Below are 144179 nucleotides of genomic sequence, written 5' to 3' on the forward strand. Positions count from 1 at the left end.
GAAGACAATGGAGGGATGGTGCTAACACAGTTCAGTGGAGGAAAGAATATTCTTTTCAACAAAAGACATCAAAAGTATAAGTAGCCACAGAAAAAAGTAGACTAATTGGACTTCATCAAAATAAAAAACTTCTGTGCATGAAAAGACACTGTTAAAATAGTGAAAAGGCAGTCCACAGAATGAAATCTATTTGCTAAGAGCATAGTAGTCAGAATATATGAAATACTCCTACAACACAATAGCAGAATGACCTAATTAAAAAGAGGAAAGGAAATGAACAGACATTTCTCCATGGAAGACATACTGATGGCAAAAAACACACACAAAAATATGCCTAACATTAGGCATTGTAAAATTAAAATCAAAACTATAGTGAAATACCACTGCTGACTTACTAAGAGGACTATAATTAAAAATAGAACAATAACAACAAATTTTGGCAAAAATATGGAGAAATTGAAATACTCATACATTGCTGGTAAGAATATGAAATTGTACAACCACTTGGAAAGCAGTTCTTCAGAAAGTTAAACAGAATTACCCCTATGACCCAGCATTTTTACTTCTAGATATATACCCAAGAGAAATGAAGACATCAGTTCAGTTCAGTTCAGTCACTCAGTCGTGTCTGACTCTTTGTGACCCCATAAACCTCAGCACGCCAGGCCTCCCTGTCCATCACCAACTCCCGGAGTCCACCCAAACCCATGTCCATTGTATCGGTGATGCCATCCAACCATCTCATTCTCTGTCATCCCCTTCTCCTCCTACCCTCAATCTTTCCCAGCATCAGGGTCTTTCCAAATGAGTCAACTCTTTGCATGAGGTGGCCAAAGTGTTGGAGTTTCAGCTTCAACACTAGTCCCTCCAATGAACACCCAGGACTGATCACCTTTAGAATGGACTGGTTGGATCTCCTTGCAGTCCAAGGGACTCTCCAACACTGCAGTTCAAAAGCATCAATTCTTTGGTGCTCAGCTTTCTTTATAGTCCAACTCTCACATCCATATGTGACTACTGGAAAAACCATATCCTTGACTAGACGGACCTTTGTTGACAAAGTAATGCCTCTGCTTTTTAATATGCTGTCTAGGTTGGTCATAACTTTCCTTCCAAGGAGTAAGCATGCTGCTGCTGCTAAGTCACTTCAGTCGTGTCCGACTCTGTGTGACCCCATAGACGGAAGCCCACCAGGCTCCCCCATCCCTGGGATTCTCCAGGCAAGAACACTGGAGTGGGTTGCCATTTCCTTCTCCAATGTGTGAAAGTGAAAAGTGAAAGTGAAGTCACTCAGTCATGTCCGACCCTTAGCGACCCCACGGACTGCAGCCTACCAGGCTCCTCTATCCATGGGATTTTCTAGGCAATAGTACTGGAGTGGCTTGCCATTGCCTTCTCCACATATATCCACACAAAACCTTGTTTATGAATGTTCACAGTAGCATTATTCACGATAGCCAAAAAATGGAAGCTACCCAGTTGCCTATCAACTGATTAATGGATACACAAAATGTGATAGATAAATCAACACTTTATATAAAAAGGAATGAAGTATTGATACACTCTAGGACACGGATGAACCTTGAAGATGTTAGGCCAAATGAGCAAAGCTGATGCAAAGGCTATATACTGTATGATTCCATTTATATGAAATGTCCAGAACAGACATATCCCTAGAGGCAGAAAATGAATTAATGTTTTCCAGAAGCTGGCAAGAAGGGGAAGGCAGTGTGACTGTTAATGAATATAGGGTTTGGAAGTGATGAAAATGTTCTGGAATTAGTTCATATTGATGGTTTCATAACTGTAAATGCACTAAAAACCACTCAATTGGCATCCTTTGGTGAATTTTATGGTATGTAAATTTTATCTGCATTATTTTTAAAAGCACTTGTTTCATAGGGTTGTTGTAAGACTAAATGAAAGTATGTAAAATATGCAGAATCTATACCTGATAAACAGTAATTTTCACTTTTTAAAAGGATTAAGTGGAAAAGATAGAGGTTATTCATTTTTGAGAATTGAAAACAATTGTAGTTTACATAGTTTACAAAAGCTATATGGGAAGTGAATGCAAATGTATTAAAACTTTTAAAATCACAGAGCTAATAAATCCTAAGAAAGACAGTAGACCACTTAATTAGCCTTTTTCCAACTAGTACAGTTTATCCTGAAGTGAATGCACCAAGCTATTAATGCTCCTTTTAAGTTTCATCACAATAACAAAGTCTGATCATTGGCCTAGAGATAGACACACAACAGCCCATCCAACAATCGAGTAAACCAGTTACTGAGTTAACCAATTTCTGAGTTAACATTGTATTTTGGTTGCTATACATTAATATTTTGGTTGCTATACATTACACAAGATATTTAAATATAGAACACAATGATAATAACCATGTCAGAGTTTGCTGTTGTCATCAATGGAGCCACTACCAGTAGCAAAAATAAAGTTCAGAATTATTAGGGATAAATTATGCCAGTGTCTTGTGTCTTCAGTGGTGTAGTACTTAGTGGTCAGCACTGAATTTTAAACAGTAGCACAGTATATTGTAAAAGCTATCTTGTCTGATAAGAAGTATATGCAACTAATTGTTTATGATCCTGCATTCCTGAGAGATGTGTGCTGCACTAAATGTTTAATGTGTCCTTGACGAAAAGAGAATGCAATATTAATTTTGTTTTGATGACAAGTTGACTCTCTACAGAAATAGGTGTGCAGCTTAGCTAAGTGCAGCAGTTTTAGGAAATCCTGCTCCCTAGGCTATGGAATATCCAAGGAACTCACCTTTCTCAAGAATGTCATTTCAAAACATTCTGTACATTCATCAATGTTGACTGATGATGAAATGCAACAAATTTTACTCAGTTTATCAGGGAGGTACTTTGAAGTATGTCAGAGATTAAAATTCAGAAAAGGCCACAGTCATAAAATGGTTCACAGAGATTTGGGTGAATGAAAAATGATTTAAAAAAATAGCATACTTCCTGAAACACTGTGTTACTTTTGATTCCAGATTTAGCTTTGCTTATTCCATTATAGGCAGTTTCTAACATTGGGAAAAGAAAGGAAAAAAGGAAGGGAAAGAGGAAAAGGAAAGAGGAAAGAAATAAAGAAAAACCTAAAAGAGAAAAATAGAATAAATAAGACAGAAGAAAAATCATAGGAAGGAAAACTAAAGAAAAGAAGGATTTGTCTTTAAAAACAGCTATCAAACAGTTCATGATAGTGTGAGAGCTCTCTTCCAACCTAATGGCCAATGTCTATTTTGGCAGGTTTCTGGTGTATAATAAAACTGAAAAAGAAACGACTCTGATCTCACCATGACTGAGTTCATACTGTCATATAGCTGTGTCTTAGGCTACATGCGTGTGTGTGCTTAATTGCTCAGTCGTGTCCAACTCTTTGTGACCCCATGGACTGTAGCCTACCAGGCTCTTCTGTCCATGGCGATTCTCCAGGCAAGGATACTGGAGTGGGTTGTCATGCCCTCCTCCAGGGGATCTTCGCAACCCAGGGATCGAACACAGGTCTCCCACGTTGTAGGTGATCAGCGAAGCCCAAGAATGCTGGAATGGGTAGCCTATCCCTTTTCCAGGGAATCTTCCTGACTCAGGAATTGCACCAGGTCTCCTGCATTGGAGGCAGATTCTTTACCAGCTGAGCTATCAGGGAAGCCCTCTTAGGCTACATATGTAGCAGTAACTTCTTTATTTGCTTAACTTTTCTAAAAATTAGCAAAACCAATTTTTATGAAACATGAATGTATACTAGACATTTGAACACATATTTTTTGTTGGAAATCAGAATTCCTAAGATGTAAGAAAGACGGTTTAGAGGGTCTTGATGGTTCCCCACCTAGATCTTCTTTGCCAGCTGCCACAGGCCCATGGCACCCATGACCCCAATGCTCTGAGTGTTGGCTGACCAGGTTTACTGCTTCCATATCTCCTTAACATTTCCCTCTGCCTTATGGAAGCCTCCATGTCCCACAGCCCAGAAGTTATCCCCAACTTCCTTCCTCCCTGACATCAGCAGTCTTCTTGCCTCTGGGTGGGACCAACTCTTTGTGATGCAGTTCACACTCCATTGTCACCCACAGGACCTAGGCTCCTGCTTCAGTCCTCACCCTCTGCATCCTGCTTCTCACATGCTCTTCTCCTGCAAGCACTCCCTCTGTGAAAGGCCTTAGAAACATGCCTGAAGACAGAAAGGAAATCATTCTTCCCTTTTAACAGTTTAAGTTCAGTTCAGTTCAGTTCAGTCGCTCAGTCGTGTCTGACTTCTTGCGACCCCATGAATCACAGCACGCCAGGCCTCCCTGTCCATCACCAACTCCCGGAGTTCACTCAAATTCATGTCCATCGAGTCGGTGATGCCATCCAGCCATCTCATTCTCTGTCGTCCCCTTCTCCTCCCGCCCCCAATCCCTCCCAGCATCAGGGTCTTTTCCAGTGAGTCAACTCTTCGCATGGGGTGGCCAAACTATTGCAGTTTCAGCTTTAGCATCAGTCCTTCCAATGAACACCCAGGACTGATCTCCTTTAGAATGGACTGGTTGGATCTCCTTGCAGTCCAAGGGACTCTCAAGAGTCTTCTCCAGCACCACAGTTCAGGAATAATAATTGTGAATGAAATATTATTGTAATATTATTCCCAGTGTGTTCTTTTGGTTTGAGGTAATTGTGTTAGATTTTATAATATGAGCTGGAATCAAGTGAAATCTGAATCAGAATGAAATATGCCATCAGAAAAAGTGTAACTGACTTTGTCTCTAAGTTTTCCACAAGCCAGCATGCCTTCCCTTTCAGACCTTGCCCCAGGTTTCCTCTGACTGCCTTAAGCCTTGTTTGCTGGGTGATGCCGGTTGTCAGTAGTTTAGCTTATCACTTCAGAGCCCCTGAGGTCAGATCGCATGTTCTTCTTATGTGTTTTCAGAGTACTCTGTATTTACCATAATCCTCAAACTCATCACACTCCATTGGGATTTCCTGTTCACTCCCCTCACCCTAATACTCAGTGCATTTTCTGAGAGCACGAGAAGGACCACGTCTCATTCTTGATGCTCTCCCCATCACTCAGTGCATTCAGGTACTTAACTATTTGTGGAATGAACGCATCCTTTATGTCAATCACATAAATATTATCCTGTACAATTAGTGAAATGATCTGGCTTCACATATAAACTGTTATCTAGATCATCTTGAATCACAGGTAATATACCAAATTTGTTATTGACATCTGAAAAACAGAAATATTGTAGCTGAGAAAAGTTGCCAGCTACCAAACCAATGATTAAATATAACATAAGTGTAAATTTTAGGATGTTTAAATTCAAATGTCTAGGCTCTGTTGTGTTTAGTATATAAATTCATCTCAAACACATATGAAGTACTTAACATTTCACCACGTTTTTCAATTACATGAGAATTATGGCTTATTAGTGAAAAAATAAATAATATGATAAAATAGAAGTTAATGTAAAGAACAAACACATGGTACAAGGAAGTACTTTATGAGATTGATAGGTTCAAGTTGAATAAGTGGAGAGTAGGTTTTCCAACATGATGAGGAGAAAAGTATGAATTTGACATATTCAGGAAATCACAAGTAAATTAGTCTAATTGAAGTAGAGACATGTCAGGGAATGTGAAAGAAACAATTAGATAAGAAAGTAAAGATAGATTAGTTTCTGGGATATCTTAGTATGGCTAATTCAACTTGATTTGTGGACAAGAAGAAATTATAGGTTCTCGAGAAGGGAATTGACATTTATTCAGAACAAAGTGTTTTCAGAACAAACTTTGTGACAGTATTTAAGATGGAATGGGTAATTCGAGGTAAATCTGAACATTAGGAACTATTTTATTAAGATTTAGAATTGACCAAAAACAAACTTTTACATGAAATCAAGAAAATGGGTTTATATGATAGAATTTTACATATATTGGGGTAAATAAATAGGCTTTTATACACAGCACACTAGACAGTTGGAGGCAGTTTATCCTGTTCCATAGGCCTCCCAGGTGGTGCTAGTGGTAAAGAACTCGAATGCCAATGCAGGAGACAGAAGAGATGCAGGTTTGGGAAGATCCCCTGGAGGAGGGCATGGCAACTCACTCCTCCAGTATTCTTGCCTCTCATGGATAGAGGATCCTGGTGGGCTATAGTTCATAGGGTCTCAAAGAGTTGGACATGACTGAAGCCAGCAAGCAATTTTGTCGAATATTTAAAATTATATAAAGTGAAAGTGAAAGGCACTCAGTCGTGTCTGACTCTTTGCGACCCCATGAACTCTACAGTCCGTGGAATTCTCCAGGCCAGAATACTGGAGTGCATAGCTGTTCCCTTCTCCAGGGGATCTTCCCAACCCAGGGATCGAACCCAGGTCTCCCACATTGCAGACTGATTCTTTACCACCTGAGCCACAAGCCCAGAAAATATAAGAAGGTCATAAATATTCAGCGTAATTCTTTTGTTTTCTGAATTCTCCCACTGGGGAGAACTGGAGAGTGTTTATCATAATTGAGGTCCAAGTAAATGAATTTAAGTCCTGAGTGACCAAAATTATTCCCAGCTTTATCTGTGTACATGGATGTATAAGGGTCTGTATGTGTCTGTCTGTCTATCTCAAGGGAACAGAAAAAGACACACACAGAAATGGAGATGAGTCACTAGCCAGGCTGACATCAGAGAATGGTGAAGCAAAGTCAGGAAGTACATACCTGATTTGAAAAATATTGATGCCTTCATGGTGGTTTGGCATATGGTCTGGTTTAAAGATAAAAATTCTCTTGGCTCTATAGATGCAGCAAAAACTTCCTATGGGGAAAAGGATGATAGAAAAAGTTTAGGTTATTTTATTACTTTAGAAAATATGAGGTCAGAGAGCACAGAGCCAAATTTTTCCAAATCTGCTCAAAAATCTTGACAGACTGTCAGTCCATTTCCACTTGCACAATCATCCAAAGTGCTTCTAATTATTATCATCTTAGAAATATAATAATAACAGGAACATATAAAATTGAAGTGAAGATTTTCATTTTACTTATAAGAAAGGTTCCATTCAAAGTCATGGGCTTTCTTAGGACTACAGATTTATAATATCTAGATACCTATAGAATATGCAATTGCTGCTTCTGTGTTATTTGCCCAAAGAACCAACATTTCCTAAAATGTGTTTAGACCAATATTTTCCAAGTAAAATTAATGACAGGAAAGTACCATGAGATATTTTTAACAGCTGCTTGTAATGTCACAAACACCCATTATTATTATTTTTTTAAAGAGGAAACAATATTCAATATATTTGAACAGCAGTTTGGTTTTCTCAACAACCCTATGAGGTTTGAATGAAATGTGCATATGTATGTATCAGGAAAGGAACCAGAATAAGCCCCAGGTTCTTTAAGGAGATGGGAACTAAATACAGGGAATTAAAAGCTTAAAAAATAATTGAAAAGGCTAGAGATGGAGGCTGTATGCTCCAGAACACTGCAGAGCTGACCTATTAGGGGAACCTCTACTTCTGCTTCAGTCAGAAAGGTGAGGAACCCAGAAGTCACTGCAGAATTTGAGTTCAGAAGTGCCCGCTGTAGCTACAATTAAGGAATCAGGAAGCCACCACCGCTGCCACAACAGCCTCTCAAAACCCATGAAATGTAGAACTTGGATGCTGGACGCCGTCACACGAAAGTCATGTCTTTGCCATCTTACTTATTAGCGGAAAACAATACAAGCAGCAGGAAGATGACCTCCACTTGACTTCTGCCTTCTGAATCTCAACCGGTGCATCTAATTGGTTGAACATTATTTGCATCCGCAACTTTGACTGCACAGGAATCTGGCAAGTGCAATTTTTAGCCTTCGAGCTACTGTAGTCCAGGGATGCACACTACAAAGTTGGGAATGGTTGCCAACCAGCCACAGCCAGCTTGTGCAATTCAAAGGCTTTCGAAATTTCTCATCCAAGGTCACAGAACTAGCGAGTGCTGGAGCAGTAAATGTGAGTTCAGGGATTCTGGCTACTTGCCCAGTGCTCTTTCCACTACATCAGTCTCTAGCACTGATTACTCTCTGAAGACATTTGCCAAAGGAGACATATTTTCAAATCTTGTGCTAATTATATTTTTCAATGAAGCATTAATTCAGGCATCTGTGAATATTGTTACCTTTTAGTCTTATGTCAAATCTAGTTCTTCTTCCAAACTCAGACTTAATCTTATTTTACAGTACTTACAGTTAAACCAACACTGCAAGGGTTTAATACCTTTGAGTATTTTTCTCAGCAGGCTTGCTGCTTAATCCATTTAATGTCAGAACAACACAAACCTTCTTATTAAAATGGGGGAAAGGACATCATTAGAGTACATTAGTGGCTTTCTTTCTACTGGGTAAAACAGCCAATCTGGCAATATTTTACCTTATCGTTATTTGTTTGCATTTTCTGCTAACCATGCAAGGAAAACATTTAAAAGAAAAAAAATTGGGATGCTAAATTCTCTTGAATTTTAATCATGCATAAAAGAAAAACAGAAGGCTGAAACTCCACTTTGATAAATCTTCCTAAGTGTATACTTCAATACTAAAATTAAAAATATAGAATATACAAATAAGATATTTGGATAAATGGAAAAATTTTAATGTATCTCTAATGTCTCATTAATATAAATATAATCACAACTCTCATTCCACATGCTTTTTAAATCAACTTTGGGAACATTTTTTTATATGCACATTTAATGATTGAGGTACAGACACTTCTTATCTATACATTAAAATATCAATTACTAGATAATGTTTATTTAGACATCTCTGTTTAGGTTTATTAATAATACTGTGTTACAATTAAAAGAAGGGGTTAAATTCATGGTACAATATAGAAAACCTAGTTCTTGCAAAGTTAACATTCAACTCTGAGTTATTCAAGAAAAAATGAGTCGAAGTTTGCATTTTCAATCTTTCATATGCTTTTTATATACTGTCAAAACACTCCAGCTGGATTTAGGTTGGTATTTTTACTAACGCAGGTGTATGTTTTGGTGGTGGTGGTAGTGGTGCTTTGCTTCAAAGAATCACGCAAAAAAATGACATAAATCTGAGATCACAAAATCTTAGTTTAAATGAGGAAATATGGAAAGACACGGTATCTAAGAAATATTTTTAAAGTCCTGTTTCCTGAAGAATTTAGATAAGAATTATTTCAGTTCACTTCAGTTCAGTTCAGTCACTCAGTCGTGTCCGACTCTCCGCGACCCCATGAATCACAGCACCCCAGGCCTCCCTGTCCATCACCAACTCCCGGAGTTCACTCAAACTCATGTCCATCGAGTTGGTGATGCCATCCAGACATCTCATTCTCTGTCGTCCCCGTCTCCTCCCTCCCCCAATCCCTCCCAGCATCAGAGTCTTTTCCAGTGAGTCAACTCGTCGCATGAGGTGGCCAAAGTATTGGAGTTTCAGCTTTAGCATCAGTCCTTCCAATGTACACCCAGGACTGATCTCCTTTAGAATTGTTTACATTATAAAATAACCAGTTGGCATTTTATTAAATACCAATGTACTCCAAAACAGTTACTGATTTCCATGCTTTTTTTCTGAAACCCATTTGCTTTATGTTATTATTTATAGACCCAGATAACCAGAATGGATTCAACTTAAAGCAGGGATGTAAAGAGTCAGATGTATCTAAAAGTTGGGAATAAATTGAATCCTTATAACCTATTTCCTTCAAGACTCCTCGCCACTGTAAAGGCAGATGGCAACTCGATCTGGATTCAGGCAGGAAAGAAGCTCAACTAAAGTTTAAAGTTTTACAAGGGAAATTCTTTCACCCGGCCTTAGGAGGGAAGGGTGGAGAACCCATTGTAGCACAGGACACTCCACCCTCAGTGACATCCCCTTGATTAATTATGTAACCAGATCTCCTTTATCGTGATCTGCTTAGCAGTCAGGTAGTGGCAGATGTTTCTGATGCTTGCTATAGACTTTGCTTTAGGAAGGTTCTGTGAACCCTCACATCATTGCATAGCATTAATGTGACAAGATTTAACTTGGGGTACAAGTTAACATTTTTCCCAAAAGATTTTTTAAAGCGATTAGTTTAGCATACGACTTACACATGTAAATCCTGACTTCTGATGCCTTAAACAGTTTTATCAGGCAGTGTATGCAAAAAAAGTATATAAAGAAGAAATTTCAAATGTACAGTACAAGAACACATGAAAAATATTTGTAAAGTAATGGAAGCTACTAGCAGTTTAGTATATGTAAGTAGCTAGTGAATACAGCAAAATGAATAATTTGATGTTAGCGTAAAGCAGCTAAATTCTCGAAAGGCACAACTACTCTACACATACATTCTTCAATCTGTGGACGCTGCAAATGGGGACATGGGCTTTTAAGTTTGTTCTCAAACCAGGGAAGTGCAGAAATTTCATTGGAATCTTCTTTCACTTATCTTCCATCTGTTTCCTGGAATATTGAGGGCTCAAGCAAATTTAATGTCAGACATGAGTCCTGGCCTGTAAAATATAAAACTTCATAACTTTTTGGTAATCAAATTTTACATTCATAAGAATAAAAGACCCAGCAAGCAAAAGGCAAAATCTGAACCTAATATATGCTAATATTTTTACAGATAACATTTTTTCAAAAAATCTTAACATTTCTGACAAAAGCAGTATTCCTAAGTAAATAGAAATAATTTTGATGAATAACAGATTATTCCTACATGTTATTTTAGTTTCCGAAACTGTGTCAGACTTTATTTTGGGGGCTCCAAAATCACTGCAGATGCTGATTGCAGCCAGGAAATTAAAAGATGCTTACTCCTTGGAAGGAAAGTTATGACCAACCTTGATAATATATTAAAAAGCAGAGACATTACTTTGCCAACAAAGGTCCATCTAGTCAAGGCTATGGTTTTTCCTGTGGTCATGTATGGATGTGAGAGTTGGACTGTGAAGAAAGCTGATCACCGAAGAATTGATGCTTTTGAACTGTGGTGCTGGAGAAGACTCTTGAGAGCCCCTTGGACTGCAAGGAGATCCAACCAGTCCATTCTAAAGGAGTTCAATCCTGGGTGTTCATTGGAAGGACTGATGCTAAAGCTGAAACTGCAATACTTTGGCCACCTCATGCGACGAGTTGTTTCACTGGAAAAGAGTCTGATGCTGGGAGGGATTGGGGGTGGGAGGAGACAGGGACGACAGAGAATGAGATAGCTGGATGGCATCACCGACTCGATGGACATGAGTTTGAGTGAACTCTGGGAGTTGGTGATGGACAGGGAGGCCTGGTGTGCTGTGATTCATGGGGTCGCAAAGAGTCAGACACGACTGAGCGACTGAACTGAACTGAACTGAACTATCAGTGTTCAGGTTACCATTAACCGAAAAGGTGTTACTTTTTTCTCGCTTCTGATTATGACATTGTGTAGAATATCCAAGCCAGGGAAGAGGGCATTAAGCATTTAGAAATAGCCCTTAGATGTTTATATCTGTTCTTTTGTCTTAGAGTCAAAGCAGGCAATTTGTAAACAGATTATTTTTTAAGAAATAAATCAAGCTAGTTCACAGTGAAATAAAATAAATTTTTTGACTGGAACAGAGGTCACGAGACCTGAATTCTTGGCTGATTAGCAGGCCATTTTATCTTGCTGGCCCTGAGGTTTTTCATCTGTTAATGAAAGGTTTAGCTATGCCAAAGATTCCAAATTTTCCCAGTTCATAGCTCTCTTAGTGTCTCAGAAATGTTTTCATGTTATGGAGGCTAAAAGAAATACCTATTAATAACAATTCCATTTATTAAGTAGTTAGGTCTGAACTTATTATGTATATCTGTCCTAACTACTTAGTTGCTATTTCACAAAATAATGCATGTACCTTTTAAAAAATTTTTGTTATATTCTTAACAGTATGAGCATGTTTGTTGGATACTTTACATCTTTCTGAAATCTTTGAATTGAGTAGGAAATCAGTAGCTTCATTTCCTGTTCCACAATCATTTTCCCATGGTTCTTGAGTGTTATAACAGCAGCTTACAAAACTCTGTCTCATAAGATGTCTCCTAAGGGACTGAGTACAGTTTCATGTTAAAGTTCTAAGCTAATTGAAGGTAGTGTCTTGCATACTGTTGAGCTGATGTCACTTTGCTGGCCTTGAAAAATTTAAATATCCCATGAGGGTGCTTCTTTAACTTTGTGCGATGCCGTTGGGGTGCCTCAATACACAGTTTGTGAAGGATGGGCTATACTCTCTTAAATATTTAATGTAACTAACAATATGTGATCTGAGATGTAGAAACAGATCATTCTGAAGACCTGGGCTAAGAAGCTTCAGGACTGAAGAGAAGGTAAAAATAGTAATAAATGTCTGCATGAGGCACAACTTCCCTCCCCATGTCACCTACAAAATGCTTGCCTTTGCCTCACAATTCGGCTCAAACTTCCTCAGGGCAACCTCCTTTCAGTTCAGTTCAGTTTAGTCGCTCAGTCGTGTCCGACTCTCCGCGACCCCATGAATCACAGCACACCAGGCCTCCCTATCCATCACCAACTCCCGGAGTTCACTCAAACTCATGTCCACAGAGTCGGTGATGCCATCCAGCCATCTCATTCTAGGTCGTCCCCATCTCCTGCCGCCCCCAACCTTTCCCAGCATCAGAGTCTTTTCCAGTGAGTCAACTCGTCGCATGAGGTGGCCAAAGTATTGCAGCTTCAGCTTTAGCATCAGTCCTTCCAATGAACACCCAGGATCGATCTCCCTTAGAATGGACTGGTTGGATCTCCTTGCGGTACAAAGGACTCTCAAGAGTCTTCTCCAACACCACAGTTCAAAAGCAAATCAAATTAACCTATTCAGAGTAGTCATTTCATACCACCTCTCAGAGCGGCAATTATACATTTATTTGTATAACTACTTGATGAATTCTTCTCTCTCTAGTTAGAATAAAGATCTAAGAGGCTAGGAATATGTCTGGTATCAGCACTGTATCCCACAGTCCAGTATATTATAGGAGCTAAAACCTTGCCAGATGAAATGAATAAGTGCACATACTCTGACAGAACAAGGTTAGCATTCAATTATTAATTCTAAAACAGCTGCTTTTTTATAATAGCATTCCTAAAACTTTCTTTTTCTCATAGTATTTATCAGGGAAAAGGAACCCAAACACATATAGCTACATTGGAAACCTCAGAAACTAATCTCATCTAAACTAAGTAAAAGCATAACTTTGCTTTGGATAAGACAGTCAAATATTCATAAACTCTTACAGGCAAAATAATTTTAAAAGAAAATTTCTCTTTTTTGCAAGGTGTGCTTTTATTATTAAATTATTTTTTATTGGAGTATAGTTGATTTACACTGTTGTGTTAATCTTAGATGTACAGTAAAGTGAATCATATATTTATATATCTCCACTATTTTCAGGTTTTTTTTTCCATATAGGCCATTATAGACTATTGAGTAGAGTTCTCTGTGCTATAGAGTAGATCCTTATTATCTGTTTGATATATATTTAATAGTAGTGTGTATATGTCAATCCCAATCTTCCAATTTATCCTTCCTCTCTTTCCTTTTCAGTAGCTGTAAGTTTCTTTTATATATCCGTTATTCTTTATGTTTTGTAAACAGGTTCATTTGTACCCTTTTCTTTAGATTCCACATATAAGCAATGTCATATAATAGTTGTCTTTCTCTGACTTACTTCACTCAGTATGTCAGTCTCTAGGTCCATCCATGTTGCTGCAAATGGCATTATTTCATTCTTTTTTTATGGCTGAGTAGTAAGAAGGCTGATTGCCGAAGAATTGATGCTTTTGAACTGTGGTCCTGGAGAAGACTCTTGAGAGTCCCTTGGACTGCAAGGAGATCCAACCAGTCCATTCTAGAGGAGATCAATCCTGGGTGTTCATTGGAGGGACTGATGCTAAAGCTGAAACTGCAATACTTTGGCCACCTCATGCAACGAGTTGATTCACTGGAAAAGACTCTGATGCTGGGAAAGGTTGGGGGCGGCAGGAGAAGGGGACGACCGAGAATGAGATGGCTGGATGGCATCACCGACTCTGTGGACATGAGTTTGAGTGAACTCAGGGAGTTGGTGATGGACAGGGAGGCCTGGCGTGCTGTGATTCATGGGGTCGCGGAGAGTCGGACACGACTGAGTGACTGAACTGAACTGAACTGAGTAGTCCATTGTAAATATGTACCACATCTTATTTATTCATTCCTCCATCAGTGGACATTTAGGTTGCTTCCGTGTCCTGGCTATTGTAAATAGTGCTGCAGTGAACATTAGGATACGTGTATCTATTTGAATTATGGTTTTCTCCAGATATGTGTCCAGGAGTGGAATTGCTGAATCATATGGTTACTCTATTTTTAGTTTTTTAAGGAACCTCCATACTGTTATGGGGTCACACAGAGTCGGACACGACTGAAGTGACTTAGCAGCAGCATACTGTTCTCCAGAGTGGCTAGCTATATCAATTTACTTTTCCAACAACAGTATAGGAGGGGGCTCTTTTCTACACACCCATTCCAGCATTTATTGTTTGTAACTTTTTCGATAATGGCCATTCTGAGTGATTTGATGTGATACCTCATTCTAGTTTTGATTTGCATTTCTCTAATAATTAGTGGGATTCCCAGGTGGCACTAGTGGTAAGGAACCCACCTGCCAGTGCAGGAGACATAAAGATGAAGGTTCAATCCCTGTGTTGGGAAGATCCCCTGGAGAGGGGCATGACAACCCACCCCAGTATTCTTGCCTGGAGAATCCCATGGACAGAGGAGCCTGGTGGGCTACAGTCCATGGGGTTGCAAAGAGTCTGGCACAACTGAAGGGACTTGGCGTGCACGCAATACTTAGTGATGTTGATGTTCATATGCCTCTTGCCCATCTGTATGTCTTCTTTGGAGAAATGTCTAGATCTCTTGCCCATTTTTTATTGGGTTGTTTGTTTTTTGATATTGAGCTGCATGCATGATTTGTATACTTGAGTGATTAATCTCTTGTCAGTTGCTTCATTTGCAAATATTTTTTCCCATTCTGTGGGTTGTCTTTTCATTTTGTTTATGACTTCATTTGCTGTGCAAAAGCTTTTAAGTCTAGTTCAGTCCCATTTGTTTGTTTTTGTTGTATTTTCATTACTCTTAGGAGATGGATCAAAAATATCTGCTGTGATTTATGTCAGAGAATGTTCTGCCTGTGTTGTCCTCTAAGAATTTCATAGTATTTGGTGTTACATTTAGGTCTTTAATCCATTTTGAGTTATTTTTGTGTATGGTATTAGAGAATGTTCTAATTTCATTCTTTTTTAAAAACTTTATTTTGGCTCTGCTAGGTACTCTGTTGCTACACATGGGCTTTCTCTATTTTCTGTGAGCAGAGGCTACTCTCTAGCTGCACTGAGCGGGCCTGTCATTGCAGGGGTTTCTGTTGTGTGGGGCCCAGGCTCTAGACAGTAGTTGTTGCATGGGCTTAGTTGTCCTGCCTTGGACTGTCTGCAGAACCTTCACAGACTAGGGGCTGAACCTGTGTCCCTTGCATTGGCAGATGGATTCTTAACCACTGGACCATTAGGGAAGTTCTGATTTCATTCTTTTACATGCAGCTGCCTAGTTTACCCAGAACCACTTATTGAAGAGACTGTGTTTCCTCATTTGTATATTCTTGCCTGCTTTGTCATAGATAAGGTTCCCATAGGTGCATGGTGTACCTGACTTTCTATCCTATTCTGTCGATCTATATTTAGCTTTGTGGTAGAAAAAGTTATATTACTTCATAAAAGTTGCTCATATACAAAATTTCAAAATCTTATCAAAGGTCCAGACCACACTTTGAGAAACATGTTCTACAGTAATGATATCAGAAGTAGAAAAGTGATAGTCTCTAGAAAATGGCAACTTATTTTTTTTAATGACACTCTACTATAAAGCCTGATTTTATTGACATATTAAGCACTAATTTTAAGGGAAGTGCATGATGTCACTATTGAATTCTGAAAATCTTATTAATATGCTATTTTCATTCTAGTATAAAAATCCAACTACTAAAGTCAAACAGAATCCTAAAGTGAACAGAAAGTAAGGATATGGGTGTAGGACAAAATAAGATACTGAGCAATTGCATTAAATAATTATAACAACTTTTAAAAAAGCGGGATTTTTAAAAAAATAGTAAATTAAGATTGATTCATGGATTTTATGCATTCGGTATATCTGTTTTCTGAAAAGTGCTTTAAGATACAGTATTGGTAAATTATGTTTTGTTATGCATTTCTCACCCTTAAAGTTTTTAGGCAAAGAGAAGTTTATTTGATTATACTTTATACGTTTTTAGGCAGAATGGCTATGGGTAAACATACAGAGACGGGGAAATAAAAGAGAAGGTAAGATAAAGATGGTTGATCTTGTGCGCCTGGAATTGCGAATCCATAAAGAGCAAACTCCCCTGTATGCACTGTCTTCTTTGGGAACTTGTTTCATCTTTTTCCTTAAACTAAAAGCTAGCTCTCCCCAAAGCTATCATTTCCCAAATAGTATCTGTTTATTTTCTCTCATCACATATCCAGATATAGAGTTGATGTCCACATAGTGCCCTATTGCCACATCCTGGGTCACTTTTACCTTATAGCCTTGTAAAATTTAAAAAAAAATAACATCATAAACTATCAACCACAAAACACACCTGTACCTTTGTAGGTCATGCTAGAAATCCCTCCTCATCACACCTTCTTTATCTTTCTGATCCAAAATTACCAGCCTATTCTGTCTCACCCACCACCCTTCTGGCCCCCAGCTTCTGTAGATTAATGTTTCTCAAACTTTATGTTCATTTCAATTACCTGGGAGATCTTGTTAGATTCAGATTTTGAGTCAGTAAGGACACCCAGAGACTGCATTTCTCATAACCTCATTGGGAACCACTCTGAAGAGTTAGCACTTAGAGCTGTTTCTGCTACTGTTTAAACTACAGTAGTAACCCTCACTCTCCTCTTCTGCTTTAGCGTTCTTTCCTCCTTTCCTTTACTATTTTCAGCATCAATTCTTCTTAGTGTTTTTTGTCTTTTTTACACAGTCAGTTTCAATCTTTCTCTCACCTCTTTCTCATCTGCTTAAATATCACCCACTTAAAAAAAAAAAAACTAATTTAACCCTTTACTCCCCCTAGCTGCCATCCTAGGTCTCTGTCACAGACTTTTTTTTTTTTTTAAAGAATTGTCTGTGTTTGCTGATATCACTTCATCTCCAATTCAGTTCTGTTCCCTTCCATCTGATTTGTAGGTCCATGAGCCCACCAACAGTGTTCGCTGAAGTCACAAAATTACCCCATGGTAGGAAGCCAAAAAGGACATTTTCAGTTCTCATCTTATTTGAACCTCTCAACAGCATTCAGTTCTGTAAACCACTCCAACATTTTTCCACTTTGTCCTCTATGACAAGACAGTCTCTTTATTCTGCTGTTAACATTCTGGAAACTCTTTTTCAGTTTTACAGGACCATCATCTTCTATGTAATTATTAGATATTACAAACTGAAGCTCCTTGGGATCCCGTCATCCTGTTCTAGCGTATATCCACACCCTACAATCTACATAATCTCTTGTCACTTAAATGCAGATGACTTCTGAATTGATATCTCCAGCTCATACATCTTTGAGTTACAAACCTATATATCCTGTGGCCTACTTGACACACCTTAGATAGCTCAGATCTACCTCAACTATAAGTGCTGCTGCTGCTGCTAAGTCACTTCAGTCGTGTCCGACTCTGTGTGACCCCATAATTGACAGCCCACCAGGCTCCTCTGTCCTCAGGATTCTCTAGGCAAGAATACTGGAGTGGGTTGCCAGAGTGATCCTAGCTAAATTAATAATTTCCCACCATTACATGCCATCTTCACATAGCCTGATGCATAGTCCAAAAAAATGTTTTTGACACATCTTCCTTCAGTGTCATATATCCATCCATTCCATCTTTTAGGACCTCCTTGAATTCTATGGAACCTATTCACTTTTTTCCATCTACATTATCACCTCCACCCTTGTATCAATAATTACCATCTATTGGCTGGGCTACTGCAAATGGCTTCCTATGGAATATCATTTCCATTGCATTCTGCTCCTACCTCTTTTACATCCTGAAGATATGGTGATATTTTGAAGCATAAATTTGATCATTCATGCCTGTCTCCCCTGCTCATCCGGAACTTGTTTTAGTCCCTCATACAACTTGCCAGGCTCCTTCCACTAATGGGATGTTGCTTGTACTGTTTCATTGACTTGCAATGTCTTCCCCTCTTTTCTTTTAAAACTGTATCCATCAGTCCTCAACTCCACCATCATGATTTTGGGAAAGCTATCTTTGTCTCAATGACTATGTCCAACTTCTCTACTAGGAGACCATACTTAATCATGTGGTTCTCCATTACAATATTCCTTGAGAGTATGGTGGTGGTAGTGGTTTAGTCGCTAAGTTGTTTCTGACTCTTGAGATCCCATAGACTGTAGCCCACCAGGCTCTTCTGTCCATGGGATTTTCCAGGCAAGAATACAGGAATGAGTTGCCATTTCCTTCTCCAGGGGGTTTTCCCCACCCAGGAATCGAATCCAGGTCTCCTTCATTGCAGGCAGATTCTATACCAACTGAGCTAGGAGGGAAGCACACCACATTTGGATAGGAATCTCAAATGATAAAGCATTTGAGTTGGGCAATTTTTGTGTTATTATTGAAGAATAATGTGGCAGAAGATGAATTAGGGATGTTGCAATACATAAAATTTAATAGTATTTGTTGGAATATTTAGATGTAAGTTGTAGAAGAGTTGAAAATATTTCATAGGGTTGAGAGAATGGTTGAGTATATGACAGTGAGGTTTCAGCTAAAGAAAACAATGTTCAATTTATTGGTGTTCTGAATGTGAGGTAACAAACTCACCAGATGGAAATGGCTTGATGACATTTTGAAGTGTAGGAATGGACATGGCGCAAGATTTCATCTAGACTTCTTAGTCTGATTGCCCTTCTCTTGACAAGCAAAACTCCTGTGTTTACTATTCTGGTTAAAGGCACAGAAGGAGTCAGGAATCTTGGAGGTACTTGAGATTGCTCTTTCTTGTCTATTTCCTTATTATCTGCTCTTTTTTCCCTCCATCCCACTGTCACTTCCCTGGACTTTCACCTAGACTACTTCAACAACTCCCTAACTACTCTCTCTGCATCCAGTCTTTCTCTCCTGTAATCCAGTTTGCTCTGTCTGGATTTAAAACTTCCAAAACACCAGAATGTCACTTGACTGCTGTGGATCCTTCAAAGGTTTCCACTGACTGCAGAATAAAATCTGGACTCTTGATCAGGCTATATGATTTGACCCTAGATTCCTGGGTTTCACTTCCAGCTCCTCTCTCCAGCTATACCAGACTGCTTATTCTCAAATGCCTCCTGCTGCCTGCCTGCCTACCTTCCCACCTTCCTGAAATCTGACCATAGAGTAACAGTTATTCTGATTGGGGAAAAGATACTATACTGTCTTGTACGGAGACAAAAACCAAACTCAAAACAAAAAGACAAGAAAAACACCTAATCTTCAAGTTCAACTCAGATGTGGTCTCCTTAAGCCTTCTCCTCTAGTAAGATTTATAGTTCCACAGGTTATCTGCAGCTCACTGTAATGCTTAGCCAAAAGTTAGCTGACTCACAGTCTCTTGCAAAGGTGAATTTAAGCTCACTACTTGGCATTTCTTTCCTTGAGATTTTCTAATTACAAAGAGTTTGTCTACACATAATTTGTCGTCACATGTCTTTCTGGGCTGTAAATGTGTTCACAGATTCCTCCCCTTGACCTCAAGAAGATGGCTACTGGAGGGGGGGGGGGTGGTCATTACGCCTTACGTCATCACGTGCCGGGAGGGTGGGGCCCTCAAGGGAAATATAGCGAAGGGCGGGGCCAAGTAGAATGGGGCGGGGCTACGAGGGGCGGGGCGGGGCCGGAGAAGGGTCGGGGGCGCTTCTGCTATTCAGCCGGTGCCAGCAGCAGCGGGAGGCATCGCAGGGCGAGTCCACTTGACGCTAGGTTCTGAGAGCGTGACTGGGACCACCGGCGCAGACCAGAGGTAGCCGCACAGCCGAGCGGAAGCTGCTGGCACCCGGAGCGGCGGCCGGAGTCCAGGCTCCGCAGGCGGGAAGCACCCGGGATCGGGGAAGTCCCGGGAGCAGCGCAGCGCGGCGGCGCCTCCCTCACCCAAGGGGCCGCAGCGACGGTCACGGGGCGCGCCGCCACAGCGAGCGACCCAGGCCGGGATTTCAAACAGGCAGCCCGGGCTCCTCCTCCATTCGCGCCGCCTCACCTGCGGGCAGCGCGGCGCCGCCGCTGCGGGTCCGGGCGGCACCTGCGCCTCCGGTCTCCCCGGTCTCCGCCCCTCGCCCCCTGGCGCCAGGCCCGCGCCGCGCACCTGGTCGTGCGGGGCTGCAGACGCCGCGCGGCTCCTGGGGGGCTGTGTCTCCGCCGTCGCCCCGGGAGGGCGCAGGTGGAGCAGCCGCGGCTGCGTGGAATCCCGTCCCAGCTGCCGCCGGGTCCCGGGGACAGGGCCGTCCGCGCCCGGGAGGAGCCGCAGCCAGCCGGGCACCATGAACAGCAGCAGCGCCAGCATCACCTACGCCAGTCGTAAGCGGCGGAAGCCGGTGCAGAAAACGTGAGTCTCCGGAGCGTGTCCTCTGTGCGGTGGCGGGTGGGCGCTCAGGCGCGAGGCTGCGGGAGGCTGCCGCCCCCCGCCCCCAAATCCCCAAGGCCAGGGGATTAGGTCCCTTCCCTGTGCAGTCTGTGGAATCGAGATCTGGAGGCCGGTCGGGAATCCCAGGCCTTGGATTTTTCCGTGATTAATGATTGAATTATAAAAATTGTGCCCCCGTTCTCTGCTTCCCCCACCCCCGCCACCAACCCCTTCTCCAGAGCACCCTTTCACACCTCCAGCCATTTGCAGCGCTGTTCACTGTGCTGTGGTCCTAATTTGTTGACAGCTCTCTTCTGCCCTGTGGGGCTGGTGGATTAGTTAACCTAAGCCCGTCTTGAAATCCCCTTTCACATTTAATATCCTCCTCGGTTAGGTTAGAGGACGGTCACCATTCTTACTCCTGGTAGGGCGAGATGCTTTAAATAGCTAAACACGTGCTGTGTGCAAGAAAGGGGCAGAGTGCCTCTGAAGGTATTTTTTGGTTCCCTGCAGCTGGCTTTCTGTTATACCCTTATTTACTTACTTGGCAGTAATTTTGTAGCGTTCAGCGTGAACGTATCAATAAAATGTATAGAGGTGGTAGCAGCTTTGAGTGAGTGTAGTAGCCAGGATGCAGTAGAAGATTTGTATTTTAAGTCATCTTTTAGGGGAGACTTATCACTTTGGAGGTGGTTTTAGGGTCTGCAAATGATTTGGAGATGGAATTATTGAAACAGACCTTTTCATTCTTAGCATCATTCTATTAATTCCCTTTTCCCTCTACTTCAAAGTTTGGTCAATTCTGATAAAGTACAAACTTAGGTTTGTTTGTTTTGGTGGGATATTTGTGCGATTATGGCAAATACTTTAATTTTTTTCAGAAAAAAAGAAAAATCCGTGCTTAACACAGATTTACTTTTGCGAGTTGGCAGTGTTCATGTGTTTATTCCTAATTATTATCCTTGAGTTATTTTACTTCACATTTTTCAAACTTTCATAAACAATTTTAAGAACACTTTAAACGGTTACTCAGAACAAATCAGAAGTGTGCATGTGGCTCTAGACTAAATTTAGGTCGCTAATCCAAACCAGAAAAATAGCAGTTTAGGATTAATATTAAAGACCAGTTTAAAGGTTTCAGTATTCTGGGGGTTTAATTTCCTTTTAGAATTTCAGTGATTGTAGTCCTTCAGATCTAGACTTGGCATTAACAGAGGATATTCATCTATAAATAGACTGATTAAAATTTGGAAGACTTATCCTGCAGGGTGGTTGACATTAGGAATACTGTCAAGTCAGCAGTTTTTGTCTTGGCAATTCTGTTGACATTGGTTTACAATACTTGTGTTTTATAGAATGATTTCTTATAAAAAATGTGCTTGTCTAACTTGACTTTGTCCTTGACGGTTATTTAAAATTGAAATGCATCACAGACACCTCTGTGTATTTTAGTTAATACAGTAGTACACTTGGCATAATGTATAATATATATATATGTATATCATGGGTTTTATTTGTATAGTTAGAAAACCTGAGAATTTGTAAGTTATTGCATTTCAGGAAGTGTGTTACACAGGACCTAGATGACTTCAATGAAATGCTTTAATTTTTGTATTCATTTTAAAGTTTAACATTTTGGGCTTCTTGTTAACATTTTATTAAACATTTTCCCTTTAAACATATTATTGCACATTTTTTTAAAGATGTACCTTTTATTATTTGATCTTAGCACTTAAATATGCTTTCTAAGACTTTAATATATTTGTGTTTAATATCTCCTGTAATACAACCAAAGTATTTCCACATTCACCCTTATTTTATTTAGTTAGTAGAGATGTTTATCAGATCTTTACTGAGCATCATGCATGGCTTATAATCCTACAGATGCTTAAAATGTCACTGCTCCATAAGAAAAGCCTAGTGCTGACATTACAGAATCACGGGAAGTTGTTTATAAATTGTTTTTAACTGAATGAAAAACGATGAACTTAAAATGCAGTTAGAGTCCATTTCAAGAATGGAGCCATAAGCCCAGGATTAAATGTAATGTTTTTTAAGTTAAATTACTAGTTTGTAACTAATAGACACTCTAATATGGTGGCATATTGTCAGAAAAATTCATCTTGTTTGAGCTGAAAATGATATTAAGATCTGTTTAACTTTGACCCTGTAAGGGAGCCAATGTATTTTACTTAGAAGAAAATACGTTGTAGCATAATCATAGAACTATTAATAAAGTGACCATTTAAATACAGAATTCTATAAAATTTTGGAATCAAATGGGTGACATCATTTTAACCTGAATATCTCCCTGTCTTCAATGGGATTTATTAAACAAGATAAACTCCCCCTAGTGGCGAAGTCCAACATTCAAAATTATCATTATTGATGGTACAAAATGATTTTAAACGTGTTCAGTTTAATCCCACTAAAGTATCTTGTGCATAGTAGACACTCAATAAATGTTTCCTTTCTTTTTGGGGTAATGAAGGGTAGAAAATTAAAGGACCTGAAGTAGCCCTGAATCCAATCTGTGTTCCTAAAGAGATTTTCAAAGATATCTTAGGAATAGGTTCTACTCTGTTTCCTTAAATGTTCCTTAAAATAACCATACTCAAAAAAAAAAAAAAAAACCAAAAAACAAAAAACCTTAAATTTAAGAAAAAGCAATGTTTTTACTTAAACCCTCTTTTTCTTTTATCAGTATTTTTCTTGGGTGGTGAAAGACCTGTTATTCATTTCTTTAATTACTTTGCATCATGAAGATAGTTGAAAAACACAGTGCTGAATTACAGTCTGGATTCCCCCCAATGAAAATAACTTTGGATGTGTTTTTGTAGTTTCTAAGTTTTATTAATACATAAAAAGTTTTAGTGGTACTTCAGTTTACCGTTTCTGCAGAAAACTAGTGCTGAATGTTGGCAAATAATAGGTGTTGAGTAAATAAAATCTACACCTGAAAATGATATCAACAGTAGTGATGATCAAACCAGCCATCATGAAGTGTCAGAATTAGAATAATTCTCAGCCTTTAGTTGACCCTGTAACACACTAAATAACGGTAATAGAAAAGCAGTGTCTTCCTTGCTGTGTTTATGAAATTGCTATTCATTCTATCTAAACTAAATGAATCTGTCACATTGATACCTGCTTAGTTGAATAAAATTTTGCAATCTTTTCTTGAAAATGTTTGCTATAAATGTACTGTGATACAATTACCTAAGTAGCTTCTAAAAAAAAATGTCTTTAGTTACATACTTATTTCTCCACTGTTGTTTTTCTTTCAAATAGCTTCCTTCAGATTACATGTAGTGGCTGTGGAGGCTCTTACATGTTGGAACTATGAGATAAATGAGTGAAAGTGATTAGCTATAGGTAGACTGCAAGGAGATCCAACCAGTCCATTCTAAAGGAGATCAGTCCTGGGTGTTCATTGGAAGGACTGATGCTAAAGCTGAAACTCCAATACTTTGGCCACCTCAGGCGACGAGTTGACTCACTGGAAAAGAGTCTGATGCTGGGAAGGATTGGGGGCGGGAGGAGAAGGGGACAACAGAGAATGAGATGGCTGGATGGCATCACCGACTCGATGGACATGAGTTTGAGTGAACTCTGGGAGTTGGTGATGGACAGGGAGGCCTGGCGTGCTGTGATTCATGGGGTCGCAAGGAGTCGGACACGACTGAGTGACTGAACTGAACTGAACTGAACTGAACCGAACCTATTAATGGAGAAGGAGATGGCAACCCACTCCTGCATTCTTGCGTAGAGAAGCCCGTGGACAGAGGAGCCTGGTGGGCTGCTGTCCATGGGGTCGCACAGAGTTGGACATGACTGAAGCGATTTAGCATGCATGAATGCATTGGAGAAGGAAATGACAACCCACTCCAGTATTCTAGCCTGCAGAATCCCAGGGACAGGGGAGCCTGGTGGGCTGCCGTGTATGGGGTCACACAGAGTCAGACACAACTGAAGTGACTTAGCAGCAGCAGCAGCAACCTATTCAAAATAAATCATGAAAAGAGGAAACAGTGAGATATAAATTGAAAAACACTAGTTCTAAACTAAAAGGTGCAGTCTGGTTTCCTTGCTTTGTTGGTCCGGGCAAGTGATTGATCAGTAAGGCAGGGCAGTTCACACCTACACTGCCACTCTCACAACGAAAATTAGCAAGGAGGAAAGTATTTTATAATCTGTAAAGGCTGCTAATGATAGAGATGAAACAGAAACTCTTAAATTTCATTCTTAAATACTTTTAGCCTACAGTGTCACAGAATAACCATTTCTCCTGTGAAACAGTAAGAGGCAGTCTACGAATATGTTCTCAATTGTGGGTGATGACATGTGGTACTCCGCTGGTGAAAAACTTAACACAGTACATGCTTATTGATGCACATAATTAAGACAGTTACTTAAAAATTAATACCACGTAAATCTTTGACACCAGTACCTTTCTGTTTCTATGCTTCTTTTAAAATTGATTTGTTTGCATACTGGTTTAATGTAACAAAAAACTACTCTTCGTTAGTCTTTACTGTGACACAGGCATGCATAGTGCTCTGCAGACGTCATTTTATTTCATTTTTACAGTAGTAATATGAAAAGGTTTTATTATTATTTCAGCTTTCTCTATAGGGACCTAAGGTTCAGATTCAAAGTTGTTAGGTAGTAAATGAAAGGCTGCGTTTGAATATCAGATTCCAGGTCTTTTGGCTCCAAAGCTTGTGTTTGTTCCAACTTCACAATGCTGTCCAGCTGAATATGTTCAGTGATGCGTATGTTATACGCGTATACAGAGATTTCCTTATAATGCTCACTGCTTTTTCTCAAATAGTGCTCTGAAATAAATTATTCAACATTGCCCCTACCTGATGGTGTGCTTGTTTCACTCCACATGTACATTCATGCCCTGTCTTCTTAGGTTCCTTTCCTTCTATTTTCACTGAGGTACATATGAACCAGCCTCACCTCCTGCAAAACACTGTTTTCAGTGGCAGCAATAGTAGTCCCTCTGCTAATGCTCTGTAATTTATTTTAAGGCAGAAATTTTTTCTTTCCAATCTTTAAATACTTCAAGTAGTACTTCAAAGAATACCCTTGAGTTTTATGACTTTTGGTATGAATTTTTAGTTCATTCCTTTGGGAAAAATTCCTGTAAGTGGAAATGTAGGGTACAAAGATATGATGTAATTTTAAGGTTGAGCCAGATATTATGCTCTGAAACATACTGTCAGATTACAAAAAAAATTATATTCCTATTGATAGTCTGTCAGAGAGCCTATATCCTTGCATTTTTGCTTTACAAATATTAATTGTCAACTTCATAGGAAAAAAGATGGGGTGGGCAATTGAACTTCTATGTTGAGATTGTATGTGTGGAATAATGGTATGTTTGCAGATTTTTCTATTAGAGATGTCCTTTACATACTAGTTTTCTTTGTCTTATGTTTTTCAGTTTGCTCTTTTACCTTATTTTTAATGAAATACTATTTTGAAAAGTATTCATTTTAAACAACACATGTACATTAAGAAGTCAAAAATACATGTATAGTGTTAAGCTTGGCATACTAAGCATTATCTGATGATCTTTTATTGTGATAGTTACGGTTATCAATGCTATTTAATCTCTTCTTCATCCTCCCGATATAGTTTTATCACAATTTTGGATTCAATTCACTTGCAGTGTTTCATTATTTTTTAAACCGTATACATTGTTTACTGCTGAGTTAAGTGATACACTCTGATTACATTTTCCTTTCTGTTCTCCATTGTCATCGATTTCATTGTTTACCTATTTTTAATCTTCATATTGTTTATATCTGGGTTTAGCTATGTCTTTGCTTTATCCAAGACAGATTTTGTGTTTCTGTCTCTGATTTCCTTGTTTGGCATGGTTTTCTGGAAGAGAAGGATATTTGCAGAAAGCCATGTACTCAGCCATCATGGAACTGGAAGCGATTTACTTATCTCTTAAGACCTGATTGAGAAGCCACATCTCCATGAAACCGTCCCCCTTTATTCTACCTATAGCCGAATCTTACCTTCCTTAACTCTCCAGCATAACTTTTAAGGCACCTACATTATTGAGAAATACATTATGTTTGATTTTTGCCATGTTATAGAGTGCATCTTCTCCTAGTAAGAAAGACAAGCTCTGTAAAGACAGGTGTATTTTCTTTGTCTTTGTAGCAGCTAGAGCTTCCTAGTACCACGCACATAGTAGATATCTGAGACTATTTATTAATTTAGCAATTGCCCCCCACTTAAAAATGTTCATGTTTTAGTGCTTTATGTATGGTAGATGTATTCTATATGGGTTCCAAGAAAAATACATAGAAAAAAGTGCATATTCAAAACAGAAGAGGATAAAGGGATCATCATTATTATTATTATTATTTTTTCTTTTAGGATTTAGGAAGTAACAGTGGTTTCCAGGGTGTATTTCATGTTCTGGCTTTTGTTGTGAAGGTCTTGTGCTAAAGATTACATGCTGTTTGTACCTCATCACTGCTCCTTAAGCATAGCAGAAGCAGGAAAGGGAAGAAGCCATCATAGCTATAGAGTGGGAACAGGAGACGTAACTGAGAAATTCAGACTCCTTACAAATAACTGCCAGTCAGAATGCTCAGAAGTTTTTGTAGACCTTTTTTGCCTCACATAGGGAAGTAGATATCTAGCTGTATTGAGCTTAACGTGAAATCTGACTTTATTCATGTCATAGATTCCCCTCTCCAGTATCACATTAGGTATATAATTTATGATGGTAAATACTCAACATTTAGAGATAAATAAGTATGCACTGAAGCCATTGGGAGGAAATGAAGAATGAATGTGTTTGGAGCTGTGCTTAATGGGATATGGTAGAGAGATTTATCAAGAAATACTTCAATATCCTAGCTGTTGGAATGAGAGTCATACCATTGTAGATGCAGAGAAGGGGTGCTCAGAGTTCTGAAAAACATGAACTTGAGGACATTCAGGTAAAGAGACTGGAAATAAACAGTTATTGGTAAGTAGCCTGAAGCAGTGAAAGTAGATTAAATTATCCACAGGAAAAAGCTGATAGAGCAGACTCAGTCCTGTGATAGGTAATCTCCATTTGAAAATGTCATCTTAATCTCATAGGATTACTGAAACTGTCTTTGCATGTCACTGTGAGGTTTTATGGTAAATGTCACATAAAAATATGAACATTTACTTTATGGTTAAACTGGGTCCATATGTTTTTTAACTGTGTTTCAAATCCTGAGCACAAATCATGAGCCTAAGAGACAGTTTAGCTCGGGATATTAAAAAGGCTTTACAAGGAGCATGCTAGCTGGCATTGGACATACCATTGGGCCTGTTACACCAGTACTTACGGCACGCACAGCTTCTAAAGCAAAGCATGGCATGCAGTCAGCTAAAGGCTTGCTTTCACAACAGTTTTGGTTTACAGGTTGGGACAAGATTTTTGAGGTTAAGGCTTAAAAAAAATAATAAATTGACTCCTTTACATGATCAGCATCTACCGTCTCTCAGATGTCTGAATTAAAAATATCTCAAATCCAATCTTTTGGAGACATTTATTTATATTTCAAATGTTAGCCTTTTGTTTAAATAGATGGTTGGCAGTATGTTTTGGCATGGGTTAGAAGAGAATACAGAAGTAATGCTTGCATGACTCAAGTCAAGTGTGATTGATGTAGAATTACTCTCTATTTTTACCGTTTGGTGCATCTTAAATAGGTCTGGATAAGTGTGAAGTATTTTCACAAAATAGTTGTGAATATTTCTCACAAAATCAGTGAAAAGGTTTGTCAGATCTATTCCTTCGGCTTTAACAACAGTGGATCTGAAATGCCAAGTCCAGTAGGTACTTCTCAGCCCTGGCTTTCCTTAGTAACTTTGTGCATTTGACTTTGTTCTGTGACCTGCAAAATATTCTACCCTGGTTCTTTTTCTTTCTGCCTTATTGATTCTTCTCTGTCCTCTTTTTGCCCACTGCCTTTCCTCAACTTTTTACCTAAATGTTGGTATCACTGAGGTCTATCCTTGAGTATCTTCTGTTTGGCATACCTTCCATTAGAAAATGTAGTTGTTATTCCAAGCTCCAAATCCCAGTCATTTGTGACCTCTCCTCGCCAATTTATTTTTCCCGTTACTCCCTATACCTGGGAAGTCAGCAAGTCAGTTTGGTTGAGTGACCATTTGAGTCTGACTATGTATGAGCTTTGTGGTGGGTCAAAGTGCTGTTAAAAAATCTCAAGCCAGGCCATCCTTACTACCCCACAATCACTCCTTTTGGTCAGGCTCCAGTCGTTTCCTTTCTGGACTCTTCTGATCAGCAGCCATCAATTGAGAGTCCTCTTTGTGTCAAGTACTATTCTGAGCATTGGAGATACAAAATGATTAAGTTTACATTGTAATAAGAGTAACACATGAGTATATGCAATATAGGTTGCGCAACACTTAGGAAATTTGATCTTCTGCTAAATATTCCAGTATGTGCATAATAATACATTAGTACTGTGGACAGTTTGCAGTGCATAAAGAAATAGTCTCTGCTAGTGCAGGCCTGGCTTCTGCAAAAAGAGCCAGTACTAGACAGCCAGCAATTTCACGTGTAGAAGCACCACTGAACGTCTTTCTCCGACAGTTCTGTTATTTCTTTCTGTGTCTTAGCAGCTTGTCTTGCTTCAGTGTTTGTGTTACTGTCTTCTGCCCAGTGTTTTATAATCATTACTGGAAAGCTCCCAAGAGCACACAACTGGATTTTATTTTCAGTTGTGGGAAATGCTATCAGCCCAGAATACTCCCTCGTGGAATGGCTATTGAAGGCACTTACATAAGATGCACACAGTAGGAGTGGGTCAGGGAAGACAACAAACATGATGTAATTCAGCAGCACTTTGAAGCTGCTGTGACAGAACACGGGGAAACTGGGGAGTAACATGTATGAGAACATCAGAGTACGTATTGGTGACTTAAGTCCTGTCTTTGCTCTGGAGAATAACAGGCAAGGAAGGTTTTGCCTGGGGGATCAGAGACCAGAGGAAGAGTTCGGGGCCACAGAAAGATCAAGAGGGGGTTTCGTTTGTTAGTTTAAGGAACGTGGACTGTGCAGCGCTGCTGAGTGGTTTGGATCAGAGGAGTGACAGATTTATGTTTGGGAAAGGAGGACTGGCTGTATTGTGATCTGCCCTGCATCCCATCCCCTCCATCACCAGAGTCAGGGCAGCCCAAGACTGGTCATGTAAACCCCAGCTGAGAGCTGAAGCTGACTTCCCAATACCAAGGACCAACTTCACACCATTTCTGTGGGGAAACTTGCTGTTTCCTCTTTCAGGAACTTTTTTTTCATCAGATGTCCACATGGCTCACTCCTTCACTTTATCCTTGTCTGTGCTAAACCATTGCCTCAAGAGACCTTCCTTGCTGATCAAAACCAGCACGATACTTCCTTATCTTGCTTTATTTTTCTTCTCAACACTTACCAGCCTGGAAAGTTATATGCTTGTTTGTTTCTTTCTTCATTTGTGTATTTCTGGATCCTCCCATCGGAACGTAAGCCTCAGGAGAACAGGGGCTTTCTTATGTTTTGTTCGCTACTCAGCGTTCTGGGTGTGGCACATGGTGGGTGGTCAGTATCTGTTGAAGGGAGTTGGCCCTAACCTGCTTCCCCTTCTCTCTCTTGCACGCTGGGCTCCTCAGGTAGTTCCTCTCACTGTTCACCATTTCTCACTTGTGCCACCTCCTGAAATCCTGTTCACCTTTCAAGGTTCAACTCATAGACTACCTTTTGTATATAAATCTTTTTTCAAGCAGTTGCTCACTGTCCTCAGCTCCTGTAACACTTTTTCAGTATAGAGGAGAAGAATGGTTTCTGGGACTGCCCAGGACATGATAGGTGCAAACAAATATTTAACAGGTGATCAGTTGGTAGAGGATTATTCAATGGGGTGGACATGCATTATAAGTAAAAGTTGAAATTCAGTTGATTGATTGGACAAATGCAGTAACTAGATGTGACTTGAGTTTCATTTTACATGTGATTAGGGAAAATAGCTCGGAGAAGGCACTGGCAAGCCACTCCAGTACTCTTGCCTGGAAAATCCCATGGATGGAGGAGCCTGGTAGGCTGCAGTCCGTGGGGTCGCTAAGGGTTGGACACGACTGAGCGACTTCACTTTCCCTTTTCACTTTCACACATTGGAGAAGGAAATGGCAACCCACTCCAGTGTTCTTGCCTGGAGAATCCCAGGGATGGGAGAGCCTGGTGGGCTTCCGTCTATGGGGTCACACAGAGTCGGACACGACTGAAATGACTTAGCAGCAGCAGCAGGGAAAATAGCTAGAGAGATAGTCACCAGTTTCGATTAGGTATGGAGTTATGCACGAAGTCTGGAGGAAAGTATCTGACTTATTTTATATCTATGCCACTTTACCAATTTCGTAGGAACGACATGAACTATAACAGAAACAAAAATAAATAGACAAGTTCTGAAGAAATTACCCATTAGGGACAGTGTAAAAAATATGCTAAATTTTCATATTTCTTTCTGTCATATTCTTGCATGAAGTATTACTTCTTTAAAAAAAGTATTATTTCATGTTACTTCATGTAACTTTGAAAGCATGTTATCTAGAAATGTTTTGATTGAATCAAATTAATAGCATTATACTCAAGACAATTTATACTTTTTAAAATACTATAATGTGAATCATCAAAAATACTTTGTCTTCTCCAGTAAAACTGGAGGAAGAAGTCTTCGTCATAAGAATGCCCTTAATATTCTTTATTTTTTCTGGCAAATGGAAGGGTGCAGAGACATGATCTAAAAATGCCTTTGTTTTTTAAATATCTTCTCTATATTTTAACGTTGGGTATCTGATGATCTGTAAATTCACTTTTATGGATTTCTGTTATGAAATCCTGGGTAAGACCTTTGTGTGAAGTTCAGTTTCTCATTTCTGAACTCAAGTTCTACTCCTACCCATCAGTATCTTTTCTCTCAGATGAATATCATGCTAAATGTTGGGATTTCATTGGATTTTCTAGTTGAGACACAAATTATGTCATAAAGATAAAATTTGCCAGTAATTGTGGGTAAGCAATTAACCTCTAATATTTGTCGGTCAACAAATACTAATAACTGAGGTCAAATTTTTCTTGCCTTAATATTGGAGGACCCCATTAGATGGCTGGAGGACCCTGTGGAGATCCAGGAATGGCTTTGAAAAGTTCTCACTGTCAGGATGAAAAGTGTTTAATACAGGAAGATAAGGGTGATGAAGAAACAGCTTTTTATTTAAGGTCATTTCTGTTTATCTACAACCTAAATGATGCCAAGATGATTCTTGTGAAAGATAGCAAAGGAGGCATAATTTTACATAACTTATGGAAGATTTCTTTCTTCCCCCTAGCAATGACTGTGTTTGAGGGAGAAAAAAACGCTAGTAGATTTGTTAATTGGAAACCATGTACCACACATGTATAAGGTGTGGAAGAGATACTTGGCGTTTTCCTGTGATGGATTCATAGTTTTTAACAAAACATTACAAAAGAGTTTACCTGTTATCTTGTTTTTCTTAATTAAGATGTGAAAGAAGCATTTTGAAAAGATTTATATAAACTTGCAGTAAGTTTTAGATGTTTTGTTAGAAAAATAGTTGAGGAGATGTTATAACGCGATAAAAATTTTTGCTCTCTAGATTTTCATGTATTTTATTTATCATGAATTTTGTTTGTTTTTCAGTGTCAAGCCAGTGCCAGCTGAAGGAATCAAATCAAATCCTTCAAAGAGGCATAGAGACCGACTGAATACAGAGCTGGACCGTCTGGCCAGCCTGCTGCCTTTCCCACAAGATGTTATTAACAAGCTGGACAAACTTTCCGTTCTTAGGCTCAGTGTCAGTTATCTCAGAGCCAAGAGCTTCTTTGATGGTAAGACAGAAGGGTTTAATTTTTCTATAATCGCTTACCAAGTATTTATGTTGCTTATGGCTATTACCGCTTCTGTGTTGAAAACTGCAAAAATTAGCCTCATGTGAAAAAGTTTTGTTTATTGCTGTAGAATAATACTTAGGTAGCAAAGCCTAATTTTTAATATTTCTAAAAATCAGTTTTCCCGCGATTGCTTCATCAAAACAGATGCTGCCCCTTCAAGGATATGTTATGTCATTCCTTGAAAATTATAACACATGTTACGTATGACACTTTCCGGTTCTTCTCCTTCCAACTCAAATTTTTAAAGTCTTTTTTTAATGGAAAGAATGAGACATATTAACTACTATGATATATTTTTGCTGGATTTCCTTCACTGTGTTTCACAGATATATCATTCATTTGACCTTTGAAAGTTATATATAGTTCTGCTGCTTTATAACTAACTATATGTTTAGTCCAGCAAAATGTAATTAAAATATCTTCTTCCATGGGAAAAGCATTTCGTTATTGGAGGCAGTGGACTTGGCTTTTAGTCTCTGGTGTGCCACTGACAACTATTTTACTTTAATCTTTTAGCATCGCTTGACTCAGCCGAAAGCAAGGGATTTGAACTAGGTGATTTTGTTAATCGTACAGTCTGTCGTAATCATAAAGTGTTTTAAGTGGAAGTTTTGGTTTGAAAATAATGTTTCGGTGTGTCTCTTCATGCAAAACAATTCCTTGATTTCTCTTTTGTCTGTCTTCTCTTTTTCTGTTTATTTGTCAGACATAGAGTTTTTAGAAACTGTTCAGTCTTTTCAATGCATCGTGCCATTTGACCAACAGCAGTAGAGAATTAATGATAAAATCTCAGTGACTTATGTCAGTGCTTCTTAACCTTTAATGTGCTCACAATCACACAGGGACCGTGATAAGATGAAGATGCCTATTCAGTAGGTTTTGCTGTCCTCAGAGATTTTGCACTTCTTACAGAGGGTCAGATGATGCAAACAGTGCTGCCCTTGACACAGTTACAGATGCTTGAATTTGCAGTTTGTGTGCAGAATATCGCAAGACAGTTATTTCCCTTTAGGTTTGTGTTTAGATCATTTGCTGTGTTTAGTCTGAGCATCTTTTTTATTTATAGGTTTGTTTGCCTGCCATATGTTGTTTATTTTGAGTTAAAAAACTGTATAGTCATTGAGAATCTGGGTAGTATACACTAATTTCAGGATGATAATTTCAGGGAGGGTTATATATTTAAAGGTTCATAGTAGATATTTAACATTTTCTCTGTTCTGTATAAAAAGTCTTTGAATTTTCCAGACCCTTCATCTTTGAGGTGAGTTATGAGATATAGAGTGGTGTGTGTGTGTGTATCAGCTGTACAGTCATTTTGTGACAGGAGCTAGAAACTAACTTTCCAGATTCCCTCTGTTGTTTTTGCAGACCACATCTCAGTTACTTCTGTCTTCTGGGAACCATATACATAGCAAAATCCTGAGGACTTTTCCCTCGGTCTGTGATTCTCAAACTATTAGTCCCCAGATGGTCAGCATTAGTTGTCCCCTGGGCATTTGTTAGAAATGCCAGATCTTGAGCCTTACTGAGCCCATCGGAATCAAATACTCTGGTGTGGTGGCAGGTTTGGGAGCCCCTGTTATAGACTGTAACCTCAAGGGCACTCCCAGTTTCTTGGGATGCAGTCCTGACCTTCAGCATCTCTTCACATGCGGTGCTGTCAGACCTGTGATGGGGCTTCTGTGACACGTATGATGTGGTCTCTGCCCTTAGAGAGTTTATAGTCTAGGAACAGGGAGGCATTATTCCTTCACTCTGATAAAGATGTACTGACATGATCATTTTGCCTTTTTGTTTCCTGCTCCTCTCTCATGGGAAATCAGCATATATGTTAAAAAGAGGGGAGAAAAATGTGTAGGATTTTCCTGTTTAGAAGCAGTAGAGCAGAATTGAAGCTGCTTAGAGGATAGTCAGTGTGTCATTTAAGTACTAATAATTTCGAGGGTGTCTTTTCTCTCTGTGTGTATATGTATTTATGCTTACACATATACATACACGTATTAATATATGCATATTTAATGAAAAACTAAATATACATATTTTTCCATGATTTGATATATATCCTGTTCAATCCCCCAAGTAAAAGCATTTCCAAAATCTACCTTATAAAGAATGTCATAGTTTAGCAAGGCTCATTATGGAATTGTTACTTGTTTAAAAGGGTTTTCTCGGCTCTTCACTAATGAGTTTATGTTTTATTCTGGTTCAGTGTATTTGACAGTAGGATCTTATTACCCTCTTAGTGTCATTCCTTCATCAATCAAAGTATCTTTCATTTGAGGTCTTTTGAATTACTGGATTTTATTTAAGTGTGCCTCAGCATAACTTGAAAAGCTTGTTAAATGCACATTCTAGGATGTGCCCTTTCTTTTGCTGATTCTGAGTAGGTTTATTCAAAACCCAGCAATCTATATTGTTATAAGCAATTTAGATAAGTTTAAGACAATGATTTAATCTGATTTTATGCCCTGTGTTACTTAAATATTTTTTCTTTGCCTTTAGAAAGACAAATCCAGATGTAGACAGTTTTAGAAAGCCTTGTGTGTGTTTGCTTGAGGTTCGGTGGAATGTGTACTCTAAGAAGTTAGTGTGGGTTGTTCAGTACAGGAACAGAGTTAGGTGGAAGGTGAGTGAAATAATCAGTGAAAAATCCCAGACCACCAGTGGTCTAGGAAGGCAATGCAGTATTTTGAAAGCACACAGATAATAAAATTTTCAGGTGATCGTTATGACCTCAACAGATACTAAGTGCAACCAGGGAAACGTGGCCATGAGGACAGTGATTAGGATTTCTGTGTGTGGTGAAAGCCACACTCCCACTGTTGGGGAAAGAGCAGAGCGAAGGGAAGCTCTAAGTGAATAACAGGATGCAAACAGGGGGTGTGTTAATTCCTGCGGAAAGAACAATATAAACGAGTAATCATACAATCTTGTTAGAAAGGAAACTCAAGTTCTACTGTAACAATAGATATTTTTCCAAGAAAATACATCTATTTATTGCAAGTTTAAATAATCCAACTTGGATGGGATCTTCTTAAACTGTGAAGCCATGACTCTACTTCTGTGACTGTCTGAAAAGCAGCACTTAAGTTTCAAGTACAACATTAATCTTGATCCATTTTTAATTAGTCAGAACATTCTAAACTATAACTTTAGAGTACTTGAATAAAACTCAGTCATTATGGTAAAGCTAGAAGGTGTTTCTGTACCATTATGAAACTAAAGTGGTTTTTAAATACATTTTGTAATTCAGGATTGTGCTTTATTTATTCTAAATACTATGCACTGTGCTAAATTCATGAAGAAGAAACAAAGCGGGGGAAAGGCTTTTCTGCCCTCTAATAGCTCAAGATCGAGTGTTTTAAAAACTGTGACAAATACAGTATGTGAAAGCCTTTAAAAATGTGCACATGAAATGTTTATAACGCAACAGTTAGGGAGTGTTTTCAAGGGAGGGAAAAGGATTAGAAGCTTGTTAGTTATTAGTTTTGGTTTCAACTAAGGAAATAATGGAGGAAGTCTTTGAATGTTTAATCCTTGAAAACTCTTGAACTACAGGTATTATAGATAGTAAAACCCAGAGAATTTTCAGTTTGTAATCTCTACTTATTTTATAGTTGAAGTAATCATTACAGCATTTTCATCTGCATAATACAGTGCTTTATGTTTTTTTGGGTGCATTTAAGCCTGCCACATATTGCCTATTTTTTTCACTAGAATAGAAGCTCCTTGAGAACATTGTGTTTATTGTTACACCTTAAACACTTAGGACAGTGCCTGCCCTGGAGTGGGCACTCAGAAAGTCCATTAATTGTATTAACATATCTGAAAAACAATGTAAAATTCATGTTGAAATTCTGAATTATATACTTTATATGAAATGTGTCTCTGGGGCTTGGTTTATGATGTTAATATTTTGCAATTTCCAGATAATCTCTCTGTGAATAGCCACTTACGATGATTATGATTGGCTCTGTCAATTATTTTATCTTCTTATTTCTAAATATACAGATGCATATAAATCATTTTTAAGGAGCTGGAGCACTAAGAGATTTTACATGGTCTTTAATCCCTGGCTGAATCGTATAGGGAAACATGTAGAAGTGCTGAAGCACCCACTCTGCTTTGAACTGGCTGCGCCGCTGCCCTTCCCCAGCGCTCTCACCGCAGCCCCTTGGGCTCTTTGCGTCTCTGCCCTCTCTCCGTGTTTATTATCTTGCTCCTGGGCCAGTGGTAGCTGTCTTCCTTGTTGGCTGTCCCTGATGTACTCCCCAGTAGTCTGCCAGTCTCGGTGTGTTTTTTAAGTTTTGTCAGCGCCCATGGGATGTACAAATAGGGCTCTGAACTTAAAGGGAAAGATTACTCTCTTTGTACATTCGAAGGATGAAAAATCCCAGAGTATAGTGGCATTTTAATTTCTGCACAATGGACACATTTAGACAGAACTGAAGGATTAACAGCAACATATTAGTACTGGATTAACTGAAATTGTCAGTGTTTGAAGTTCAGTTCAGTTTCCTCAGCAGCATTGCTCTTCTGTGTTACCTTCCATTCTTCCCAGTTTAACGGTTGAAAGGCTTTTCTCAACTATGTATCTGTGAAGCATTTCCGTTGAGTCTTCTCTATTTTTGGAAAACAAATTTTAAAAATTCCAAATTGCTGTTTTCTGATGTTAGTAATTAAATAGGAACATAGGAAAGTGTAGTTTTTGCTGCTTGATAGATTAAATCCAAGAGAAGTGAGCCTCAGGACAGAAAATGACCAAGTGGACCTGTGACCTGGCAGGTCAGTGTGAGAGCCTAAAATCTTTAACATCATGGTCATACTTTTCTATCAGATTTCAGATGTTAAAATAAAACTGTCTTTTCTAATCTTTTTTTAAAGTAGAAAATAGAAGGAAGACCTGTGTCACAAACAAGTTTTAAACTCACATGTTACCTCTGAGATGGAAAATATTTAGAATAAAATTTAAATAGCTTAATGGCTGTGATCAATAATAGTTTATTAAGATAAACTTAGATTTGGGGGGTTGCATGTAACCTAGTCTTTGAAATTGGTTGACATGAAGGAAAAGGGTTGTTCCTTCTTCATTGTATCTCTTAAAGCCAGGATCAAACCGTGGACATTGTGCTTGTTAGCCAGTCTGAATTGGAGAAGGAAATGGCAACCCACTCCAGTGTTCTTGCCTGGAGAATCCCAGGGACGAAGGAGCCTGGTGGGCTGCCATCTATGGGATCGCACAGAGTCGGACACGACTGAAGCGACTTAGCAGCAGCAGTAGCATCACCAGCCAGTCTGAATCAGTATGGTAATGCTTTATTCTTAGTAAGAGTAACTTCAACTTGTGAACAATGTTGAATTAGATTTCATTATCATTTTAAAAAATATTCATCATCATGTAAGTATCGTTTACATTATTCTACTTTTTGACATCCCTCCTCAAAATTAATGAGAATGACTAATCCACTTCTGTGTTGAAACAGAAATATCTAATGAAGTAAAAAAAAAAAAGGCAGAAAAGTTTTCTTTCTTTGAGACAATAGTAAGTGTCAAGGGCATGTAGAACTGTTCATTCTGTAAAATATCCATAGTACTTGCTGTCCCTTTAAGTATAGTCTTTAACTGTGTAATCTTACATCCCTCATTATACCTCAGTCATGAGTTACTCTTCATGACATCTTTACAATGAAGATGTACAGATTTAATTTGTGGAAAGGAAAACTTAGAAACAGGAAAAAGGTGATTGTGTCTAGAGGTGAGTTTGGGGATCTGAGTTTGTAATTTCAAAGTTCTGCATTTGCAGCTATCACGGGGGACAGTTTTCTGGTTATTTGTAAAACTAGATGGGGCTTCTCAGGTAGCACTAGTGGTAAAGAACCCGCCTACCAATGCGGGAGTTGCAAGAGACGTAGGTTCAATCCCTGGGTCGAGAAGATCCCCTGGAGGAGGGATTGGTTACCCACTCCCATATTCTTGCCTGGAGAATCCCATGGACAGAGGATCCTGGTGGGCTACAGTCCGTAGGGTCGCAGAGCTAAAGCAACATAACTGAAGCGGCTTAGTATACACAGCACACAAAGCTGGATAACACAGGGCAGTGAGTCATGAATCACTGTGCATGCTTAAATAACCACTTGTCTCATAAAGCGTAAACATTTTACACATTGGAGGATCTTAAATTCATAGAGTCTAAAAATGCGGTGAGAAGAGAGGATGAGAAGCATTAACTTCTGTTATGTGATGATAAAAATTTATTCAACCTCAGTGTTTATCATGGATCTTGGTAGACTGTTTTAAATTAGAAATTATATGTGCTTTTTTCTTGGTTTTCCTTTTGTAGAGATTTAATAATTCGCTTCCAGTTCATTAGGTTTTCAAAAACGTTATTGTGTTTGTTCATCTTTAGCTTGTGTGTTTCTCTCAATTTCAGAACATTATCTTGAAAAGTATATATATATTTGAAACATATACTTGAAGAATGAACTTGAACAAGCAGTAAAAACCAACTAAGTAATAGAACCTGTTTAAGGGTTGATATAAAAGTTTAAGGTGTTTGTTTATGTGTTTTTTACATTCAGTGAATTTGTATGCTAACTTTATTTCCTTTCTAAAAAAAAAATACTGTAGGCCAAGTAATTCACAAAACTTCCAGTATCATAGCAACTGTAATTTCTTAACTCTAGAAATGTCGGAGAAGGCAATGGCAAGCCACTCCAGTACTGTTGCCTAGAAAATCCCATGGATGGAGGAGCCTGGTGGGCTGCAGTCCATGGGGTCGCTAAGGGTCGGACACGACTGAGCAACTTCACTTTCACTTTTCACTTTCCACTTTCACACATTGGAGAAGGAAATGGCAACCCACTCCAGTGTTCTTGCCTGGAGAATCCCAGGGATGGGGAAGCCTGGTGGGCTTCCGTCTATGGGGTCACACAAAGTTGGACACGACTGAAGTGACTTAGCAGCAGCAGCAGCAGAAATGTCCTAAAAGATCAACACATTTGAAATCATCCAATAGTGTTGTTTCTTTAACCTGCTGTATTCAGATGGTAATTTATGTGTTTTTTCCACAGAGCCTGAAAACATGAAACTCTAACATTCATGATACCTTCCATAAATAAACTCATAAAATTTAGAGATTCTTTTAAATTTTAAGTTATGGACTTAATATAATCAGATCCATGCAAATGGAAACATGGATACATGAAAAGAATGGTAGGACTTTCTTATTGAGTCAGGGTATAGTACATTCAAGTCCTGGTTCTTATATTTAATAATATGACCTATATGGGTCAGGAATTCAATGTTTATTTTCCACGGATAGTCTAACTTACAGCAAAAGCGGCATTAAATTCTGTGGGTGGTGGCTAAGTCGTGTCCAAGTCTTGTGACCCTACGGACTATAGGCTGCCAGGCTCCTCTGTCCATGGGATTTTCCAGGCAAGAATAGTGGGGCAGGCTGCTGTTTCTTTCTCCCCGGGATTTTCCCAACCCAAGGGTTAAACCCAAGTCTCCTGCATTGCTGGCAGATTCTTTACTGACTGAGCCACCAGGGAAGCCCTTAAATTCTATGGATAAATAAATAAAATGACAAAATCATTTTATGATATTTTATATAGGATATTTTTATCTGGTGTGTTTTTCTTTGCTTTGGCAAGTATTCTTTAAAAACACAGTGACATGCATATCAGAACCTGCATTCATTATGTTCTTTATAATATGTTTTGCTTCTTTCTTGTCTCTTTTAAATTTACTGCTTAAATGGGTTTTCTCTTTGATCATTTCCTAGTGTTATATGACTCTCGGATCCTTGATCCTTACTTGCTTGGCCATGAGCAGTTCCAGTTGGTTATAAATTTATGGGCTTAGCTTTGTTTTTAAAGGAAGATTACCATTGCGGAAATATTAAAGCCAGCCCAACTTTTGTAGTTTTCTCTTTTTTTTTTTCCCCCAGTACAGGTTTTAAATGTCTTTAGTTAAATTTTAGTTTAAGAGACTTTGTGAGACTTTTTGTGAGACTTCACTGTTGGTTAATGGAAATATACATCTGCCCTGTTATAGTGGTTTAGAAACTATTTTCACATATAATGTAAAATTAATCCCTTGAGGGTCTGTAATAAGACACAGTAACACTACCACTAATCATTTTTATTCAGTAATTATATAAATGTATTATTTTTTAATTGACAATGTTGTGATAGTTCCAGGTGAACAGTGAAGGGACTCAGTGATACATATGCGTGTATCCATTCTTCCTCAAATTCCTTTCCCATCCAGGCTGCCACATAGCATTGAGCAGAGTTCCCTGTGCTGTACAGTAGGGCCTTGCTTGTTATCCATTTTAAATATAGCAGTGTGCACATACCCATCCCAAACTCCCTAACTATCCCCCCACGCCCTGTAAGCATAAGTATGTAAGTGTGTTTCTGTTTCTGTAAATACGTTAATTTGTATCATTTATTCTTAGATTCCACAGATAATGGATATCATGTATTTCTCTTTCCCTGTCTGACTTACTTCACTTAGTATGAGAACTTCTAGGTCCATCCATGTGATTGCAAACTGCATTATTTCATTCTTTTTAATGGCTGAGTAATATTCTATTGCATATATGTACCATATCTTCTTTATCCATTTCTCTGTTGATGACATTTAGGTTGCTTCCGTGTCTTAGCTCTTGGAAACAGGACTGCAATGAACATTAGGGTACATGTGTCCATTTTGACTGGTGTGAGATGATACCTCGTTTGCATTTCATAATTAGTGGTGTTGAATATATTTTTGTGTGCCTCGTGGCTATCTTTATGTCTTCTTTGGAGAAATATCTATTTAAGTCTTCTGGCCATTTTTTGATTGGATTATTTGTTTTGATGGTATTAAGCTTCTTGTGGTGTTTGTACATTTTGGAGACTAATCCCTTGTCAGTCACATCATTTGCAAATATTTTCTCCAATCTGTGGATTGTCTTTTCATTTTGTTTGTGGTTTCCTTTGCTATGCAAAAGCTTTTGAGTTTAATTTGGTCCTGTTTGTTTATTTTTGGTTTTATTTCCATTATTCTGGGAGACGGATCAAAAATCTCTTGCTGTGACTTATGTCACAGAGTGTTCTGCCTATGTTTTACATTTTTATAGTATCCAGTCTCATTTAAGTCTTTAATCCATTTTGAGCTTTTTTTGTGTGTATGGTATTAAAGAATGATCTGATTTCATTTTTTCACATGTAGCTATCCAGCTGTCCCAGCACCATTTGTTGAAGAGACTGTCTTTTCACCATTGTGTAGTCCTCTTACCCGCTTTGTCATAGAGTAATTGACCATAGGTGCATGGGGTGTTCAATCATTTTTAACCTGTTGCTCGAATTCATTTATTTGTTCATAGCTGGAGACTTAAATTTGGGAGTCACCATAATGTCATTGGAATAGTGTTTTAAACCATGAAAATGAATAAAATATTTCTGGGGGAAGCCTATAGAATAAGAGGGGAAAATACCAAAGATAAAATGTTTTAGGAATGGGCAGAGAGAGAGTGTGTGTGTTTGTGTGTAACATGAAATTGTGAAAGTGTGTGTGTTTGTGTGTAACATGAAATTGTGATATGGTTTCAGCCAAAATCACTATGGTGATGTTTGCTCAAAAATAACCTCATTTGGTGTTTCAAGTTCTTAGAGGGTCAAGGAGAAAATTACACCTGAAAGTATAAACTAAAATGAAATTAAAGTCCACAGAAAAATAATAATACTAGAAGTAATTTCTGGTTCTTGGTTGTCCATAGAAAACATTAAGTCATCCAGGTCCCCACAGTGGGAGGTTGAGAGGAGAGACAGTAAAATTGGATCAACTGGTACCTAAAGTTGTCTGTATTGAATTCTTTTAGCCTTAAATTGGGCTTCCCTGGTAGCTCAGACAGTAAAGAATCTGCTTGCAAAGGGGGAGACCTGGGTTCAGACCCTGGGTGTGGAAGATCCCCAGGAGAAGAGAATGGCTACCCACTCCAGTATTTTTGCCTGGAGAATCCCATGGACGGAAGAGCCTGGGAGGTTGCAGTCCATGGGGTCGCAAAGAGTTGGACATGACTGAACAACTTTCACTTCGTTCAGCCTTAAGTTTGCCCGCATGGTGTGAGAGTGCTTTTATGGTCCGTTTTACAGAATATGTTGTTGTCCACTGGATGGTTGACAGTGTCTAGTCTCTGTGTCACAGAGGCAGCTCCCCTCTGTTTGTCTTGGCCCAGGAGAGGGAGATTGTTGTGTAAGGAGAACGCCAGCAGGAAGGGGACGTGGAGGCGGTTCAGTTACCTAAGCCTGTGGCTTTAGATTAGAGCTGTATCCTCACTGTTCCACAGAGTTTTCATATTCTCAGCAAGGACAGTACAAATGCTTGCCTGCCTGATGTAAGTTTGTAGTGGATTTATCCTAAGTAGTAAGATCTTTGTGAACCAGATTCTGAAATTAAAATTGTTTATAGTTGATCCTTGCACAACATGAAGATTAGTCTAAAATACAGATGTAACTTTATAGTCAGCTCTCCACATCCGTGGTTCCTCTGTATCCAAAGCTCTGCATCCTTGGATTCAGCCCATCATGGATCATGTAGTGCTGTATTATTTACTGGGGAAAAACCCATATATATGTGGACCTGCCCAGATCAAACCACATGTTGTTCACGGGTCAGCTGTACATATAGAATTTTTTGTTACTGCCCTGTGTTTCAGTCGTCAATTCTGTGGTTTTACTTTCATCTTTATAAAATTGAGATGAGAATTCCTTCCTGAAGACATTCATGTTAATAGTGAACTCTTTAAGCAGATGAATGATAATTTTAGAGGATTTGAGGGAATGAGATCCAGAACATTGCGAGTTACTTCCTCAATCTTGAGTTTCTGAGTCACTCGGAGCAGTGGTACCTGCTCTTCAGCATCCCTTGGGAACTTGTTAATGATGCAGACTGAGGGACCCCATACTAGGCCTGCTGAATCAGAATTCTAGAGTTTGGGATCCCACAATGTGTTTTAATAGTCTTCCAGATGATTCTGATGTCTGAGAAAGTTTGAGAATCACTGCTGTGGTTGATTAAATTCTCCTACTTAGAATGCAGTTTTAATTTCACTGTTTACATGGAAGTCAAATGTAACTCAGTTCCCACTGAGAAGGTAAATTAATTGCTGTAGTTGGTTTCACTAATTCAGAGGCCTAAAATGTAGTTACAGTAGAATTTACATGTAACTAAAATGTAAAACTGAAAAATTTTGAGTAATATCTTTCAAAGTCAGTTTCCACTTGATGGAGAATAAGTTAGATAGTTTCCACTTGATCTAACTTTAAGGACTTTTTCAACTGTAGAATGATGGGTTTTATTTTTTTTTTTTTTTTAGATTTGCTAAAAAAAAGACAGTAACCACCACTTTAGCCTACATTCACTCATTATAAACTAACATTTGCATTTTTAAAAACCAAATTTACTTTTATTCTGCCTTGGTGAGTAGAAACTTCCAGGCAGAAAAAATAATGTGATTATCATCAGAAAGCACTGAACTATATACATCTTTGTCTCCTAGAGACTTTGAAAATATATGTATATATTCTCCTAGAATATAACATGGGTTTTTTTTTTAATTTCAGTTTCTTCTTTCTCACAAAAGGGCAATACTTCCTTTACCAAAAAGCAAACTTCATGTTACTGAAGCGAAATATCTTATTACCTCAAAGGATCTAGAAGAAACTCCCTTTAGGTACACTTACATATGATTGGAAATTATTTGTAAATATCCAACCATACTCAATTGGGGAATGTAGTATTAAGTGATATAGTATGTTTTGTATTCAAGAAATACTGCATTATTTAGCCCTTTTTAATTTTTGGTGATAGTTTTGTTCTCTTACACTCTTATAACAATGTGGGAATAGAACTTAAACTTTTCCTGCCAGAGGTAATAAAGGGGATGATGAATATTATTGTAAAAGAAATTGAACTTATATCAACAGAGATTAAAAAGACTTATGCTTTTTCCTGGCAAGGCATTTATCATGACATCCTTCTGTTTAATTGCCAACTACAGTAACAAAATACAAAGTATAGTTTACTACATGCCAATATTTGTTCCCCATGAATTTCTCTCTTGAACAATTCAGAGCATGTTTAGGAGGAGGAAATATTTGGCTTGTAGGGAGAAATGGAAATCTCAGCTTTGCTATGTAAGGAAAGAAAGTGCCATGTTAAGAAACATGGATACAGTTAAGTGCACGTGGGAATAAGACTTGAATATCTAGTCAAGGGTATGGTTTTTCCAGTGGTCATGTATGGATGTGAGAGTTGGACTGTGAAGAAAGCTGATCGCCGAAGAATTGATGCTTTTGAAGTGTGGTGTTGGAGACGACTCTGAGAGTCCCTTGGACTGCAAGGAGATCCAACCAGTCCATTCTAAAGGAGATCAGTCCTGGGTTTTCATCGGAAGGACTGATGCTAAAGCTGAAACTCCCAATAGTTTGGCCACCTCATGCGAAGAGTTGACTCACTGGAAAAGACTCTGATGCTGGGAGGGATTGGGGGCGGGAGGAGAAGGGGACGACAGAGGATGAGATGGCTGGATGGCATCACCGACTCGATGGATGTGAGTTTGAGTGAACTCTGGGAGTTGGTGATGGACAGGGAGGCCTGGCGTGCTGTGATTCATGGGGTCGCAAAGAGTCAGACACGACTGAGCGACTGAACTGAACTAAACTGACTGATGCGGGAAAGACTTGAATCAGTTGGTAATAATTAAAATCTTACAATCTGATAATGCTATGACATATTTGCATTCAATTCTATTATCAATTAAATTCTTGTACCACTGTCTCATTGATCTCTTAAAGAGGAAATAGTTGAAATATTGTGATGGCCTATTTGCTCAAAGTCAGAGCCTTACACCAGACTTTGGAAGATGTGCTGTTTCTACAGATGAGGGAAGGATTTTAACAAGGTCTGTGAAGTACAGCAGAGATTTCCCAATAGCAGAATTGACTCATGACTTGTTTTCAGATAGTATATTTTGTTTCTGTAAACTGCCATGTATTTAATTCCAGGGGTGTGATGATTAAAGTGTCTTCTCCATCTGATTATGCATGTAATTTTTATAACAATTTATAAGTTTGAAATACCTTCAAATTTATGTTTATAGTCATCATAGCAGTCCTGTCCGACTCTGTGCAATCCCATAGATGGCAGCCCACCAGGCTCCGCCATCCTTGGGATTCTCCAGGCAAGAACACTGGAGTGGGTTGCCATTTCCTTCTCCAATGCATGAAAGTGAAAAGTGAAAGTGAAGTCGCTTAGTTGTGTCCGACTTAGCGACCCCATGGACTGCAGCCTACCAGGCTCCTCCGTCCATGGGATTTTCCAGGCAAGAGTACTGGAGTGGGGTGCCATTGCCTTCTCCGGCTCCCTGGTTAGAGATGAGAAAACACTCACTTATCCCTGGTGTGTAACTTTTAGTGTCAGCTGCCATCATGGTTTGAGGGTGTATAAACTCCGTGTACCGGAGAAGGCAATGGCAAGCCACTCCAGTACTATTGCCTGGAAAATCCCATGGATGGAGGAGCCTCGTAGGCTGCAGTCCGTGGGGTCGCGAACGGTGGGACAGGACTGAGCGACTTCACTTTCACTTTTCACTTTCACACATTGGAGAAGGAAATGGCAACCCACTCCAGTGTTCTTGCCTGGAGAATCCCAGGGACGGGGGAGCCTGGTGGGCTTCCGTCTATGGGGTCACACAGAGTTGGACACGACTGAAGTGACTTAGCAGCAGCAGCAGCAAACTCCGTGTACAGCCTATTCTCTCTATACTTGTCAGTTATAGATTCAGGCATTACCCAAGTACTCCACATGCTGTTTTAGCCCTCATAAGAATTTGTCTCCAGAGGTATCACTGTCCTGGTTTAAAGATGAAGAAAGGAAAGCTGACAGGTGGTTAGCATGGGGGAGAAGTCTGGTAGGTGGTTGGTAACAGCTCATGCCCTTGGGGTCTAGCTACCTGGGTTCCTATCTAGGCTCTACCATTTCGAGGTATAACCTTGGGAAAGTTTCTTAACCTCCTTAAGTCTCAGTTTCCTAATCTACTGAAAGGACAATAAGGCCAGTCTCATAGAACCCTTGTGAAGATTAAATAAGATGTAATACCTGGAAATGGCTTGGCATAGAGTGCGAGCTCTGAATATCACACATTATTACTAAGGAGATTATTGAAGGGCACTCAGATGGTAGGACGATCATCTCCCCACATAGCTTTCTAATCAAGGCAAGAAATGTGCATGTGAAAGTGAGTATTATTAATTAATACATCTTCTAGAAGGCAGAGGTGGTAGGTATGAAATCAAGAAATAGAGGACAGATTCATGGAAGGGTAAAAATTACATAATTTGGGGCAAGTCTCTAGGATCTGACTTTTCTAAAAAGTCATATTAGTATTTTTTTAGGTGAGAATGGGAAGGGTGTGTACCCTTCCTGGACTGATCTTTCATAATATTTACTTAAATTCTTAAGTGATTATTAGCCTTAAACATGAGAGCAACAGAAGTACTTGTTTGCTTGTTTTTGGAAGAACCCTAGTGATCTTTCTCCAAAATGCACTCATCACTTTTCCTACTTAAGCAGTAGTTATACCTATTAAGTATTGTCTCTCCAACAGTTAGAACTGTAAATATGGTTGTTTAGAAAGAGTTTATACTTTGTCTCTTTCAAGTTTCTCTAATATTTTAATTAAATTCCATACTGGTACTTAATATTTCTGGCATTCTTTTCTAGTTCTTTATTTCCATAGCTTTTATGCCCTACTTAAAGGCAGAGTCTGTCTAATGTCTAATTACATTGACTGATATCTCCCATACAAGACCAGAAACAAATAAGTTACTGAGATGAATGGCCTCTTTCATGTCTTATTCAGCTTCTCAGAGGTCCAGTAACGCTAGTGGGAACTGACATAGATTCTTTTGATTGAAAGTTGATTTTAAAAGATTCCTGATAAAATTTAGACATTTAAATTTGACACTATTCACATCTATTTTTAGGATGACTTTGCTTCTTTCATAATATCAGGGTTTGGATTTTGTTTTCTTAATAACAAATCTTACCAATATTTGGTATAACTTTTTTGCCTTGTATTGTATTATTGGAGTATAATTGCTTTGCATTGTTGTGCTAGTTTCTGCTATACAACAGAGTGAATCAGCCATAAGTATACATACACACCCTCCCTTTCAAGCCTCCCTCCCACTCTCCACCATCCAACCCCTCTAGGTCATCCCAGAGCCCCTGATGAGCTCCATGTGCTGTAAGGCAGCTTCCCAGAAGCTATTTTACACACGGTTGTGTATATATTGGGCTTCCCTGGTGGCTCAGACAATGAAGAATGTCTGCCATGTGGGAGACCTGGGTTCGATTCCTGGGTCAGGAAGATCCCCTGGAGAAGGGAATGGCAACCCACTCCAGTATTCTTGCCTGGAGAAAGTTCTGTCAGTGCTCCTCTCCTTCACACTGGAGCTTTTGGAAAAGTAGGAGAGTGTAGTTAACCCTGACATTGTGAGGCTTTAATGGATTCCAACAAGTGCAGCCGCTAGAAAGCAAATGAGAACTTACAGGATATAAAGGGGAGAAACAGGATATGAAGAGGAGAAAAACCTTTCTGTCCTCTACCTTTCAGTGAGAAGAGATTGAGCCTTTTCCTTTGGTGTTGGCGAACTGTTAGATCAGTTAGTTTACCTCAAACTGTTTTTTGGCCTAAGGAAATCTGTTCTGTGGCCTTTTTGAATTGTTATATTCAGAGGCCAGTGTTTTGGCCTCTTCTTTCAGAGACATGTTTTAAAAGTTCTGCAAACACCAGAACTTGGCATAAGGTTGAAATGTGACACATGCATTGGTGATTTACCAGAAAATATACTTCAAACATGAAAATGTTTTATATGGAACGCTTTTCTCAAACTGAGAGGAAATTTGGTTATTAATAAATCTCTAGTTTATCACTGAGCCCAATTATCCTTAGCACATAAAAATTTAATGAAGTAAGAGATCTTAAAAAGAATGTCAAGGTTTGTTTTGCTTAATGGCTTCTCTTATTCAAATATCACAGGTTACAAAAAGATCAGTAAAATAGAAAGGTATTGTAATAGTGTCTAAAAGTCCATACTTTATAACAGGGAAATTCATAAGCTCTGGGAAGTACTGCTAATAATTAAAGCTACCGTTTACTGAAGTAATATTGAGTTCCTCTGTGCTGGAAATTTCACATATATTTGCATTATTTTTTACAACAGCTCCTGCAGGGTAATTTTTTGTTTTCTCAATTACCATTTTACATACCAGGAGACAGGCTCCAAAAGCTCCCACATTTAGGAAATGGCAGAGCTGAGATTTGAACTCAATTCTCTGTGATACCAATGTCCACGTTTTAACTGAGAGAATATTTGACAGTGCTTAGGAAAACGCTGAATAAGTAAATGGTGGCTGTTATTATTTCTGTTCAGCTGTGCTGTCTCCCAGACTAAGCACGTGTGCACACACGCGCGCGCACACACACACACACACACGAGAGAGAGATGGGAAATGTTGCTTGAGAGCATGGTATCTCCTACTGTAAGCATCTCACCATCCCATCCGCCTCTCCTTCACATAAACACTCCACAAGCAGTTAGCTAGTACTCTTGCCTGGAAAATCCCATAGACGGAGGTGCCTGGTAGGGTACAGTCCATGGGATTGCAAAGAGTCGGACACAACTGAGTGATTTCACTTCACTTAATGAAAGAGAAGCCACGTTACAAGGTGTAATACCTAGGAACAGACATAAAAATACATGTGCCATTCTTCTTTTGGCGGACAACTTTAAAGCATTCTAGTGAGATGCTTTTGAACTGTGGTGTTGGAGAAGACCCTTGAGAGTCCCTTGGACTGCAAGGAGATCCAACCAGTCCATTCTAGAGGAGATCAATCCTGGGTGTTCATTGGAAGGACTGATGCTAAAGCCGAAACTCCAATACTTTGGCCACCTCATGTGGTGAGTTGACTCACTGGAAAAGACTCTGATGCTGGGAAAGGTTGGGGGCAGGAGGAGAAGGGGATGACAGAGAATGAGATGGCTGGATGGCATCACTGACTCTGTGGACATGAGTTTGAGTGAACTCCGGGAGTTGGTGATGGACAGGGAGGCCTGGCGTGCTGTGATTCATGGGGTCGCGGAGAGTCGGACATGACTGAGAGACTGAACTGAACTGAACTGAACTGAGTGAGACAAAGAATGGAGACCTGAACAGATGGAGAAACATACCTGTTCTTGGACTGGAGAAGGCAATGGCAACCCACTCCCGTACTCTTGCCTGGAAAATCCCATGGACGGAGGAGGCTGGTAGGGTGCAGTCCATGGGGTCACTAAGTCGGACACGACTAAGCGACTTCACTTTCACTTTTCACTTTCATGCATTGGAGAAGGAAATGGCAACCCGCTCCAGTGTTCTTGCCTGGAGGATCCCAGGGACGGGGGAGCCTGGTGGGCTGCCATCTATGGGGTCGCACAGAGTCGGACACGACTGAAGTGCCTTAGCAACAACAATATGTTCTTGGACAGACTGATTCAACATAATAAAGATGTTAATTCTCCATGAGTTGATTTATAAATTTCATAGGAAGTTAATAACAATACTAAGAGTTTAACCCTAAAACTAGAGGATCCTAACTTTAATGGACATATATCTCTTTAATAAGGGGTTTGATTGATTCTTTCTCTTACCATCCCTAGTTCACAGAAGTTAGATGAATATGTGGAGAGATTAATTTTTTTTACAGATTAGGTTGTGAGGAACCTTGTTCTAAATAGATGAGAACCAGAGGAGTGTTACAGCAATGTCATGCAGTTCTTTGAATAATAATAATGTGTGTTCAGTCGTGTCCAACTCTTTGTGACCCCAGGAACTGTAGCCCACCAGGCTTCTCTGTCCATGGGCTTTTCCAGGAATACTGGAGTGGGTTGCCATTTCCTTCTCCAGGGCATCTTCCCAACCCAGGGGTCAAACCTGGGTCTTCTGCATTGGCAGGAAGGATTTTTTACCAGTTGTGCCACCTGGGAAACAGTTTACTTGAAACTTCTTAATATGCCAAAAATCATATAGTGAACTCATCAAAAATTGTGTTTAAGAATCTGTCAACTGACATTAGAAACCACCCATTGGCAAAGGATTATTTACTTAGTCATTGCAGTACCAGTAGATACCAATTTTTCAAACTGTCTCTTTTTTTTGGTGTACACAGGTTTTTTTTCTTAGAGCTCTTTGAAATTGCTTATTTTAAAAACTAACTACTGTATATCCTTGTTTTTCCTTCTTTTTTCCCTAGTTGCATTAAAGTCCTCCCCAGCTGACAGAAATGGGGTCCAGGACAACTGCAGAACCAAATTCAGAGAAGGCCTGAACTTGCAGGAAGGAGAATTCTTACTCCAGGTAAATTGTAGTAGATACAGTTCTCTTTTAGAAAACCATTATAAATGGAAAATTAGTTAACAGCCTTTTAACTGTCCCCCATTTCTTTAGGACTCAGTGATTCATAGCAATTTCATCTGAACTACAGTAGTGGAATAATGCTAGTACATGAATAAATGGAATTTTGTGAATTATTAGAAGCCTAATTATCACTTTCCCTGTTGCATTTCTTTAAATAGCAAGAAATTCTAGATCATTTTAAAGGTTCTCATTAAGACACTGGTTTTAGGTATATGTTTTTAGGAATATAGCTCCATTAAAATAATTTTATTTAATAGATCGCAATTGTTCTTAACCTGAACAATGTGTTCTTATAACTATATTTTCTTTTAGTAGCTGTGTATGACTTACCAACATGCTATAGATGTTTTTTCTTAGCCTCTGTCAGCCCTATTGTCATGCATTAGAACTCTCAGAGTTTCTGGTAGATTTGTCTGTGAAAGTAGTTTAAATCTTTTCCTATTTTTCTTTCTCTTGGAGCCAATAAAATGCTTGATTCTCAGTTAAACTCTCAAATATTTATTCTGTTAAAGAATGAAAATGTATGCTATAAAGAAAGTACATATGCATAACTGAATCACTTTGCTGTATACTTGAAACTAACTCACTACTACAAATTAACTATACTTCAATTTAAAAATATTAAAGAAAAGAAACTCAAAATTAAAAAGATGTGTGCTGTAATCTGTACTATATTACACATTTTTAATTCTACAGAATTTTTAATTCTACGTAACGATTTTTAATTCTACCCAGTGAACTGAGATGTGAACTTAATTTGCAACTGTGATAAAAAGTAGCTGTAAGTTTCAGTAACTCCATTCATTCAGTAAATGCTTAAGTATAACCTGGCAATTTATAACATATAATATAAAATTGTATGTAACAAATTATAATTTTATAATTGTCTTCAAGTCCCTGATAGGGAAAATTAACTTTTGCTTCCATTATGTTAGAAAAAGTTAAATATATTCAACCATGAGTGATCCTCCTGCCTCTGGCTGAGGATTTCTATGTATTGATGTATTAACTGAAACACAAAGACCCCTTAGGTCACAGGAAAGCATTCTAATAATTGCTGCCATTCTAGAGATCAATCCTGGGTGTTCATTGGAAGGACTGATGCTAAAGCTGAAACTCCAAGACTTTGCCCACCTCATGCAATGAGTTGACTCACTTGAAAAGACTCTGATGCTGGGAGGGATTGAATGTGGGAGGAGACGGGGATGACAGAGAATGAGATGGATGGATGGCATCACCAACTGGATGGACATGAGTTTGAGTGAACTCCGGGAGCTGGTGATGGACAGGGAGGCCTGGCATGCTGTGATTCATGGGGTCGCAAAGAGTCAGACACGACTGAGCGACTGAACTGAACTGAATATGATTAAACATAGCAGGCTTCCCAGGTCGTACAGTGGTAGAGAATCTGCCTGCCACTGCAGGAGACTCAGGAGATGCCAGTTTGATCCCTGGGTTGGGATGATCCTCTAGAGAATGAAATGGAACCCACTCCAGTATTCCTGCCTCGGAAATCTCATAGCCAGAGAAGCCTTGCAGGCTACAGTCCATGGGGGTCACAAAGAGTTGGGTGTGTGCACGTGCGTGCACACACACACACAAACACACACACGTGATTAAATATATCTCGGTTTATGTAGTAACGTAATAAGGAAGTTCTTTATCTCAAGTGAAAATAGACAAATGTGGCATGCTTCACACTTCTTATCTTAAACTGGCTTAAATTATGGGCCAGTGATTTTTATTTTCCCCCTAAAACATTTAGACAGATTGTCAACATATCCTATGTCAAGGGCCCAGAATAAAAATATACTGCTGCAAGCTGGTGTTCACTTTTTAATTTTCTAAAAATTGGAAGCCTTTAAATATTTGAAATGAATAGTCCGTCATTAATTCTGCTTTATGCCATCTGTAGATTATTCTCCAGCAGGAGGCATCACGTACTATACAATTTGCTTAGGAAGTGCTAAGTCCCTTCAGCCATATCTGACTCTTTCCGACCCAATGGACGGTAGCCCGCCATGCTCCTCTGTCCATGGGATTTTCCAGGCAAGAATACTGGAGTGTGTTGCCATTTCTTCCTCCAGGGGATCTTCCCAGGGTTCGAATCCCTGTCCCTTAGGTCTCCTGCGTTGGCAGGTGGGTTCTTTAGCAACTGCCACAATCTGGGAAGCCCTTACCTAAGACAGTACCTGTTATCCCATATGAAGTAGATGACCAAAAGCATTGTAGACATGTGAAGATGGGATATTTCATTATGTACAGTTGCCATAATGTATGGTTATCAACTAGTTACCAAAGAGGATATGTCCAGAGGCACAGCACACTATTTGGCTTATAACTTTGGTGAGTCTTTGCCTTTACTTTTAACAAAGGAGGCACATGAAGAAAATATTTTTAAATATTTAACAAAAGTTTAAAATATTTAATTTCTTGATTAAATTTATTATAGTTTTATAAGGAATGAAAATAAAACAATAAGTAACTTTTGTATCTTTTCATTATGTATATATGTTCTGTCTGGTGATACCTAATATTGTGCTTAAAATCCACAGCTTCATTTTTGAAGTGACAGCAGTTTAAATTATAAATAACTATTAATTGCAGTTCATTTCTCCTATTAAATAGTAAGTGTAGCTCAACATGATTTTCAGATAGTTGTGACTGAGACTAATAATAATAATCGTGTTAGTATGTAATTACCAAATTTATTCCTTCTTTTAACTTGCTAAGATAGTAATTCAGTATAACTTCATTCCGCATGGTATTTCAGATCATTTTATATATATAGCTAATATGTACATATATATATTTAAGAGGCTTTTTGGTTTATTTCTGACAGTTAACTTTTGTCTAAAAGTTACTGGCATACCCTAAATTATCTTCGTGCCTCCTGGCATACACTAATGAGCTTATTGGAAAGTATTAAATTTCTTCCACTCTTCAGAAAACATGATATTCTACAAAATAATATGCATATGATCAATGGATACTGTTGTCTAGAAGAAAGATATTTTCAAAGCAAAAAAAAAAAAAAATGCAGTAATGGACATGACCCTACTACATCCAAGTAAAATTTAAGAATGCTCAATTTGGGGTGTGTTAATCATTAGACAGTTTAGTTCTTGGTGGGTGCCATTGCCATTCTTCATCCTGGGGAAATTGCCAGGCATGATAAGGCATAAGATGTGAGGTCAAGGATCTCAGATCCCAGTTGTGATTGTGTGAGTTACAGCCATGCAACAGTTGGTAATTAGTAACGCTTAAAGGTAGCAGATCATGATGTGTGACATACGATGCTAAGTGGGCAAACTTCAGAGCCAAGCTCTCCCTTCTGGGTCAGCTTGTTCTTAGCTCTTGGCTATTCACTTCCGTGTCCTCAATTTACAAACTGGACTGTGACACCTACTTCTGTGGATTGCTGAGGGACTTAAAAGTTACTTGAATACATAAAAACCATTTAGAAAAGTGATTGTTAAAGAGTAACAAACAGCACGTTTGTTTTCTGTATAATTAGGCTCTCAGAAGTCTAATATAGACTAGGGATCCTGACGGTGAAAGGGATTGGAGTGAAAAGGAAGGCAGTCGCTGTGTTTCTTTCACCCTGTCTGACAGTGAGGGTAGCACAGGGGCGACGGCTTGTTCGTTTGTGAATCTCAGTGCTGAGCACGTGGCCTGTCTGGTGTGTAACGTTTTATTCAGTGCTGAGCAAACTACTTGCTATCATTTATGTGTCTCTGTAGTTCACAAAGAATGATCTGGTAATACTTGATCTGCTCATTTCCCCAGCTGCATGTTATAACAATGGTGCCTCACATGAGCTGAGTGCCTGCTCTGTAGCAGGCACTGCGTTAGGTGAGACAGTCATCCTATCCACCTGATAAAGACCGTTTTTCAGTCAGGGACGCTAAAGCTCGAACGGGTAAAAAACACAACCACACTGTTAGTAAGAGACAGAAGAATCTAGTCCAAATTCTGACTCCAAACTATGTGGTTCTTAAACTAAACCATTCCATGTCTCGTTTTACACAGAAAAGAGTGTCTCAGGAGGGTTTAACAATCAGTGCATATAGCATGAAGAAAAACAAGTACTGAGCTGAACTCAAGCAGGCAATAATGAAGGCTTGAGATTTAAAAGATGTGATCACAATTAATTCTTAAGGTGATCTAAATACTTTTATTACCATATAGAGATATTAACATAGGACTAGAATAACCACTAAAATAGGAAAACAGAGCATAACTTCTAAACTAAAAGAAAGAAAAAGGGATAATAAAAAATAATTGGCCCAATGGAGGCAAAGTGGAAAAAGTAGCATAGTATATGGGTTAACAGATAGAAATAACATCTATAGCATATGATAGCTTTAAACCTAAATATTATTAGTAATATTAAATTTAAATGAACTTAATTTGCTATATACTTGTCTTACATGTATATATTAGTTCTAATGTATATTCCATTTGTATTCCTTTTCTAAAATAAAAATGTTTTCAATGTTTTATAATACTTTGAGAGTATCTAAATTTCAAACTGCGTTAGTGCTTAAACTATCTTCACACAGAGATTTTCTGCTATCAAATTTCTTTTAAGGCTCTAATCAACATCTTTACATGCTGTCTTCCTTTAAAAGCAGTGTGACAGAGTACAGTAAATGATATGTATATAATTATGTTTAGAAAACATGTCCAGTATATTAAAAACAAAATCTATAAAGCATGAGGAAGAAGAAATCAATATTCTATTCCAGTTATTGTGATTGAGTATTAAATGAGCTCTAAGATTTTCTTTGGCCAAATCAAAAGAATGGATTCTTTTCACCACTAGGGGTGTGGTGCTTCTGCATTTCTGGGGTGTAATCAATCATTTTGACGATTTAAGAGATTTTTCATCAGTAAAAGTAATAACCTTAACTGAAGTCAGTACTTAAAGAATGATAATATTGTTAGTCACATTACTAATTTTCTAACTTTTCTCCTTGTAGGCATTAAATGGCTTTGTACTGGTTGTCACTACAGATGCTTTGGTTTTCTATGCTTCTTCTACCATACAAGATTACCTGGGGTTTCAGCAGGTAAATATAGTTTCCTTAGGTCATTAAAAAATTCTTTTTTGGAAAATTAACTTGCTGCTTTTTATGTTATACTTTAGGGACACAAGTAATAATTTTTAGATAAAAATATAATTGAAATTACATGTGTTACAGAATAAAAAAGTATATGTTTGCAGCTAATATATTTTTATGCTTTTAATATTTTACTGCATTATAATTTCCTTAAAGGTACATGTGATTCATGGGTTTTGTGTTTCTTCTTTCATTTATAAGGAATTCTTATGTATAAGGAAGAGCAGATGGGGTTTGGATGGGGGCAGACAGGAGAATATTTGCCATCAAATTAGTTACGCAAATTGGAGGGCAAGTGGTTACTATGAAATCAATGAGGTGATATGTAAAGGTACAAGCAAAATACTGTGGCTTATCCCTTTAATTCCTACTTGTGTGGATTATAAAAGTTTTCCTGAAGGAAATGGTATTTAATCTGAAGACAGTGTGGGGTCCAGATGAGTGGAGAGTTGTGGAGGGAACGCAGAGAAGAAAAGCTAGCCATACTGTAGGCAGTAGGCTGGAAGGCCTTGAAGGAGTGTCTGGTTTAATGTTACTAAGTATATGGTGAATATGGATTTGTAAGGTGTTCTGTGTATTTGAGGGGTGAAAACATCCAATATGATTTGGGAACAGTTTGTCAGTACTACTGTAGGCAGTAGGCTGGAAGGCCTTGCAGTGTGTCTGGTTTAATGTTACTAAGTATATGGTGAATATGGATTTGTAAGGTGTTCTGTGTATTTGAGGGGCGAAAACATCCAATATGATTTGGGAACAGTTTGTCAGTACATTTGAATGCTCGCTACTCTTACTTGTCAGTAGTTCTTAATTTCCAATGTTCTTAAGAATCACCGAAGAACTTGATAAAACGTCATTAAACTGATGAGCCTCAGTCCCATGTAATCTGATTCAGTGTGTCGTAGAGGAGCCCATGTATTTTATTTCTAGCAGGCTCAACAGGTGATGCCAAGACAGATGGTTGAATAACACTGTCTGTACTGTTACACAGCCTGAAGTTTAAATTATGTCATACACACTACACAAGCCACTAAATACTTTTGTTGAGGGGAATGCATGTGCTCCAATCTATATTTCACAAGATAACTCTGGCAGTTGTGTAATGGATGGCATAGAGATGACTTCATGTTAGAAGAAAAGGTTTATAGAAAGGTTCAAGTCCGGATAGCTACAGTGGTGGAATCAGGCTCCTGACACCAAACCTAAGTACTTTTGAATTTTAAAGGAAATATATTAATATCCATGGAAAAACCTGTTAGAAGCTTCATTACATAACTAGCTTAATTATTATTTTATTGATTCATAGCAGTTAAGAAATCAAAAAGACTAGCTATTTCCCAGTCTGTTTTTTTTTTCTTCATATGTACACCTTAACCTGGATATTCTTTAAGAAAGCATTTATATCTGACATTGATGGTTTATGGCACCATTTTAAAAACTGCAGGTCACGACTCATGAGTGGGTGATGAAACTGATATAGAGGATCACCAGTCATTCTTTTTAGCTGCTTAAAATAAAATAGGAAACACAGTATTGTCACACATAAGCACTCTGTGGAACTTTTTTCCATGTCTGTATGCACACACAAACACACACAATGGATGGAAAATATTTCTTGCTGTGAGTTGCAATCAAAAAGTTAGAACACTAATGGTGGAAAGGCTAAGGTTTCAGCACTGTAGTAAATGCTGAGAAGCAAGAGGTGGAGGAGAGACTCTGACCTTTGTAAAGGCATAATCCCTTAGTCTTAGGGAATCTACTAGAAGTCAGAATTTCATGTCAGGAAAATTGTTAGAGAACAGTGAAGGAAATACATAATACTTCGAGCTGAGAAGTCAAATTTAACTGAATGTTCAGACAAGTTTTGTCAAAGGAGGATTTAAAAAAAAATTTTTTTAATTGGTGGAAAATTGCCCTACAATGTTGTGTGGTTTCTGCCGTACAACAGCGCAAATCAGTCATAATTATATTTGTATGTATCCCCTTCCTCGTAAGCCCTCCCTGTCCTCACCCCCCTCTCTCGGTCATCACAGAGCGCCAGGCTGCGCTCCCTGCGGAATGTAGCAGCTCCCCAGTATCTGTTTTGCACATGATAGCATATATATGTCAGTGCTGTTCTCTCAGTTCATCCCTTCCTCACCTTCCCCTGCCGTGTCCACAAGTCCATTCTCTGCTAGGTTCATCGGTACTGTTTTTCTAGATTCCATATATGTGTGTTAATATATGATACTTGTGTTTCCCTTTCTGACTTACTTCACTCTGTGTGCTGCTGCTGCTGCTAAGTCGCTTCAGTCGTGTCCGACTCTGTGCAACCCCATAGACGGCAGCCCCCCAGGCTCCTCTGTCCCTGGGATTCTCCAGGCAAGAATACTGGAGTGGATGTATAAGAGGCTCTATTTTAAAAGATCAATAAATAAAAATCAGTAGAACCTAATGTGTTGCAGTTAAGGAACAGGAACGTGACTTATTTGACTAAAAAGTGGTTCACATAGGGAAGTGATGGCAAATAACCTTTGACTTGTCAGCTATACTGCTTGTGTCTTTCTAGCTTTTCTTGTCTTGAATTCCAGGAGAGCTTTGCAATTGTTTGATTTGCATACATCACCACTAAAAAGCACCCTGTAATCTAGCAAGTAGGTTTTGAAATTAATAAACCACATTTTTAAAAATCAGTGCATGCATGCTCTGTCACTCAGTCACATCCGACTCTGCAACCCCATGGACCGTAGCCTGCTAGGCTCCTGTGTCCTTGGGATTCTCCAGGCAAGAATAGTGGAGTGGGTTGTCATTTCCTCCTCCAGGGGATCTTCCCAATCCAGGGATTGAACCCACGTCTCCTGTGTCTCTTGCATTGGTAGGCAGATTCTTTAACACTGAGCCACCAAGGAAGTCCTTTTAAAAATCAGCACTACTTGTTAATTTCTTTGTTTCTTTTTTCTTTAGTCTGATGTCATCCATCAGAGTGTGTATGAACTGATCCATACCGAAGACCGAGCTGAATTTCAGCGCCAGCTGCACTGGGCATTAAACCCTCAACAGGGTCCAGACTCTGGACAAAGAATTGATGGTAAGAATGTTTACCAAAAGGTAGTGTTGGGAATTGAATTCTCTGAAAGAGGCGGAGAACCTTTAGGGGCATAGAACTCCACAGTGAAGATGAGGAAGAAGGGGAAAGGCATGAATCTCTAGCCGTGGGCCAGAACCAGGTCACAAGAAGCCTGAGGACCTAAGGAGGACTTTGAGAGATGACAGCCATTGATGAATTCCAAGTGATAAAGTATAGCCATATACTCAGTAATATAGTGTATAAAAATAATTCTTACACTATTGTGAAAGAGGGGATGGAATGTATAAGGTTAATTCCGGAGTGTGTATATATTGTTCCGTGTTTAAAATGCACCAAATATAAAAGCAAACTGGCAGATGGAAGGATTAAAAAATACTTTTTTCAACAAAAGCAGTGTCTTCATACATCTGTAAAAATGTTAAAAAGGAGAAAAAAGGTGTTAGAAAATATAGAAATTGTTGACAGTGATAGCTCAATAGAAATAAAAACAGCTTAATAGGTAAAGTTCTATGTAGTAAAAGTATTATTCAGTACGTTTTAATTTCTTTTCACTAGCTCCTCTTCTGAAAGTGATTTTTTTTGTAATCAGAATATAGCTTTGGTTTAGAAATGAACACAAATTTCAGCTATTCAGACACTTGTGCTGTGCTGTGCTAAGTTGCTCAGTTGTGTCTGACTCTTTGCAACCCCATGGACTGTAGCCTGCCTGGCTTTTCTGTCCATGGGATTCTCCAGGCAAGAACTGGAGTGGGTTGCCATGCCCTCCCTCAGGGAATCTTCCCAACCCAGGGACCAAACACATGTCTCTTATGTCTCTTGCACTGGCAGGTGGGTTCTTTAGCACTAGCGCCACCTGAGAAGCCCATTCAAACACTTAATTTTTAGCAAAATGGAAAGTAACTTTGTGTTGCTGTTTATTTCTGTAGAAGCTAATGGACTGTCCCAGCCAGCTGTGTATTATAACCCAGACCAGATTCCTCCAGAGAACTCTTCGTTTATGGAGAGGTGCTTCATCTGCCGACTCAGGTGTCTGCTAGATAATTCATCTGGTTTTCTGGTAAGGTGCAGCATCTTATACTGGCATTTACTATGAAGATGTAGAAAATTAAAAAGTGAAACAAATTTGAATGTATTTGAGTTGGGTTATAAAAATCTACTTAATTAAATAGTTTTATAAAGGAAAGTAACTTTTTAAAAGTCTTTTTAGATTTTTGAAAATATCTTCCGTAACTCAGAGTCTCTATCCTTTAGGATGCAGTATAACAAAGCCTGAATGGAATAACATGGACCATTGTATTTTGCTCTTTTTTGGACTTTGTAGGTATAAGATAATTATGTAGTGCTTTTTTGGTGGCAGACTGCTTATCCTCTTTGGGTTTAACGCCTGCTAGATGGAAAAATTATCATGGCATTTTCCATATGGCTAGAATAACTGCCATGTAGAAAAATGGTTGCATATTCATCACTGCAGGATCCTCATCTGGTATGAGACACTCTTGTGTAGTGTGAACTCTCATGCGTTGGAGTGAACCTCATCACTTCCAGTGAACTCCATCACAACATCCTGTGTGAATTCCCAGGATGACCAGCAAAGGGAGGACACTAGGAGTGGAGGTAGATCGTCCAGGCTCTCACTTGTATCCTTGAGATAGTGCACTCCACCACAGATCTGTTAGCAAAATGATTTCTGTTGGTGTGTTTATGTCTGAATTTTGCTTACCCAGAATTAGAATTGTGCTTTGAGATAGTTTTCCTTGTACTGATGATCAATTAGTATGTATTTCTAGGTGAAATTTCTTTGTATAATTAGGCTTTTCTCCCTTGTACTGGTGTCATATTGACGTCAGAGTCATCCCTTGGCCTGGTCAGTACTGCTTTAAGCAACCAAATTGATCATGGTCATGATTGTCTGTTTCCTCTGTCTTCTAAAATTATTCTTTATCTTAGAGAGGTCTGCATTCTTTATATGGAAAAGGTCAGTCTTCATTCCAATCCCAAAGAAAGGCAACGCCAAAGAATGCTCAATCTACCACACAGTTGCACTCATCTCACATGCTAGTAAAGCCATGCTCAAAATTCTCCAAGCCAGGCTTCAGCAATTTGTGAACCGTGAACTTCCAGATGTTCAAGCAGGTTTTACAAAAGGCAGAGGCACCAGAGATCAAATTGCCAACCTCCACTGGATCATGGAAAAAGCAAGAGAGTTCCAGAAAAACATCTATTTCTGCTTCATTGACTATGCCAAAGCCTTTGACTGTGTGGATCACAATAAACTGTGGAAAATTCTGAAAGAGATGGGAATACCAGACCACCTGACCAGCCTCTTGAGAAACCTATATGCAGGTCAGGAAGCAACAGAACTGGACATGGAACAACAGACTGGTTCCAAATAGGAAAAAGAGTACGTCAAGGCTGTTTATTGTCACCCTGCTTATTTAACTTATATGCAGAGTACATCGTGAGGAAGGCTGGGCTGGAAGAAGAACAAGCTGGAATCAAGATTGCCAGGAGAAATATCAACAACCTCAGATATGCAGATGACACCACCGTTATGGCAGAAAGTGAAGAGGAACTCAAAAGCCTCTTGATGAAAGTGAAAGAGGAGAGTGAAAAGGTTGGCTTGAAGCTCAACATTCAGAAAACAAAGATCATGGCATCTGGTCCCATCACTTCATGGGAAATAGATGGAAAAACAGTGGAAACAGTGTCAGACTTTATTTTTTTGGGCTCCAAAATCACTGCGGATGCTGATTGCAGCCATGAAATTAAAAGATGCTTACTCCTTGGAAGGAAAGTTATGACCAACCTAGATAGTATATTAAAGAGCAAAGACGTTACTTTGCCAACAAAGGTCTGTCTAGTCAACGCTATGGTTTTTCCAGTGGTCATGTATGGATGTGAGATTTGGACTGTGAAGAAAGCTGATCGCTGAAGAATTGATGCTTTTGAACTGTGGTGTTGGAGAAGACTCTTGAGAGTCCCTTGTACTGCAAGGAGATCCAACCAGTCTATTCTAAAGGAGATCAGTCCTGGGTGTTCATTGGAAGGACTGATGCTAAAGCTGAAACTCCAATACTTTGGCCACCTCTTGTGACAAGTTGACTCACTGGAAAAGACTCTTGATGCTGGGAGGGACCAATCCCTCCCAGGGATGAAAAGGGGACAACAGAGAATGAGATGGCTGCATGGCATCACTGACTCGATGGACATGAGTTTGAGTGAACTCTGGGAGTTGGTGATGGACAGGGAGGCCTGGCGTGCTGTGATTCATGGGGTCGCAGAGTCAGACACGACTGAGTGACTGAACTGAACTGAGGATTCATTTTAGTGTTTTTGAACAGTTGTGTTTTCTCTCTGCAGAAAAGATTTCCTTGAGTTTTGAAATATACTCTGAGCTATGGAATCTAGCCCATGTATATTTGAAAATTAATGTGTACTTGCTGACTTTATCACAGTTCATTTGTTCAGGAAATTGATTTTGAGCATGCACTGTGCACGGACCCATGCTCGAGATAGATGCTAGGGCAGCTGCAAGCTCAGAAAACTATGCAGGTCTTCCTATTGTGATCTGTTAAAACAAGGAGTGGGTCACTTAGCAGTCCCTTGAGGACAGTCTCATACTATCTTTTAGGATATTTTTAATGGGCTTCCTGGGAAGAAGGGAACGACAATAGCATTTGATAGCCTCATGAACTTTTGTGGAATTATCAAAAACACTGAAAATGGCCTTGATTGAGCCCTTTAAAAAGGAACCATTTTATTTATTTTTCAAAGGTTTTAAAAAACAAAACTTTTATTTAAAAAGGTTGACACTGAAGTGATTGTATGCTAATTTAACAGGTAAGTTGTGTAAGGAAATTCCATTTTTTATATTCTCCAAGAGCTGGATTCCATTCTGTGTGCTTTGCTCTTTCTTCAGACCTCTTAACTTCAGACTGGAGTTGAGCAGAAATGTGGCTTACTCCTTTCCTCTGGAAACAATTGATTGGGAACTAAGTCTCTCGGCCATCCCCAGAGGACAGGCATATGCGATGAAGATCTAACAGACGTTTTGTAGAAACAACCAGCCGGTCCCAAAAGCTTCCTATCGGCTATAATGCCTAGTCAGCTTCCCACTATTGTCACTTTTCACCCCTGGGCAAACTCACAGCTCAGAAAATATCTTTCTGTCAGAGTGATCAGACTGGGGTGGTATGGAACCTTTATACAGCATTAATCTTAATGAACTTTTTGTTTCTTAAGGCAATGAATTTCCAAGGGAGATTGAAATATCTTCATGGACAGAACAAGAAAGGGAAAGATGGATCCATACTTCCACCTCAGTTGGCTTTGTTTGCAATAGCTACTCCACTGCAGCCACCATCCATACTTGAAATTCGAACCAAAAATTTCATCTTTAGAACCAAACACAAACTCGATTTCACACCTACTGGCTGTGATGCCAAGTAAGTGAAAATTTTTTGGGTTTATTTTACCAAATGTGTATTTTATTGCAGTAAGTCTGTCATATATATATTTTCTATATGGTATAGTTTATAACTTTGCTTATTATTATAGTAGCTATTATTAGTTCATACTTTGTAGCATAGCCTTTTAAAATAATTTCATCACATTCACAGATCATTTATTTTATATCTTACAGTATTGTCACTATTTCTGTATTATAGATGATGTGTTTATATTGATAAGATTCAGTATCCATTTATTGCTGACTTGTTTTACATTGAATGAAGTTTGACTTTTAGCCCTGGAAGTTCAGTAACCAAAGTATGTTATTACTTTTCTCCTTCCTAGTATGGGGATGCATACAGGTTTGAGAAACCCTGCCCCTCCAAATGGAGTAAAAGTAGTCTAGAATATAATTAAAGATTTTGTATTTCATCTATATAAGCTACTCTGTTAGACTTATCTTTAGTGATTATTCTCCTGAATGAAGACCATGAAAATTATCTAAAACTGAAATTTGCAGACATATGCAAAAGAGAGCAGTTATAGAAATGTGTTCCTTTCTACCTGCTAGTGTGAAATTCCGAGTGTCAACATAGTACAGAAAATAACTAAAAAATTTATGTAGGTGACTTCATTTGTATTAAATTTTAATGTTGTTGTTATTTTCCCTTTCAACAGAGGAAAGCTTGTTTTAGGCTACACCGAAGCAGAGCTGTGCATGAGAGGATCGGGATATCAGTTTGTTCATGCTGCTGATATGCTCTATTGCGCTGAGTACCACATCCGGAGTAAGTTGTAGTTTCTTACGAACTTGACTGAGAAAACACCTTATACTCTAGGACATGTATCAGATTATTACTGATGTAAAAGTGTTTAAGGAAACTATCTGGATTAGCTTCTACTCAGTATCACAGAATGTGAGTAACTGGAGTTACACTCTTAACTCATTAGCTGCCACACAGGAATGGAGTAGCCTAATTACTCCGAAAATGGCCATTTTGTCTCATCAATTTATTTCATAACTTTGTTTTAATATAGTGAGAGTGTTAGTTGCTCAGTTGTGTCTGCCTCTTTGCAACCCCACAGATGGTAGCCCACCAGGCTCCTCTTCATGGAATTCTCCAGGCAAGAATACTGGAGTGGGTTGCCATTCCCTTCTCCAGGGGGTCTTCCTGACCCAGAGATTGAACCTGCATCTCTTGCATTGCAGGGCGATTCTTTACCATCTGAGCCACCATGGAAGCCCAGATTATACTTTAAAATTGCATAGTAAAATATTAGACTGTAGGACATGTTCCCTTTTAAAAATGAAAACAATTTCCCCCCCGAACTATACTTCCTATAGTTTCACATATTACTTGAATTGTCTGACTTAATCTTTCCTTGAATCATTTAAACCATAAATTTAGTCTGAAATAGGAAAAAAAAAAACAGCTTAATATACTGTGCTTAGAAGTCATGAGTGTATTTATCATCTTTGGTGATACGTGAATTACATCCAGAAATATTACAGAGATTTTCTTTACTGTGTTGATCTTAGATTTGCTAATTTAATTTTGTTTGTTTGTTTTAGTGATTAAGACTGGAGAGAGTGGCATGATAGTGTTCAGGCTTCTCACTAAAGACAATCGATGGACTTGGGTGCAGTCAAATGCCCGCTTAGTTTATAAAAATGGAAGACCAGATTATATCATTGCAACTCAGAGACCTCTAACGTAAGCACAAAGACCTGGACTGTTTCACGTTTTGGTTTTTTTATTTTTAACACTTTGGTTTAGAAATCCTCTTACATGAAAACCTTAAGTAAATTCTAGGAGAATGTACACTGGAAATAAACACCCAAAAGGTAATATGTGTAGAGAGAAGCATAGGTAAGTTAAGGACACTGAGAAATCAGAGTTAACCAACTTTCTTGAACAACTATGGATGGAGAGCTAACGAAAACTCCACAAGGGTTCATCCTGGTGTCTGAAAGTAAGGTGAAAAGCCAGTGCCTTCTGTTAAAAAACATAACAGTGCTTTATTTAGCATGTGTTTGCTAATAAGCAGGCAGTGATTCTTAAGTTTCTCATATGTTCTAGAAGTGAGTGTGTTGTCAAATAATTCACATTGCATTCATTTTCTCTACTCTGAAGAATTGATTTATGTATGTGGCTTTGAGGATAAGGATCACAATTAGTTTTTTCCCTTATATGGACATTTTAGTTCACTAGTAACATTTATTTTAAAGATGATTTTTTTGAAAAGACCATCTTTTTCTCACTGCACTACATTTCAATCAGAGGATTGTATCTGTGGTTCTGTTTCTCAGTTCCATTGGTCAAGTTGTCTGTTTTTATACCAAAGCACATTGTCTGTCTTAATTATTCTGTATCTTGATATGCCTTGATATCCTTATGCCCACCATCTTGTTTGTTCAGAATTTTTGTTCTCCTTGGATAGTCTTGGCCTCTTCTTTACCCTTTATAGTTCCATACATATTTAGAAATCAGTTGCCAGTTCCTGTGGGAAAATCTGTTGAGATTTTGAATGGGACTATATTGAAATTATAGTTCCTTTTGGAAAAATTAACATCTTTATATTGAATTTTGCAACCCATGAATGTGGTGGTCCATGTGTATGTACCCATGTTTTTATCTTAATAATGGGCTGTATTGTTCTTACCTGAGTCTTATACATATGTTCTATGATGTTTTAAATGGTGTGCATATATATTATATATAATTTTTATAGAAATAGTTGAATTTTTAATATTGGTGTTTTATATCTAGTGACCTTATTCAACTCAGTTATTAATTCTAATAAGGTGTCTGTAGACTTTTTTTAAGGTTTTCTAATATGTCCTGTGTTGTTTGCAAATAATTTTTTCTTTTAACTTTTAGATTTAGTTTTGTTCTTTTTTTAAAGTTCTTCCATTGTACTGGCTAGGCCCTCAGTAGAATGCAATGGAAATAATGATAATTCATTTTGGTCTTATGCCCAACTTTAAGGGAGAAAGACTTCAAATACTTGATCATTTCATATATTTGTAAGTAGTCTTTTGTTATTTTTGTAAACACTGGGTTTTTTTGTTTCAGGTTTAAAAACATCCGTTTCTTTAGTTTACTAGAAGAATATCATCATCATGAGTGGTTGTTGAATTTTTACACCAAATACTTACTTTGCATTCATCAACATCATGAATTTTCTCCTTTATGCTCTTATTTTCTTTCTGTTCTATAAGTTCTGTACTCATATAATTTTAAGAAATAGTTTCTGGTATTAGGAATTTGTGTCCTATCTTAGTCACTATTCCTAGAAGGTCATTAATTTTATTATCCTTCTCAAGAAGTCAGCTTTTGTTTTATTGATTTTTTTCCTGTTATACATTTGTTACCCATATATGTCTGTTCATTATTATTTCCTTCCTTCTACTCTTCTTGGGTATAATTTTAATTTCTTTCCACCTTTTTCAGTGTATTTGGTTAAGGTATTAGTTTTTCTTTAAGTATGATTTTAACTACTGTCCTTATTTTTGTATGTCTTTATCATTGAGTTGAAAATATGTGCTAGTATTTATTTTGACTTTTTTATTCAGGAATTATTTAGAAATATAGTGTTATGTACTGTTCGATACTAGAGGATTTTCTAGTTGTCTTTTTGTTATTTGACTTTAAGTTTAATTCCACTGAGGTTAGACAATAGCCTGAAGGAATTCAGTCCTTTGAAATTTGTTGTGGCTTATTTTATAATCTAGTGTATGGTCAGTGTTGATAAAATATCCTACATACTCTTGTCAAGACTACACGTTCTTTTGTATGTATAGTATTCTTTACATATCAGGCTGGTTTGTTTTGTTCATGTTTTTATACATTTGCTATTTTTGTTTGCTTGTTCTTAGTTATGAAGAGGTTGTTAGACCCATTTGGAGCTCTTTACCTAATACCAACATTAAATTTTACACACATACATACTACATAATATATATGAAACTATGACATTTATTCCATGCCTTCACCTGACTTATGAATTCTTTTCCTATGCAAAAAATTTTAATTTTCATATGTCAATCTTCCTTTAGAGCTTTATATTTCAGCATGCCTCACATGTATATTTGGATCTGTATTCCATTCAGAATTTATTTTTTCAGGGAGGGATGGAATTTGAGAGTGAAATTAAATTTTTGGACAAATTCTATCTAAATTTATCTAAACAGTTTTAAGTACTTGTCTTCAGAAAGATTTCTCGCAAATTTATGTTCACCTCTAACAAACTTAACTACTGTGTATTTTGTGTGCTAGTTTTTCTTTTTTTTTAATTTCTTATTTTGGAAATGTTTATGATACAGCTTTTCCTAATACATGCAAACTTTCTTGTGCCCAATTGTAGAGATGAAGAAGGAACAGAGCACTTAAACAAACGCAATATGAAGTTGCCGTTTATGTTTACCACTGGAGACGCTGTTCTATATGAGATAAGCAGCCCTTTTCCTTCCATAATGGATCCCTTACCAATAAAGACTAAAAATATTGCTGGTGGAAAAGAGTCAACCACCACATCAACTCTAAGTAAGGATTCCCTCAACCCCAGTTCCCTCCTGAATGCCATGATACAACAGGATGAGGCTATTTATCTCTATCCTGCTTCAACTAGTACACCTTTCGAAAGGAATTTTTTCAGTGACTCTCTGAATGAGTGCAGTAACTGGCAAAACAGTGTGGTACCTATGGGGAGTGACAGTATCCTGAAACATGAGCAGATCGGCCAGTCTCAGGACGTGAACCCAGCTCTCTCTGGAGATCATGCCGGGCTCTTTGCAGATAACAGAAACAATGATTTGTACAGCATTATGAAACACCTAGGCATTGATTTTGAAGACATCCAACACATGCAACAGAATGAGGAATTTTTCAGAACTGACTTTTCCAGTGAGGATGACTTCAGAGATATTGACTTAACAGATGAAATTCTGACCTACGTTGAAGACTCTTTAAATAAGCCTACCTTCGGGTGTTCAGGGTACCCTCAGCAGCCATCCTTGGCTCTGAACCCTAGCTGTATGGTCCAGGAGCAGCTCCAGTTAGACCAGCAGCAGCTGCAGCGCCATCAGATGCACACGGCAGTGGAGCAACAGCAACAACTGTGTCAGCAAATGAAGCACATGCAAGTGAACAACATGTTTGCAAACTGGGACTCTGACCGATCCGTGCCTTTGAACTGTCCTCAGCAGGACCTCCAGCAGTACAGTGTCTTTGCAGACTTACCTGGGACCAGTCAAGAGTTTTCCTACAAACCTGAGCTTGATCCGATGCCTTACCCTCAGAACTTGATTCCCTGTAATCAGCCTGGCTTGCCACCGCAACCTCAGGGTACACAGTTAGACTTTCCCTTGGGCAATTTTGAACCAGCCCCGTACCCTACTACTGCTTCTAATTTAGAAGATTTTGTCTCATGTTTACAAGTTCCTGAAAACCAACAGCATGGACTCGATCCACAGTCGGCCATGGTAGCTCCTCAGACGTGTTATGCCGGGGCTGTTTCAATGTACCAGTGCCAGCCAGACCCTCAGCACAGCCAGCTGGCTCAGATGCCGTACAACCCAACCACGCCGGGCTCACAGGCATTTGTAAACAAGGTAAGGGTGTTCTCAAACTGAGTAAGTCCTTTCAAATGCCTCTTCATACATTATAAATAGATGTAAATTATGAGTTTTCTGTCAGTGACTGATTTTAACCTCTTATCTGTACTAATTTTATTTGTGACTGTTTTGTGTAAGCTGGTACTTTTACGTTACTAATACAAGTATATCATAAAAGAAATCAAGGACAAAAGCAGTATGAATACATCCATAAGTTAAAAGTAAAATTACCAAGTAAAATTAGTTAAAAGTACACTGTTTAGAATAATGTAGATTTTTTAAAAATCTGACCTTTTAAACATGCTGGCTTAGAAGGCTTTAAGGTTTTAAAAATAGTTTTTTCAAAGCTTTTTTTTTTTTTAACTGACATAGTTGATTTACATTTTCAGGTATATAACTCAGTGACTCAGTTTTTTTTTAGATTATACTCATTATTATTAAATGTTGACTCTCCTGTTGAAATTGGGTTAAAACCAGTATCGATGTGTTTCCTTCAAATACTTTTGTCCTGGGTGATCTCTGGTAAAATTCCTAGGCTCCTCGGTGTTCTGTCTTCATTTTATCCTTCAAGGTAAAATAGTTTTTTCCCCTGGTATCTTAAGAAAAATAAGAAAGGTAACTTATCTGGCTTCCTGTCATGAGACTCAAGCTGGATGTTTTATCTTTATCATTTAAATGTGTCATTCAGACCCTTCTACCAACATGGTAACTTAAAGTGCTTCCTAATGATTGCTGCTCTTTGTGACCACCCAGGAATGTCTTATGCTTGCCTTTATGCTTTTCCATTAGAAAATACTGAGTTCATATTGTGTATTTTAGTTGTGAAGCAAATCCCAATAAGACTGTAATAATAGTTTAAAATGTATTTGCAGCTTTCTCATTAATTGTTTTTTCCTGATCTTTTTTATACATTTGGTTTGTTGAATTACATATGAGTTTTTCCCTAGAAAAAGACTGTGAAAAATTTTCTTATCCTCATTCCTGACATTGTTCAGTTATATTAAAATTTAACAATGAGTTACACTCTGTCTCACAACATTGCTGCAGAATAAACACAGGTAGGTAACTTGTCGGAGAAGGCAATGGCAAGCCACTCCAGTACTCTTGCCTAGAAAATCCCATGGATGGAGGAGCCTGGTAGGCTGCAGTCCGTGGGGTCGCTAAGGGTCGGACACGATTGAGCGACTTCACTTTCACTTTTCACTTTCACACATTGGAGAAGGAAATGGCAACCCACTCCAGTGTTCTTGCCTGGAGAATCCCGGGGACGGGGGACCCTGGTGGGCTTCTGTCTATGGGGTCACACAGAGTCGGACACGACTGAAGTGACACAGCAGCAGCAGCAGCAGCAGGTAACTTGTAAACGGTAGAGAAGTGAATTATGTAAAATTATATTCCAAAGAGGGCCTGCATTAGTACCAGTTCCTTACAGTGTTTTCTTTCCCACTGTTTTGTGTTACTTCCTTATGAATAATAAGAATTCTGGACCTATATATTCCCCCAAGGAGTTATTGGACTTCCCTGGTGGCTCAGACAGTAAAGAATCCGCCTGCAATGCAGCAGACCTGGTTCGATCCCTGGGTTGAGAAGATCTTCTGGAGAAGGGAATGGCAACCACTCCAGTATTCTGGCCTGGAGAATTCCATGAACAGAGGAGCCTAGAGGGCTACAGTCCATGGGGTCACAAAGACTTGGAAATGACTGAGCAACTTAAAATAAAAAAGGAGTTATTAAATCTTAAAAAAATTGGAACTCCATCTATGGCTCACATTATATTTCTGTTGACTAGCACTACTCTAGACAGGCTTTTTTCGGGTGGTGCTAGTGGTAAAGAACCCGCCTGCTAATGCAGGAGCTATAAGAGATGCAGGTTCGATCCCTGGGTTGGGAATATACAGTGGAGGAGGAAATGGCAGCCCACTCTGGTATTCTTGCCTGGGAAATCCCATGGACAGAGGAGCCTGGCGGGCTACAGTCCGTAGGATCCCAAAGGGTAGGACACGACTAAAGTGACTTAGCACACAGTCTCTTTAAAGACAGTTGCTGATGTGCATTGTATTGAATGATGAAAGTAATTTATCCAAAATCTACCTTTTGCTGGGCGCTTATTACCTTCCTTTTGAAAACTTGACAAAGTTTAGAAGGACTGAAACCTAATGTTACATAGGCTTTAGAAAGGTAAATTTCATTTGAAGCAATTAAATGTATGATTATAATCCATTACTTTCACTAATTATACTAAGATTCAAAAAGTTCTATAATCTTTAAAAACCTCCAGAACTATTAGGAATTATTCAGGTCAGTCGCTCACTCGTGTCTGACTCTTTGCAACCCCATGGACTGCAGCATGCCAGGATTCTCTGTCCATCACCAACTAATTATTAGTAACAGGAATTATTCCTGTAATTCCACAGAACTGTGTGTCTCAAGGTCCTCCCCTCACTCCTTTTTTTCCAGTAGCACTTATGGAAATGAGACTAAATTTCATTGTTAAAAGGCAAGAGCAAGCACTTTACTTTGGTAATTTTTATTTCCATAATTAGGACAATAATTTTAGTAGTACTTTGAAAGCATATTATGAATAAAATTTGTTCTAGAAATCATACCCATGGTATATAGTATATAAGGAATATTAAGAAACCTCTTAAAAATCATAACTTGCCTCTTTTCAGAAAGTTCTGGGTTATCTGTAGTCCAGTGTAAGTGATCTTGAATGTAGTTAGTTTATTGGTACCTAAAACTTACTGAGATACAATCTGGTCAAAGCAGACTTACTTATAACAGAGAATAGTACCTATAGTTCATGACTGGTACTTTCTGATCCAGTGGTTCCTGCCCAAACCAAAGGCATTTCACTGATCAAATAGTCAATGTATGGGGCGCCACATCTAAAGTGAGACAATGATATCACTCACCTATACTATCTAATAGAGAAACTGAAAGACTGTAAGTGCAACTAATGCACGTGTTCAATATGTCTTCACTGAATGAGTTAAAATAGCAGTAAAGGAGTTTGAAGTTTAACAATAACAACTCAGAGGATAAAGATTTTAGAACTACATTTTCACATATCTAATGGTTTAATATATATGAAGGATCTGTTCTAATAAGTTGCGTTGCTGTTTGCAGTTTCAGAATGGAGCAATTTTAAATGAAACGTATCCAGCTGAATTAAATAGCATGAGTAACACTCAGCCTGCCAACCATCTTCACCCATCAGAAGCCAGAACTTACTCTGATTTGACATCCGGTGGATTCCTGTAAATCCAAGCCCACTCCTCACCTTGGTTTTTGAGTCGTTTGTGAAGCATCAGAGAGTAATAAGACTGTCCTTGTTGGATGTTAGCAAGTTCACGTGGACGCATTGATGTACGTGTTATTTTTACTGTTATAAAAACATTAAAATCTGGTTTGTAATAAGAGGAGTTAATCACCTGTACTACCATCATTAGAATAGTCTGCTGTCACAGAGGAGTGAAATACCATCTACGGTTTACAGTATTCTGAAATAACACCACAGAATATACAGAACTGTTTCAGGGAGATATTATGACACTTTTAAATAAGAAAAAAATTTTTCTGGTGGAATTATTTCCATCAGATTAAAATCAAATACTTTGAGTTTTGAACTTGTAGATTATTAGTGTACCAAATATGAACTATTTCCTTTTACTTTTAGCTTCTGCTTTTATCTCAGAGGTTAAAACAAGTGGTTTGGTGCTTGTATAAAAAGATAATCTCAATATGCTCCTCCCTCCTTGGTAATGTAAGTGCCTCACAGTTTTTTCTACCTATAACACTGTAGGGAGTATATTTTATGTAAATATATTTTACATAAAATATACTTTTTAAAATTAATAACATTCTGCACACAAATATTATTGGTATTTCTTAAATTCAGTCATTTTTATTAATCTAGGCATGTTTCAACTGCACTACTCACCTACTTTCTTCAGGTAAAGAGCAAATATGGTTGAAAAGAGAAATATTTATTACTTACTCTAGTTGTTTCTAGATTTTAATGTTGCCGTGTGCCTTACGTTGAAAAATTTTGGAAATGGAAATATCTTCCCAAATTTTTTTTAGTTATTGTAAGAGAGCAGCACTAAAATTTCAAGAGTTTTCAGAAGTAAGAGATATATCACCATTTAGCTTAACTAAAATCTCCACGTTAATAGCTGAATGTTGCCCTGTAAGGAATCTGCTGTTAAATGCAACCCTGTGTATTAACTTAAAATGAAGAGAAGCAGCTTTATTTTTAGCTCTTTAATAAGTAAAGCACCCATTTCAATATGTATAAATTCTTTAAAAACTCTTTTAGAGCTGTAATCCTTTAAAATGTAATATGTTGACTTTATAAATTTCACTTCTTAGTACAGTGGAAACTATTTGTTTTTCTCATATTTGAGGAGTGTTAAGATTGAATATATCAATGTTTGGTGCAAAGTATTGGTATGAGTGAAAAAATGGTGCATTGTATAGTTTATAATGAACAGCAATATTTGTAAAATGTTTTCAGTCTTTCATTTAAAAATAGTGCATACCTTATATATGCACATAAATAACTTGTTTGGGTCTTAACATATTTTATCACTGTGTCTTTTTAAGAAAGCAAATGAATCAGACCACTAATAACTTTACCATCCTGGGGTGACTTAAAAGTGCCACCATCTGACTTTCTTTTACTTAAATAGGACAGCTGAAAGGCATAGACATGTTTTGCATGTATTATGTAAAAACACAATGACATCCCAAACTGAGATGTAGTATTAAAATACATTACTTTCTTTTTTTAGTAAATCAATGTATATAAAAGTGACTTCAGACACAATAGCTAAGTCAGTTTTATGCATTTTCCAACAGAATTTTGAACCTGGACAATGAATTCAAGTGTTGAAAAAAATAAATTTGTCTAAAACATTTCATAATTTGTTTGTAGCAGGTAGCAGGAGGAATCACTAAAGATTTAGACCAGATTAATATTCCATTTTTACATTGAAACCTTTCATGAAAAGTCTTCATCTAAATCATTTTTGTTAGTCTCTTCCACATGTTACTGGATAAACTGTTTAGTGGGGGAAAAACAGGCTTCTAAACTGTATGTGAATATGATGACAATCAAGTATACACTTAAAAAATTTAAAGCAATATTGTATATTTTTATCTACATAAAGTAACTAAAATTTACCTAATAATAAAATCACATTAAACCCAATACACCTTTGTCTGTATTGCTAAGTGCCAAAGGAAGAATCTTTGTGTAATGTTATATTGAGGGATTTATTTTTAGATGACGTACACTTCTAAGGATGTGGATGTTTCTACTATGATCTTTTTCCTATGCCAGGTTGTTCCTCCAGTACCTGAAGATTTACCAGTGTTTCAATGTATTATATATAGCTTTTAATCATTACTCTGCACAATTTAGTGTTTTTCAGTATTACTAAATTTTAGGTAAATGTTTTCATGGGTGTTTTCTCCTTCAAGATGTTACTGCTTACATATGCCATGCATACATTTTTGTTTAAAATATGATTTATAATATCCTTATAAAAATTGTATACAATAATTTATGGTAATAAAATAATCAAGTATGAATAGTATGTTTTAACGCAAATTATTTTTGGTTCACATAAAGGAAATGAGCACTTCTAGTATAGTATTATAATTATGTCAGATGAAGGCAATCTATAATATTTAAGGATAGGTTATGTCAGTAATTCCTAAACTTCTTACGAAGTTCCGCTCCCCTGGATATTTTGAGCTTTACTGGAATATAAAAAAAGACTTCAAGTAAACTCATAGATTAAAATGCTTCTGCAATGGACTGTTCTTTCAAACCTTGTACAATCAGTGTTATAGTTTAGTGGTGGTAGTATTAATTCCATTTTAATAGTATTTTAAAGAATATTTATGAAAAAAATTTTAAGCCTGTGTTCCATTTTGTGCTTAGATAAGAAAAGCTATTGCCCGAACTTATGTCTCTATCAAATATAAATAGCATGTTAAGCCTTTGGTATTACATTCATAACTATTAAACACTCACCTTGAATTCTGCAGTTGGCATTATTTGAAGAAAAATTCCTGAGAAAAAGTTTTCATTCTCAGTAACAATTGTTTACATTAACTTTACACTTATTGTTAATCATAACAACTTGATAGTAACATAGCAAATTCGCATTACACCTGAGTCTGAACATTGAGAAAGACTAACACTGTCCTTTGTCTGAAATATATTCAGTTTCAAATATTTGATCTCAAAGAACCAAGAAAAAATCCAGATAATCATATTCCTGATGCCTGCTTTCATTTAGTAAATTGGTTTCCATCAGCGTAAATGACTTCAACTTGCCCCCCTGTTATCAAGCCTATCAGACCCTGACCAGGGATTTTATTGGCTACTCACCAGACTAAGGAATATTGCTCCAAGTTTTTTCCCAGTGTCTCCAGAGGACCACGCTTCCAATTCCACTAATACAACTGAAACTATCAAAACCCCACAGCACATCCTAACTGACTATGCACTTTGACCCCGGCAGTACCATTGGCCTCTGCTCTTAAGCCAACCTCCAATGAGGGAGAAGGAGAAGATCCCTTACCTTCAAGATTAAACACCCTTCCTAACCCCAGCCTCCCACTCCATCCCTCCCTCAACCCTCGCCCACCCCATTGGGAATGACAAGTCTATTCTCTTATGTCCATGAGGAGGGTTAGCAGATGTAAGCTATTATATATGGAACAGATAAACAAGGTCCTACTGTATAGCCCAGAGAACTATATTCAGTATGATAAACTATAATGGAAAAGATTATTTTTAAAATGTATGTACAACTGAATCACTTTGTACAACAGAAATTAACATTGTAAATCACTGTATTTTCCTCTTCCAGAATCTTTCTCTCTCTTATAAGCTTACCTGTGTACAGGTCATCCTCTATCCTGGAAAAAATGTTACTTAATTCTGCATCTTTCCTTATCACTTCTTTGCCTCCTTTCTCTAAAACAGTGTTGAGCTCCTGAAATCTTGTTTTCCTCCCATTACGTTGCTCTGTTGAAGTCCACTTAACTTCCTCCTTACCACAGGCTGGTTCTCTGTGGCCCTGCAGCCAAATATATTGTAGCCTCAATGAATTTCTCTCCTCCTGGAGAGGAATTAGTTGCCCTGCATCCGATTATTCCTTCCAACTATTCTCTCCTCCCACCTGGCAAGAGTCTCATTTCTGATCACTGTGTGTGGTTCCTTCTCTTCATACTGACCCTTTGGAAGCACATCCTCTCTGCAACTACTACTTTTGTGATGAATCCTCTCAAAAACAGATCTTAGCTCTGAAATGATGATAGAGACACCTTATCTCTGATCTGTATTCATAAAGCATCCTTTCCCTCCAAGAGCAGCAGAGTAGAGCTAAGCACTCAGACACTGAGGTCAGACTCCTGGCTTCAGCACACATACACTGTGAATCACTGGGAAGGTTTCTTCCTCTCTCTGAGCCTGAGTTTCTGTTTCTGCAAAATAAGGATAACAGTAATGCTTCACTGTATTGTTAGGGGACTCCACAGAGACTTGATGTAAAAAACAGTTCTCAGGAGGTCAAAATGTGAACAATTTGAGCAAAACAATAATAGTATTGGATTACAACCCAAGGAATGAAATACCCATGAATCCATGCTGCTAAAAAGGGTTGCATAAATAAATGGGGGCAAAGGGCAAATCTTCCTAATAGAAGAATCCTGAGTATAGATAACTATGCCTTTTAATAGATAATTAAGCTTCCAAGGAGCTTAATACCCCACCTTCCCTTGAGTGTGGGCTAAACTCAGCCTCTTGCTTCCAAAGAATACAGTAGAGAAAGGAAAAAAGTTAAAAGTTGGCATTGTAGAAATCTGTCTAGCACCACTTTAACCAAGCAGTCAAGTTTGACAATGATAAGTCATGGCATTCCTCTCAGATATAGTGGTATGATCAGTACACTTCTGCTCTGTGGCGTTTTCTCAAAAACACGTAACCCTAGTCTAATCATGAGAAAATGTCAGAGAAACCCCAAATTGAGAGAGATTCCACAAGATTTCTGGGAATGTTGTTCTTCAAAGTGTTACAGTCAAGAAAACTGGAGATTGAGACGTTTTCACAGATTAGAAGACTAAGGAGACATAACTGTTGATAAATACAAAATAGAGTATCTTGGACTGAGTTCTGCAACAGAAAAGAGGCTTTAGTGGAACACCTGCAGAAAGCCAAATTAAAATTTAGGTGATAGTATTGGACCAGTATCATTTTACCAAAGTACCAAGGTTATGTAAGAGGTTAAATTGAGAGGAAAATGAATGAGGAGAATAAAGGAACTCTGTATCTTTACAACTTTTATGTAAATCTCAAATTGTTACTAAATAGTTTATTTAAAAATCACTTTTGCATTAAAAACACAGTTTGTTGACTGTCACATAGCAAGTACTGAACAAATGTCCATGATTACTATTTCCCTGTGATTTCCAGTTAGCCTCAGTTGTAGGTAAGTCTCTGCATTGGTACTGTTCCTTCTCCTTCTGTATCCCATCTATTTCTTGAATATCTAGGTTTTTAGTCTCCAATGCTCCTTTCTACTTGAATGTCCTGATTATCATCCTTATCAGTGTTCCTTCCAGCCATGTTTCCAGAACTTTTACACATCAATATAATAATCTATTTTCCCATTCCTGCTAAAAACAATCACATCTCAAACTTTGAGCATTTGCCTTATTTCTGCCAACTTCAAATTTCCTTTTCTAATCACACCATCTTCCACTTTCCTGTTCCTTTCTTCTTTGTTCAACTAGCTCTTTGCCCTTCTTGTGATCTCCAGCCTTGTGAGTACACATTGTTCTTTTTCAGTCCATCAGCTTGGACCTCAGTATCAGGACATCATCAATGTGTTTGCTTGTACCCTGAAATTGCTCACTTCCTTATAGGTAAATGACACTCCAATCCATAGCCCTGGCCAAAACTCATCAGCACAGCACATAGCCTGGCCACTTCTTTTCCTGATAAGTAGTTTTGCTAGACAAAGTGACAAAACTGGAATAATGGCCTCACCACAAACTGAACTGGAAGGAAAGCTCAGACAAACCTAGACAGTATATTAAAAAGCAGAGACATTACTTTGCTAACAAATGTCCATATAGTCAAAGCTATGGTTTTCCCAGTAGTCATGTACGGATGTGAGAGTTGATAGAAGGCTGAGCACAGAAGAATTGATGCTTTTGAACTGTGGTGTTGGAGAAGACTCTTGTGAGTCCCTTGGACTGCAAGGAGATCTAACCAGTCCATCCTAAAGGAGATAAGTCCTGAATATTCATTGGAAGGACTGTTGCTGAAGTTGAAACTCCAATACTTTGGCCACCTGGTGCGAAGAATTGACTCATTGGAAAAGACCCTGATGCTGGGAAAGATTAAAGGCAGGAGGAGAAGGGGACGACACAGGATGAGATGGTTGGATGGCATCAGCGACTCTATGGACATGAATCTGAGCAAACTCGCAGAGATAGTGAAGGATGGGGAGCCTGGCGTGCTGCAGTCCATGGAGTTGCAGAGTCGGACATGACTGAGAGACTGAACAATGCACAAACTTTTACCATGTTTATGGCAGAGACTGACAATTACCTAACACCAGTAACATCTTTCCTTCTTCCTCTTGAAGAGAATCCTCACTTTTCTCTGATCATTGAGGGAAAAAAAGGACTACATTTTCTAGACTCCTTTATCGATAGGTATAGCTAATATAAGATCTGGCCAACTATATGAAAGCAAAACTTTTGTGATACTTCCAAGAAGGATGCTGAAATAGAGCTAATGCAGCTGCAAGAAGTCTTTTGTGCTTTTTTGCTTTTCCTTTCCAGCCAGCACACATGGGTGTGATCAGTGGTGATTCAGCAGCTCTTCTGAACCTTGAAGACAGAAGCCATTAAACTAGGATGGTGAAGCGAAAACAGGACAAGCCCGGGTCCCTCATGACTTGAAACCACAAAATACTCCCTGTCTGCCTACCTCATGACTTCTTACATGTAAGAGATAAAAAGATTTCTGCCTTGGTTAACCCATCATTTTATGATCTATCCCACCCCTATCTCCCATCCACAGTATCTCCATCTTCTCACTCTCTCCAATGATATTATCTCTGACTCAAAGAAAGTCTGATGTGATAATCAGTTTCCTCCTTTTTTTACCTTTATGTTTTTATCGATCAGTTATCCTCTCAGGCTTTCCCTACTCCTTTCTCTTGCATTTTCAGACATTGAATGTGTTGGTTTCTCCAGAAAACAAGCATCACCCATTTTCTTCTAAGGACAATAAATTACACTACTACTTCATTCTTTTTCCATCTGTCCATTCACTCATTCATTTTTATTGTCTTACATCTAAATAGAGCAGCTTACTATGACTTGCTTTCTTCATTACTGATCTATTTCTTAAATCTTCACAGTGTGAATATACTACCAATTTGTAAAAATGTTCTGTTAGGTCAAGAAATCTTCCTTCCTTGATACTCTGTTAACTTGGCTTCTGTAACATGGTAATATTTTACTGCTCTTGGTCCCCCTCTCACTCCTAAATAAAAGATCTAAATAGACATTTCTCCAAAGAAGACACGCAGAGAGCAGAAGGTACATGAAAAGATGTTCAACATCACTAATTATTAGAGAAATCTAAATTAAAACTAAAAATGAGTTGCCACTTCACACCAGTCATAATAGCCATCGTGAAAAAGATCTACAAACAATAAATGCTGGAGAGGGTGTGGTGAAAAGGGAACTCTGTTGTACTATTGGTGGTAAGCACTATGGAACTTCTTTAAAAAAAACTACCATATGATACAGCACTCCCACTCCTGGGCATGTATCCTGAGAAAAACATGATTGGAATGGATACATGCACCTCAGTGTTCACTGCAGGGCTGTTTACAATAGCCAAGACATGGATGCAAACTAAATGTTTCATAGATAGGTGAATGGATAAGGAAGGTGTGGTACATGTATATAATGAAATATTACTCAGCTATTAAAAAGAATGAAATAATGTCATTTGCAGCAATATAGATGGACCTGGAGATCTCATACTAAGTGAAATCAGAAAAAGTCAAATATCACATAATATCTCTTATATGTGGAATCTAAAAAAATGATACAAATGAACGTATTTACAAAACAGAAACAGACTCATAGACTTAGAGAATGAATCTATGGTTTCTGAGGGTTACCTTTTAAGAAACTCCTCTGATGAGATGTATGTTACATTAAAATATGAAGACATCAAGATAATCTTACAACATAAGTATTAGACTAGGGAGGCCTGTCCCAAGCTACACTGTAACTTGAGTGACCCCAGTTGATCCTTTGGCTCCCAACTGAGAAAATCGTTTACTAGGTTAACTGCCCTCTTCCCCTGGTATGCACACATGCTTGATAGAATTTAATTTGGCCCCATTAGCTTTCCTGTGCTGATGAGTTTAGATTTTTAAATTCCACTAGGCAGAATCAGTCCTGGCTTCCTACCCAACCTCCAGTCCCACCATCACCACCTTGGACAGGATCCATAGCCCCTGGGGGTCATTTTTTGATACTAGTTCTTCCACTTCTAGAAAAATTTTTCAGGAAGAGTGATGGACAGAATTCTGTTTGGTGTCTAAAGTTTATGGGCCTGCATGAAGCAGCTTACAATTTAAAGCCAGTCAGAATTTGAAGGAACACAGACTCATATGTAGAAAAATTTTAATTTCATGAACTCAGGAATTAATAGATTAGAAAAGAAAAGAGGTCTGTGATGTGATTACCTACTTCAAATAACTAGTAAACTAGAATTTGGGGAAAAGAGATTATTCCTGTCATTTATGGTCCAGAAGTTAATCAAGGATCAATGAAAAAAACTACAAAAGGGACTAAAGAGCCTCTTGATGAAGGTGAAAGAGGAGAGAGAAAAGCTGGCTCAGAACTCAACATTCAAAAAAATGAAGATCATGGAATTAGGTCCATTAACGACATGGCAAATAGATGGGAAAACAATGGAAGCAGTGACAGATTTTATTTTATTGGCCTCCAAAATCACTGTGGATGGTGACAGTAGGCATGAAATTAAAAAATGCTTGCTCCTTGGAAGGAAAGCTATGACAAACCTAGACAGCATGTTAAAAAGCAGAGACATCACTTTGCTGGCAAAGGTCCATCTAGTCAAAGCTATGGTTTTTCCAGTAGTTATGTACAGATTGAGAGTTGGACCGTAAAGAAGGCTGAGTGCCGAAGAATTGATGCTTTTGAACTATAGTGTGGGAGAAGACTCTTGAGAGTCCCATGGACTGCAAGGAGATCCAACCAGTCAATCCTAAAGGAAATCAATCCTGAATATTCACATTGGAAGGACTGTTGCTGAAGCCGAAGCTCCAATATTTTGGCCACCTGAAGTGTCAACTCATCAGAAAAGACCCTGATGCTGGGAAAGATTGAGAGCAAGAGGAGAAGCGAACAACAGAGGATGAGATGGTTGGATGGTATCACTGACTCAAGGGACATGAGTTTGAGCAAACTCCGGGAACTAGTGAAGGACAGGGAAGTCTGGCATGCTGCAGTCCATGGGTTTGCAAAGAGTCAGACATGACTTAGTGACTGAATAACAATAACAGATTTTACTTTAATGTAAAGAAGACCATCATTGAAATATCTCTATAGAGATGAAATAAACCGATTCATTGAAATGTAATGATCTTCCAGTTTCTAGAAACACCACTTAGAATTTATGCTGAGAAAATAATTCAAAATTCTGAAACATTACACTTTATCACTACTGTTTCCTTCTACTTCTGAGTCTAGGATTCCATTAACTTCCATGTTAGGTGTGAGCTTCGAGATGATGTGTTTCATGACACCTGTTTTATGCTTGAAGAAAGAACAAGGCCCAGATACTATCTTGTGGAAGTTGCACAATTAGTTGATAAAATGATCTCACCTATTTTGAGTTTTAATCCAGTAATTTTTCCCCAACACAAGAGATTGGTTTTATTCTCCAGTTAGGGAAATCAAAATATTCAAATATTATTTGAACATTATTTTTTAACCACTATGTATGAAATTTTTATTTTCTTTCTATTCAAAATTATAGTTTCACCCTCCTCTCAGGTAAAGTTGGACATTCTAATCCTTGTGGAATGTCTAAAAAATTATCAACTCCATTTCCCCATCATTCTGTATCTTCAAAACATTTTAGACTGCGTATTTGTTGACATTTGAAAGTACTGAAATCTAATTTTGGAACTTTGTCATGTGTTTTGGAATTGGGTTAACATGAATTCTGACTAAATGAATATCTATTTCAAGGGTGTTAACTTCCATTATCTTTAAAGACTTTCCTTTCTCCTTATTCAATCAACTGACAGGTAGAAAATCCAGACCAACTGCCTTTGAATACTGAGTGATTCATTGCAATTAAAAGGGAATGGAAAAACTTACTTTATTGTCAAGAACTCTGAATACTTTAAGACTCTCCTCTACATTCAAGCCAACACATTAACTAGCTTCAAAAAGACATATGATTTCTGTGTCAGAGGCAAAGGGTGGTTGATTACTTACAATAGTAATAGCAGCCAGCATACACATTTGTGTTGATTCCCCACAAGGCAAGACAAATATCCCCACACACAGTTACAGGAAAGGAGCCCTGAACTTAGGGAACCCAAATCTTTTAAGATGGTGGTAGACATGCCTGACCCTTTGCTCTGAAGGGATATGCCTTCAATATCTTCTCAGGCTGTTCACTATACAAACTTCCTTGAAAAGATGGTTCAGAACAAAAGCAGCCAGTACCTCTGCTTGCAAACATGCAGAAACACAAGAGCCGCACGGAGAATGGTCTCCAGCACTCATCCTGCTGGGTTCTGCTTGCCCTTCCAACTAAAATTATCCTTCCTCTGTTGACTGCCTGCCTGTTCTAACTTCACAGACAGTTCAAATAATTTCAATTATTTGCAAGGGAGTGAAGTGAGTGAAAGTCGCTCAGTCATGTCGGACTCTTTGCAACCCCATGGTCTATATAGTCCATGGAATTCTCCAGGCCAGAATACTGGAGTGGGTAGCCCTTCCCCTCTCCAGGGCTTGCAAGGGGATGCATGGCAAACCTGAAACATTTTCTATCCTCAAGTTACATTGTTTTGACTCTCCATGGAAACAGAGAAACCCTGCCTTCAGTTCTCTGCTCCAAGTCCTTGTAAAGGGCAAGACATCATGATGTTTAAAAGTCAAGGCAGGGGACACTGTGTTGGAACTCTGACTCTGCTCCTTTGCTGTGTGTGTAGTATAAGTTGCTTATTTGACCTTTCTGTGTCTTTGTTCCTTCTTCAAAAAAGAATGTAATGACTTTACCTTAGAGGACATTTATGAGACCCAGGTGACATATTACATGTACAGTGCTCCACACAGATACTGGCACATGATATTAAGTGTTAAAGAGGACTGACCACAAGTAGTGAAATTGAAACTGACATTAAAACTTCCAACAAACAAAATTCCAGGACCAGATGGCTTCATAGGCGAATTCTATCAAACATTTAGAGAAAAGTTAACTATTATCCTTCTGAAACTATTCCCAAAAATTGCAGAAGAAGGAATTCTTCCAGACTCACTCAAGGGGCCACCATCATCCTGATACCAAAACCAGACAAAGATACCACACACAAAAAAAGAAGAAAATTACAGGCCAATATTGCTGATGAACATAGACGCAAAAGTCCTCAGCAAAATACTAGCAAAGAGAATCCAGCAACACAATAAAAAGATCATATACCATGATCAAGTGGAATTTATCCCAGGGATGCAGGGACATTTCATTATCTGCAAATCAACCAGTGTGATACACTGCATCAGTAAATTGAAGAATAAAAACCATACGATCCTCTCAATAGATGTAGAAAAAGCTTTTGACAGAATTCAACACTCATTCATGATAAAAACTCTTCAGAACATGGGCATAGAGGGAACATACCTCAATGTAGTAAAGACCATATATGACAAACCTACAGCTAACATCATACTCAAAATGATGAAAAGCTAAAAGTATTTATTTCTTCTAAGATTAGGAACAAGACAAGAATGTTCATTCTCACCACTTTGATTCAACATGATGTTCGAAGTCCTAGCCATGGTAATCAGAGAAGAAAAAGAAATAAAAGGAATCAAATTGGAAAAGAAGTAAAACTGTCACTGTTTGCAGATGACATGATACTACACAGAGAAAAGCTTAAACCTGCCACCAGAAAACTACTAGAGTTCATCAATAAATTCAGTAAAATTGCAGGATACAAATTAATACATAGAAATCCATTGCATTTCTATACAATAACAAAGTTCAGAAAGAGAAAGAAATTATCCCATTTCCTAATGCATCAAAAATAATAATATACCTAAGAATAAACCTATTTACGGAGACAAAAGTCCTGTACTCCAAAAACTATAGGATACTGATGAAAGAAACAGAAGATGACACAAGCAGATGCTCTTTGACACATAAATCATAGCAATATTTTCTGAGCCATCTCCTAAAGTTGTGGCCATAAAACAAAACAAATGAGACCTAATTAAATTCAAAATCTTTTGCACAGCAAAGGAAACCCTAGACCAAACAAAAAGACAACCACCTGAGGAGATAAAATATTTGCAAATGATGCAACTGACAAGGGATTAGTCTCCAAAATTTACAAACAGCTCATGAGGCTTAATATCATCAAAACAAATAATCCAAAGAATGGGCAGAAGACTAAATATACATTTCTCCAAAGAAGACATACAAATGGCCAACATGGAAAAAGGCTCAACATTGCTAATTATTAGAGAAGTCCAAATGAAAACTACAATGAGATTTCACCTCACACCCAATCACAATGGTCATCATCAAAAAATCTACAACTAATAAATGCTAGAGAGGGTACAGAGAAATGGGAATGTAAACTGGTATAGCCAACATGGAAGTTCCTAAAATAGACCTACCATACGGTCCAGAGAAAAACATGGTTTAAAAGGATAATGCACCATAATGTTCATTACAAGGCTGTTTACAATAACCAAGCCATGGAAGCAACCTAAATGTCCATTGATAGATGAATGGATAAACAAGATGTAGTACATATATACAATGGAATATTACTCAGCCATTCAAAAGAATGAAATAATGGATGGGCCTGAAGATGACCATACTAAGTGAAGTAAGTCAGACAGAGAAAGAAAAATATCATATGACATCGCTTATATGTGGAATGTAAACAAAATGATACACACAAACTTCTTTACAAAACAGAAACAGACCTAGAGAATGAACTTATGGTTACCAGTGGGGAAGGGTGAGTGGGAGGGATAGACTGGGAGTTTAAGATTGACATGTACACACTGCTATATTTAAAATAGGTAAGCAACGAGGAGTCACTGTTTAGCACAGGAAACTGCTCAACATTCTGTAATAACCTAAATGGGAAAATAATTTGAAAAAGAATAGATACATGTATATGTATAACTGAATCACTTTGCTGTAGACATGAAAAAAATACAACATTGTTAAACAACTACATGCTGATATAAAACAATTTAAAAAAAAAAACCTCCAAAAAAGTGTTAAAGAATTGTTAGCTCTTATTGGTTTTGGAGTCCATATGAATGAGTCAGGTGAGCAGCCTGCTATAATGAAGAGATCAAAGAATGAGTTATTTCAAAACTGGGCTTTTTCTGATATAAGTGGATGTGGGCTCTGCTTCAAAATGCTGCCCAGGCTTTTGGGGCAACTCTTCTAGCCTCAGTGTGCTCCAGCCACTGCCTTTTCCTACCAGGAAAAAGGAAAGGAAAGAACTTGTTCAGGCCAAGGATCTTTAAGAGCTAAAGTCACAACTTGCATACATTTGTTTCCGCCCAGCTTTGGTACCCATGGACTTAGTCCTCAGATTATACCTGGCTGCAACCATCTGCCCAGCAAAAATTCTATTTCTTTGGAAAAACTCATTCTATGAGGCCACCATCACCCTAATCCCAAAACCTGGTAAAGACCCCACAAAAAAAGAAAACTACAGGCCAATATCACTGATGAACATAGATGCAAAAATCCTTAACAAAATTCTAGCAATCAGAATCCAACAGCATATTAAGAAGATCATACATCATGACCAAGTGGGCTTTATCCCAGGAATGCAAGGATTCTTCAATATCCGCAAATCAGTCAATGTAATACACCACATTAACAAACTGAAAAATAAAAATCTTATGATTATCTCAATAGATGCAGAGAAAGCCTTCGACAAAATTCAACATCCATTTATGATAAAAACCCTCCAGAAAGTGGGAATAGAAGGGACATACCTCAACATAATAAAAGCTATATATGACAAACCCACAGCAAACATTATCCTCAATGGTGAAAAACTGAAAGCATTTCCCCTAAAGTCAGGAACAAGACAAGGGTGCCCACTCTCACCACTACTATTCAACATAGTTCTGGAAGTTTTGGCCACAGCAATCAGAGCAGAAAAAGACATAAAAGGAATACAAATTGGAAAAGAAGAAGTAAAACTTTCACTGTTCGCTGATGACATGATCCTCTACACAGAAAACCCTAGAGACTCTACCAGAAAACTACTAGAGCTAATCAATGATTACAGTAAAGTTGCAGGATATAAAATCAACACACAGAAATCCCTTGCATTCCTATACACTAATAATGAGAAAATAGAAAGAGAAATTAAGGAAACTATTCCATTCACTGTTGCAACGAAAAGAATTAAATACTTAGGAATATATCTACCTAAGGAAACAAAAGACTTGTACATAGAAAACTATAAAACACTACTGAAAGCAATCAAAGAGGACACTAATAGATGGAGAAATATACCATGTTCATGGATTGGAAGAATAAATATTGTAAAAATGAGTATACTACCCAAAATAATTTATACATTCAATGCAATCCCTATCAAGCTGCCAACAATATTTTTCACAGAACTAGAACAAAAAATCTCACAATTTGTATGGAAATACAAAAAACCTCGAATAGCCAAAGCAATCTTGAGGAAGAAAAATGGAACTGGGGGAATTAACCTGCCGGACTTCAGGCTCTACTACAAAGCCACAGTCATCAAGACAGTATGGTACTGGCATAAAGACAGAAATATAGATCAATGGAACAAAATAGAAAGCCCAGAGATAAATCCACGCATCTATGGACACCTCATCTTTGACAAAGGAGGCAAGAATATAAAATGGAGAAAAGACAGTCTCTTTAACAAGTGGTGCTGGGAAAACTGGTCAGCCACTTGTAAAAGAATGAAACTAGAACACTTCCTAACACCATACACCAAAATAAACTCAAAATGGATTAGAGAGCTAAATGTAAGACCAGAAACTATAAAACTCCTAGAGGAGAACGTAGGCAAAACACTCTCCAACATAAATCACAGCAGGATCCTCCATGACCCACCTCCCAGAATATTGGAAATAAAAGCAAAAATAAACAAATGGGACCTAATTAAAATCAAAAGCTTCTGCACAGCAAAGGAAACTATAAGTAAGGTGAAAAGACAGCCTTCAGAATGGGAGAAAATAATAGCAAATGAAGCAACTGATAAAGGATTAATCTCCAAAATATACAAGCAGCTCCTGCAGCTCAATTCCAGAAAAATAAATGACCCAATCAAAAAATGGGCCAAAGAACTAAACAGACATTTCTCCAAAGAAGACATAAAGATGGCTAACAAACACATGAAAAAATGCTCAACATCCCTCATAATCAGAGAGATGCAAATCAAAACCACAATGAGATACCATTTCACACCAGTCAGAATGGCTGCTATCCAAAAGTCTACATGCAATAAATGCTGGAGAGGATGTGGAGAGAAAGGAACCCTCTTACACTGTTGGTGGGAATGCAAACTAGTACAGCCACTATGGAGAACAATGTGGAGATTCCTCAAAAAACTGGAAATAGAACTGCCATATGATCCAGCAATCGCACTCCTGGGCATACACACCGAGGAAACCAGAACTGAAAGAGACACATGTACTCCAATGTTCACTGCAGCACTGTTTATAATAGCCAGGACATGGAAGCAACCTAGATGTCCATCTGCAGACGAATGGATAAGAAAGCTTTGGTACATATACACAATGGAGTATTATTCAGCCATTAAAAAGAATACATTTGAATCAGTTCTAATGAGGTGGATGAAACTGGAGCCTATTATACAGAGTGAAGTAAGCCAGAAAGAAAAACACCAATACAGTATACTAACACATATATATGGAATTTAGAAAGATGCAAATGATAACCCTGTATACGAGACAGCAAAAGAGACACAGATGTATAGAACAGTCTTTGGGACTCTATGGGAGAGGGTGAGGGTGGGATGATTTGGGAGAATGGCATTGAAACACGTATGTTGTCATATGTGAAACGAATCACTAGTTCAGGGTCAATGCATGTTATAGGATGCTCGGGGCTGGCATGCGGGGATGACCCAGAGGGAGGATAAAGGGAGGAGGGCGGTGGGAGGGGGGTTCAGGAGGGGGAACTTATGTAAACCCGGGGCAAATTCATATCAATGTATGCCAAAACCAACCAATATAATATTGTAAAATAATTTGCCTCCAATAAAAAATAAATTAACTACAAAAAAAAAAAAAGAAGAAATAGATTTTGGTGGGTAACCTAAAGGACCAAGACCAAAAATAAATAACACTTCTCTATTCCACCTGAATTTTGTTGCTACTGAGAAGAAAAAAGTAATGGAGGAAAATGTCATCATTATTAGAAACTATAACTTAGAAGAGTCAAACGGGAATTGACCACTCCATTCTTCAGTCTTTAATCTGGACCCCTGTGTAGACTATTCTGGGATTGCTTTCAGTGGGCAAAGCCAGCCTGCTTTTCCATGTCACTGTCTCTTACAGTTCCAGAGAGAGCAAGAAAGGGGAAAAGGGACCAAATTCCTCATGCCCAGGACCATTGAGGGATTTGCTTCATGTATTTGAGGAAACTGAACCGTGGCCATCTCCCACCCAGCTTTTCTCCAAGGGGAAAATTAAGGGATAGGACAAGAGGCTAGAAGTCCACAGGGTCCCAAAGAGTCAGACAGGACTGAAGTGATATAGCATGCATGTTCACTGACTACTCTCCCTGCTTCATCCAGCACTTCCCTCTAGACAACACTTTTCAAGTTTTCATGTCAGCTGCCACAAATTCTTTTAAGGCGGGGTATAAATTATCCTTTATCGAGCCCATCTTTGCATGAAATGTTCCCTTGGAATCTCTAATTTTCTTGAAGAGGTCTCTTGTTTTCCCTATTCTGTTGGTTTTCTCTATTTCTTTGCATTGATCACTGAGGAAGTCTTTCTTATCTCTCCTTGCTATTCTTTGGAACTCTGCAAAGCAGAAGATATTAAGAAGAGGTGGAAGGAATACACAGAAGAACTGTACAAAAAAGATCTTCATGACCAAGATAGTCACGATAACGTGATCACTGACCTAGAGCCAGACATCTTGGAATGTGAAGTCAAGTGGGCCTTAGAAAGCATCACTACTAACAAAGCTAGTGGAGGTGATGGAATTCCAGTTGAGCTATTTCAAGTCTTGAAAGATGATGCTGTGAAACTGCTGCACTCAATATGCCAGCAAATTTGGAAAACTCAGCAGTGGCCACAGGACTGGAAAAGGTGTCTTCATTCCAATCCCAAAGAAAGGCAATGCCAAAGAATGCTCAAACTACCGCACAATTGCACTCATCTCACACGCTAGTAAAGTCATGCTCAAAATTCTCCAAGCCAGGCTTCAGCAGTATGTAAACCGTGAACTCCCAGATGTTCAAGCAGGTTTTAGAAAAGGCAGAGGCACCAGAGATCAAATTGCCAACATCCGCTGGATCATGGAGAAAGCAAGAGTTTCAGAAAAACATCTATTTCTGCTTCATTGACTATGCCAAAGCCTTTGACTGTGTGGATCACAATAAACTGTGGAACATTCTGAAAGAGATGGGAATCCCAGACCACCTGACCTGCCTCTTGAGAAACCTGTATGCAGGTCAGGAAGCAACAGTTAGAACTGGACATGGAACAACAGACTGGTTCCAAATAGGAAAAGGTGTTCGTCAAGGTTGTATATTGTCACCTTGCTTATTTAACTTGTATGGAGAGTACATCATGAGGAACGCTGGGCTGGAAGAAGCACAAGCTGGAATCAAGATTGCTGGGAGAAATATCAATAACCTCAGATATGCAGATGACACTACCCTTATGGCAGAAAGTGAAGAGGAACTCAAAAGCCTCTTGATGAAAGTGAAAGAGGAGAGTGAAAAGGTTGGCTTGAAGCTCAACATTCAGAAAACAAAGATCATGGCATCTGGTCCCATCACTTCATGGGAAATAGATGGAAAAACAGTGGAAACAGTGTCAGACTTTGTTTTTTTGGGCTCCAAAATCACTGCAGATGCTGATTGCAGCCATGAAATTAAAAGACGCTTACTCCTTGGAAGGAAAGTTATGACCAACCTTGATAGTATATTAAAAAGCAGAGACATTACTTTGCCGACCAAGGTCCGTCTAGTCAAGGCAATGGTTTTTCCCGTGGTCATGTATGGATGTGAGAGTTGGACTGTGAAGAAGGCTGATTGCCGAAGAATCGATGCTTTTGAACTGTGGTGTTGGAGAAGACTCTTGAGAGTCCCTTATACTGCAAGGAGATCCAACCAGTCCATTCTAAAGGAGATCAATCCTGGATGTTCATTGGAGGGACTGATGCTAAAGCTGAAACTGCAATACTTTGGCCACCTCATGCGACAGGTTGACTCAATGGAAAAGACTCTGATGCTGGGAAAGGTTGGGGGCGGGAGGAGAAGGGGACAACCGAGAATGAGATGGCTGGATGGCATCACCGACTCTGTGGACATGAGTTTGAGTGTACTCCGGGAGTTGGTGATGGACAGGGAGGCCTGGCGTGCTGTGATTCATGGGGTCGCGGAGAGTCAGACACGACTGAGCGACTGAACTGAACTGAACTGAACTGATAAATTATCCTTATAAAGGTACAGTCAGTGAGTGTACTGATAGAGATAAATACGCTAGCCACAGTGCTTTTAGAGAAAATATTAGCCAATTAAACTTGGGAGCATTAACAGGAGACAGATTGGCTCAGGACAGAAGTAGCCTTCAAATGAAGGGATGATGACTGTGAATTACAGTTTCAATTTCGTCTGCCTTTCACAGAGGTGATGACATTTTATCATGATCATTCTCTCTGATGCTGCAAACTTAATTGTGCTTGAAAGAAATACTTGACTTTTGACTCATCTAATAGTCCCAAACATCGTTTCCCTGTATCGTCTATTAGTTCCTATTCTGCAGATTATCTGCTCTCTTTACTGGACTTGAGTGAACTAAAAGGGCCCAGAGTAGAAAGGACTTGGGAGAATTGATGTGTGGATATATGCAGGACAGTGCCTTAACACTCCTCTAAAGAAGTGGGTGAGAGTGTGAGGAGGTTCAAAGTGCTTTCTGTTATAGGTGGGGTCAGATTGAAACTTGAGTCATTACTCACAGGCTGATGAGAAAACTCAAGTTGTTGTTGTTCAGTCTCTAAGTTGTGTCTGACTCTTTTGTGACTCCCCTCCATGGACTGTACCCGCCAGGCTCCTCTGTCTGTGGGATTTCCCAGGCAAAAATACTGGAGTGGGTTGCATTTCCTTATCCAAGAGAACTTCCTGACCCAATAACTGAATCCACAGCTCCTGCATTGGTAGGTGGATTCTTTACCACTGAGCCACCTGGGAAGCCCCTTTCTTTTATAGGTGGGGTTAAATTGAAACTTGAGTCATTACTCATAGGTTGATGTGAAAACTCAAGTTGTGCATTTAGAAAGTGAGAAAACCGAGGGCAAAGTGGCCTCTTCAGATAACAGGCAGCAGTGAGAGCAGAACCTCAACTCTGCATCTCTGAATTAAGAACACATAAAAAATCTTCTAACAACCACTATGCAAGCATTTTGCTATGATGGCTGAAGCCAGGCTATCTCACTGACTTTATATCCCCAGGGGGGGAAAATTATTGTCCCAATTTTACACACAATGAAACTATTTTAAAAAGCAATCAAAACAACCAGGAAGGTGGTAGTAGATAAAATAATGGTGCCCCCAAAGATGTGCATATTACAATCCCAGATTGGATGGCAAGAGGGTCTTCACAGATGTTACTAGGGAAGAACCTTGAGATGGAATGGTTGTCCTCTGTTACCTTGGGTGACTCATGTGATCACAAGGGTCCTTCTACGAAGAAGGGAGGAGGGTCAGAGTCAAAAGAGGAGAGGTGATGACAGAAGGAGAGAGAAATTTGAATATACTCTGCTGTTGGCCTGCCGATAGAGGACCATAGGCTAAGGAATGCAGGCAATCTCTAGAAGCTGGAAAAGGCAAGGAAACCAATTCTCCCCTCGTGCCTTCAGAAGGGAGGCAGGCCTGTCCACAACTTGATTTTAGGGCTTCTGATCTCCAGGACTTTAAGATAATTAATTTGTACTGTTTTAAGCCACTAAATTTGTGGTAATCTGTAACAACATCAACAGGAAACTAATGCAGTGGTTATGGATTTTAAGAGGCAAAGAAGGCATTTGGGAAGAAAACAATTACTCTCCCATTATTATCATGTCTGATTATAATTAGGGCTTCCCTGGTGGCTCAGACAGTGAAGAATCTGCCTGCAATGCAGGAGACCCAGGTTCGATCCATGGGTTGGAAAGATCTCCCAGAGAAGGGAATGGCTACCCCAATCCAGTATTCTTGCCTGAAAAATCCCATGGATAGAGGAACCCAGTGGGCTACAGTCCATGGGGTGGTAAAGAATGGGACACAACTGAATGACTAACACTACACTTATGATCATGTCTAGAAACAAACAGAAGAGCCGTTCTCGTCCCCTCTCCTGCCACTCTTCAGTAGCCCCCATCCCTCCGCTCCACCTCAGCTACATCTGGGCCTGCAAAAGGACCTCCCCTTTATGGATGATGGTGGTGCTGGTAAGCTTCAGTCTTGCCTGGGTATGGCAAAGAAACATGGGAGAACACAGCCAACACAATTTCATTACAGCTTCACCTTTTCCAGATATTTAGCTCATGTCAGAGGCCAGGAAATATGTTGCTTATAGCCTGCATTTGTTTCTAAAGAAGGGTCCTGATAAATGTATCTGGTCTTTGCAAATAACCTGAGAAATTGGCCAGATTCCTAGGAGAAGAATGGCTTTACTCTAGTAATTTAGATGTTATATAAGCAATATCAGATATACAGCTAAGTGTTGGTTCTTCTTTTACAATTAATAAAGCCTTTTAGAGAATGTAATTTTCAACTATGCATCTATGGTTCTATGGGGGAAAAACATGTTTTTACCTAGACCATGATGTTATCACACAGATAGGTTGAAGAAAAGATCATTCAAAGAGAATAAGTGACCCAGAACTATCTGAAAGCTTTTCTTTGCTGAATGCAGGGCAGTGTATTTGGATACACAGTACTGTATTTGGACACCAATTTCACAACCATTATCAGAATTGCAAATGACTATATAATAAGGTGAGCTTTTTTGGAAAAAGAAGAATTCAAGAAGATTATATAACCCCACACCGCCAGTAACTGGTAGGATCAAAAACTGTGTGGAAGTCACCTTACCTCCAAGTTCAAAAAAATTTTTTTAAATAATTCAGGTTGGTCTTCAATAAGATACAACAGGAATTGAATCACTGGTTTAACTACATGCATCAAGCAGTTAAAATTTCTCTTGAAGTTGAGCTGCTACACCATGGGTTAAACTTCAGATAACAGGGCAGGAATATTTGTGTGGAATCTGCTAAGGAAAGACTAGTGAGGAATCCCTACAGTTGAGGAAACTGAAGCTAGAATGTGAGATAATTAATGCTAATGTGGGGGCACTAGTGGTAAAGAACCCACCTGCCAACGCAGGAGGCATAAGAGATGCAGGTTCGATCCCTAGTTCAGGAAGATCCCCTAGAGAAGAGCATGGCAACCCATTCTAGTATTCTTGCCTGGAAAATCCCATGGATAGAGGAGCCTAGTGGGCTACAATCCAAGGGGTCACAAAGAGTTGATACGACTGAAGCAACTTAGCATGCACGCAGGCACTACCTAAAATGACCTTCTTCTGTCATGTAAATTATTATAACCAGACTTAAGAATCATCTGGCCATCTGACTGACCAATCTTTCAAGAGGTCTCTCTGCTTGATTCTAGTGAGATATGAAACAAATGTCTTCCACTCAACATTCACATCAGCTACAATATTCAAGATGGCTCTTTGCTCTTGACAGAACTTCATGGTTCCTAGAAAATTAATATGTGCCTCCGCACTAAGGCCATTGACAAAATGTCATCTTGCATTTGATATATATATATGTGTGTGTGTGTACATATATATATATCTCAAGGAAAAATCCTAAATTGCCAACTAGACTTAAAAATCTTGAGAATATTTCATTTCAAAAGTATGACAACCCTGAGATAATAGATTCCCATATTTTCCCTGAATTTACTAACTACCGCATTTGAAAATTCATTTAAAAATCAAGTTACCAAAAAGACTTTATCATATAGAAAGAATTTTGACTTCTCACTACCTTCCATGTTCTAAACATCCATTGTGTAAATTTTCATTAGCCTTCTGGTGTTTTGAGGAAGCCCTATGTCCATTTTATACTTGTTTGAAGTAGATGTACTAGAATCCTATCCTGGCTGCCGGTATGCAGGAGCTCTGCATCAGTGTCTACTGTTTTGTTTCCTAGAATGTCCTTCACAATGATGTTTTTAAAGTGGTTTTAATCTGAATAACATGTTGAGTTAATGTCATCAGAAACTACGAGATGTTTTTCAGGATCTGTTATAGAATATTAGTCACACCAAATATTAACATGTGGGTTTGATAATCAAATATGTTTGGGAAACACTCAGCAAAGTTAATCAGATTCCTTCATTATGGTTCTCTAATGTATTACTGTGCTGTGTAGTATTTTTTTGTGTGTGTAGTACCATGTATTACTACTACTACTTTTCCAAGAAATGGAACTGATGTGCAATTTTTACCAAACTTATTTGACACTGGAACCATTTTCAGGCCTTGTTATTACATGATGTTAGTATGCCAAGGAAAGTACTTCAAGAAAAATATGATCTGTGGCAAAAGATCCCAGGTTCTTCTCTTGGATTGTACCTATGGCTCAGAGTCCTTATTTTACAAATACAACTTGGAACACATATGACGCACCCATCCACATTGAAATTATCTGTCATTTCTCTGTCTAAGCACACAGATTCGTTCAATCCAGCTTTCTACTACATGGAAAGTTGAATGTTATTTCTACATCTCAAGTACTCACTATAGGAGCTCTTCTCTATATCACCTATAAAAATACCACAAACTTTCCTTTTGATCCAGCTTGACCATCAAAAAACTCTGTAGTTTAGCCTTATTACTTTGAACCATATGCAGAAAGAGTTTCACTGAGCTTATCTTGGGAGGTTTTTAGGTTTTTTATGAGAGGTAGTAGGAGAAGCAGTCTTATGAGGTATATTATGGCAATTACTGTAGAGATAGTATTTAAGTCCCTTCAAAAAAGATCCATTTGCCTTTTTAAGCATCAGAACTAGAAAAACAGCATGTTTTCACCTCATCAAATTATAATGGAGTCTCTTTTTATTCTGAACACCAAGAAGCATAAAGCCAAGTCAGGGCACAACTAGATCAATGATTTATGCTCCTACAGACGGCACATTTGTGTTCTATTTTCATCTCTTCCTAACTTGTGTTAACTTTTCACTCCAATTTATTTCTCTGCCGTCATTTTGCATTTATTTTTCTGCTCATGCTATACTATTTTATGTGTTCTCATTTTAATCAAATTTATCTTCTTTTTGAAGTAATTTGATAAAGTGACAAAATAAAGCATGTAAAAAAATCAAGAAAAATAATTCTGGTTCTAATAATTCTTGATTACTAGAAGCTGTGGTACCAGACTTAACTGAAACTGGGTGAATAGTTAACATTCATAGTTTAATTTGGAATGCATGTCAGCAAAGTTCATGATAGCAGATTTTTTTTCTGGTTTTATAATGGTACCATCATACACAATAGAGGAGCCAAATTCTTCAATCCTCCTTAATTGATTCAGTTAAAAATCCATAAGTATCTAAAGGTTTTATATAAACCACTAAGATAATTATGAACAGGGAAGTAAGCCAAGATGGCAATAGAGGAGCCTCTTTAATCCCCATCTTCCTATGTACACACTGAATCTATGGCTACACAAAGAGCAATTACCTCTGAAAGAAATCTGAAACTAGGGAACAACCCCTATGTATCAGGCAAATTTTTAGAAAATATCCTGCATCAAATGGCTAGGAAAAGATGAGACACATGCTTGCCATAACCTGACACAGCACCGTACAATTGGAAGGGAATTTTTAACTTCCAGATTCTCCTTGAGGAGCAAAGAGTTTGTCCAACATTTAATACCCCAACTTTTAAAACTCTCAACGGAGGTATATGCTCCCTAAAACTCCTAATTCTTAAGGCTAATGAGGCTTGGATCCACAAGACTATAGCAAATAAAGAAATAGTTGTTAATGGGTGTGCAAGTGCTTGCAATAGAGCTATTCTCCCAGGTTTTGGTACAGAGAGAGCAGACAAAGTTGTGCATCTCCTAGTCTTTCCCCCAAAGGAGTCCATCTGTATACTTCGAAAGCTGCTGCCTAAAATGTAGGCTTTTAATTTAACACACATATAGGGGATAGCTGAAAGTTCTCAGAAACCATGGAAACTAAAACACCTCTTCATTTTCTCCTGGTACTCTGCTCCAAGTCACCAGTATCTCCCTGGCAGGAGCTTATACATATGTCTATGCCCCAGGTTTTGCAATTGCTGCCCAAGGGGCAAATCCCTGGTATGTCAGGTAATGTCATACCAGGGGCTCCCTTCACATGTCCAACAAGACTGTGACAATCCCAGGTAAATCCCTGCAACTATATGCCTGGATCCAATACAGGGGAAGCAGGGGGAAAATAATGTCCATCTCTGGTTTCTCCTTGAGAGGGACTTAACTCCATCCATTCCCTTCCACCTGATGGTCCACATTCTAGGCCCTGAGCGTGATCCTCCTTCTAGGGACACTGACAGGTTTTGGCATGCCCTCAACTCCTGGGAATCCCTAAGAACAAAGAGGGCAACTTGGTTAACTACAAAGTCTTGAGAGAAAACCAAGATGTCAGGCTGGACCAATTGATGAGTTTCATCTCTTATATGAGACCTCTTGGTCAAGACTGGGAAAGAGGCTGCTTTACCTCATGCGTAGAAACCAACACAGACAGTCAAGAAAAATGAAGAAACAGGAAAATGTTTTTCAAATAAAAGAGCAAGATAAACCTCCAGAAACAGATCTTAATGACACAGATATTAGTAACTAACTTGATAGACAGTTCAAAATATGCTCATAAAGATGCTCACCAAGGTTAGGACAGCAGTGCATGAACAAAGGAAGAATTTCAACAAAGAGACAGAAAATATTTTAAAACAGTGAAAAATCACAGAGCTGACACTATAATTCAGCTGAAAAATTCAACAAAGAGGTTTAGCAGCAGACTAGATCAACTAAAAGAAAAGATAGGGAAACTCAACAACAGGTGGTGGAATTCATCCAATCAAGGAATAAAAGGAAAAAGTAATGAAAAAAATGAAGATAGCTTAAGGAACTTATGCAACACCAATAGGCAGACCAATATTCAAAACATAAGTGATCCCAGAAGGAGAGAGAAAGGAGCAGAAAGCTTATTCATAGAAATAATGACTAGAAACTTCCCTAACCTGCAGAAATGAACAGATTTTCAGATTCAGGAAGCCAACAGAATTCCAGATAAAAGGAATCCAAAGAGATCACACCAAGATACATCATAATTAAATAGTCAAAAGTTAAAAACAAAAAAAAAAAAGCAGCAAGACAAAACTAACTTTTTACATGTAAGGGAACCCTATGAGCAGAATTTTCAGAAACATGTAAGGCCGAAGGGAGTGGCATGATTTAACTAGAATGGTGAAAGAAAACAACCTGCCAACAAGAATATTCTACTGCAAAATTGCCTTTCAAAATTGAAGGAAAAACAAAGAGTTTTCTAAACAAACGCAAGCTAAAGGAGTTCATCATGACAAGACCAGCCTTACAAGAAAAGTTACAGAGGATTTTACAAGCTGAAACAAAAGGATGCTAATTAGTAACATGAAAACAGATGATAGTATAAAACTCACTGGTAAAAAGTAAATATACAATTTACTTCAGAATACTTTAATATGGTAAAGGGGGTGGGAAAATCACTTATAACTTTAGTACTAAGATTAAAAGACAAATACATTAAAATAACTCTAATTTCAATAATTCGTTAACTTACATACAAGGGCTGCTGTGCTGTGCTTAGTCGCTCAGTCGTGTCTGACTCTGTGCAACCCCATGGACTGTAGCCTACCAGGCTCCTCTGTCCACCAGGATTCTCTAGGCAAGAGTACTGGAGTGAGCTGCCATGCCCTTCCCAACACAGGGATCGAATCCAGGTCTCCTGCACCACAGATGGATTCTTTACCAGCTGAGCCACCAGGGCAGCCCATGTACAAAGTTAAAAATATGTAAATTTTGACATCAGAACACAAAATTCAAAGAGAGTTAAAATTGAGAGCTTTTGTGTGCACTTGAAAATGTTACCGGCTTAAAATAGACTGTTATAAATATAACATGTTTTATGTAAGACTCATGTTAACTACAAAGTAAAAACTTATAGTAGATACACAAAAGGTAAAGAAAAAGGAATCTAGGAATACCACTACAGAAAATTATCAAATCACAAAGGAAGAGAATGAGAGAGGAAGAAAGGAACAAAGGATTTTTCAAACAACCAGAAAACAATTTACAAAACGGTAATAAGTCCATATCTGTCAATAGTCAAATAGAAATGAACTTAAGTCTCCAATCAAAAGACACAGAGTTACAGAATGGATACAAAAAACAAGAACCAACTATATGCTATCTACAAGAGACTCATTTTAGATTTAAGGACACATAAAAAGGTCCGTCTAGTCAAGACTATGGTTTTTCCAGTGGTCATGTATGGATGTGAGAGTTGGACTGTGAAGAAAGCTGATCACCGAAGAATCGATGCTTTTGAAATGTGGTGCTGGAGAAGACTCTTGAGAGTCCCTTGGACTGCAAGGAGATCCAACCAGTCCATTCTAAAGGAGATCAGTCCTGGGTGTTCATTGGAAGGACTGATGCTAAAGCTGAAACTCCAATACTTTGGCCACCTCATGCGAAGAGTTGACTCACTGGAAAAGACTCTGATCCTGGGGAGGATTGGGGGCGGGAGGAGAAGGGGACGACAGAGAATGAGATGGCTGGATGGCATCACTGACTTGATGGACATGAGTTTGAGTGAACTCTGGGAGTTGGTGATGGACAGGGAGGCCTGGCGTGCTGTGATTCATGGGGTCGCAAAGAGTCAGTCACGACTGAGCGACTGAACTGAACTGAGACTGAAACTTAAGGGATGGAAAAATATACCCCATGCAAATGGAAACCAAGGGAAAGCAGGGGTAGCTATACTTATATCACAAAATACAGATTTTTAACCGAAAAAGTTAAACAAGAGACAAAGCTATTATATAATGATAAAGGAGTCCATTCATCTGGTGGCTATTATGTCAATAAATATGCATGCACCCTTTATAGGAACACTATATCTTTAAAGAAAATATTAACTTATCTGAAGAGAGAAATAAATTTCAATACAAAAGTACTAAGGGATTTCAGTATCCTACTTTCAACAATGAAAGGTTCTCATTGACGGAAAATCAACAAGAAAATGAACCCAAGCTATGTTAGAGGAGATGGACCTAATAGACATTTATAGTACATTTCCACTGAAAGCAGAACACATTCTTCTCAGCTTTAATAAATTTGAGATTGAAATCATATCAAGCATCTTTTCCAAACACAATAATAAGAAACAAGAAGTCAATTATAAGAAGAAAACTGGAAAAATTCACAAGTATGTGGAAATTAAACACTACACTTCTGAATAACCAGTGGGTCAAAGACAAAATCAAAGTGCAATAAAAATATCTTTAAATAAGTGAAAATGAAAGCATAACATACCAAATTATGCTATGTAGAAAAAGAAGTTCTAAGAGAAATTTCATAGTGATAAATGTCTAGATTAAGAAACAAGAAAGATCTCAAATAAACAGCTTAACTTTATAATATAAGGAACTAGGAAAAAGAAGAACCAAGCCCAAAGTCAAAAGAAGGAAGGAAATACAAAGATAAAATTAATGAAACAGAGCCTAAAAAAAATAGGAAAAAATCAGTGAAACTAAGAGCTGGTTCTTTGAAAAGATAAACAAAATTGCTGAACCTTTAGTCAGACTAACCCAGAAAAAAAGAGAGTGCGCTCAAATAAATAAAATTAGAAATGAGAGGGAGCACTGTAATTAATACCAAAGAATACAAAGAATCATGAGAGGACTATGAACAATTATTATGCTAACAAATTAGACAACCTATGAGAAATGGATATGTTCTTAGAAACATGTAAATTATCAAGACTGATTCATGAAAAAATAGAAAATCTTAATAGACTAATTGTTACTAAGGAGATTGAATCACAAGTCAAAAACCTTCCAGCAAATAGTCACTTGTAAATTTAACCATTTAAATAAGAATTAATACCAATCCTCCTCAAACTATGTAAAAAAAAGATGAAAGAACACTTCTAAACTCATTTTACAAAACTAGTGTTAATATCATACTAAAGCCAAAGACACTGAAATGAAAAGAAAATTACAGGACAATTTCTTCAATAAACATAGATGTGAAAACCATCAACAAAATGTTAGCAAACTGAATTCAACAGTACATTAGAAGGATCATATACCATAATCAACTGGCATTTACTCCAGTAAAGCAAAGTTGGATCAACATGCACAAATCAAATATTGTGATACACCACATCAACAAAATGGAGAATAAAAAATCATATAATCATCTCAGTCAACATAGAGAAAGCATTCCACAAAATTTCACATCTTTGCATGATAAAATCTTCCAAGCATCTTGATGGAGAAGGGATGTACCACGACATAAAAAAGGCCATATATGACAAGCCCACAACTAACATCACACTGATAGTGAAAAGCTGAAACTTTTCCTCTAAGATTTGGAACAATACAGGGATGCTCACTCTTGTTACTTCTATTCAATATAGTACTGCAAATCCTAGTCAGAGCAATCAGGCCAAGTAAATAAATAAAGGCCATCAAAAACAGAAAGGATAACATTGTCTCTATTTGCAGATGCTGTGCTATTACATAAAGAAAATTCAATCTGCCACAGACCAGCTGTGTCACAGAGGTTTAAAAACACAGAACACTCTTTGACATAAATCACAGCAAGACCTTTTTTGACCCACCTCCCTAGAGTAATGAAAATGAAAACAAAAATAAACAAGTGGGATATAATTAAACTTAAAAGCTTTTGCACAGCAAAGAAAACCATAAATAAGATGAAAGGACAACCCTCAAGAATGGGAGAAAATATTTGCACATGAAGCAACTGACAAAGGATTAATCTCCAAAATATACAAATAACCCATGCAGCTCAATATCTACAAATAAACAACCCAATCAAAAAATGGGTAGGAGACTTAAATAGACATTTCTACAGAGACACAGAGATACATGGCCAAGAGGTACATGAAAAGATCCTCAACATCACTAATCATTCAGTTCAGTCCCTCAGTCATGTCCAACTCTTAGGGATGCCATGGACTGCAGCACGCTAGGCCTCCCTGTCCATCACCAACTCCCAGAGCTTGCTTAAACTCATGTCCATCGAGTCAGTGATGCCATCCAACCATTTCATCCTCTGTCGTCCCCTTCTCCTCCTGCCCTCAATCTTTCCCAGCATCAGGGTCTTTTCCAATGAGTCAGCTCTTTGCACCAGGTAGTCAAAGTTTTGGAGTTACAGCTTCAGCATCAGTCCTTCCAATGAATATTCAGGACTGATTTCCTTTAGGAAATAGTTTGATCATCTTGCTGTCCAAGGTACTCTGAAGAGTCTTCTCCAGCACCACAGTTCAAAATCATCAATTCTTTGGCACTCAGCTTTCTTTATGGTCCAACTCTCCCACCCATACATGACTACTGGGAAAACCATAGCTTTGACTAGATGGACCTTTGTTAGTAAAGTGATATCTCTGTTTTTTCATATGCTATCTAGGTTTGTCATAGCTTTTCTTCCAAGGAGCAAGCATCTTTTTATTTCATGGCTGCAGTTACCATCTGCAGTATTTTGGAGTCCAAGAAAATAAAGTCTGTCACTGTTTCCACTATTTTCCCATCTATTTGCCATGAAGTGATGGGACCCAATGACATGATCTTAGTTTTTATAATGTTGAGTTTTAAGACATCTTTTCCACTTTCCTCCTTCACTTTCATCAAGAGACTCTTTAGTTTCTCTTCGCTTTCTACCTTAAGGGTGGTGTCATCTGCGTATCTGAGGTTATTGATATTTCTCTCCTGGCAATCCTGATTCCAACTTGTGCTTCATCCAGACCAGCATTTCTCATGATGTTCTCTGCATGCTAGTTAAATAGGCAGGCAGGGTGACAACATGCAGCCTTGATGTACTCCTTTCCCAATTTGGAACCAGTCCACTGTCCCATGTTTGGTTCTAACTGTTGCTTCTTGACTGACATACAGATCTCTCAGGAGGCAGGTAAAGTGGTCTGGTATTCCCATCTCTTAAAGAATTTTCCACACTTTGTTGTGATCCACAGAGTTAAAGTCTTTAGCGTAGTCAATGAAGCAGAAGTAGATGCTTTTCTGGAATTCTCATTTGTTCTATGATCCAATGGATGTTGGCAATTTGATCTCTGGTTCCTCTGCCTTTTCTAAATCCAGCTTGTACATCTGAAATTTCTTGGTTCACGCACTGTTGAAGCCTGACTTGGGGAATTTTGAGCATTTCTTTGCTAATGTGTGAGATGAGTGCAATCGTGCAGTAGTTTGGACATTCTTTGGCATTGCTTTTCTTTGGGATTGGAATGAAAACTGACCTTTCCAGCCCTGTGGCCACTGCTGAGTTTTCCAAATTTGCTGGCATATTGAGTGCAGCACTTTCACAGCATCATCTTTGGGGATTTTAAATAGTTTAGCTGGAATTCCATCACCTCCAATAGCTTTGTTCATAGTGATGCTTCTTCCTAAGTTCCACTAGACTTTACACTCCAGGATGTCTGTCTCTAGGTGCGTGATAACACCATGGTGGTTATCTGGGTCATTAACATCTTTTTTGTATGGTTCATCTGTGTGTCCTTGCTACCTTTTCTTAATATCTTCTGCTTCTGTTAGGTCGATACTGTTTCTGTCCTTTATTGTATCCATCTTTGCATGAAATGTCCACTAATCATTAGAGAAATCAACTCAAAACTACAATGAAATATCATGTCACACCAGTCAGAATGGCCATCATCAAAAAATCTACTAACAATAAATATTGGACAGGGTGTGGAGAAAAGGGAACACTCTTGTACTGTTGATGGGAATGTAAATTGACATAGGTACTATGGAAAACAGTATGGAGATTCCTCAGAAAGCAAAACTCAGAGCTACCATTAACCCAGAAATCCCAATAATGGGCATACACCCTGATAGAACCATAACTCAAAGAGACACATGCACTCCAATGTTCACTGCAGCACTATTTACAGTAGTCAGGACATGGAAGCAACCTAAATATTCATCAGTAGAGGAATGGATTAAGAAGATGTGGTACATATATACAATGGAATATTTCTCAACCATAGAAAGAATGAAATTGTGTCATTTGTAGAGACATGGATGAATCTAGAGACTGTCATACAGAGTGAAGTCAGAAAAACAAATATCATATTAGCACATATTGTGGAATCTGAAAAAAAATTGGTATAGACTATCTTATTTTCAAATCAGAAATACAGATACAGATGTAGAGAACAAATGTATGGATACCAAGAGGAAAGGTGGGTGAACTGGAGGGTTAGGACTGAAATATATACACTATTGATACTATGTATAAAATAGATAATTAATGAGAACCTACTGTATAGCACAGAAAATGCTACTCAGTACTCTGTGGTGACCTAAATGGGAAGGAAATCCAAAAAAGAGGAGATATATATGTGTGTGTATATATATATATATATATATATGTATATGTATGTGTGTGTATATATATATGTGTGTGTGTATATTTATATGTGTGTGTGTATATATATGTATATATGTATGTGTATGTACATATGTGTGTGTGTGTGTATATATGTATATATATACAGCAGATTCACTCTGCTGTACAACAGAAACTAACAAAATATTGTAAAGGAACTATAAAGCAATAAACATTTTTTAGAAAAAGAAAATTCAAAAGCCTCCACTAAATAATGGTTAGAACTAATAAATTCAATAAAGTTGCAGGATACAAACATAATATACAAAAATCAGTTATGTTTTTACATACTAACAATGAATTATCAGAGAAATTAACAGTCCCGTTTACAATAGCGTCAAAAAATAATACACTACTTAGGAATAAATTTAACCAAGATGGTGAAAGAACTATACACTGCAAACTATAAGATACTGATGGAAAAAATGAAGACAACACAACAGGAAGACATTCTGTGCTCATGAATTAGAAGAATTTTTTAAGAAGGCCATACTACCCAAAGCAATCTCTGGATTCAATAAAATATCTATAACATTCAACTGGCATTTTTTACAGAAATAGAAAAAAAAAACTTAAAATATGTATGGAACCACAAAAGACCCCAGTTAGCCAAAGTAATCCTGAGATTAAATACAAAGTTGAAGATATCACACTCCCTGATTTCAAACTACATTACAAAGCTATTGTAACTAAAACAGTGTGGTATTGGTATAAAAACAGCCATATTGATGAATGGAACAGGATAGATAGCCCTGAAATAAACCCTTTCATATATGGTCAACTAATGTTTTTCAAGGGATCCAAATATACTCAGTGGGAAAAGATAGTCTTTTAAATAAGAGGTATTGAGAAAACTGGACAACTAAATGAAATGAAATCAATGAAACTGGACCTCCACCTTACACCATACACAAGAATTAAAGACTTGAAAGTAATATCTGAAATTCTTAAAATCCTAAAAGAAAATGGAAGTGGTTAAGGTCTTTGATTTTGGTCTTAGTAATGGATCATGGAGAAAGCAAGAGAGTTCCAGAAAAACATCTATTTCTGCTTCATTGACTATGCCAAAGCCTTTGACTGTGTGGATCACAATAAACTGTGGAACATTCTGAAAGAGATGGGAATACCAGACCACCTGACCTGCCTCTTCAGAAACCTGTATGCAGGTCAGGAAGCAACAGTCAGAACTGTACATGGAACAACAGACTGGTTCCAAATAGGAAAAGGAGTACGTCAAGGCTGTATATTGTCACCTTGCTTATTTAACTTATATGCAGAGTACATCATGAGGAATGCTGGGCTGGAAGAAGCACAAGCTGGAATCAAGATTGCCGGGAGAAATATCAATAACCTCAGATATGCAGATGACACTACCCTTATGGCAGAAAGTGAAGAGGAACTCAAAAGCCTCTTGATCAAAGTGAAAGAGGAGAGTGAAAAGGTTGGCTTGAAGCTCAACATTCAGAAAACAAAGATCATGGCATCTGGTCCCATCATTTCATGGGAAATAGTTGAAAAAACACTGGAAACAGTGTCAGACTTTATTTTGGGGGGCTCCAAAATCACGGCAGATTCTGATTGCAGCCATGAAATTAAAAGACACTTACTCCTTGGAAGGAAAGTTATGACCAACCTTGATAGTATATTAAAAAGCAGAGACATTACTTTGCCAACAAAGGTCCATCTAGTCAAGGCTATGGTTTTTCCCGTGGTCATGTATGGATGTGAGAGTTGGACTGTGAAGAAAGCTGATCGCCGAAGAATTGATGCTTTTGAACTGTGGTGCTTGAGAAGACTCTTGAGAGTCCCTTGGACTGCAAGGAGATCCAACCAGTCCATTCTAAAGGAGATCAATCCTGGGTGTTCATTGGAAGGTCTGATGCTAAAGCTGAAACTGCAATACTTTGGCCACCTCATGCGACGAGTTGACTCACTGGAAAAGACTCTGATGCTGGGAAAGGTTGGGGGCAGGAGGAGAAGGGGACGACAGAGAATAAGATAGCTGGATGGAATCACCGACTCTGTGGACATGAGTTTGAGTGAACTCCAGGAGTTGGTGATAGACAGAGAGGCCTGGTGTGCTGTGATTCATGGGGTCGCGGAGAGTCGGACATACTGAGCGACTGAACTGAACTGAACTGAATGATTTTTTTAAGTTTGACACCAAAAGCAACAAATGTAAAAATCAGCAAGTGGGACTACAGCAAACTACAAAGCTTCTGCTCAGCAAAGGAAACAATCAAGAAACTAAAAGTCAAACCCCATATCCAATAAAAAGTTAATATCTAAGCTATACATGGAACTCATATATAGTAACCCAATAGTAATAAAAAATTCATGAAAAATTTTCATGAGATTCATAAAATTTCATATATAGAAACCCAAAAATTAAAAAAAACACAAACCTTCAATTAAAAGATGGAGGAAGGAACCAAAGAATTGTTTTTTTCCCCTAAGATGAAAGTATTCTTGCCTGGAGAATCCCATGGACAGAGGAGCCTGATGGGCTACAGTCCACAGGGTCACAAAGAATCAGACAAGACTGAGCACACTTAATTCCTGTATCTTTCTCTTTTCCAATAGCCCCTTGAAATAAGTAAATAGTTCTTTGCTCTGTGGAGCCTAGTTGTAAAAGATCACCAAGCAGATTGGATCACTTAGAAAGGAGACAATTATTCACACAGAGACCGAGAAGAGAGGCCTTTGACACAATAAATTATGCATAATGAGTAAGGGCTGACAGTACGCTCATCACAGAACAGTGGTGGGATTGGTAATACTATATAATGAAAAAATGGTCATCTTTATTATTTGTTTCAGATTATAGGTGTAATATATTTTCAATGTAAAGAGCCAAATATAAACCTATATTTGCAAATGTAGTTCCTGCTGTTGCAAAGTGTTTAGAATAAAGAAATGCATAAAACAAAAAGTCAAAGTTTCATTTCTTTCAAACCATTTTCCAGAATTTACCATTTCTAAATTGTATACTGCTACATTGATGTATATACCTTCATATTCTATATGCAATCACTTCACTGTTTCATTTGTGTATGGGTGTACAAAGCTTTTTCACTTAACATATTTTCTTTGGAATGATTCAGTTTTTTTCTTACTAGGAGTTTGGGTAGTGATTTACTGTACGCACATGCCACAAATTATCCAACTATCCCCTATTAATGGAAGCGTAGGTTGTTAACAATTTTTTCTAACTATTTTACAAACAAGGAAGGAATAATCATCTTTACATGTATATCTTTTTATACTTTGAGATATTTATTAAATTCTTCATTTTGGAATATCCAACATAAAGTATATGTACATTTAAAATATTGAAAGATAATAGCCAAACTGCCCTCTGAAAAAATTGTAGCAATGTAAATCCTACTACAGTGTTCAAAATTGTACCAAATATTAATAATCATTTTATAATTCCTACCGATTATGATAGAAGGCAGACTGGGACATGTCAAGGAATGAAGGAAAGATACATTTTCTCCTGCTTTAGGTGTAGAAGAGCTCAACTTCCTTAAGGTCTGATATCTTTCTAAGGGACAGTGGAAGTAGGTTATCCCATCTGAGGAGACCCCACAGACCCAGGCAGAAAGCTGCACATGGATGCGGCTGCAAGGCTAGGTGGACTGTGTGTGAGCAAAGCCCAGCGTGCAGACCACCATTAGGTCTGCAGGACCCACAGTCCAGATGCCCACCGCTCCAAGCCTCCCTCCTCACCACCTGCAAAGACTCTCTGAGTTCTTAAATACCCTTGGGCGAGGACATTAATTGTGGATGTTTTCCTCATCTAACGGCTAGTAGCTGGGCCCGGTTCTAATCTGACTTGGGAAATGAAGAAAAATGACATTATTTCCAACTCTAGATCATGCAGCAGTTGCACTGGCTACCTTGACAATAAAAAAACATTATATTTTTCTATGCTCTGGTTTATAGTCAGAAGAAATATCACTTTTCCGCTTAATTATTCAATCTTTTCCAGAGGAAAAAGAACTCCGAGTGCCCTGCCTGTGCTTCAGAGCTGTGGTGGTGTTGTGGTTGGGCTGGTGTCTGCGATCTTACTGTCTCTTGGATTGTGCAAAACCAAAAAGCCGAACTAGCATCTCCAAAATCACACTCCAGGAGCAGCTCTTGAAAGACGCCTGATTGCAAACACTTTTCTTCTTTGTGAGTTGTCTTGCAAGATCTTCCTAAACCCAGGCTTCCTGTTTTCAAGTGGGACAGGCTGGAAGAAAGCAGCTGGGTGACTTCTGCTTTGGGATTTACGTGGGGTGACCAGGAACAAGTAGGCACTGCACAGGGGCCCACATGGCACAACCAGGTGGAGCCCGCTTGTACAGACAAGGCTGCTACTTGAAGTAAAAGTGTTAGTCGCTCAGTTGTGTCCAACTCTTTGCGACCCCATGGACTGTAGCCCTCCTGGCTCCTCTGTCCATGGAATTCTCCAGGCAAGAATACTACAGTGGGTAGCCATTCCCTTCTTCAAGGTATCTTCCTGAGCCAGGTATCAAACCTGGGTTGCCCACACTGCAGGCAGACTTTTTACTCTCCTAGCCCACCAAGGTGGGTGTTTGGACATGGTTCATTTACACATCATGCAGGTAACAGGGGAGGCAAGGAATACTCCTACAGAGAGCAGACCCAAGTGCCCGTCAAGAGGAGCACACCCCGACTTCAACAGCTGGGAGGTAGAATGTTTTACATAAAAATGCAGTGGCTATGAATTGACATGAGTCTCTTTCTATGTGCACTGATAGTATGTACTGGCCAGAGACCTTCTCTTTAAGTTTACATTCACCAGGGTAACTCAGACAGCTATAAATGATATTTATTTTGGATGAAGTTATATTTATTCCTACCATGTTAGAAGTGGAACAGAACTTAGAGATCCTTTAATCATCACTCCCTCTTTTCAAAAAATGAGACTACTGAAGCCCAAAAGGTGAACTAATTTGCCCAATACAACAGAAAGTGAAAATGTTAGTCTCAGTTGTGTCCAAATTTTTGTGACCCCATAGACTGTAGCCCACCAGGCTCTTCCATCCATGGTATTTCCCAGGCAAGAATACTGGAGTGGGATGCCATTTCCTTCTTCAGGGGATCTTCTTGACCCAGGGATCAAATCCAAGTCTCCTGTATTGCAGGCAGATTCTTTACCATCTAAACCAATAGAGAAGCCCAGAAATGGTCATAAATAAATGCCCACATATTTTGAGAGGAGTGAAATGCATTTCATTCACAGGCTCAAAAATTAGGGCTTGATTACCATAGAATGAAGATCATCAGGCAATGCATCCTGATCTTGAACATGCTTAGCCATCTACCTCCACCTCCCACCCACATCTTGTGACAATGCAGATTCTGATTCAGGAAATCAAGGCTGGGCCTGAGATTCTGCACTGCTAATAAGCTTCCAGGTGGCACCCACGTAGCCTGCCTACAGGCTCGAATATCAAGTGTGTATTAGGCAACACCCTGGTCTTGTGGGAACGGATCACAGCCTCCAGCTGAAAGGTATGCAAGACTTCCCACTGAGAATTCATTCTGTCCTGGTAATGGTAAGAAGTGTGCCTAAGGTAAATGGAATTTCTTGTGAGTGCTCTTTTCAGAAAAAAAGTAAAATTAAGAGGATGGATACATTTAAATGTCTTCTATTTGTGTAAGCACCCAAATTGTACTTCTGAATGTCCTTGGCAGAGGAACCTCATAATTCAGAAAGTTCACGTCTGTTTCTCCCACTCAATTGGAGCATGCTTTGCTTCCTCTTAAGTAATAATCAACATTGCAAAACTTGCAACTACGCAACTAGCAAACTGTTCCCAGGAAATACAACTGTGAGCTTTTGCTCATAACAAATTGCATTCCCTAACCTTCTCCTGCAGACTCTCGTTCATGGGTTTCTTGGCTTCAGCACACATGCCTTATGGGGACTGATCAGTCTTGGTTGTGGGGAGCTGTCCTGTGCCCTTCAGAACTCTTCAGCAGCACCTCTGGGCTCTGGTCATGTCTTAGCTCAGGCTGCTAGAATAGAACACCCTATATTATATATTATAATACCCTATGTTATACCTTGGGGCTTCCCTAGTAGCTCAGATGGTAAAGCATTCTCCTGCAATGCAGGAGACCCAGGTTCAATACCTGGGTTGGGAAGATCCCCTGGAGAAAGAAATGGCAACCCATTCCAGTATTCTTGCCTGGAGGATCCCATGGACAGAGGAGCCTAGTGGGCTATAGTCCATGGGGTTGTAAAGAATCAGACACAACTGAGCAACTAAAACACACACATACACACACACATTATACTCTATATAACAGATGGGGTGGCTGAAACAGTGCGTTTATTTCTCATAGTTCTGGGGGCTAGAGGATCACAACCAGGGTGCCAGCATGATTAAGTTCTTGGTGAAGGCTTTCTTCCTGGTTTATAGAGAGCTGTCTTTTCAGATCCTCACTTGGTAGAAAGAGATCAAGAGTTAGCACTCTTCCTCTTTTTACAAGGACAGTCATTTCATCATAGGGATTCATGACCTAATTACCTCCCAAAGGCTCCATCTCCAATACCATCACATCAGTTATATGAATGAATAAATAAGGCATGCAAACATATGAATTGGGGGGGGGTCACTAACAGTCTGCTGCAACCCCCTAGATGCCAGTAGCACCACACCACAGTCATGACAACCACAGTGTCTCCAGAAATTGCCAAATGTTCCACAGGAGGCAAAATCACTCCAAGCTGGAAACCACTGCTTTAAAAAGTAATAGTACTATGTTAGAAAAGATAACTAATATTTAAAACTGATTTAAAACATAAAATTATACACGTTTAGATCTAAAAGGAATCTTAGAGCTCTTCCCGCATCTTGAGGTCATACACTGAATTTAAGTCAGAAAGACCTTTATTACTATTGGTCACATTTCTTTCTGTCCCAATAGTGAAGTACTATACTATCAATATTTCATTTTTTAATGGTTCAAACTTCAGTTAAGCAAAATCTCAGAATCCAGGTCAAGATGGAGTCTTTGCTGCTGTGGTGGGGAGTGGGGAGGAATCGGTACCTGTCTTCAACATCATCAGTACAAGCTTAGAAAAGGTGAGACCTGAACTGTGTGGAGGCACCAACATGTCCCCAGATCAGGAAGTATCCAGCTAGGGTGTGAAATATCTTCAGTCTTCCATAAAGTGCAAATGTACAAACATCACTTCGAGATAAAATTCCTCACCCACTACACACAGCTTCTCAACCCTCTAGTTAGCTAGCTAAACTCTGGAACAGCTTGCGTTTACATTCAGCGACAGTAGGTCAGCTTACAACAGACACCACAGGATTCAGAGAAAAGCTTTCTCACTGCAGTATTGGTGACAAATGTTTTAGTAATACTCTATTGACAAAAGAGACAGCAAGAGGAGAGAGCAATTAATCAGACATTTGCCTTTTGGCAAATGCTGAACAACAATAGTCTTCTAAAGGCACCACTTGTTACTCCATTTGTTAGCTCACTGTTAAGAGAGCTCTGAAGTAAAATACATGGGTCAAGTACTTAAAAACTCACTTCATGTTTGTGGATTCACTAACATTATGAAAATGGGAGGGCTGAGAAGTGTGTCAGTGTCAACACAAATTATTTATGGTTGCTAATATTAATAGCTTAAGGCCCTGGCATAGAGCCAGGTTAAAGGGGCCCTATTTCCCCTCTCCTCTACTGAAAAAGAAAAGGGAAAGCTGGTGTCTCTCTCTCTGCTCTGCTCTAAGCTAGGGATGTCCATCACCTTCCAATAAATAGCCTGTTGCCCTGTAGCCGCCATACCACCTCTGTTCACGCTCTACTAATATTACTTACACACCCATCATGTGCCAGATGCTAAGCCAGACATCACCACATCATTTATCTTAATTTTTACAACTCAGTATATTTCAGGAATATAAGGAAAGCATAAAGGTTAATAATGCCAACCCTATTGTAGAGTTCTCTGTGCTCAAAAAGAAATAACATTCATTTTTAAAATTTTTCCACTTTTTATTTTTATCTTTGTTTATCACTTCCTTCCTTGCTTGATTTCTTTATGCAATAGATACGCTCCCAAAATTGGAAAGCAAGTTGCAATTTTCTAAGCTGACTCACTTTAGAAAGTTTTAGTATGGCTCAATATTTAAGACTCATGCAACAAGTCTGCCTTTGATTAAACAAAACATCCTTTGGTAAAAGGGCCAGCCTTTATCTGATTTTTTAATCCTGGATTTTGACTTTAAAGTTTTCTCCAGGATGGCCATATACAGTGTTTTCTCAAGTAGTCAAAGAAATCTAAACCAACAAAAGCTGACATTAATATTTTTACAGTGATGGAGTAGACGGTGTAGGAATCAATATTAACACCAGTATTTGGACCAATCTAATGGAAGGTACAGATGTCTATCCTGAGTGTTTTTATTAGTTTCCTATTGCTATAACCAATTGCCATAAACTTAATGGCTTAAAACAACACAAATTTATTATCTTATCATTCCAGAGGTCAGAAGCCCAGAAATCAGCTCACTGGGCTAAAGCCAAGGTGTTAACGAGACTAGTTGCTTCTGGAACTGGAGGAGAAATTATTTTCTTGCCTTTGTCAGTTTCTAGAAGCCACCTGCATTCTTTGGCTCATGCCTTCTTCATATCACTCCAACCTCTTGCTTCTGTTTACTTCTACTCATCTAATCTGTCTGCCTCTAATAAAGACTTTTGGGCCCACTTGGATAATCCAGGCTAATCTCTCCATCCCAAATTCTTTGATTTAATCACATTTGCAAAGTCTCTTATCATGTAAAGTAACATATTCACGGGTTCTGGGGATTAGGATTTGGGGGTAGGGGTATTATTCACTGTATTGCAATGTTAAAACAAACTTCAAACTAAATTTAGTTAAAAATGGTAGGGAGCCAACTAATTACCTAAACCAGTTATAGCAAATAAGGACTAGGTCTGGAAAAAATTCATTGACTGATTAATTTTAATCCAATGTACTGATACAAATCTGGGACTTTTCACTGTTGTATTAAAACCAGGAACCAGGCTTCCTGAAAAGATTATTGAAATGTCCTGTAATTGTAACTTGTTTCATGGAAATGAAAACTACAAAAATGATCCCTAAAAATCCTGAATTTTGCTCTATGTTTTATCAAAGATCTTGCTAAGTAACAATATCATAGAACCCTGGCTTTTAATCTGTCTTATAGATTAGCTTGATCTTTTTATCTAGATCCCATTTATAATTCTTTTTATCTAGATCCCATTTATAATTGATGTTTCACATCTATTAAAAAAAAGGGTTTGAGATCATAGTGTAGCTATCTTTTCATCGATACACTACTCTGACTACATGGGGGAGCTTGCTTAGACAGTTTGCTTGCTAAGTAAAGTGCACTTTAAATAATTCAGTTTTATCATTTTCCAGTAGGTGTAAAAATCATTCTAAACTATGGTATAACAGCTGTACTAGCTCAACAAATATTTAGATATAGTTCCCATTAAGGTAGACATTATGTACTTTGCATGCTAAGTTACTTCAGTCATGTCCGACTCTGCGATCCCATGGACTGTAGCCTGCCAGGCTCCTCGGTACATGGGATTTCCCAGGCAAGAATACCGGAGTGGGTTGCCATCCCCTTCTCCAAGGGATCTTCCCGACCCAGGGACTGAATTCACATCTCCTGCATTGGGAGGTGTGTTCTTTACCACTGAGCCATCTGGGATGCCATATGTACTTTGAGGGAGACATAAAGAGACTTTATTCTTGAGTCTAAAGCACCTGTGGGGTATTGGTCTCTTCTGGGCTCAGAACAGGTCTGTGTCTGCTTCAGTCAACAAAGTTCACCAGATGGGAGGCAGAGTGACCGTCCACAGCTGGAAAGGCCACTGAATGTCAGGTAGAACCTTTGTTCTCAGAGCCTTAAGCTGCCATATAAGGCAGAGCTGTGGGGACGCCCAGAGTACATGGAGAGTGTGTGTGGAAGGCTCCAGTGACAATCTCAGCTACAGCCAGCCTTCTTGTCATTCCAGCCCGGGCCCCAGAGACCTGAGGGAAGATAACTCTGACTGATTCCCACCCACTGCCATTCAAGTCCCCTACAGCCGTGTGAACCTACACTATGGACCAGAGATAAGCCATCCATGTCCAGATAGATCCCTGACCCATGGAATCTGAGGGGATTGTCAGATGGTGTTTAAAACCACTAAGGTTCAGGCAGTTGTCAACTGACAAATTTTAAGGTTCCTTAGGAGTCAGATGGAGAAGGAAATGGCAACCCACTCCAGTGTTCTTGCCTGGAGAATCCCAGGGACGGGGAAGCCTGGTGGGCTGCTGTCTATGGGGTCACACAGAGTCAGACACGACTGAAGTGACTTAGCAGCAGCAGCAAGGTTTTTTTTGGAGTTATAATAATAGCCTACATTTATCAAGTGTTTACAATGGAAATATATATATACATGTGGGTATGAATTAGAATCAAAATAGCTGTATTAGAATATGAGACTTGGGTGATCTTTTTTATTTTCTTGAAAATTTTCTTTGATATTATCACAGCATTTATCAATGAATATAAATATAATCAAAGAATTCTAGAGGAAAAACAAAGTGATAAATACCCAAATTACTGCTATTGATTTTGTTTTCATTCTCTTTACCTGTTCCTTGTGTTGTTTCTTTTTTAATTCCCATTAATATTTCCTCTCAGAGGGCAATATAGGAAGAACAGTCTTTGACATAAATCACAGCAAGATTTTTTGACCCACCTGCTAGACTAATGAAAAATAAAAATACACAAGTGGGACCTAATTAAACTGAAAAGCTTTTGTACAGCAAAGGAAACCATAAACAAGATGAAAGGATAACCCTCACAATGGGAGAAAATATTTGCAAATAAAGCAACTGAGAAAGGATTAATCTCCAAAATATACAAGCAGCTCATGCAGCTCAATACCAAGAAAACAACAACAACCCAATCAAAAAATGGGTGGAAGATCTAAATAGACACTTCTCCAAAAAAGACATACAGATGGCCAAAAGGGACAGAAAAAGATGCTCAACATCACTAATTAATTGAGAAATGCAGATCAAAACTACAATGAGGTATCACTTCACACTGGTCATAATGACCATTATGACAAAATCTACAAACAATAAATGCTGGAGAGTGTGTGGAGAAAAGAAAACCCTGTTGCAGGGAATATAAATTGATGAAGCCACAATGGAGAACAGTATGGAGGCTCTTTAAAAGACCAGAAATAGAGCTGCCATATGACCCAGCAATCTCACTTCTGGGCGTGTACCCCGAGAAAACCATAATTCAAAAAGATACTTGCACGCCAATGTTCACTGCAGCACGATTTACAACAGCCAGGACATGGAGGCAACATAAATGTCCACTGACAGAGGAATGGATAAAGCAGATGTGGTACATATATACAATCGAATACTACCCAGTCATAAAAAGGCACAGAGGTGTTTGGGATGGGAAGGAGGTAGGGAAAGGCGGAGAAAAAAGATTATGGCACATCCTGAGAGGGCAGTAAACCCAGAAGATACAGATCAGAACCTTATTTTTCAAAGCATCATTTATCACAAAGAATAGAGAAACGCTTATCTCATCTCCACAGGTCTCAATCTAGGGTGATTTTAAAAAATACTGATGCCAAGTCCCTGCCTAGACTGATTGAATCAGAATCTCTGGCTGGAGTGTGAAGCCCAAAAGTATGTTTTAATTCTTCCCAGGTGATTCTAATAGGCCAGCAGTTTTGATTATAAATATAAGCAAAAGCAATTCAGGGAAACTGTCCAAGGACTAGGTTCAGTGGAAGGGAATAAAAATACTGGAGAAGGTAAGTGTCAGCCTGATGTTGGGCAGAGGTGTGGCATCCTGGGACTTGATCTCCTGCTTGCTAACCCTCCAACCCTGGCCTCTGGCATCAGATTCTTATCTTTAAAATGATACTATGATGCCACCTATACTCTGATTGCAGTGACAAATAATGAGATAATCCATGTAAGCCATGAACTGTTTCTGGTAAATTTGAATACACAGAAATGACCTGGTACAAGCTTATCTTGGAAGTTTACACTGAAATACTGCCATGCCATAAAGTATTTTGGAGTTTTTTAATTGTATTTTATTTCAGCTCTATTTTAGAATTCAAACAACCATGTCAGATTGATATGCTATTTATCAAATTTTTCTCAATATCAGAAAAAGCTGCATTTTGCCTAAGCAACTACTCTGCTTTCATTTTTCTCTTTTATTTCAATGTGGATGCTATGAATTTTGTGGTTGACCTCTCTGTTTTGGCCATTTAAAAACTAATGTGTCTGAAATCAAGAATTTAATCTCAAGAACTAAATAAAACTGGCTTTATTATTTTCTCTCCTTTTTTCCCTTTTCTCTTTAAAATCTCAGCTTTGACATTACACTTTTACATAATATTTTGTACATTTTTACATATATGTCTTATATAACTTTATAAAAACATCTGTGTTTTTGTAAGGTGATTCAAATACTTTGTGGAATGGGACCAGCATCAATTAATTACATTAAAAGCACTTTTCTGTGATGAGATTCAGGCTAATAGGTAATTGATTAGTTGAAATATCCAATTAAATGTGAACTTTTCTGAAAACATGATGTACACACAACTTAAAATTTTTATTTTAACTAAAAACATAAAAATTATACATCTTTTAATTGATCTTTTGATATAAAGTCAAGCCCTTTTTCTTAGAAAAAGATCAACTGATAGAGCATGTCACTGTCTTTCTTATATTTCTCATATCTGTAATTAACTACTAGCCCCATTTTTTAAAAAAATGGAGTAAGAACTCAGAGACACTTCTAAAGAAAGCAGAGTGCAGAATGTCCATAAAATGTTAACATTTTATTCCCCAATCTCTTGTAACAACTTTTCTGCCCACAATTAATTCAAAAGCATTTTTTAATGATTCCCCTTCTTAAAACATATTAAAACTTTAAACTCAATTTTAATAAGCACAGCAAATTTCTTCCTTGTTACACTTACTTCACTTGTAATATTTATAATACAAGTCTGAGACAAGTAAAAATGAACCTAAGTCAGGACACAACTCAATGCTTGGAAAGAAAAGTACATGAAACCCATCAATTGTGATTTTTCTGTGCTCTTAAGGTTTGGTCTGGGTGTTAGAGACAGAGTGAAATACTTTGCTTAAATTACTGACTTAGAAAAATAGCTAAATGAATAGGCCCATAGAAAATCCATAGCTAAACTTAGCAATAAGAACATTCAGAGGCACACACACATGTGTGAAGGAACATGAGTGGATTGTCATGGGTTACTGTGTAGATGTCCATGTGTGTGTGGATGTGCCTGTGTTTTGCCAAAGAAGCTATTTTGCTTCCCTCCCCTCTCATGCTGTTGTGCTTCCAAGGACCTGAAAATACCTTTCATTTGGTTGTCATTTCCAGAACTGAGGCACCGTTAGTTTTTTAATTGGTGACATACAGTTCAAAGGGTGTTTCCTAAACTGATATTTGCTGTTCTCTAAAATTGTGGGAACACTTGATACTTTTCCCAAAGTAAAAAAAAAAATTACAACAGGGTTGTGCTTAGTAGAGCACATTCTACCTCTTCGTGGTTCTGTTTTTAAATAACTGATCATGTGTCTCAAATGATAAAATAATTATATACTTGGGAATTACTATTACAAGACAATGGATTTCTTTAAACTGGAAGGTAAGTTCAACACTGAGCAATGAAAACTGCTAAATATTAAGAGCTAAATTTCTATCGCCTCTGCAGCCACGTATGACATGCGGTAACATGCCATCTGAGACTTTCTATGACTCTTACAGAAAGGGAAATTCATAATAGGAGGGTGGCAGGCGGTGATCTCTGTGATGGACTGAAATTGTCTGAGGTGTACTCACAATCAAAATCATACTCAAAATGACAAGCATTGAAGGGAAAATATTTTATCTAATGGCTGTTAAATCACAGCTACATCTGCAGTAATGCATAATGTTACAGATTTATTCAAAATATCATGAATTTGGACCAAGAATATGCACCTAAAGGACTTTGAAATGCACATTAAAATTGTCAAGTTTAAAAAGGTAATTTAAAAGAAAGTTAGCCAGGGTTACCAAATAATGAAGTACTCTTACCTTCTCCTTACCAAACATGAAGGCACGTGAGCTCTCTAGATACTTACATGCATCCACCACTGGTTATCTTTTTTTTTGGAGTTAGTATTTTTTTTTTTTTTTACTTAATTTATTTTTCATTGAAGGATAATTGCTTTACAGAATTTTGCTGCTGCTGCTAAGTCACTTCAGTAGTGTCCGGCTCTGTGCGACCCCATAGACAGCAGCCCACCAGGTTCCTCCATCCCTGGGATTCTCCAGGCAAGAATACTGGAATGGATTGCCATTTCCTTCTCCAATGCATGCATGCATGCTAAGTTGCTTCAGTCGTGTCCGACTCTATGCAACCCTATGGACAGCAGCCCACCAGGCTCCTCTGTCCACAGGATTCTCTAGGCAAGAATACTGGAGTGGGTTGCCACTTTCTTCTCCAAGAATTTTGCTGTTTTCTGTCAAACCTCAACATGAATCAGTCATAGGTATACAAAGATCCCCTCCCTTTTGAAACTCCCTCCCATTTCCCTCCCCATCCCACCCCTCTAGATTGATACAGAGCCCCTGTTTGAGTTTCCTGAGCCATACAGGAAATTCCCATTGGCTATCTAATTTACATATGGTAATATAAGTTTCCATGTTACTCTTTCCATGCATCTCAACCTCTCCGCCCCTTTCCCTATGTCCATAAATCTATTCTCTATGTCTGTTTCTCCATTGTTACCTGTAAATAAATTCTTCAGTATCATTTTTCTAGATTCCATATATATGCGTTAGAATACGGTATTTATCTTTCACTTTCTGATTCACTTCACTCTATAATATGTTCTAGGTTCATCCACCTCATCAAAACTGACTCAAATGCATTCCTTTTTACGGTTGAGTAATATTCCTTCTCCACTGATCTCCAGTAGCATACTGGGCACCTACCGACCTGGGGAATTCCTCATTCAGTATCCTATCATTTTGCCCTTTGATACTGTTCATGGGGTTCTCAAGGCAAGTATACTGAAGTGGTTTGCCATTCCCTTCTCCAATGGACCACATTCAGCTGTGGTCCATGTGACCAGATCGACTAGTTTCCTGTGATTATGATTTCAGTGTGTCTGTCCTCTGATGCCCCCTCGCAATACCAACCGTCTTATTTGGGTTTCTCTTACCTTGGGCGTGGGATATCTCTTCACAGCTGCTTCAAGAAAGCGCAGCTGCTGCACCTTACCTTGGATAAGGGGTATCTCCTCAAGGCCGCCCCTCGTGACCTTGAACGTGGAGTAGCTCCTCTCAGCCCTCCTGCGCCTGTGCAGCCACCGCCAATTGGACGTGGGGTAGCTCCTCTTGGCCGCCGGCCCTGGCCTCAGGCATGGGGTAGCTCCTCACGGCTGCGCCTCTTTGAGAGGTCGGTTGTGCTGTCTGTGCCGCCAGGGGGGCATCTCTGGCGTCTGCGCCACCGAGGCCGGCGTCTCTCGTGTCTGCAACCAGTATGCTACTGGAGATCGGTGGAGAAATAACTCTAGAAGGAATAAAGGGATGAAGCAAAAGCAAAACCAATACCCAGTTGTGGATGTGACTGGTGATAGAAGCAAGGTCCGGTATTGTAAAGAGCAATATTGCATAGGAACCTGGAATGTTAGATCCATGAATCAAGGCAAATTGGAAGTGGTCAAACAGGGGATGGCAAGACTGAACAGAGACATTCTAGGAATCAGTGAACTAAAATGGACTGGAATGGATGAATTTAACTCAGATGACCATTATATCTACTACTGTGGGCAGGAATCCCTTAGAAGAAATGGAGTAGCCATCATGGTCAACAAAAGAGTCCAAAATGCAGTACTTGGATGCAATCTTAAAAACAACAAAATGATTTCTGTTCATTTCCAAGGCAAACCATTCAATATTACAGTAATCCAGGCCTATGCCCCAACCAGTAACGCTGAAAAATCAGAAGTTGAACAGTTCTATGAAGACCTACAAGACCTTTTAGAACTAACACCCAAAAAAGATGTCCTTTTCATTATAAGGGACTGGAATGCAAAAGTAGGAAGTCAAGAAACACCTGGAGTAACAGGCAAATTTGGCCTTGGAGCACGGAATGAAGCAGGGCAAAGGCTAATAGAGTTTTGTCAAGAGAACACACTGGTCATAGCAAACACCCTCTTCCAACAACATAAGAGAAGACTCTACACATGGACATCACCAGATGGTCAACACCGAAATCAGATTGGTTATATTCTTTGCAGCCAAAGATGGAGAAGCTCTATAGAGTTAGCAAAAACTAGACCAGGAGCTGACTGTGGCTCAGATCATAAACTCCTTATTGCCAAATTCAGACTTAAATTGAAGAAAGTAGGGAAAACCACTAGACCATGCAGATATGACCTAAATCAAATCCCTTATGATTATACAGTGGAAGTGAGAAATAGATTTAAGGGACTAGATCTGATAGATAGAGTGCCTGATGATCTCTGGACGGAGGTTCGTGACATTGTACAGGAGACAGGGACCAAGACCATCCCCATGGAAAAGAAATGCAAAAAAGCAAAATGGCTGTCTGAGGAGGCCTTACAAATAGCTGTGAAAAGAAGAGAAGTGAAAAGCAAAGGAGAAAAGGAAAGATATAAGCATCTGAATGCAGAGTTCCAAAGAATAGCAAGGAGAGATAAGAAAGCCTTCCTCAGCGATCAATGCGAATAGAGGAAAACAACAGAATAGGAAAAACAAGAGATCTCTTCAAGAAAATTAGAGATATCAAGGGAACATTTCATGCAAAGATGGGCTCGATAAAGGACAGAAATGGTATGGACCTAACAGAAGCAGAAGATATTAAGAAGAGGTGGCAAGAATACACAGAAGAACTATACAAAAAAGGTCTTCACGACTAAGATAGTCACGATAACGTGATCACTGACCTAGAGCCAGACATCTTGGAATGTGAAGTCAAGTGGGCCTTAGAAAGCATCACTACGAACAAAGCTAGTGGAGGTGATGGAATTCCAATTGAGCTATTTCAAATCCTGAAAGATGATGCTGTGAAAGTGTTGCACTCAATATGCCAGCAAATTTGGAAAACTCAGCAGTGGCCACAGGACTGGAAAAGGTCAGTCTTCATTCCAATCCCAAAGAAAGGCAATGCCAAAGAATGCTCAAACTACCGCACAATTGTACTCATCTCACATGCTAGTGAAGTCATGCTCAAAATTCTCCAAGCCAGGCTTCAGTAAAATGTGAACCATGAACTCCCAGATGTTCAAGCAGGTTTTAGAAAAGGCAGAGGCACCAGAGATCAAATTGCCAACATCCGCTGGATCATGGAGAAAGCAAGAGAGTGCCAGAAAAACATCTATTTCTGCTTCATTGACTATGCCAAAGCCTTTGACTGTCTGGATCACAATAAACTGTGGAAAATTCTGAAAGAGATGGGAATCCCAGACCACCTGACCTGCCTCTTGAGAAACCTGTATGCAGGTCAGGAAGCAACTATCAGAACTGGACATGGAACAACAGACTGGTTCCAAATAGGAAAAGGAGTACGTCAAGGCTGTATATTGTCACCTTGCTTATTTAACTTATATGCAGAGTACATCATGAGGAACGCTGGGCTGGAAGAAGCACAAGCTGGAATCAAGATTGCTGGGAGAAATATCAATAACCTCAGATATGCAGATGACACTACCCTTATGGCAGAAAGTGAAGAGGAACTCAAAAGCCTCTTGATGAAAGTGAAAGAGGAGAGTGAAAAGGTTGGCTTGAAGCTCAACATTCAAAAAACAAAGATCATGGCATCTGGTCCCATCACTTTATGGGAAATAGATGGAAAAACAGTGGAAACAGTGTCAGACTTTATTTTTGGGGGGCTCCAAAATCACTGCAGATGCTGTTTGCAGCCATGAAATTAAAAGACGCTTACTCCTTGGAAGGAAAATTATGACCAACCTTGATAGTATGTTAAAAAGCAGAGACATTACTTTGCCAACAAAGGTCCATCTAGTCAAGGCTATGGTTTTTCCCGTGGTCATGTATAGATATGAGAGTTGGACTGTGAAGAAAGTTGATCGCCGAAGAATCGATGCTTTTGAACTGTGGTGTTGGAGAAGACTCTTGCGAGTCCCTTGTACTGCAAGGAGATCCAACCAGTCCATTCTAGAGGAGATCAATCCTGGGTGTTCATTGGAAGGACTGATGCTAAAGCTGAAACTGCAATACTTTGGCCACCTCATGCGACGAGTTGACTCACTGGAAAAGACTCTGATGCTGGGAGGGATTGGGGGTGGGAATAGAAGGGGACGACAGAGAATGAGATGGCTGGATGGCATCACCGACTCTATGGATATGAGTTTGAGTGAACTCCAGGAGTTGCTGTTGGACAGGGAGGCTTGGCGTGCTGTGATTCATGGGGTCGTGGAGAGTCGGACACGACTGAGAGACTGAACTGAACTGATCTAATATTCCTTTGTGTGTATGTAGCACTACTTCTTTATCCATTCATCTGTTGATCGACATCTAGGTTGCTTCCATGTTCTAGGTATTGTAAATAGTGATGCAATGTACAATGGGATACATGTGTCTCTTTCAATTTTGGTTTCCTCACAGTATATGCCTAGGAATGTGATTGTTGGTTCACATGGTGGTTTTATTCCTAGTTTTTTAAGGAATCTCCATACTATCTTCCATAGTGGCTGGATCAATTTACATTTCCACCAACAGTTCAAGAGTGTTCTCTTTCCTCCACATCCTTTCCTGGATTTATTGTTTGTACACTCTTTGATGAGGGCCATTCTGACCGATGTAAGGTGATATCTCATTGTAGTTTTGATTTGCATTTCTCTAATAATGAGCAATGTTGAGCATCTTTTGATGTGTTTGTTAGCCATCTGTATGTATTCTTTGGAGAAATGTCGGTTTAGATCTTTTTCCCACTTTTTAATTGGGTTGTTTGTTTTTCTGGGATTGAGTTGTATGAGCTACTTGTATATTTTGGAAATTAATCCTTTGTCAGTTGTTTCATTTGCTATTATTTTCTCCTATTCTCAGGGGTGTCTTTTCACCTTGCTTATAATTTGCTGTGCAAAAGTTTTTAAGTGCAATCAGGTCCCATTTGTCCACTTTGGTTTTTATATCCATTACTCTAGGAAGTGGATATTAGAGGATCTAGCTTTAATTTATGCCATCTACTGTTCTGCCTATGTTTTTCTCTAAGAGTTTTATTGCTTCTAGTCTTAAATTTAGGTCTTTAATTCATTTTGAGTTTATCTTTGTGTATGGTGTTAGGAAGTGTTCTAATTTCATTATTTTACACTTGCTGCTAAGTCACTTCAGTCGTGTCCAATTCTGTGCGACCCCATAGATGGCAGCCCACCAGTCTCCTCCATCCCTGGGATTCTCCAGGCAAGAATACTGGAGTGGGTTTCCATTTCCTTTTCCAATGCATGAGAGTGAAAAAAGAAAGTGAAGTTGCTCAGTCGTGCCTGACTCTTAGCGACCCCATGGACTGCAGCCTACCAGGCTCCTCTGTCCAAGGGATTTTCCAGGCAAGAGTACTGGGCTGTCCAGTTTTCCCAGCACTATTTATTGAAGAGGCTGTCTTTGCCCCATTGTATATTCTTGCCTCCTTTGTCAAAAATAACCTACCCATAGGTGTATGGGTTTATTTCTGGGTTTTCTATCTTGTTCCATTAGTCTGTATTTCTGTTTTTGTGCCAGTACCATACTGTCTTGATGACTGTAGCTTTGTAGTATAATCTGAAGTCAGGAAGGTTGATTCCTCCAGCTCCATTCTTTTTTCTCAGGACTGCTTTGGCTATTCAGGGTATTTTGTGTTTCCATATGAATTGTGAAATTTTTTGCTCTAGTTCTGTTTGGCATTACCAAAATGCCACTGGTAATTTGATAGTGATCACATTGAATCTCTAGATTGTGTTTAGTAGTATAGTCATTTTCACAATATTGATTCTTCCTACCCAGGAACATGGAATATCTCTCCATCTGTTTATGCCATCTTTGATTTCTTTCATCAATGTCTTATAATTTTCTGTGTACAGTTCTTTTGTTTCCTTCAGTTCAGTTTGTCTCCTTAGGTAAGTTTATTCCTAGATATTTAATCCTTTTTCTTGCAATGGTGAATGGGATTGATTCCCTAATTTCTCTTTCTGATTTTTCATTGTTAGTATAGAGAAATGCAAGTGATTTCTGTGCATTGATTTTGTATCCTGCAACTTTGCTAAATTCACTGATTCAGTTCAGTTCAGTCACTCAGTCATGTCCAACTCATTGCGACCACATGAATCACAGCACGCAAGGCCTCCCTGTCCATCATCAACTCCCAGAGTTCACCCAAACTCATGTGCATCGAGTCAGTGATGCCATCCAGCCATCATATCCTCTGTTGCCCCCTTCTCCTCCTGCCCCCAATCCCTCCCAGCATCAGGGTCTTTTCCAATGAGTCAACTCTTCGCATGAGATGGCCAAAGTATTGGAGTTTCAGCCTCAGCATCAGTCCTTCCAATGAACACCCAGGACTGATCTCCTTTAGAATGGACTGGTTGGAGCTCTTTGAAGTACAAGGGACTCTCAAGAGTCTTCTCCAACACCACAGTTCAAAAGCATCAATTCTACGGCACTCACTTTTCTTTGTAGTCCAACTTTCACAACCATACATGACCACTGTAAAAACCATAGCCTTGATTAGATGGACCTTAGTTGGCAAAATAATGTCTCTGCTTTTCAACATGCTATCTAGGTTGGTCATAACTTTCCTTCCAAGGAGTAAGCGTCTTTTAATTTCATGGCTGCAATCAGCATCAGCAGTGATTTTGGAGCCCCCCAAAATAAAGTATGGCACTGTTTTCATTAGATCCAATAGATAAAGTGCCTGATGAACTATGGATGGAGGTTTGTGACATTGTACAGGAGACAGGGATCAAGACCATCCCCATGGAAAAGAAATGCAAAAAAGCAAAATGGCTGTCTGAGGAGGCCTTACAAATAGCTGTGAAAAGAAGAGAAGTGAAAAGCAAAGGAGAAAAGGAAAGATATTCCCAGTTGAATGCAGAGTTCCAAAGAATAGCAAGAAGCGATAAGAAAGCCTTCCTCAGCGATCAGTGCAAAGAAATAGAGGAACACAACAGAATGGGAAAGACTAGAGATCTCTTCAAGAACATTAGAGACACCAAGGGAACATTTCATGCAAAGATGGGCTTAATAAAGGACAGAAATGGTACGGACCTAACAGAAGCAAAAGATATTAAGAAGAGGTGGGGATGGCGGAGGAATAGGACAGGGCGGCCACTTTCCCCCCAACAAAATCAACAAAAGAACATTTGAACGCTGAGTAAATCCCACAAAAAAACTTCTGAATACCGGCAGAGGACATCAGGCACTCAGAAAAGCAGCCCATAGTCGTCCAAAGGAGGTAGGAAATAGATAAAAAGATAAAAAGAGAGACAAAAGAGGGAGGGACGGAGCTCCCTCCAGGGAAGGGAGGCTTAAAAAAAAAGAGAGAGAGAGAGAGAGAAGTTTCCAAACACCTGGAAACACTGGCGAGTGGAACCTCAGAGGGCCGCATAACTGGGAGACAAAAGGCATAAATAATTAAAACTCACAGACTAAGTGCCCAGAGGAAACTCTCAGCGGAGAAGCGGCGCAGACGCCCGCGCCCCTCACTAGCAGGCGAGGGATGGGCAGGGAGGTGCCGGCAGCAGCGCTTAGAGGGAGAGCCGGCGCCCGCACTTGGAGGGAGAGCGGGCGGCTGCGCTTAGAGGGAGAACGGCTGTGCGCTTGGAGGGAGACCCGGCGGCTGCGCTTAGAGGGAGAACGGCTGTGCGCTTGGAGGGAGAACCAGCGGCGGCGCTTAGAGGGAGAACCGGCGCCCGTGCTTGGAGGGAGAGGCGGTGGCTGCGCTTAGAGGGAGAACGGCTATGCGCTTGGAGGGAGAACTGGCGGCTGCGCTTGGAGGGAGAACTGGGCTTGGGCGCCCCAGCCCCCAGCCCCCGCCGACACGGGCGGGGAGGGCAGCCAGCACTGGGGCGGGGGCAGCCGCGGCCCCAGAGAGGCTTCCCGTGCCAAGCTGCAGGCAGGCTTCCTTGCTGGCCAGGATTTCTTGGGTTCGGGCCGGTCAATATCCGCCTGAGAAACTGCGCCGGTTGTACCCCCAGAAAACCAAGTGGCAGGGACCGGGGAGGCGATAAGTCGCAGCGACTGTGCTCGCCAAACGCCTGGTCACCTGAGCTGCTAGGACCGGGGAAGGCACAAAACGCAGGCCCAGCCAAGTCTGCGCCTTTTGTCGAGTACCCGAGGACTTGAACCTGAGCCGCTCAGACCTGGGAAGTGCATGCAACCCAGCGCCACCCGCAGACAGCTTGCAGCAGAGCAAACTAAAGCCTAAGCAGCATAAACAGGGAAAGCACACACGCCTCGAGCGGAAGCATTCCCAGTGTAGCCAAGACACCGCGAGCACTCCCCACAGACGCCAGGGATATTTGTTAGTTGTTCCTCCCTCCCTACAGCAGGACTGAATAGGAGAGCCTGGGGAAAAAAAAAAAAAAGTGTCCACCACCGCATCCTGGTGTCAGGACGGGAATTAGAAACTGAGGAGACCAGAAAACAGAAGAGGGAGAAGCCTTGAGCCTCCTGCAAGAATAAGACTGAAAACCAGAGGCAGAGGCTTAAGGCCAAATCCTGAGAACACCAGAGATCTCCGGTTCCAGAGAACATTAATTGATAGGTACTCATCAAAGGCCTCGATACATACACTGAAACCAGGCACCACCCAAGGGTCAACAAGTTTCAGTGAAAGACATACTACGCAAGCTATCCAGCAACACAGGAGAATAGCACTGAGTTTCAATATACAGGCTGCCCAAAGCCACCCCAAACCCACGGACATCTCAAACTCATTACTGGACACTTCATTGCACTCCAGAGAGAAGAAATCCAGTTCCACCCACCAGAACATCTACTCAAGCTTCCCTAACCAGGGAACCTTGACAAATCACCCATCCAACCCCACACACAACGAGGTAACTACATAATAAAGAGAACTCCACAGACTGTCAGAAGACAGAAAGGCCACCCGAACACAGCAATACAAGCAAGATGAAGAGGCAGAGAAATACCCAACAAGTAAAGGAACAGGATAAATGCCCACCAACACAAACAAAAGAGGAAGATATAGGGAACCTACCCGATAAAGAATTTCGAATTTTAATTGTGAAAATGATTCAAAATCTGGAAAGCAAAATGGAGTTACAGATAAATAAACTGGAGAAAAGGATGGAGAAGATGGAAGAAATGTTCAATAAAGAATTAGAGGAAATAAAAAAGAGTCAATATACAATGAATAATACAATAGACGAGATCAGAAACACTCTCGAGGGCACAAACAGTAGAATAATGGAGGCAGAAGACAGGATAAGCGAGCTAGAAGATAGAAATGTAGAAATAAATGAAACAGAGTCGGAAAAAGAAAAAAGAATTTAGAAAAATGAGGGCAATATTAGAGACATATGGGACAATATTAAACGCCCCAACATTCGAATCATAGGAGTCCCAGAAGAAGAAGACAAAAAGAAAGACCATGAGAGAATACTTGAGGAGATAATAGTTGAAAATATCCCTAAAATGGGGAAGGAAATAGTCACCCAAGTCCAAGAAACACAGAGAGTCCCTAACAGGATAAACCCAAGGCGAAATACCCCAAGGCACATATTAATCAAATTAACAAAGATCAAACACAAAGAACAAATATTAAAAGCAGCAAGGGAAAAACAACAAATAACACACAAGGGGATCCCCATAAGGATAACAGCTGCTCTTTCAGCAGAAACTCGTCAGGCCAGGAGGGAATGGCAAGACATACTTAAAGTGATGAAAGAAAATAACCTACAGCCCAGATTACTGTACCCAGCAAGGATCTCATTCAAATATGAAGGAGAAATCAAAAGCTTTACAGACAAGCAAAAGCTGAGACAATTCAGCATCACCAAACCAGCTCTCCAACAAATACTAAAGGATCTTCTCTAGACTGGAAACACAGAAAGGGTATATAAACTTGAACCCAAAACAATAATGAAAATGGCAACGGGATCATACTTATCAATAATCACCTTAAACGTAAATGGGTTGAATGCCCCAACCAAAAGACAAAGGCTGGCTGAATGGATACAAAAACAAGACCCCCATATATGTTGTCTACAAGAGACCTACCTCAAATCGAGGGACACATACAGACTGAAAGTGAAGGGCTGGAAAAAGATATTCCATGCAAATAGAGACCAAAAGAAAGCAGGAGTAGCAATACTCATATCAGATAAAATTGATTTTAAAACAAAGGCTGTGAAAAGAGACAAAGAAGGAAACTACATAATGATCAAAGGATCAATCCAAGAAGAAGATAAAACAATTATAAATACTTATGCACCCAACATAGGAGCACCGCAATATGTAAAACAATTACTAACAGTTATGAAAGGGGAAATTAACAATAACACAATAATAGTGGGAGACTTTAATACCCCACTTACATCTATGGATAGATCAACTAAACAGAAAATTAACAAGGAAACACAAACTTTAAATGATACAATAGACCAGTTAGACCTAATAGATATCTATAGGACATTTCACCCCAAAAAAATGAATTTCACCTTTTTCTCAAGCGCACACGGAACCTTTTCCAGGATAGATCACATCCTGGGCCATAAATCTAGCCCTGGTAAATTCAAAAAAATTGAAATCATTCCAAGCATCTTTTCTGACCACAATGCAGTAAGATTAGATCTCAATTACGGGAGAAAAACTATTAAAAATGCCAACATATGGAGGCTGAACAACACACTGCTGAATAATGAACAAATCATAGAAGAAATCAAAAGAGAAATTAAAATATGCATAGAAATGAATGAAAATGAAAACACAACAACCCAAAACCTCTGGGACACTGTAAAAGCAGTGCTAAGGGGCAAGTTCATAGCAATAGAGGCACACCTCAAGAAACAAGAAAAAAGTCAACTAAATAACCTAACTCTACATCTAAAGAAACTAGAAAAGGAAGAAATGGAGAACCCCAGGGTTAGCAAAAGGAAAGAAATCATAAAAATTAAGGCAGAGATAAATGCAAAAGAAACAAAAGAGACCATAGCAAAAATCAACAAAGCCAAAAGCTGGTTCTTTGAGAAGGTAAATAAAATTGACAAACCACTAGCCAGACTCATCAAGAAACAAAGGGAGAAGAACCAAATCAATAAAATTAGAAATGAAAATGGAGAGATCACAACCGACAACACAGAAATACAAAGGATTATTAGAGAATACTATCAGCAATTATATGGCAATAAAATGAATAACTTGGAAGAAATGGACAAATTCCTAGAAAAGTACACCTTGCCAAAACTGAACCAGGAAGAAATAGAAAATCTGAACAGACCCATCACAAGCACGGAAATAGAGGAAGTAATCAGAAAGAGTCCAGCAAACAAAAGCCCAGGTCCAGACGGCTTCACAGCTGAATTCTACCAAAAATTTAGTGAAGAGCTAACACCTATTCTACTCAAACTCTTCCAGAAAATTGCTGAGGAAGGAAAACTTCCAAACTCATTCTATGAGGCCACTATCACCCTAATCCCTAAACCTGGTAAAGATCCCACAAAAAAAGAAAACTGCAGGCCAATATCACTGATGAACATAGATGCAAAAATCCTTAACAAAATTCTAGCAATCAGAATCCAACAACATGTTAAGAAGATCATACATCATGACCAAGTGGGCTTTATCCCAGGAATGCAAGGATTCTTCAATATCCACAAATCAATCAACGTAATACACCACATTAACAAACTGAAAAATAAAAATCATATGATTATCTCAATAGATGCAGAGAAAGCCTTTTACAAAATACAATATACATTTATGATAAAAACTCTCCAGAAAGTGGAAATAGAAGGGACATATCTCAACATAATAAAAGCTATATACGACAAACCCACAGCAAACATTATCCTCGATGGTGAAAAACTGAAAGCATTTCCCCTAAAGTCAGGAACAAGACAAGGGTGCTCACTCTCACCACTACTATTCAACATAGTTCTGGAAGTTTTGGCCACAGCAATCAGAGCAGAAAAAGACATAAAAGGAATACAAATTGGAAAAGAAGAAGTAAAACTTTCACTGTTCGCTGATGACATGATCCTCTACACAGAAAACCCTAAAGAATCTACCAGAAAACTACTAGAGCTAATCAATGAATACAGTAAAGTTGCAGGATATAAAATCAACACACAGAAATCCCTTGCATTCCTATACACTAATAATGAGAAAATAGAAAGAGAAATTAAGGAAACTATTCCATTCACTGTTGCAACGAAAAGAATTAAATACTTAAGAATATATCTACCTAAGGAAACAAAAGACTTGTACATAGAAAACTATAAAACACTAGTGAAAGTAATCAAAGAGGACACTAATAGATGGAGAAATATACTGTGTTCGTGGATTGTAAGAATAAATATTGTGAAAATGAGTATACTACCCAAAGTAATTTATACATTCAATGCAATCCCTATCAAGCTACCAACGATATTTTTCACAGAACTAGAACAAATAATCTCACAATTTGTATGGAAACACAAAAAACCTCGAATAGCCAAAGCAATCTTGAAGAAGAAAAATGGAACTGGGGGAATCAATCTGCCAGACTTCAGGCTCTACTACAAAGCCACAGTCATCAAGACAGTATGGTACTGGCATAAAGACAGAAATATAGATCAATGGAACAAAATAGAAAGCCCAGAGATAAACCCACGCACCTATGGACACCTTATCTTCGACAAAGGAGGCAAGAATATAAAATGGACAAAAGACAGTCTCTTTAACAAGTGGTGCTGGGAAAACTGGTCAGCCACTTGTAAAAGAATGAAATTAGAACACTTCCTAACACCATACACCAAAATAAACTCAAAATGGATTAGAGAGCTAAATGTAAGACCAGATACTATAAAACTCCTAGAGGAGAACGTAGGCAAAACACTCTCTGACATAAATCACAGCAGGATCCTCCAAGACCCACCTCCCAGAATATTGGAAATAAAAGCAAAAATAAACAAATGGGACCTAATTAAAATCAAAAGCTTCTGCACAGCAAAGGAAACTATAGGCAAGGTGAAAAGACAGCCTGCAGAATGGGAGAAAATAATAGCAAATGAAGAAACTATAAAGGATTAATCTCCAAAATATACAAGCAGCTCCTGCAGCTCAATTCCAGAAAAATAAATGACCCAATCAAAAAATGGGCCAAAGAACTAAACAGACATTTCTCCAAAGAAGACATAAAGATGGCTAACAAACACATGAAAAAATGCTCAACATCCCTCATAATCAGAGAAATGCAAATCAAAACCACAATGAGATACCATTTCAGACCAGTCAGAATGGCTGCTATCCAAAAGTCTACATGCAATAAATGCTGGAGAGGGTGTGGAGAGAAGGGAACCCTCTTACACTGTTGGTGGGAATGCAAACTAGTACAGCCACTATGGAGAACAGTATGGAGATTCCTCAAAAAACTGGAAATAGAACTGCCATCAGTTCAGTTCAGTTCAGTTCAGTCGCTCAGTCGTGTCCGACTCTCCGCGACCCCATGAATCACAGCACGCCAGGCCTCCCTGTCCATCACCAACTCCCGGAGTTCACCCAAACTCATGTCCACAGAGTCGGTGATGCCATCCAGCCATCTCATTCTCGGTTGTCCCCTTCTCCTCCCGCCCCCAACCTTTCCCAGCATCAGAGTCTTTTCCAGTGAGTCAACTCGTCGCATGAGGTGGCCAAAGTATTGCAGTTTCAGCTTTAGCATCAGTCCCTCCAATGAACATCCAGGATTGATCTCCTTTAGAATGGACTGGTTGGATCTCCTGGCAGTATAGGGGACTCTCATATGATCCAGCAATCGCACTCCTGGGCATACACACCGAGGAAACCAGAATTGAAAGAGACACATGTACGCCAATGTTCATTGCAGCACTGTTTATAATAGCCAGGACATGGAAGCAACCTAGATGTCCATCTGCAGATGAATGGATAAGAAAGCTTTGGTACATATACACAATGGAGTATTTTTCAGCCATCAAGAAGAATGCATTTGAATCAGTTTTAATGAGGTGGATGAAATTGGAGCCTATTATACAGAGTGAAGTAAGCCAGAAAGAAAAACATCAGTACAGTATACTAACGCATATATATGGAATTTAGAAAGATGGAAACCTGAACCCTGTATACGAGACTGCAAAAGAGACATAGACATATAGAACAGTCTTTGGGACTCTGTGGGAGAGGGTGAAGGTGGGATGATTGGGGAGAACGGCATTGTAGCATGTATATTATCATAAGTGACCAGTCCAGGTTCGACGCATGATACAGGATGCCTGGGGCTGGTGCATGGGAATGACATGGAGGGAGGATATGGGGAGGAGGGAGGTGGGAGGGGGGTTCGGGAGGGAGAGCACATGTACACCTGGGGCGGATTCATGTCAATGTATGGCAAACAAAACCAACCAATATATTAAAAAAAAAAAAGATATATATGTATCAGTCCTGAATATTCATTGGAAGGACTGATGCTGAAGCTGAAACTCCAATACTTTGACCATCTGTTGCAAAGAACTGACTCATTGGAAATGACCCTGATGTTGGGAAAGATTGAAGGCAGGAGGAGAAGGGGATGACAGAGGATGAGCTGGTTGGATGGCATCACTGACTTGATGCACATGAGTTTGAGCAAGCTTCGGGAGTTGTTGATGGACAGCGAAGCCTGGCGTGCTGCAGTCCAGCACGCAAAGAGTAGGACACAACTGAGCGACTGAGTTGAACTGAACTGAGCTGAAATATGTATATAGAGAGATGTAAGCTTTAGAAGAAAACTTCTGAACAATTTATTATAATTAGTGTATTTGTTAGAATATGTTTATTGATTCTAAATACGCTTAATCAGCTAAAGCCCTCTCCTATTCCAAGTATCCTTTTTGGAATATCCTTTATTATTTTTGTTAGCTTATGTGTAAATCCCTAGACTTTGTGTACGTCCTAATACACAACTTGTTTTGAGAAAGAAAAAAAAAAGAAGAGGTGGCAAGAATACACAGAAGAACTGCACAAAAAATTCACTGATTAGCTCTAGTCATTTTCTCATATTATCTTTAGGGCTTTCTATGTATAGTATCATGTCATCTGCAAACAGTGAGAACTTTACTTCTTTTCCAATCTGGATTCCTTTTATTTCTTTTTCTTCTCTGATTGCTATAGCTAGGACTTCCAGAACTATGTTGAATAATAGTGGCCATAGTGGACACCCTTGTCTTGTTCCTGATCTTAGGGGAAATGCCTTCAGCTTTTCACCATTGACTATAATGTTTGCTGTAGACTTATCGTATATGGCCTTTACTATGTTGAGGTAGGTTCCTCCTATGCCCATTTTTTGAAGAGTTTGGTGCTGAATTTTGTCAAAGGTTTTTTCTGCATCTATTATCATATAGTTTTTAATCTTTCAGTTTGTTAATATGGTGTATTGCATTGCTTTATTTGCATATATTGAAGAATCCTTGCATCCCTGGAATAAACCCAGCTTGATCATGGTGTATGAGCTTTTTGATGTGTTACTGAATTCTGTTTGCTAAAGTTTTGTTGAGGATTTTTGCGTCTATGCTCATCATACACTGGCCTGTAGTTTTCTTTCTGTGTGCTGTCTTTGTCTAGTTTTGGTATCAGTGTGATGGTGGCCTTGTAGAATGAGTTTGGAAGTGTTACTTCCTCTCAAATTTTTTGAAAGAGTTTCAGAAAGATAGGCATTAGCTCTTCTCTAAATGTCTGATAGAATTTTCCTGTGAAGCCATCTGGTCCTGGGCTTTTGTCTTTTGGGAGATTTTTTTTTTTATCACAGCTTCCATTTCAGTGCTTGCAATTGGGTTGGTCATAATTTCTATTTCTTCCTGGTTCAGTCTTGGAAGACTGAACTTTTCTGAGAATCTGTTCATTTCTTCCAGGCTATCCATTTTATTGCCATATAGTTGTTCATAGTAGTCTCTTGTAATTCATTGTATTTCTGCATTGTCTGCTGTAACCTCTCCTTTTTTATTTTTAATTTTGTTGATTGGATTCTTCTCTCTTTTGTTCCTGATGAGTCTGGCTAAGGGTTTGTCAATTTTGTTTATCTTCTCAAAGAACAACTTTTAGTTTTATTAATCTTTACTACTGTTTCTTTCTTTTCTTTTTCATTTATTTCTGCTCAGATCTTTATGAGTTCTTTCCTTCTAATTTGGGGTGTGGGGGTGGGTTGTTCTTCTTTTTCCAGTTGCTTTAGGTGTAAAGTTAAGTTATCTATTTGGTGTTTTTCTTGTTTTTTGAGGTAGGATTGTATTGCTATAAACTTCCCTCATAGAACTGCTTTTGCTGCATCCCACAGGTTTTGAGTTGTCATGTTTTCATTGTTGTTTGTTTCTATAAATGTTTTGATTTCCATTTTTATTTCTTCAGTAATCTGTTGCTTATTTAGATACATGCTTTTTAATCTCCATTGGTTTGTGTTTCTTACAGTTTTTTTCTGGTAATTGATATCTAGTCTCATAGCATTGTTGTTGGAGAAGATGCTTTACATGATTTCAACTTTATTAAATTTACTGAGGTTGGATTTGTAACCCAAGATGTCTATCCTGGAGAATGTCCCATGTGCCCTTGAGAAGAGGGTGTATTCTTCTTCATTTGGATGGATGTCCCAAAGATATCAATGAGATCCATCTCATCGAATGTATCATTTTCATTTAAGATGTGTTTCCTTATTAATTTTCTGTTTTGATGATATGTCCATTGGTGTGAGTGGGGTGTTAAATTCTCCTACTATTATTGTTTTACTGTCAATTTCTCCTTTTTTGTCTACTTGTGTTAATTTTATGTGTTGAGGTGCTTCTATGTTGGGTGTACAGATATTTACAATTGCTCTGTCTTCCTCTTGGATTGATCCCTTGATCAATATGTATTGTCCTTCCTTATCTCTTGTAATCTTTATTTTAAGGTCTATTTTGTCTGATATGAGGATTGCTACTCCAGGTTTCTTTTGCTCACCATTTGCCTGGAATATGTTTTTCCATCCTCTCACTTTCAGTCTATATGCGTCTTTAGGTCTGAAGTGGGTTTCTTGTAGACGGCATGTATATGGGTCTTTTTTGGTATCCATTCAGCCAGTCTGTGTCTTTTGGTTGGACCATTTAATCCATTTGTATTTAAAGTAATTATTGATACATACGTTCCTATTGACATTTTCTTAATTAACTGGGGTTGATTTTGTAGATCTTTTTTCTTTTATTGTATTTCTTGACTATATAATCCCTTTAACATTTGTTGTAAAGCTGGTTTGGTGACACTGATTACTTTTAACTTTTGCTTGTCTGAAAAGTTATTTATTTCTCCATCAACTTTGAATGAGGTCCTTGCCAGGTACATAATCTTGGTTGTAGATTTTTCCCTTTCAGTACTTTAAATATATCCTGCTATTCCCTTCTGGCCTGCAGAGTTTCTGCTGAAAGATCAGCTCTTAAGCACATGGGGTTCCCCTTGTATGTTACTTATTGTTTTTCCCTTGCTGCTTTTAATATTCTTTCTGTGTGTTTAGACTTTGTTAGTTTGATCACTATATGTCTTGGAGTGTTTCTCCCTGGGTTTATCCTGTATGGAACTCTTTGTGCCTCTTGGACTTGACTATTTCCTTTCCCATGTTGGGGAAATTTTCAACTATAATCTCTTAAAAAAATTTTTCATTCCCTTTCTTTTTCTCTTTTTCTTCTGGGACCCCTATAATTTGAATGTTGCTGTGTTTGATATTGTCTCAGAAGTCTCTGATACTATCCTCAGCTCTTTTCATTCTTTTTTACTTTATTCTGCTCTTCAGGTGTTGTTTCCACCATTTTATCTTCTAGCTTACTGATTTGTTCTTCTGCTTCAGATATTATTCTATTGATTCCTTCTAGAGTATTTTTGATTTCAGTAATTGTGTTGTTTGTCTCTGTATATTTATTCTTCAATTCTTCTAGATGTTTGTTAATTGACTCTTTCATTTTCTCCATTTTATTTTCAATGTTTTTGATCATCTTTACTATCGTTATTCTGAATTTTTTTTTCAGGTAATTTTCCTATTTCCTCTTCATTTATTTGGACTTCTCTGTTTCTAGTTTGTTCCTTCATTTATGTAGTATTTCTTTGCCTTTACTTTCTTTTTTATTTAAAGTTATTGTTTTTGAGGTCTCCTTTAGCCAGGCTTCAAAGAAAGTTGAATTCTTTCCTGGAAGAAGGTTGAATTCTTTCTTCCTCTTGGTTTTCACACCTCTAAGGTTGGTCCAGTGGTTTAAGTGACCTTTGTATAGTGTGGGATTTGTGCTGAGTTTTTGTTTCTTTGTTTTTCCTCTGATGGGCAAGGCTGAGTGAGGTGGTACTCTTGTCTGGTGAAGACTGGGTTTGTATTTTTATTTTGTTTGTTGTTCAGATGAGGCATCCTGCAGAGGGTAATGCTGGGTCTTGTATTCAAGTGATTTCCTCTGTGTGAGTTCTCACTATTTGATACTCCCTAGGGTTAGTTCCAGCCCATCTTTGCATGAAATGTTCCCTTGGTATCTATTATTTTATTGAAGAGATCTCTTGTCTTTCCTATTCTGTTGTTTTCCTCTATTTCTTTGCATTGATCACTGAGGAAGGCTTTCTTATCTCTCCTTGCTATTCTTTGGAACTCTGCATTCAGATGCTTATATCTTTCCTTTTCTCCTTTGCTTTTCGCTTCTCTTCTTTTCACAGCTATTTATAAGGCCTCCTCAGACAGCCATTTTGCTTTTTTGCATTTCTTTTCCATGAGGATGATCTTGGTCCCTGTCTCCTGTACAGTGTCATGAACCTCCGTCCATAGTTCATCAGGCACTCTATCGATCAGATCTAGTCCCTTAAATCTATTTCTCACTTCCACTGTATAATCATAAGGGATTTGATTTAGGTCATATCTGAATGGTCTAGTGGTTTTCCCTACTTTCTTCAATTTAAGTCTGAATTTGGCAATAAGGAGTTCATGATCTGAGCCACAGTCAGCTCCTGGTCTTGTTTTTGCTATCTGTATAGAGTTTCTCCATCTTTGGCTACAAACAATATAATCAATCTGATTTTGGTGTTGACCATCTGGTGATGTCCATGTATAGAGTCTTCTCTTGTGTTGTTGGAAGAGGGTGTTTGCTATGACCAGTGCGTTCTCTTGGCAAAACTCTATTAGCCTTTGCTCTGTTTCATTCCATGCTCCAATGGTGTGGACCTAACAGAAGCAGAAGAGATTAAGAAGAGGTGGCAAGAATACACAGAAGAACTATACAAAAAAGATCTTCACGACTAAGATAATCACGATGGTGTGATCACTTACCTAGAGCCAGACATCTTGGAATGTGAAGTCAAGTGGGCCTTAGAAAGCATCACTACGAACAAAGCTAGTGGAGGTTATGGAATTCCAGTTGAATTATTTCAAATCCTGAAAGATGATGATGTGAAAGTGCTGCACTCAATATGCCAGCAAATTTGGAAAACTCAGAAGTGGCCACAGGACTGGAAAAGGTCAGTCTTCATCCCAATCCCAAAGAAAGGCAATGCCAAAGAATGTTCAAACTACCACACAATTGCACTCATCTCACACGCCAGTAAAGTCATGCTCAAAATTCCCCAAGCCAGGCTTCAGCAATATGTGAACCATGAACTTCCAGATGTTCAAGCTGGTTTTAGGAAAGGCAGAGGCACCAGAGATCAAATTGCCAACATCCGCTGGATCATCGAAAAGGCAAGAGAGTTCCAGAAAAACATCTATTTCTGCTTCATTGACTATGCCAAAGCCTTTGACTGTGTGGATCACAAGAAATTGTGGAAAATTCTGAAAGAGATGGGAATCCCAGACCACCTGACCTGCCTCTTGAGAAACCTGTATGCAGGTCAGGAAGGAACAGCTAGAACTGGACATGGAACAACAGAATTAGGAAAAGGAGAACGTCAAGGCTGTATATTGTCACCCTGCTTATTTAACTTATAAGCAGAGTACATCATGAGGAACACTGGGCTGGAAGAAGCACAAGCTGGAATCAAGCTTGCCGGGAGAAATATCAATAACCTCAGATATGCAGATGACACCACCCTTATGGCAGAAAGTGAAGAGGAACTCAAAAGTCTCTTGAAAGTGAAAAAAGAGAGTGAAAAAGTTGGCTTGAAGTTCAACATTCAGAAACTAAGATCATGGCATCTGGTCCCATCACTTCATGGGAAATAGATGGAAAAACAGTGGAAACAGTGTTAGACTTTATTTTTGCGGGCTCCAAAATCACTGTGGATGCTGATTGCAGCCATGAAATTAAAAGACGCTTACTCCTTGGAAGGAAAATTATGACCAACCTAGACAGTATATGAAAAAGCAGAGACATTACTTTGCCAACCAAGGTCTGTCTAGTCAAGGCTATGGTTTTTCCCGTGGTCATGTATGGATGTGAGAGTTAGACTGTGAAGAAAGCTGATCGCCGAAGAATTGATGCTTTTGAACTGTGGTGTTGGAGAAGATTCTTGAGAATCCCTTGTACTGCAAGGAGATCCAACCAGTCCTTCTAAAGGAGATCAGACCTTGGTGTTCATGGAAGGACTGATGCTATAGCTAAAACTCCAATACTTTGGCCACCTCATGCAAAAAGTTGACTCACTGGAAAAGAGTCTGATGCTGGGAGGGATTGAGGGCAGGAGGAGAAGGGGACAACAGAGAATGAGATGGCTGGATGGCATCACTGACTCGATAGACATGAGTTTGCGTGAACTCCAGGAGTTGCTGTTGGACAGGGAGGTTTGGCATGCTGTGATTCATGGGGTTGCAAAGAGTCAGACACGACTGAGCTACTGAACTGAACTGAACTGAGGGTTAATTCTTCAGAGAAGGCAATGGCAACCCACTCCAATTCTCTTGCCTGGAAAATCCCATGGCTGGAGGAGCCTGGTAGGCTGCAGTCCAGGGGTTTCTAAGAGTCGGACACGACTGAGTGACTTCACTTTCACTTTTCACTTTCACACATTGGAGAAGCTAATGGCAACCCACTCCAGTGTTCTTGCCTGGCGAATCCCAGGGTCGGGGGAGCCTGGTGGGCTGCCGTCTATGGGGTCGCACAGAGTCAGACAAGACTGAAGTGACTTAGCAGCAGCAGGGTTAGTTCTCTGGTAGTCTAGGGTCTTGGAGTTAGGTTCCCACTCCAAAGGCTCTGGGTTTGATTTCTGGTCAGGAACGAAGATTCCACAACTGGTTTGTTACAGCATTAAGTGAAATTAAAACAAATATTCAAAAACAAGAAACCAAAGATGAACCCCAGACAAGTGGCAGTTACAAAATCAGGCAACAATAATTAAAATAATGGAATATACACATATACATATACACCCATGAGCAAAGTGAAAACCATTCAACAAAAATAAAGTGCAGTAGACTGATCCAGCAAACAAAGGAAATAAAAAATTATTATTTACCCATTAAGAACTAAACTAACAAGCACAAACTGAAAACAAAACTAAAGCAAGATGCCACATGGGGAATAAAGCAATGAATACAAAGTGACAAATATGTTGAAAGGAAAGGAAAGAAAGAATAGATATGCAAAGTTAAACAGAGGTAGAAGAAGAAGATTTATATACATTAACTGCAAGGTGAAAAGAACAGTAGGAAAGGCAAACAAAGGAATAAATGTAGAAAAAATATAATAGGCTTTAAAATTTTAAATTATAGAAAAGAGAAAAAAATGAAAGAAAAAAGGGGATAAAAAGGAAAGCGCCACAGAACTGCAAAAGCGCAATGTAGAGGCAGAGGTTTATAACAACAATAGAAAATGTGACTGAATATACACATATACACCCATAAGCAAAAGCAAAGCAGTCCAACAAAAGTACAGCTCAGTAGACTGACCCAGTGAACAACGGAAACCAAAAATTATGTCTGCCAGAACAAAACTAATTAAAGCACAGACAGTAAAACAAAACTAAAGCAAGGTGCCAATTGGGGAATAAAGTACTGAAAATAAAACTAACAAATATGTTGAGAGGATAGGCAGTAAAGAAAAGAAAGAAATAATAGATATGCTAATAGAGGTAGATAAAGAATATTTATATAGGTTAAAGATTAACTGCAAGGGGAAAAGAACAGTAGGAAAAGCAAACAAAGAAATAAATGTGGAAAAGTAATAGTAGGTTTGGAAAATTAAAATTAGGGGAACACATATACACTTGTGGCAGACTCATGTCAATGTATGGCAAAACCACTACAATATTTTAAAGTAGTTAGGCTCCAATTAAAATAAATAAATTTATATTAAAAATAATAAATAAAGAATTAAAATTAAAAAAAGAGAAAAGAAAGAAAGAGAGGAAAACTCCACAGAACTGCAAAAGCCCAACATTGAGCCTGAGGCTCATGACAACAATAAAAAATGTGACTGAGGAAGGAAAAAAAAGCTCAAAAATTTAACTGTATTTCGTAGTGCCAATAAAATCAACAACTACAACAGAGCGGGGAGAAAAGAGGGGAAAAAAAAGAAAAAGTCCAAAAGAATCTATAGAACAAGTAAAAGAATAAGAATAATGTTTTTCTTGAGTCACTGCTGTCAGAGGCCTTTCCCGTGCTGGGAATCACAGTCCACTTTATCTCCCTAGGATGCCCTCCAACACTGTGCTTTCTAATCTCTGGACCTGCTCTAGGGGCTGCTCAGATTCTAATCTGGTCCTACTCCTGTGTGTTCTTGCCTCCAATGTCCACAGCGATCAGAGCTAGTATGTTTTCTTTCGTGGGCACTCTCATTGGGCTTTTACATATTCCACAGACATAGAGTCTGCCTACTTGATTGTGTGGATTTAATCTTAGCTCGTACAGCTGGTGGGAAGGTTTTGGGTCTTCTTCCTTAGCCACACTGCCCCTGGGTTTCAATTGTGGTTTTATTTCCACCTCTGTATGTGGGTTGTCCACTGGGGTATAGCTCCTGAGCCTGTCCTGGAGGGATAGGGTTTGCCCCAGTGAGGGCCAGGTGTGGAAAGGGTGCAGCTGCTTGGGTCACAGGGGTTCTGGCAGCACCAGTTACTCAGGGGAGTTGGTGGCTAGGGCAGCAGGAAAAATAGTGCTCTAGAAGGGTATGGCAATCAATCTTGGCCAATACGCTCTAGTATTCTTGCCTGGAGAATCCCCTCTCTGACAAAGAAGCCTGGCAGGCCACAGTCTACAGGGTCCAAAAGAGTCGGACATGACCAAAGCGACTGTGTGTGCATAAACGCAAGACTTTTTTTTTGCCTGTGGCAGCTCTGCCCCCGTGAGAGTTGAGTGTGAAGGTGGCACATCTGCTTGGAATGCCGGAACCCTGATGGCGCCAAGTATGCGAGGACACAGACTGTCTCCACCGCAGGAGTTGTGGCCCTATCAGAATGTTTTTTCAAACCTCTGGTAGCTGGCAATCAGAAGGCCTCTTTGGCCAGGATTTCTCCCTAGCTCTTCCCATTCAGGCACTTAGAGGGCTCCCTTGCCTGGGCTCCTTCTCTCCACCACAGGTTATCTTTAAGTGGAACTTAAAGTTCAACTAAGTTCAGTTGAATGAGTGCCCATCTTTCCACTCTAACAATGTAGTCCCTAGATTAGTAGAGGGTTCTGAGAATTTCTGGGCAGCATGTCTAACAGACTGCGTTTTACTATTTTTAATCACACAGCTCTTAGGATTTATCCTAAAACCTCTCACTCACGACTCATCCCAAAGCACTTTCTTCTGATGTATTTTTTTAAGATGTTAATATTCTGTGAGTGGTATATTGCCATGAATACTTTCTATTAATTATGTTACTATATATATATATATATATATCTCCAAATATTTTAAACATGGGGAAAAAACTGAAGTGTTCACATAAATTACATACAAAACAGTCAAGCATCTTTATTTTTCTTCCCCAGAGACCAAAGGATTAATATGATTGTGTTAACTAGCTAAAGTTAAGTATTCGTATTATGGAAAAATTGACCATTAGTCACAGAAGGAATGTTAGCCATTCAATTAGATGAATAATTAAATTTATTAGGATCAGAGCCTAATGGGTCAGTTTTGGACATAAGTGTTACAGTGACCTGATGGTAGAATTTTAAAGCACAGAAACACCTAAGAGTGTTAGGCTCTAAAGCATTGTTCTTGCCTCCCAGGAAATGCACTGAAGGATCCAATTGGGTACAGGGAGTTGATATCAGCACTTAGATTAAATTTACTTTTGTATATGAATAGAGAACAGGCCACATGTTACTAATATTTGGTCTACCTTTGACACGACTGCCTGGGTACTTAGAGCATTTCTGCAGTCATGAGTTATGGACTACATGTGACTGTCCCATGACCAGGGAGAGCTCCTCACAAGCCAGCATTCTGCCTTTTACAATTCTTCAACATTCCGCTTTTTACAATTTAGAGATGTGTTTCAGTTTACCTATGAAAACCTTCTGTCACAATATTTTTCTACATGTTGGAATAATTTATCTTGACTTTACTAGATTTTATTGCTTTTCTCATAATTCTAATAATTTTATCATTAAGAGAGTTCAAAAGTTTTGAAACTATAGTTTCTCATCTGTTTTATTTAAATGCTCTAAATATCTTTACAACTAGGAGTTTAAAATGGTATATGTGAGTTTTATTAACTTTTAAAATAAATGTTATATTTTGAGTTTAAGGTTCTCTTCTGTGTCTTCAAATATTCTTTAAAGTTCTTATCACAAGAAAGAAATTTTAACTAGATATGATACTGGATATGAACTAGACTTATTGTGATGATCATTTCACAAGATATATGTATACTGAATTATTGTTACATATGTGAAACAATCATATTTGTGTCAATTATATCTCAATTAAAAAAAAATGTATCATTGTACCTCTTCCAAGATCTAAAAACTTTGTAGTGGGCAAACTACCTCATTATATTTAAATTCGTTAAAGAAAAATCTAATTTGACATGTGTGTTTAAAATACTCCATTTTTATGACAAACCTGAAAAGAAAATATAAATATGCAACTGCTGCAAAAAGACACAAGTAGTCTACAACTTCAGGTTGTCCTGAAGATTGCTCTTCCTTTCATGAAATTTAGAGAATAGGCCACTTCTGGACATATTTTGTGTATTTATTAATGT

At 38.7% G+C, this 144179-nt stretch overlaps 1 protein-coding gene and 1 non-coding gene across 2 annotated transcripts; one reads left to right on the forward strand and one right to left on the reverse strand.

Annotated features, from left to right (window-relative positions):
• The first annotated feature begins 20498 nt into the window (after positions 1-20498).
• AHR (aryl hydrocarbon receptor) lies at positions 20499-75291 on the forward strand. The gene is made up of 11 exons (XM_055420539.2): positions 20499-20703; positions 32460-32647; positions 51060-51163; positions 56209-56298; positions 59290-59413; positions 60340-60470; positions 63656-63858; positions 64541-64650; positions 65436-65577; positions 68231-69476; positions 72609-75291. Exons 1-11 carry the CDS (start codon positions 20639-20641, stop codon positions 72741-72743), a joined length of 2538 nt encoding a protein of 845 aa, XP_055276514.2. The 5' UTR covers positions 20499-20638; the 3' UTR covers positions 72744-75291.
• LOC129552901 (small nucleolar RNA SNORD31) lies at positions 63559-63622 on the reverse strand. Its single transcript, XR_008685375.1, has one exon. It is a non-coding gene; the product is annotated as a small nucleolar RNA SNORD31 (small nucleolar RNA).
• Positions 75292-144179: the final 68888 nt, after the last annotated feature.

Source organism: Moschus berezovskii, chromosome 3 (assembly GCF_049115385.1).
Source record: "Moschus berezovskii isolate FMDL1 chromosome 3, NW_MosBer_1.0, whole genome shotgun sequence".
In the NCBI taxonomy this organism is placed as follows: domain Eukaryota; kingdom Metazoa; phylum Chordata; class Mammalia; order Artiodactyla; family Moschidae; genus Moschus; species Moschus berezovskii.

What these genes read in the sequence shown, in the direction of transcription:
- AHR (XM_055420539.2), top strand. Translation starts at nt 20,639, where the DNA reads ATGAACAGCAGCAGCGCCAGCATCACCTACGCCAGTCGTAAGCGGCGG. An exon ending in AAGGAGAATTCTTACTCCAG is followed by an intron (nt 51,164 to 56,208) that starts GTAAATTGTAGT and finishes TTCTCCTTGTAG; the next exon opens with GCATTAAATGGCTTTGTACT. An exon ending in CTCTGGACAAAGAATTGATG is followed by an intron (nt 59,414 to 60,339) that starts GTAAGAATGTTT and finishes TTATTTCTGTAG; the next exon opens with AAGCTAATGGACTGTCCCAG.